We start from the raw sequence: 121896 nt of genomic DNA on the forward strand, positions 1-121896 counted from the left end.
GTCTGCTGGGGCTCACTCTCAGGATTTGTCTTGGGTCGAGATCTAGAGGGCTGATTCGGAAGATTTTGAACTGGGGAGCTTCTGCGCTTGCTGCATGCTCCAGCGATCCTTGAACTAGAAGCACCGGAATTTAGGGAGCCAGACGCCTTAGTATTGAGTACATGGGTTTTAGATAGGTTTCTTCGTTGGGAGGCACATTCTTTTTGGAGACCAGGGGCATAGCAGAGATTACAGAGGCACCAGTTATCAGAGTTTAGAAAAACGTCTCCATCCTTGTCACAAGCATCTGAGAAAAGGCCTCCACAAAAGAAACAAAGAAGCGCTGCATCACAACCGGTATAGACTTTTCAATGGCAGTGGTCATAGCAGAAGAAATAGTGGATTCTAAGGAAGCTGACTGATGCGCAGTCACAGCAGCAACCCGAGTTGCGATCCTTTAATATTATTCGATTATTTCAAGGAGCCCAATCTCATTGTTACGTGCAGGGCAACTGGCACGACAGCACTATACTTCTTCTACCGTGATAATTGTTGTTGTTGTTGTTCTCCTCTAATGTGATGGCACATACCCACACAATTGCTATCGGTCGCAGCCGATCACCACTCTCTCTTCTTATTCCTTAGTAAATGAAAAGTACACACGAGAGAGGATTGGCCAGTATTCATCGTGGACAGCCAAATGTACTGCATATACTGGATTAGTGTAATAAATCTATTATCGACTAAAAAAAAAAAAAAACCTAGGATTCGATATCATACAATTAAATAAAAGTAAAAAAAATACTGAGCAAAGTTTTTTGAGGTTTTTAAACTTAATACAATTAGCAAGAGAATTTGTCCGTAGCGGTGGTGCAGTTGTAAATATTCACAAATTCGCGCAACTTCTCTTGCACTCGCACAGAAGGAGAGAAGACGCAAGGCCGACAATGGAAATCGTGTGGGAATTTCTAAATGATACCCTTCTCTGAGGCGAAAACTTTCGGCAATGATGATGATAAGCTCTTTATTTACTCCCAAAGAAGGGGAACCAGCCGAAAGACTGGTTGCACTGCTTAGAGAAGGTCAGCAGGGACTCTGCGGCCTCCAATGCGCGCAAAATGAGCTGGCGCTGTTGGGCGAGCTCGGTGGTACGCAGGAGGGACTCCCACGCATCCTCTGTAGCGGTATTGTCTGCGTTGTGTCGTCTACATGTCCACACCATGTGAATGAATGTGGCCGGTTGTGAGCAGTGTTTGCAGCTAGGTGCAATAAGATTTGGGAAAATGTTGCTATATAGCCATGGGTTGGGAAAGGTTCCTGTTTGTATTTTGCACCAATGGACGGCCTCGCGCTGGGATAGTTCCCGGTGTGCAGGGGGGTATAGACACCGTTCGAGCCGATAATCCTGGAGGATGTCCGTGTATGTAACAAGGCGTGAATGAGTACCTTGGGGAGTGTCAGAGGAAGCGGCAGGCTGAGAAGGGTGCTCCGCCCGGTAGCTGAGTTCTCGGGCTAGAGCATGCGCCTGTGCGTTCCCGCTGAGCGCCTCATGAGCTGGGGTCCATATATGAGAAGACGAGGTGTAGACGGTAAGGGGAGAGATCGAAGGATAGTGTGTGCCTGTCGGGATATACGACCTGCATCGAAGTTACGAATTGCCTGTTGGGAATCGCTAACGACTACTTTAGTGGAGGGGTCGGTCAGAGCTAACGCGATGGCAACCTCTTCCGCGGTGGTAACAGTTGTGGCGTTGAGCCTCGGGCGGGGAAGCCCGCTGGCATGATGGAGCCGGTAGTTAGCAACTATCCGTGGCGAATGGTCGTGTGCGATATCATGGGACCCCTCCCTTGCTTCGCGCGCGGAAACCAATATATCCTGGTAATAACGGACCACTATTCCAAGTGGGTTGAGGTATTCCCCCTTAGGAAGCTTGTGTCAGAACTGATTTGGGAGAAACTGTTGGAGACATTCACTCGTTTCGGTTTCCCTTCCGACCTGATTACAGACAATGCTTCGTATTTCACAAGCAAAGTCTTTGTGAATTCCTGTCGGGGCGCTTCAAATCCTCCACAGGAAAACGAGTCCCTACCACGCTGAGAGCAACATAACCGAGAGAGTGAATTGGAATGTTAAGAGTATGCTGGTCGCGATGAGCGAGCAGCACAGAGATGGGGACGCACGGCTGTCCTAACTGGCGTTCGCCGCTAGAACAACCGTGAACAGGTCGGTGGGTATGACACGATCGCTTTTCCGCTAGAGAATGCCCTACTTGATGCGGCGGGGCCCGCACCCCTTCCGCTTAAAGGGCCACTGTCCAGGGAAGGACCTTTTAAGCAAAGGAGCCCAGTGTTTCGATCAGGTACCGGAGATAGTCTGTGCAAAATGCTAGAGTGACACGCGCGCCGCAAAGCAACGAAAATAAAAATAAAAGCTCTCTCATGCTCTCCTTCGGGAAGCCAGCTTTCCAGTCTTCTGCGCTCGCCCTTCGAGCCACAGTTATGACGTACTTGCCGAGAACGACGTCCATTGGTCCGTTTCGCTGACTGACGGGAGAAGCTAGGATGGGCGTACACCACTAATTGTGTACACCGCTCGCTGCTGCACGCTTTTCCCTCGCCCGTTTCGTTTTCGCGCACGCAGAGAGTACTACCACCCGGCTCCGAGTCCGTTCTGCGTGCTGCGCCGTTTCTACAGCCTTCCCTTCTTTCGCGCAACCTGAAACTTTCACTCCGACATGACCTTTCGTTTTCTCTCTCTTTTAGGAGAGAGGTTCGGCGACTCGACGCAACGTCAACGAGACAGCAAAAGCGAAGAAAAAGGAAAGTCTCAAAGGCGGGGTCATGACGTACGCGAGTGACGTACTCCACAGGAAACCCCACCTCCCGCCAAACGCGGAGGAGGAAGGGGAATTTGGCTTACGGAGGCTAGACGACCGAGCAGGAGAGCGAAAAACCTCTGAGAGGGGAAGGAAGGAGAGGGAAGCGCAAAATCGGTTGATTACGGTGGCTGTAACTCCGTTATTAATTACTCTTTTCAAAAACTTCTTGCGGCCTTGCGTCGTGAGGACGAAGCCGCACAGCCACCGCGGAAAAAAAATGAACCGGAGGGTGGACAGTGGGCCTTTAAGCAGTACGCGGCAAAGCTCCGCGAGCGCCTTGAGGCAGCGCAGCGTGCGGCTCGTGAAAACCTCAATGTCGCTCGCATGCAGCAGACGGATCAGTACAACAAAAGTCGTCGTCACGTCGTTTTCAACACGGGCGACTTGGTACTGAAAAGAACGAACCCGCGGGTGGTGTATCCACACGACGGACCATGGACCTGTTTTGGTCCGCGGACCAAGCGTCACGTGACGTTCCACTTCCGGTTTATGAGGTCCGCGCCAGGTCCGCGGACCGGAGCGGGCGAAAATGGCTGGGCATTTTTCTCGGACCGCGGACCACGGACCTGGCGGCGTCTGTGAACGGAGGAGGCGCGTTTGCGCCCGCTTAAAGCGCGTGAGCTCGCCCACATCAACAAAGTGCACTTCGAGCATGTTTTGAAGAGCACCAAGTAACATAGGCAGTGAGTGGCCTACGACGGTGTTTTTATGCAGCCTTCGAGTACCGCGTACCACGGTACGTGCAGCACTACGTACTGCTGCCTCGTCACGTCCCGGACAAGTGTTTTACAGCGGCGTGTTTAGTGAGAAGTGTCAAAAAACATCGGGCCCCATGATACATCATGAAAGAGAAGTTCCCAAATGAACACGTGCGACGATAAATGCCGCGAGTTTGCCGGAGTAGTGCCGCCGCTAGCGCGGTGGACGACGGCGCACTGGCCCTAGTCGTCACTAGGCCTAGATTGTTTCGCATCGAAGCCACCGCGAACAGTGCTTTCGATTTGATCAGCACTGCTGTAAATGGCCTGCCCAGTGTAAAAAATAAAAAAAAGGATATGGCCATATATGAGCCAGGCCTTAGCAGCGGAGATAGCGTACAAGAAGGCCGGGTGAGCCAGCGCTGCACATGCGCGGCAGCTGTTATGCAGAAACTTGCTTGTTATCACAGTAATTCTCACGAAGTGGTCAGTTCGGATACGCCTTTATGTCAGGCTTGTTATTCTAAGAAAGACTATTTCACTACGCACGCTGGCGCAAGAGATATCCGCCGCTGCCGTAGCACGTCTCGACGCGGCGGTAGGACGATGCTTGAGCGCGCTATTGACGCCCGAGTCGGAAGCAGCTCCACGCACAGTGTTATAAATAATTAGGATATTTGTAACCGCAGCTTCGTTATGCAACGGTTTGCAGCAGTGGTGAGCTGCTATTCACGTTAACTGTGGCTAAGTTCGGTCCTCAGTTAAGACGTCCGCGTATAGTGGTCCTTATTGATCATCTTCATCTCTGCGTCTGGAATTAAACGGATTAAGTGGAATGCTGTCAACTCAGGTACGTTCTTGGGGCTGCACAGATGCGTCCATGCATGTTTATATGAAGCCCCTATAGATGAAGGCCGTACCTCAATATTGCCAAAATGCACGCCAAATTCGGCATTGTGAAATAACGTAAAAAAAAAAAACTGAGGCAGTGTCCAACGAGCGCATCGCGAAACGGCGAGGTAAATAGCGTATACCTTTGGCCGGCCTCGTGGTCCGGCTTGTCGGCTGCTATTTTGGCCCGCCGTGTGGATGCTGTCGCGGGCCGGACCTAGCCAGACCATGCGCGATCGACACCACGTGACCGGTCCGCGGCCCAGTCCGTGGTCCGTCATGTGGATACAACGCAGCGCGTGGTTTCGCCGCGTCGCTAGCGCAAAAGTGGGCTGGACCGTTCGATGTTACGGCACGGACTACGCCGCTCACTTACCAGCTGCGGTTGTTGACGAGTGGTGAAACTGCCGGTCCGGTGCACGTCGCAGACTTGAAGGCTTACCGCCTTCGCAAGGACGATAACTGCGAAGCAGTGGAAGCTCAAGGCGATGCAGCCATCTCCCCCAAAGTAAGGCGTACAGGTAGCAATCCGGTTCGCAACCGACACTATAGCCTTAGACCAAAGGAATGCACTACTTTGTCTAACGTCATTGCTTCTTTCAGAATGCATTCTGATAAGATTTCGCAGCAGTCAGAGGTACACCGTCGATCGCTGGGGCGGGAAACCGCACCCGGTGCATGGTTCAAGGAGGGGCCCCCTCCCTAGTTTGTCGTGGTTTGTGGCCCATCATCATGACCAGCGCGGCCATGCTGACCATCTTCAAAGAGGCTGGATTCGGAGCCCGCTGCCCAGGCCTGGAGTACGGGCCTCAGGGAGCCAGGTGTGCCCGGGGCGGAAACGTCTGCTGCAAAGAGGTCCCGGTGCATCCGACACGGCGCCACATGGAAAGGGGTCGACGGCGATGTGGGGAAGCAGCTCCGGGCGGCTGCCGGGCGTATCAGCGGCCGAGCCCCGCCGCGCTGTGACCCCGAGGAAGTGGCCGCTGCCGGAGAGGGACCAGCCGGAATAGTCCCGCCACGCCTGCTGCTTCCCTGCCGCCATACGGACTAGCTGAGATGATGGCATCCCGTCAGAGCCAGGCGACAGGCCTGCATATTGATCGCCGACCCGGGCTCGGACATGGACTTGGCCCGGCTGTTGCCGGACTCCGGGTCGGAGGGAGATGTGGGGCCCCACTCCACTGACCTTTAAAGGGAGCGGCACGCCAGCCACAGTTGAAGCGCGCGCCGCTTCCCGGCAACCCCTTCCCTCAACTGCCGAGATCGATCTCCGCGCTCCCACCCAATAAAGCGAGGCGCGCCGGCGTCTCGTGCGTCTCTTCATTCTCTTCTGGTTCTTGCTGCCCGCTCGCTGCCGGTTCTCCCGACGACGACCTCTGCCCCCGCATCTGCCTGGACGTACAGGGGGGGGGGGGGGGGGGGGTCAAAAGTTCCCAAGCCACAGGGTCTGCTTCTGAGCAGTTTGTCAGGCAGCTACGACGAGCCCAAATCTCAAAATACATGTTGTTACGTTTCTCCACCGAGAAGTGGGACAGCTGACGCGGCCACCGCATAGCAACAGGCAGAACCGCGAGCGGATCGGCCATTTCGACGCCGTTCATCGGCCGCGCAACGCTTCCTCCCGCCGATAAGACTCGACGTGTTCCTGCCACGCGCCTAATGTGTGTGCGTGCGTGTGTGTGCAGACGCCGGCCAAGCCTAGAGCTCGTGAGAGAGGGCGCCGCCCTCGCCCGTCTGCAGGAGGTGGAGGAGATGAGGTCGGACCATCTGCGATTGAGTCATTCGTCGTGAACCAACATGTTTGGCTCTCCCTTTCCTGTGAGGGTTTACCCTTTCCCTGTGAACTGGGAAAACTATAAAAAGCAGCGGCCGACTCCGCTGAGATAGAGACTACTTTGACGCGCCGTTGGCACGACGCTAGACACCAGCTGTGTGAGAGTGTCTGTAATCTCTCCGGGTCAGCTTCACTGCCCGTTTCTTCCTGATGTTACAGTAAAGGTTGTTTCGTTAAAAGACGCCTCGTCTTTGCTGGCACATTTGATGCCGTCCGCCGTCCACGGAGCCGCCAGGCCAACGCTACCGAGGGGCCGCGCGCCGCAGCGGTACGCAACCCCGGCACTCGCGATCCCCACATGCAATAATGTGGAGGGTAGAAGAAGCATTATTCTAACCTCTGAGATCATTTATATCTTTAATAGGATTTCACGCGTCAGAATATGCTGACCAGAAGCAAGACCTGCGGCCTTGGAACTTTTGACCCCCCCCCCCCCCCCTGTACCTCCTGAGTGAGATACTGATGTTTCTTCTACGACCCGCTGTGTGTGTGTGTCTTGCTTCTCCCTCGGGCAGAGGAATCGCCCACAAATCTTACGCCGTAGTAAGGTTCCCGCCGGCTGAGACCTTCGAAAAAGATTGCTGAAGATAAACCCAAGAAGAAACTGGCAGTCGTACATTACAGCAAGTTATTCTGTAGTTTCCAGCTTACATTTCTAGTGAAGTGACGTTCGATGGCGGATATCGTAAAAGGATCTCGTGCCAACATTTCCTCGCGCCAAAAGGATCTCGTACCTAAGGCCGGCACCAAAAAATCTCCTTACGACAGCAGCATAAAGAAAAGAAAAGGTGAAGACTATTCGCCGTTTTCTTTCTCTTTTTTTTTTTTTTTTTTTTTTTTAGGGCACACCGTCTATATGTTTTCCTTAACTTGGGCCATCGGGCACGAGCGAGATGCCCTAGACTTTTCTTTGCATGGGTGGCTTGCATAAAGTACATGAGGCAGCCGACCATATGTAAATCCTGTTGCCGTCCATAAAACCACGTTTGTCTCACTATCGTGCGGCAGACGATAAGATCATCAGCGGCTTTCCTTGACCAAAAATGTGATGGGATGAGGATATTGCGCGCTTCGAATTCAACAATATGAAATAAGAACATCTACGAGCACAAAAAAAAAAAAAAAAAAAAAAGAAGAGAGAGAGAGAGAGGTGGAACATACACCTCAAATTGTGACCCAATCCGAGCACAATTACGTCAGGAACATCATGAGTCGCTCGCCGTTTGTCCCATCAAAGCGCGCACTTGTTTGCAAGCTTCGAATTGTTAAGCGGCCGGGAAAACTCCATCAGTACATGATGTGTTCTAACGTAGCCGCACGAGTGTGCATCTCGCAAGAACCTCGTGAGCTATGTTTATCGCGGAACTAATAGAGAAAAGGCGAATGACTTTAGATATGCAAACGTTCCATTTATTGAGGAGGTATACCGTGCGGCGAAATCTCGCCAGGAAACGCTGAAACGTACCCCACAGTCTCCAAAATCTGCGTCATCCGATAGAAACACCTCTCACAACGCTCTGCCGCGAGGTTGTAATACACGTACACCAATTTCAATGCAGTCAAGCTTACCGGCCACGACAGTCCATCGAGTGGGCGCCTTGCAGCCCTTATTTTCCACGGGTCACCTAGCTGAGCCTGCAGGTATTACCGGACTATGTCATGGTTTCTTTTTTTTTTTTTTTTTTTTTTCGGATTTTCGGAGGACGTTTCTAACGTATTCCTGTCGTAAACTTTTGAAGCGACTGTGTTCAGGCCGCAGGCAAAACGTGCCAACGGCGTTGTCAACCAGTCAAACATCGCGCCCAACACCCTTTTAGATTCCGAAACCGAAACTTATGGCCATTTTTTTCATCTCGGTGTCGGAGCACACCTGTTACGCACTGAGACTTTCAAAGCACGTTTTCTGTGACCCAAGATACCTTGAAACACCAAGGGTTTGTGGTCAAAATTTATGCCGTTTCAACACTGCACATTTTTTTTGTTAATTTTACAAAGGTTAGCCAGATTAGCGAGATCAGCGTCGTCTGCACTCGCCTCACCACAGTGCTCCGTTACATGCTAAAACAAGTGTTAATTACTTTTAAGATTACAGGTGCCGCCACAGTCTTGTAGTCTTCAAAAGTGGTAAGGTCTTAAAGTCGAGTTTCATAGTTAAAATAAGGTTGAGTCTAGTAATTTGGTTCAACATGTCTTCAAGCATTCGTGGCATAATTGCTGTAACCATGTAATTGGCGGTGGTTGTCGCGCGCTGTTAAAAGTGATCAGTGATCAGCCTAATCAGCCAATGTGGAACAGTGTAAGCCAGCGGTGTTGGATTTTTTTGGACGGGCTTAGTCTTAATTGACTGTTCGAACGTTCTTTGCCACGAGATTAGTCTTAAGCGTCCAGAAATGGTCAAGATTGACTTACAGCTACGTGCTAATCTGGACAACATTACAGGTTTCACGCCGAGTCGTGACTGTGTGTGGCGCCTTAAGTTAAAATGCATGAATTGTGGAGAAGAAACGACTTCTTGGCAGACGGTCGAGGCGGCCAACAAAACTGCTATGAGGGGGAGACGTGCAAATGCCAACTTGGTCCTGAAGTGCAGGCTGTGCAGCAAGGAAAACAGCATCGATATTCTGAATGACAAGTTACAGACCTACAGCGCCGATAATGCATCCAGCTTTGCTACCGTTGCCGTATTCGAGTGCCGTGGAGCTGAACCAGTTGCGTTCGATGCCAGAGATGGCTTCAGCGCTGAAGCAAAGGGAAGCGGAACTGTGTTTGTAGACGTCGAGTTCGAGGATAATCAGTGGGCTGATTATGATGAGAAAGGGGAACAAGCTGTTGGAATCTACGACCTGGAGTTCTGTTTCACGAAGATCAAGTGACAAGTTCGCCTCTGCTCGCCGTGGTATCCCTGTCCAGTCCCCTAATGCCGAGCAAGGAGCGCGGGCGGTGAGCCAAGAGAGACATCAGAGTTCGCATCTGAAAGAAACGTTGCATCGTTTTGTGTCCTTTTGTTTGTTTGTTCCTTTTTTTTGAGAAATGTTACTGCTTTGTTGACTCTCTGCCGACTTTGAGATTGTCAGAAGTGGTGTACTGGTTTAAAAGTGAGAGTGTGTTGTGTGTCCATTAAAAAATTTTTTCTACTTTTTTTTTACTGCTACTGCATTTCTCACTGACATGCACATACTTCATTGCCATTGTACTCATTGTTCTTCACATAGCACATGGGGCGGCCATGCTTGATTTGCAGCTTGATCTTTGTGTAAAAATTCCTGATAAGTAGTTTAATGTTACTAATTACAATGCAGCATGCCCAAATATTTAAACATGCCCACATACAGCACCTCTTTGCATGCTTGCAGTCTGTGAAGGAATGACCAGATATTCACAGGAAGTGAGGAAAAACTCTGTAGGGGAAATTATAAGTGTTGATCAAATATTTAAGTAGGCCGTAGCATATATCAAGGATCTTGCTTCAGCTTGGTCATTGCATCATTGAATGGCTCAGCCAGCATTTACATCACAATCTGTGAGAAGGAAAGAAAAAAGAAAAAGTGGAAGAGGAAGGGAGACATACCAATGCCTTGAAGTGCCAGAAGAGTATGCTCTGTCTGCCTATCTGCAGCTGGCATAGAAATGTGTTCAGGGAAGAAGTTGCACATTAAAAGGAATGCCAGGAAAAACTGGACATAAGATAAGTTTGTACTGAAAGGTTTTGTCGTAGCATCAATCCATTGTGCAGCAAAGCAGTTGTCTGCAAAACGTGCATGTGTTTTCAAATCAACACTGACACAGCCGTTCTTTGTGCAGTGTTCAGGGTGGTGCCATACCATTTCGCTTCCCATTCTGCATCCATCTGCTGGTCAAGTTGAAGGCTAGTTTGCAATAAGGATTCGAACCAATGACATATGTACCTCTTATTGTATGCCATTACTTGTACAATTAAGTGTAGGTGTCCGCAGAGGAGTGAGACAGATACTGTACCTTCCTTTCCTTAAAAACCAACTTAAACAAAAAATATATATTAAAAATCTTGTAGAATGAAAAGGCAGTGTTAAAAGCACTATAACATTTACTCTAAAGGCAAAGCTTGAATTTCCCCCAAACAAACCCTGCCTAGCTTCTTGTACCTCAGTAGTAGCTTGTACTTGACCATAACTTTTTTGCAATGGGTGGAAGCTGCAAGTGCACTGCTTCAGTGCATTCATAAGCTGGTCACACAGGTCTGGGATCCATTGCCTTGTTTGCAGGGTCATAGCCAGTGGAGTTGTTTTGGTGTTGAAACACGCCACCGAAATTTTCCGATTGCTATATCCTTCTCCTGCTTTAGGATTTTTTTTTTTCAACCAGCGACGTATAACGTCCACCCAAAAAAAATTTCTGGCTGTGTGACTACTTGTTTGCATAACTCCTAATTCATTGTCAGCAAGGTATAGGCGTGAAATTTTTTAAGGGGCTGAGGCTAAGTCTGATGGTTTATTGCTCTCAGTACTAGCACCGTTAAGGGGCACAAGGCCCCTTTACACGATGATGTCCCTGCTTGAAGTACAGACAGTTCTTAGCCAGCAACAGCTGTGGCCAGGAGAGGCATTTCATGTGCACTCCTGGATGCCTACTGGTAAAATAAATTCCTGCAAAATCTTCTGCCATCATAATGTCACAATTTTGCATTTAAAAGAAATCGCTTCAGTGGAAGAGAAAGCTCAAATTAAGGCAGTTTTTCTTTTACCTGTGCCGGCAAACAATGCTCTCCGAAGTTGCCTTACCGACTTCTGCGAGGGACACTGCCCAGCCTTGTCAATGGGGGTTAATATTCATCATTAGCTGGCTGGCACACATAGTACTTAGTAGGCATCCAGGAGGTGGTGGGCACACCGGCCTCTCCTGACGATAGCTGTTGCTGCAAAAATGAACACTCTGTGCTTAGAGGGGCAGGTTCACTTTGTAGAGGAACCATGTGCCCCTTTAGAAGTGATAATGTTGGGAGCAACAAAGCATCAAACTCTGTACTTTAATGACTTGCAAGTTCCAAGTACAACATATTTCAGATACAACACAGACACTTTGGCACAATACTTCTAGTAATTTGTTGACAATGGAGTGGGAGCTATGTAAACAAGACAATGGCACCTAGATTTGTGTGACCAACTCGTGAATGCATTGAAGTGAACTTGTAGCTTCTATTCCACTGCAAAGGAGTTGAGGCCATGTATAGACAAGCGTCAGCCCGTGACGTCAGTGGAGATGCGGTGGCGCTGGCGACAGCAGTGACTTTCGTGGTGTAGGCAAAAGCGCGGGTCGTCTGCATTGGATGCGCGGCGCTTGCTGTGTTTTCGGGCATAATTCCCAATATTTCTACGAGCTGTGGTGCGGTTTATTGCGCCACGAGGCACAAAAAGCAAAATGGCACTTGCTTTAACATGTTTCTTGCGGTAGAATAAAGATGAGAGCGAAGGGCAGCGGCATTGAGCGCGACAAGTAGACTCTTCGGTGACGGATTGCCTTTGCGGTTAACATATATATGCGTTGCAGTTCTTCACCGAAACTAGATCAGTTCGTTTGCAACCCTTAATTATCATGATTGCTTTTCGGCGACACGACGAATAGCGCAAGAACAAACGCCTGCAGCTCGTGCCCATTTTGATATGTTATTAAGTTGTAAGAAGTTCAGACGCGATATATTCCGTGTGCGTATGATCCCGCAGGGAAGCTGCACTGTGAGTTCTATTCACTTACAGTGCTGCCCGTGCATATGTTCACACAGAAAGGACACAAACGCTGCTGTGAAGGTAATTGCAATTACTTTGAGCGCGGTCACTCCAGTACGATATTGCTGGCTATAACAGGCCCGGACCTGTAAAGTATATAGCTTTTCTCTGTTTGTACTTTCACGAGTTTCAACCAGTCTCTTCATCACCGGTTCTATAGTAAACATAATTGTTATGACCCGGGCAGTCCCGCAGCATTATTTCTCATTTCTAAATTTTATTTTTGGAGGTCATTATAAGATCATGACGAACGAATTAAATATCCACGTACAATCTAGCTCTGATCGAACAGGATATTTAAGTATATATGGTACATGGAGTTCAATGTCCCAAAGAGGAATCGACTATGAGGGGTGCAAAATAAGCAGAATAAGATGATGCGCATTTGAATAAACAATTTCCATGTATATTAAAAAAAGCTCAACAGATCACGCAAATTTCGCTGCAAGCGATCGTGGAGAACGTTTCATCTGCACTCATGCTTCTCTCCTATAGCAAAGAGAACAAAATGAGAGCTTTCGTACTGGCATTCATGTACATATTAACCTGTGAATGACCTTGCTACATCTGTAAATGAGATAGACGTCAACGTCTTTTTTATCGGGCAGGCGAAAACAAGTTGGCAGTGCACTTTGCCAACATGTTAAAAAGATCTAAAAGATTGAGTTCTTATTTTTAGATACGAAATTCTATGACTTGCTAGAAATGTGATTTCTAGTTTACTATATACAGTTGCCGATAATATTGTTCTTTAGAGTGAGTGCTTGAAGCAATTACAGAAAGGCAGTCAATAGATTCGTCATATGAAAAACACACTTCCAGTCATTCATATTGTCGTCCTCCTTGCATGCGCTAGGAATAGGCCTGGGAGTTGAACAGGGTTGACTATTAGTCTTTCTTATACATTGCGCTTTCTCGTTTTTATTTAACTTAATCACTCACGGCCGTCGCCTACGTACCGCAGCCGCGCGCTGTTGAGGCCACGGAGAAGGAAGCCAATGCAGCGCTCTTCGCCAAGTAATTCTAGCTGTAATCGGCTGATAATGTGCGGAAATACTCTCCAGGCATAAACCAAGCTATTTATACGTATAAGCGAAGCTTACGTTGCAATATATTCGACCGCGCGAACTGGTTTCGAAGGCAGCGTCGCTTTGCGCAGTGTAGGCTTTTGCCTACACCCCATGTCGTTGCCGATCGCAGCGCCACCTTTGTTTACAAACATGACGCTTGTCTATAGGCCACCACTATGGTACAGAAAGCTCAGCACGGCTCGTGCAACTTCATAGCAGGATTTTCCAGTTTGGACCAGAAGTATTTTTTTTGTGCTTGTTCTCGCTCTTTGATACATTATTTGGACTGCTGCCACTGCAACCAATCAGCCACATGCCTGCCATTAGCGAGTTCACAAAACTAGCATTGAGCATGCCACGTTGTAAAGCACCAGTGAGTCCAACAAATATTGCACTCTTTATGCAGTGTACATTTCAGGAAAATAAATGTAAGAAAAAAATTGTATCAGGCCCATTAGAATGGCTATGCTATGGGCTACACAGGCAACAGGTGTGCTATGCAGGAAAAGCGCAGCTATGTGTTAGAGAAGGCTTCCAAGTTTAGACACACACAAAATCAAAGCTGATGCATGGGTCGAGCATTTATCGCTATCGAAAGAATCTCAAACAAGGCCAATGTAATGTGCAGCAACTGTTCGAGGAAGCCATTCATGCCTATCACACTTCACTTATTGACAGAATAGAAAGTTTCCAGCAACAAATAGCCATAAGGCAGCCATTTACATAGCGAATAGCACTTCAATGGAAAAAACAAGCAAAAAGAACACGGACAGAGAAAGAAGGCACACAAAGCGCTATGTGTAGCACCGTGTGTGGCTTCTTTCTCTGCCAGTGTCCTTTTAATGCGACAACGTTAAAGGCCCCGTTCACCGAAAAATCCGGCGCCAGCACCAGTATTGAGTGAAAGACGAGTATCACACTGTCAGGCAGTAGCTAGCGGTTTACATGGGTGCACACTGACTAGATGTAGGTTTGCCTAATGTTATGCTTGGCAGGAGCTGCCAACTGGGGCCTTTCCTTTCATATAGGAGGGTGATATCAGAAGGCTCTCATATCATGACTAGCAACTTACTGATCTTGCTCAAGAGGAAAGTAGTGCATAACAGTTGCATCTTACCAGTACTCACCTATGGGGCTGAAACATGAAGGCTAACGAAAAAGGTTCTAGTTAAGTTGAGGACAACACAGAGGGCTATGGAATGGAAAATGGTACGTGTAACATCAAGAGAAAGGAAGCGTGCAGAGTGGTCAGAGAAATAACTCGAGTTACTGACATTTTAGTCGAAATCAAGGAGAAATGGGCATGAGCAGGACATGTAGTGCAAATACAGTATAATCGATAGTCTGCAAAAGTAACCAACTAGATCCCAAGGGAAGGAAAGCGAAGCATAGGGTGGAAGAAAGTCAGGTGGGTGGATGAATTTGAGAAGTTTGCAGGGGTTAAGTGGATGCAGCTAGCACAGGACCAGGCTAATTGGAGGAAAATGGGAGAGGCTTCGCCTTGCAGTGGGTATATTGCAGCTGATGATGATGATGATCAGAATCAGCCTGCCAGGGCCCTCGTATTCACATTACCCTTAGGCCATGCAGGCATGTTCACATGGCTTGGTTAAAACGGGGCTTTATATGTGGCCTGGTAGCCTATGCTATTATGTCATATTGCTACGAAGATGACAAAGCGGGCAGTGGCACGGGGCGAAGCGCTTGTGCCAGGCCCGCTGGCCATTAAAGCATATTTCATCGTCATGTCACCACGTCGTTCCGTTTCTGTTGTGTCGCCGTGTTCCATCGCTTGTCATGCCACCACATAACATTTGGTTGGAGGTGCAGTTCATCCCCATCCTCGCCTTGCACCGTCGAAGCTAACCGTACGCAGGGCCGATCTGCCAAAAGCCCATGGAGATTGCCGCCCAGCTCTTTTTGCTCAGACCCGACCAGCTGCTGTCCCCAGCCCTGACCACAACACACGACGAACAGGAAGAGCCCAAAGCCGACCCCACGACGAAGCGACCTCACGACCACTCGAGCGAAGACAGCAACCCCGCCCAAGCCGTTCGGCGTGTCCATGAGCCTTAGCCTTTGGCAAACGGTGAAGATTGAACTTGATGCTCCGGTGCAAGCATTCTTCCCATCTTCGCATTCATTGTGGTGTCCAGTGTTTCATGTCCCAATCCTGTACCTGTGTTCATCGTCACGTCATGCATTGGATTTCTAGCAATCGATCTGGACGATCGCTCGGTGGCCCCGGGTAATGCTACTAAGATGACGAAGCGGGCAGTGGCGCGGGGCGAAGCGCTCGCGCCAGGCCCACTGGCCATTAAAGCATATTTCATCGTCATGTCATCATGTCGTTCGTTTCTGCTGCGTCGCCGTGTTCCATCGCTTGTCATGCCACCACATAACAATATCCTTAAAGGAACACTAAAGAGAGAAAGGAAGTGGGTTTGCATCGATAGAATGCCAGTTCCCGATTACAAAAAGACCACTCTTATTGAAAACAGAGCTGTTATAAGGTAGTAAAGAAGAATAACAGAAATACAGGTACCGCCACCACAGCCAAACGGCCGAGGCTCGCAACTACAAATCACATGGCGCGCTAGGGATCCCGGAGGCTGACAAATGCGAATTACGTTGCATGTTTGAATGCGGTAGTACATTTTTTCTCAAACATGATAACAGGCTTTTATCATACGTGAACGACGGCGAAAAGACAACGTAAACGTTGCAAGGCAAATACAAAAATATACTTGGAGGCGCCACAGGCGCCCACTTCAGTTTTGGTTATGTTTCGGCTCAGGCATTTCTTGCGCACTCGGATAGTTTGTTTGAACCTACAGCGCCTGAATTACGAGCTTGGAGCAGCAGATGCGCCTTGATGGTTCCCATTTGAGCATTCGGAGGCACGAGCGAGCGAAATCCGCTACCGCCGACACGCTCCTTCGTTCACACTTCTGCGCCAACATATCGCCGCCGTTGCGGTTTCGACTGCGACCTGACCGCTCGACTGCAGCTACGTACGCCACGAAAAGCATACATATGCTAAGTACCAAAGGAAAACCGCATTATCATTCAATTGTTCACTAAATCATGGCACATCTGACCAACATATACTGCGTCAACAAGACCTTCAACGTGCTATTTGCAGGCGTCGTAAACAAAAGGCGCATACTTGCCGTTCATACCAAGGAGAGCGTCGATATATTGCGCTCGTCGCCTGGCGAAAAAAAGGACTTCGGGTAAAAAGTAAAAACTAAAAATAACAAAGCACCAGAAATACGTTACAAAAGATTAAAAAAAAAATCGATTTGTAAAAAAAAAAAAACAAAAAAAAGAAACGCCAGTAGTGGTAAGACTCGAACTCGCTACTACTTGCTACGTAACGTTCGGCGCTAACCGCTCGGCTACGCCGCGTCATATCTACTCCTCCTTTTGAATAAATAAATGTGTTGAACGAACGCCACAGGAACCTTAGAAATATTTCTAGTTTTTATGTTATGGCCCCATTTACAATAAGGTGTTTCCGCTGCCGGTCTAAAAATTACAATTTCTTGATCATCGGCGCATGCTGCCTGCTCTCACGTCTTGCAACTAATGTTCTGGATGCCTGTGCGCACTATATTGTGCACTGGATCCATTTTAACATGTGGAATTTCACAGCGCTGGCAAATGTAGTGGCGCCGGTACTTCGGTCATGTTCTGCTACCGTGGACGTAATTTTCGCTGAACACGGAGTTGTAGCACAAACCTTGAAGGAAAAAAGTGCGACGAAGCTTCAAAACTGACAAGCGCAACAGCGAGGACACTATTTTGCTGGTAACTAAATCTTATTTGTATGTAAACATGTCAGGAAGCGTTGCGATGACCGAAGGCTCGGTTTGTTTATACACAGTGCAAGAAGGAGCGCAAAAGCTTGAGAAACATGTAAAGTATTGTGCATTACAAGCGCTCTATGTTTTTTTTTTCTTCCTTTATGGGCCCATCCCTCGGTAAATTACTCTCTTCATCGTTTTATTTATTTCGGCTGAGGCCGTCATTGCGAGTACGCTGTTGCCATGTTGGCTCTTGAGGGATGCAACGCCGCGGGCCGCGCCGGCTCGCTAGCTATCACGGAATCTCCGCTTACGTCACAGTGTGCGTCACTCAACTCCGACTACGTAGTCGGACGGCACAGTTTGAATTCTACCGGCGGGAACAAGAAAAAAACCTCAACTTGTTATCGCAATATCTCAGCAATTATTCGATTTTTTGCTGCCGGATATGCGGCGACAGTGTCACCAAATGTAGTTTATTAGATTTTCATACCATCTTTGGCTGTCTTTAGTGTCCCTTTAAAGATGGAGCTTCAAGGTCCCCTATAATTTTTTGTGCTACGTTTCTTCCATTTAACTCATGAACCAACAAGCCCAAGCAGCTACCCTTTGGGTAACACTTGTTCCAAGAAACTGATATTTTGGCAGTCTTGTTTTTTTTTCCCAAAATGTTACATTTTTGTGTTACTGGTATGAAGAGGGTCACATGACTTGACTTTAGGTTTGCTTATCAAGTTTTTAAAGCCAATGCAAAGCACAAGGCCACTCATGATTGTACATTTTGGTAGTCCAAGTTGAAGAAAACTGCACTGAAAAACTGAAGCAGACCAAAAAGCAACTGTAAGTGTTAACTAGAATGTAAAGTCCCAGCCGCAATGTTATGGAGTACGTTTCGGCAGTCAAGTTCTTATCATACTTTACCTAACATCTTACCTAACAAGAAGTACTTTACACATATATGTTAGCAAGTGCCACTGGTGCACTTGCGCATAAAGCCAAAACAGCATTGTACCTCGTCTATGCAGTGGGGAAAAGAATTTCAAACACCACAGCATGCTCCATAGTATTTTGGCCGTGCCTGTACGTCACAGCACACACAAGAAAAGCAGTGCACGACGCTCTAGAGGCTCATGATATATGGGGGTCAAGTCTTCAAAAGAGCATTTCCTTAACTGTGGCTGCAGATGACAATGGCACGTTACAGAGGATATCACACAGCAGCATGGTACATTTTGAACAATGTCTTTATTATGATATGATGACAAACTGTGATATTCACATGATTGGGGAAAAAATGAAAGAGAACAGTGCTCAGAGGTAGTTAGTAGATCGGCCCTTCGCTCTGAGGGTCTTCTCAATTTAAAACTGGTGCAGGTCAGCACGCTGAAGGAATGCTTGCTTCCTGCACATAAAATAGTCTAGCTCATTTCACAATGCATCCACATCTTACTAAAACCAAGATTCTTGCCCAACTGTAAGGAAACAAACATGTCAGTTCGGACAAGGTGATGCACAGTAACAGCCATAGGTCAATTCAAGATTATCTAAAAATATAACATGTAATCATAATCTTGCTAACTTGACATAAATGACTATTTATTAGTAGGCCTAGTGCTTCCAAGAACTTTCATGAAAATATTAGTTGACATGCATTTCAATAAAGCTGCAGCAAGTCAACTAAGACGAACAGAAAAAGTGTCAACACTGGAAATTTAGCACTGTGGTAGGAGTAACAGGGTGAGAGTATTGCTTGTGATTTATGTTTGGAATCTGGAAGAGAAAACAAAACAAAAAACAACACAAAATATGCGACAGTTAGTGCCAAATGTTGTAGATGCCACAATGATATATGACACAGCTGTACTGCTGATATTCTGACATAGGACCGACACCATTCCAACTTTAGGTTGACCAATCATTTCGCCCTACCATATACGCCAGCAGTCCCGGCTAGCTCAGTTGGTAAGCGAACATTCCTGTGAGGTGGTTATCCATGGCTTGAACACCAGACCAGGACACATTTTCCTTGTTTCTGTGAAAGCTGTATGGCTTCAATTTGCAGGCAAGTCTACACTACCCGAGGGGTTTCTCCTAAACAATGAAAAGTAGAATATGAGGTGACATGGCCTGAAATATTGCAGAAGAGTCTTGCACCATCCAATATCAAAGGTGACTATGTACAGTGCTCTAATTCATTCCAGATGGAATCAGAAATCCAAATGAAAAACTGTGTTGGATAGTTCTTTAAGGTACTGCCACTTCAACAAAATGTGCTACCAGATTACAAGAACGAAAAGATCTTGCTTCAGGTTAATGAAATTGAGCCTGATACAGACTTTTCAGCAAAACTAAGAAAGAAAAGAAAGCAGCACTTTCTTGATGCTGACAAGTGCAGTGATGGGCCAGCCGCAGCCCTCCCATTGTCGTGGTATGCATCAGTGCTTTCATACTAGAGCACTTGCAAAAAATGCCCACAACAGTGTAAACACTAGCACAAGAATAATACAAGAGCATTCAAGGCATGTGCCAAGATGAGGATCACAATGCTCAACGAAGGATTGCTTTTCAAGTCATCCAGAATGCATTTTTTTCTTTGTTCTTCACATTTTCTGACACATACACCGACTGAAAAATTCTTCAAATTACTATATCCTCCCATTCTGATGCAACTCTCATGAGATCACGCACTTTGAACATTCGAATATCTACTGTGTCAAAATATTTATCTTTAAAGGGAAAGAACACTCGCCAAAATATATCAAAGGATTATGGTAGAGTTGAAAAGACCTTGCCTCATAGAGTACAGATCGAGCACTAAAATATCAGAGGCTTTACAATTTTAATTTGCCATTGAAAATCGCATTAAAAAAAACGAGGTGCTATCCAGCGAAGAAACCCTATTACTTTCAAGGTAATACCCCACGTGACTACATATATCAGCAAAATATCGCTGATTTTCGGATTTTCGTAAGTGCACACTTTCTTGTTACTTCTAGAAGTGCTTGTCATTATTTATTATATTTTGCGCTCTCTGCACTGAGTCATTCTAGCGGAAATTAAGAAGAAATGGACATGGGCAGAACATGTAGTGCGAAGAGAGGATAACCAATGGTCACTAAGGGTAACAAATTGGATTCCAAGGGAAGGAAAGCATAGCGGGGGGCGGCAGAAAGTTAGGTGGGCGGATGAGGTTAAGAAGTTCGCAGGGGTCAAGTGTATGCAGCTAGCACAGAACCGGGTTAATTGGAGAAATATGGGAGAGGCCTTCGCCCAACAGTGGGTATAGTCTGGCTGATGATGCTGATGCTGATGCACTGCGTCCTTAAATAAAACCACTCCTCATTTTGCACTGCGAGAGGCATGCTTTCAGGTTTTGCCACTAGATGGCACCACAGTGTTTGGAATTGCATGAATGAAGCGATTATAGTGCCCACTAAAACTTTCGTCGACGAGGCTTGCATTATTGTGCCGTAACAGCCTTTAGTGTGAAACTGAAAAAGAGTGTTCCTCAAAGCAAAAAAATATTTAATCACTGTCTGGCGAGTGAAATTTATATTTGTTTTCGGTACATCTTGTTTCTCGACCACCAGCCATCATCGTGGTCGCTGCTCATGGTTTCTAGCATCGGACTACATAAAGACAGCCGCATGCACTGATCGAAAAATTCTCGGCAAAAATTTTCAACACCGTTTCTACCAAATCCACTATGGAATCGAACATATTAAACATCAATATTTCCATTGCGCCGAAAAATATTTTAGACCTAAATTTTAGTATTTTGTCCCCTTAAAATCAGCTACTGGCCTCTTTAACTCCAATTTTTTTTTCGAGTGAACAATGTGACCTTGCGTACTGATTTTGATTTGAAAAACACACTGCTAAAGAATTTGGAATGGAAGGCCGGTCTGGACGAGTCTTCAGCTAGAGTGAAGATTGCTGGGAAACGTATCAACAACCTTAGATATGCGGATGATACCACTTTAATGGCAGAAAGTGAAGTGGAACTCAAGAGACTTCTGATGCGCGTACAAGAGAGTGAGAAGTTTGGGCTTAAACTGAACATTAAAAAGACAAAGATCATGGCATCTTGCCCCATCAAGTCCTGGAGCATCAAGGGACAACAAGTGGAAGCTGTGACAAATTTTCTCTTCTTGGGCTCCAAGATAACCCTGGAAGGAGACTGCAGCCATGAAATTAGGAGACGCCTACTTCTGGGAAAGAGAGTCATGGCTAGCCTTGACCGCCTAGTAAAGAGCAGAGACATTAGCCTGCCAACCAAGATCCGTATAACTCGTGCTATGTATGGTATTTCCAGTTGTGATGTATGGATGCGAGAGTTGTACTGTGAAGAAGGCTGACCGCCGAAGAATTGACGTGTTTGAATTGTGGTGCTGGCGGAGAATCTTGAGAGTTCCTTGGACGGCCAGAAGATCAAATCAGTCGATATTGTCGACCATAAACCCTGACTGCTCATTGGAGGGTCAAATTCTAAAGTTAACGCTCAGCTACTTTGGTCATCTGATGAGAAGAGAGGAGTCGCTGGAGAAAGATTTTATGTTGGGAAAGGTTGAGGGTCACCGGAGAAGGGGTAGGCAGCGAACGCGATGGTTAGATGGCATCCTCGAGGCGCTGCAGATGAAGTTATGTGATGTTAGGAAGATAGTGAGAGACCGGAAAGCGTGGCGTGATATGGTCCATAGGGTCACGAAGAGTCGGACACGACTGAACGACTGAACTGAAAGAATTTGAACCATAGAATTTCTATTTTGAAACTCAGCAGAACAAACATGAGAAGTATACAGCACTGAAACAATCTAAATCTCCATACCACAGGCACACGTGATCACAGGGAATATAACAGATCAATGCCTTAACACTGCTTCTTCATTTTAACCCACATTTGCTCCACCCACCTGCAGTGACACAAACCATAATGGTCATTAAAATTCTGAAGAAAAAATTACAGCTGCCAACCCTGCAGTTAAACCTTAGTCCCAACTAAGTTGGCAAAATTATAGAAAAACAATTTTTTTTTATAAATACCAATATACACATTATTTCACCACTGCCCTTTTTGTATACCCCTACCTTTATTGTACCTCGGTTACTTTGTTCTGCCTTTCACAGAAACTGCCAAAGCTTCGTTCCTTTTCTATAGTATACAGTACACTGATTCTGCTGCCTTGTCACTGTCAGCTGTATGTGGAGTGAGACTTGATCAAAATTTTTCATTGGCCTTTCCTGCCAATTAGAAGGACGGAAAATAATGTTTTAAAAAATCTAAAATCGAATGCAGATTTCTGTTGTCATTTCTATTAACTTGACATCAGGCAGCCCATGCTTTTACGTTGACTGTTTCATAGCAGTATAAGATCAGCAAATACTATAGGAGGTATACCAATGATCGAAATGGGTGTCATTTGTCATGCCACTGAAGCAAAGTTCAAATCTCCTGAAATATAGCAAGAACCATTTGTGTACTTACGCAGCTTATCTCTACAAATGACTTCAAGTCTGCGTGACTGTATTTCTCAAAGTTACTCTAAAACAAGCCCCAAGGACAAAATCAAGTAAACAGACATGGGTCGGCAAATAAAAGTGTGGGAAAATGCTACAGTTACTTACCCGTCGTTGCCTCGATTGTATTCTGCAGATCCTCTGCAATGCCTTCACTCTGCTTGTAGCTGTCCCAGTCCAGTTTTGACTTTTCCTGCCTGTTAGAGAGCGGAGCTCTACACTGAAGCTTGTACTAGCTTGTACTACATCAGGGCACAATCAATCATGAACTACAAAAGCAAAAGCATGCCAAATTCTGGGCGCACCCCAACTAAATTTGGAAGTCACCATTGGGGTGGCCATAGTTTAATTACCCACTAGCCCACACCCTGACCCTTCTATGCTTCTACAACAAAGAACCTCATCAACGAAGCAGCTAAGAATGCATCAGGCCTCTCACTTTTCATATTACATGCAAGAAGAATAACAAAGTCTGTCCAAGCAGTAACACAGGCGGTATATAGTCGTCCCCCTTCCAAGGCACAAAAAGAAAGAAAAAAAACATTATGCTGGATGCAAATCTTGGACGATAATGAAAGGTTTTTTTCCCCCAAATAACCAGCCATATTGCATACTGTTTTCATTTCATGATCTCAGCAAATCAATAACTCAGCACCAATGCAATACCTTACCAGTACAGGTACCATCAAAAAGTAAATGGAAGGCAATGCTCGTCAAAAACGTCAATTTTAGTCGCCAATATTTTATGCATTGCTGAACAGATGTGTATTCAGTCTAAATGTGGTTCTATGAATTACATGGTGCACAACAAACCTCGACCATTTGGCTTTGGATTCAAGGAAATTCAATTTATATTCAACAAAGTTGCCTTCCTTTTGACAATGGATATACAAGACTCCAAGAAGTTATGAGTTGTAACCACTATCATGTTGAAAACATTGTTGGTTCATGAAACGATGCCACAAAGTGCATGATAAAATGGCTTTGGTGACTACACAATGGCACTCATGGAGCCTCTCCGCAGTGCTGTCTAGAAAATGTTTTATGGTTTACAGACAGAACAAGGTGCAGAAGATGGGTAAAAAAAAGTCAAAGGAAACTGAGCAAGGGTTGAAAGGCAGCCAAGACAGAGTAAGCAAGGCGAAACACTGTAGGACAGTTAAACAGGGTTAAGTCCAAACTGAATTTTACACTGATTACTTGCTCCTGGCTTTCATTTTATTATAAAAAGAAAAAAGAAAACAGCAAATTACAGGGTCAGCATACATAATGCGATTACGAGTACCAAAGTTAGAATGACCTATCATAAAAAAATCCTGACCATCAATAGTGTTAAACAATGAAATGTGTTCTGCATTCTAAACTGATCAGCATTCTTACTACGTAAAAGAGAAGGTCAACACTAACCAGTGTACTAATTTTCTGCTTCTTGCTGAACAGCTGGTTCAGCACATTTCCTGCTCCACCTGGCTTCTTTTTTCTGAAGGGAAAAAAGGAAACAAGTTACTGATCATACAGTGCCTTTTCATTTTCTTTTTCTACTTTTGACTCGAACACACTGTGTGCACAGAAAGAAGCATAATGTTGTTGAACCTAAAGGGATATTTTTAACAGCTGTCAAAAAGCCACTTTTTGTTTTAAAAGAGACATGAGCACATTTGGTAACAACTAGGGGGAGGGAGAAAGAAAGATGTAACCTGTGCGGGATGTCATACAAGGTGTCCTCCCAGTCACATCTGGCTACCCAGACGTGAAATGAGTATGAACACAAACATGATTTTCCTGGGAACCTTCCCTCTGTTTGAATTCAGAAAGTTGCCATGAGGCACTATGAGCACAGGTGGTCTCATTACAGCACCCCAGTGGCATGGCGCCCTATGCTAGGTGTCACCCTCGTTCTGATTACCCTCAGCTGCATGGATGCTCTGCGACAATGATGACAACAAACATGGTTCGCACAGAAGCGTTTGCCTTGAACAGCTAACACTGCAAAATACAAATGTGCCAGCAATAAATCTGGCTCGGCCCATTTAATTAAAGCTTTTTATTAGCATGTGAGACTACAATTTCTCCCTTTTTTGAAACTGATGAATTGTTATAAGCAGCGAGAGCATGGGATTTATTTCCATGCAAAACTTGACAGTTGACTACTGTATGGAATAATTACGCACATTTTACGACATCCACTAAGCACAGATGCATTTTCCTCTGCTTTTATGAGCAAGTCTTCTTTCACACAAGACATGTTCTCTCATTGCATCCCAGTGAGCAAAAACTACACCTACTCCCAGTGTGACGCTACACAAAATGCATGCACGCAGCACTCACCAAACTGTTTGACAGGAAAACATCACCAGCTTGAGGAACTTTTCTAAGCTCAGTTTTTAAGTATAAGTTTTTTGTATTTCTAGCTGGTTTCAGTTTCTTGCAGACTTAAAATTAATCTTTTTTTTTTTTTGTTATATCGTCAACAGGCAAAATGCTTTCTTCAAAGATTGCAGTATAATAGTAAATAAACAGACATAATAACCCTACACACGATGCCCACAAAATATGCCATCATAAGAACATCTAAGCAGGACTGGCAGTAGTGTTATGCCACATTCAAATGCTGGGGAAATACAAATTTTGACCTAATGTGCACAGGTCTGCCACCCTGAACAAACTATAAAGGCTAAACAAAATTTAATTATTGGCTCTGCCACCTTGGATGGTACCACGGCTACCATAACTATGTTATTCTGGTACATGCATTAGTAAAGCATTGTTTAGTGCTTTTGACAAGCAGGAAACAAAGCATTACAGACTAGGAGCATAGCCAGAAATATTTTTCCAGGGGGTGTCATATGCACCAGTGAAAAAATAAGAGAAACAGCCTCTGCCCAAACAATATCAGAGTCATTTTTCTCCTTTAATAAAGCCAAAGGTTTCAAGTTTCATTGACTGCAATATCTACATAAAATAAAAAGTGCACACAGGACTACGAGGACTTGATTTGTAAAACACATATGCACTAATTCGGAGATTCAGAGCCTAGCAAAATTGTCTAACATTTGTAATATGTCCACTTTGTGTCGGTATCCACTGAGGGGTGAAGCAGATACTGCGCTTTTTTTCCCCCCAAAACAACAAACCAACTGAAGACATTTAGTTTAGCTTAATTTGTTTAGCTTATAGGGTTAAGCAACTCAGGCTGAGAGATGCCATAGTGTGGAGGGCTCTGGAAATTTCAACCACCTGGGGTTCTTCAATGTGCACTGACATTGCACAGTACATGGGTGCCTTGCAAATAACTGCGTAAATTGAAAATCTGTGTACTACATGAAAAGAAACGTACGGTATCCTTCACACTTCTCGCCGAACACACAAGCTGTGCTATATGGGAAGGAAAGGCGGGAGTGAGAGAGAAAGAGGTACCGTAGTGGAGTGCTATGGGATCCAGGTGAGGCTGAGAACAAACACCTACCAAATAATCTATGGAAACAAGAGGATACCATAGGGAGTACAGAGATGCATTAGCCAGTTTAATCAGTATGTTATTACCAAATTCAATAATTTTTATTTTTATTTCTCTCCAGTGTAGCAAGGAGAGATCCCAGCCCAGAAACATTTGGGGAAGAAATAAACAAATTTTACGGCAGCTGAAGAAACAATACTTGCTAGAGAAGCAAATTAGACGTACCATTTCTACCATTCATGGCCATACGCTAGAACACTGTGCATGCTACCATAGTCAATACACAATTCATGAGTCTCATTAGCGTCAGTTGACATTAATAAAACTTAATCACCAAAGCTAAATGCCATTCAGCTGAGCTACAGTAGGGAACTGAGACTAGATCACTCTACCACCTTCACTGCTAATCTGACATCAATAGCAGAGCATGTCTGCATTTTTCAATCAGCAAGGTTCCCCTCGGTAACAAGATCAGAAGTATACAATTGGGTAATACGCATTATCTTGGAAAAGATAGAAGCTTCCATTCTCGTCAGCCACATACCCAGGCGGCAGAGGTGACTTGGACTGTCCAGCAACATCCTCCTGAGTCTTTGCAAATAAGCTTCCTTTGAGTCTACTGACACCTCCTTTTCAACCCTGAAATATCAAAACAAAGTGGTGCACTCATAAATGCAAAATTCTTGCAGGCAATTATACCTGTCGAGTCCAAACAAGCTACACATGAAGTCATTTCTCAACCTTTGTGTGCTACGTGGAAGTTACGTACGATTTGCGTTTGGATACATATAAAATTGTCAAATGTTTCGGTTTTATTACAGCCTCAAACAAGTAAATTACGGTATGCATGCACATTTCTGTACAGAGCCACTAATTTTAGGCATGGCACATGGTGTGGCAAACCCAAACATTTAGACTGTACAAAATATTGTCAAGACAAGCCCCAAGGAGCGTCGGCTTCCAGCACTGATATCAGGGTTCAGCCCCCAGCACGCCTCTCGAGCCAACGGTCACAACATCGTCGCTGTTCCCAAGCGCGGCGGCCGTGCGGTGCTAGGCACGTGGCATTATCCCCCCACCCCCCTCATGCACGCGAAAGGAAAACATCACCTCGATGACAAGGTGAGAAGAAAGAAATCGGTATGGCTGAGTTAAGGTGTCCTGCAGCAGCCGAGCTGTTAAAACCTTGCCTCGGTCAGTAATGATGGTCGACAGTGCACTGCGTCTAAGCACAATGTCGTTGATAAAAAAGTGAACAACTTCACCTTTATTTCAGTGTAGCGTGTCAAGTAGTCTGTGGCAGTCCATGGCGATTACGATCCCCTTGTGGTCGTTCGAGGATAAAGGAAATGGACCTAAAAGGTCCATACCCACTTTCTCGAATCATGTCAGGAGTGGCTTAATAGATTGCAACATGCCGGATGGCTTGAGCGCGGCCCAGGCAAAAAAATAACTATTGCTTTCCAATTGGAAATCATCAATTGGAATCAATTGGAAATTCCCTAATGTGTTTTCGGCACTTTTGAAGAATACCGATTGGAAAATACCAACTGAGCTATTCCAATTGGCCAACACCAAATGGTCAGCCCCAACAGGTAGGCACCAAATGGACCATTCCAACTGACAGACACCCATTGGTCAGCTACAATTGTCAGGCACCAGATGATCCTACAATGACAGGAAGCAATTGTCAGGTGGTCTGATCAATTTATTAAGAAAGATTATAGATATAGAGTCTTATCATGGCATCCAGCTCAGTCCCTGGCAGGTCCCGGCTTGCTCACAAGGCATCCAGGTCCCCGGCGAAATTCCTGCAATTATCATTCAACAGCCTTACTACAGTGAAACATCAATATACAGCAGTGGCCAGGAACAAGATATATAGAGCACACAAAGTAAACCAATATACACAGCACTGAAATTTACTGCAAGCTTAATTTCATGCATGAACATGTTTTATACCTGGCAGGTTCACGGATAAAGCTGTAGGGAGATCCAATCGGACCGCTAGTTGGTGATTCATAAGGATTTACAGCCCAATGAACAGCTTCCACAATATTGCCTCAATCCTCTAGTGCACTCTTCCTGTTCAATATTAGTACTGAACACGAAAATAAATTGCTTTATCCTCACACCTAAAAAAGGAAACAAGTTAAATAATTACTACTAGGGAACTACTTGTTTTTTGGGGAAAGCAGCGGACTATAACAACCAAATCCAAACAGTACATGAACTGATGTTACGATGCGAAGAAAAAAAAATAAGCTAAACAGTTCAGAAGGCAGTATCATACAGGCCATACCTAAATTAAAATACGCTAATAACACGCGCTTTAATAATTTCAAGCACAGAAAAGGCAACCACTATCTGAAATTCTGTTTTCTTGTAGTGGGGCACAACCACTTTCAAGCTCGCGAGCTTGAGCGATTATCACATTGTACACGGCAGTTATGCATTAGGTGTTTGCGCTGCAGCTCAGACTGTCCCCACAGCCTGTAATAAGTAATATGAGAGTAGAGCGCGCCACTTGCGAAGACAAGCATGTTAAAAAAAAAAAAAAAAAAAAAAAAAACTTAATTCTTTGAAGACAGTCTGTTCAACCAACGCCTTGGATTACCAAAAACAAGGAGGTTGGTTATAAGCTTCGCAAAATTGCAAGAGTGGAACACGGTAGCACCTTCTTTATGGCACTCGACATACACGCACGGACGCCACTGCGCCGACTACGCCTGGTTATCGGAGTAACGAATTCCTTAACGCTCTCGTGTTAAAATGTGTCAGTAGATTCACTCCTATGTCACGCATACATATTCATATAATCTCCGCTGTGCAGATTTTTACGAAACGCGATCGCTGTACTCACTTCCAAATGCGGTCGCTTTCGCCGGGGTCGTCCGTCTTGATGTGTTATTGCCATGAACCACTGTTGCGTCAAAGGTGACAATCCTTTGACACTAGGAATTGGCACAACTGCGCAATCGATGACCTTTGCCGTTGTCAGATGGGGAGGGGGATTGACACCCGGAGGTGTCGTGCCCCAGAGTCACACATAACTCATCAGCCCATCATCATCCATTCAACACCTCCGGCAAAGTCCCCCCCAGGGCCAAGTGGGGTCTGGGAGAGTTTTTTAGTTCGAGGTGAGGGTCCTACCCGGACAAGGGGGCCGCCGCGTGATGCCCTCACAGGAGTGAGTGTCATCAAACGCAAAGACGGCCTGCAGCGCCATCGTGGCATCGAGCCGACGAGGCGAACCTCCATGACAGCACAAGTGTCACTAAGGACAACCAATCCCTGTGAGAAAATCATAATGACACAGAGAGTGTTCCACCCTTAACCGAAAAAATCACAGACGGTCCGCACCAAATCTTCGAGAACCTCTGCTCGCCAAGAATGCGACGTTCCCGCTGCAGGCAGAACCAGACCTCTTTCCGTACTTTTGCAATTACTTCATGGAGGCCCGGAACTCTGCTGTTGTATGCGGCCGCGCAGCGTGCCAGCCATACTTGGTACGCGCACTCTACGAGCAAGAGGACGAACTGGTTAACGGCCACGCCTGGCAACGGGTTCAGGTATTGCACGGTCTGGTACGGTATACCCGGAAGCTGGAAGAGGTTAGCTACACGACGAAGAAGCGCTTCAGGAAGGAGACACTGCGAGAATATGTGCACAGTGTCCTCTCTACCACCACAAGTCGGACAAGTTGGTCGCAGGCTGGTCCGTGTAAACGCCGGCGCCTTAATGGGGAGGACTCCCCTGGCGAAGCGGTACATAAAGGACGCTCTGCTTGCTTCCAAAAAATCCGCTGTGATATACCGCCAGCTGGGCTTAACATTAGCGAGGTCGTAAAGACGGAGGTGAGGGGGGAGACTGGGAGTCAGAAGCCTAACTAGTTCCTTTAAGGGAACCGAAACCACATCAATGTCCGCCTCCTCCTTACGCAGACGCTCAAGGCAGGTAGCTGCCTGAGCATAAAAAGGGGAAGGAGAGCCCGATCGTGGCACGCAATGAGAATATGTGCTCTGGGCGAAAAGGCGGAGTCGAGTACTCAGAAAAAACGAAGTCAGGCTTTGAGTCAGAGGCATGTCCGAGTTCAATGCCACTTGGGTCCACCTGACGTGCAAGGCTGAGGCTACGATGCCAAGGTCGGAGATGCCGAGGCCTCCCCTCTCCCTAGGCAGCTTCACCACAAGTCTTTTGACCTTGTCAGGAGCTCCACTCCACAAGAAACGGAAAAGGATCCGCTCCAGGTGAAGCTTCGTCCGTGCTGACAAAGGTGTTACGCCAGCGACATAGGTCAGCACCGAGAACAGGAGGGACCGAGTGATAGTGGCTCGAGCCGTAAGCGGACACAAGAGCTTCTCATACTCTTTTGCCCTCGATTCAATTTTCTCTTGAGCAGAGGACCAATTCCTATCTGAAAGGCCTTGTGAATTGAAATAAAAACCAAGGAGACGGACTTCAGCCTTCACGGGAAGACCATGAGCGGGCTGAGGACTGGATGGTGCACACCCAAAATAGAGGGTGGCACTCTTCGACCTATTAACCTTAGCCCCACTCGCCTTACAGTACACCTCCATGACATCCAGAACGGAGGAGACAGAAGCCTCATCCGGGACGACAATGGTTAGGTCATCTGCATAGGCAAAGATGGGAGCTGGTGGAGAACCTTGCGGGAGCGGAAAGCGAGCTATGCGACTGTCTCGAGAGAGCCTTTGTAACAGGGGTTCAAATGCGAGCACGTAGAGGGCAGGAGATAGGGGGCATCCCTGCCTGACTCCACGGCCCACGTCAAAAACTTCGGAGGTGCGTCCTAGCACAGTAACGGCTGAAACTGGCCTGGTATATAGAGCTCTGACCATGCGCTGGAAATCAGAGTCTATACCAGCTTCCTCCAGGACTTGGAATAAGTAGGAATGACTAACAACATCAAAAGCCTTCTCCTGATCAAACGAACAAAGAATACCCTGAAGATTTCTATGTTGAGCCCAGAGGAAAAGGTCCCTAAGGACAAAACCGTGAAGCTGAGTGGAACGACCAGGAACACTACAAGCCTGATATGGACCTATAATGTCTGGAAGAAAAGAAGTTAACCGAGAGGACAGGCACTTGGCTATGAGCTTGTAGTCGACGTTCAGGAGCGTGATGGGACGCCAGGCTCGTAGGTCAGTGCGTCTCGACTCATCCTTACAAAGGAGAGTGATCCGCCCTTCCCTCTGAGTACCTGAGAGCGTCCCCTCACCCAGGAGCCTGTTTACAAGAGCGGTGAAAGGCTTCCCGAGCTGCTTCCAGAACTTGACATAAAACTCAACAGTCAGGCCGTCCGAACCTGGGCTACGATTTCTGTGGAACGATTTGAGCGCCGCTTCTAATTCTGTCTCATCCAAGGGAGCTCCTGATAGGTGAACTGGTTTGGAGGGGGATTCAAGTGGAAAAGTAGCTGTGGTTGGAGCTGGAGCCTGATATAGGACGGAATAAAACTGCCGTGCTGCTTTAAGAACAGCATCCGGAGTGTTGGAGATGGACCCCGTAACCGGGTCTACCAATTCAGTGAGGGAAGTCTCTGTGCGCGCTAAGCGGCGTCGGAGGAGGTGTCTGCTGCACCAATGTTCCCTCTCCCACCGCTCAGCTCGCGCCATAGCCCTAAGACCATCCCAGCGTTGCTGGAGCAATTTTCGGAGCCGGATGCGCTGCGAGGCGAGTGCTTCGGTGACCCCTTGGCCAGCAGAAAGAGGCTTAGAAAGCAGGAGGATGACATCAGAGACAATGGTGATCTCCTGCCGTTCCTCATGTGCCCGCCTCATTCCCGCTGCCTTGAAACAGTCACGCACATCTGCCTTAATGTCATCCCATCCGACACCGTCTAAGCCTAGGTTGGACTGCAGAGAGTTTCGAAGAATACCAGAGACCTCCTTAACAACCTCCTGGTCCTCTAAAAGCCGCGAGTTGAGGCGCCAGGTCCCCTTCTCGCGAGGGACCAGGATCCCATCACTGAAGCGAAGGATGACACACTTGTGATCGCTCAACGCGGAGGGGACCGACCACATGGAGTGCATGCCGGAGGCTAGTGTTGGAGAGACGTAGAAGCGGTCTAGCCTGCTCTGGAGGCGCCTCCCAGTCCAAGTCATCCCTGACTGTCCTGAGCGGAGCACCTTCCAGGCATCAACCAAATCTAGCTCCTCGACCAGCTCCCTAAGTGCACGCGCCCCCTGCCTATCCCGCTCCTTGGGCGGAGTGCCTCGAAAAGAGAGGCGATCCGCCCTGTCAAGGACACAGTTGAAATCACCCACTAGAACTATCTTGGATGGACCTATTAGCTGGGAGTCAAGGTGCTTGTAGAAGGCACCTAGATCACGACCTCTGTTCGGAGCATAAATGTTAACTATACGAATGCCAGAATCAAGGTCTACAGACAGGACGCGGCCCTCAGCATCCCTGGAGTGGCGCAAAACCGAGCCGCGGAAGCGTGGCATAAGGATAATACCAACGCCGCGGGAACCCGACGCACCATAGCTCCAGTAAGACCTGGTGCCAAATGTTCTGTCAAAGCTCCTGATCTGGCCAAGGCGATGGATGTAGGTCTCTTGCAAGACCAAAATATCTATGTTTTTAGAGCTAGCAAGCTGAAGGATCTCAGCTTGCTTGGGACGACGGGACATGCCACGACAGTTAAAAGTAGCTAATGTGAGTGATGCCATGATGAATTGAGAAAGAAGCTGCCTAGAAACCTAATAAACGGAAAAGAAAACCCGCGAAAGGCGGAACTATCGGAGCAAGAGACCTGGAAAAATAAACACTCTATTGTGAACCTGGGGCTGCCCCAACCTGACGGTCGGGGGGGGACTCCTCTTTAGCAGAGGAGTCGGAAGTGGAGGGGGAAGGAGACGAGGACGAGGAGGAACTGGAACGCTGAGAGCATTCGCAGTCAACCACGCCACAGAAGGAGCAAGCGGACCTTACGGACGGTGAGGAAGCCGTGAGCAGCGTCACCTCAGCGAGCAAGACTTCATAGACATGTGGAGCAGGCCACCGATTATTTGCGAGGTTTCTGGGCGTACCATAACAGTATCGATATGAAGCCCTTTAAAGTTAGTGTTGTCCTTCAGGACATCCGAGGTCCAAAGAAGGTCCGGTCTCCCTGTGTTTGGCCTGCTAGCACAGCGGGGACCTTAAACGCAGTTGGCATAGTGTTCGGTGACTGCTGTGTGCGTGTCACCACACGACTGCCCCCTTGCCAGGGTATGGCCGTCATCCCAAAACAAATACCTCCGCCTCCCGGACATCCGGGAGGGGGGGGAAGTGCCGGGGATGATGTATGAATGATGACGGGTAGATAGGTTATGTGAGACCTTGAGGTGCGGCGCCTTCTGGTGCCAAACCTCCTCCCATCTGACAACGGCACGAGGGGGGAAGCTCTGCCTCATCGGCCTCAGCAAAACACTCACAACCCTTACCCTTACATAGCAAACAGGGAGCTAGCTCAATGGGAGGAGAAATAGAATGCTGCCTCTCACCAATGCTGACTTCCTGCTCCATGTCTGAACCTTCGTCCTGGCTGGAAGATGTCGCGCCAGGTTCCTCGTCCCCGTCGGAGGGGTTCCGTGCCACCGCCACGACCACCCGCTTGGCAGCAGGCCGTCCGGTCTTAGCCTGGGAGGAGGTACCCTCGGAGTCGGTGTCGATCTCCGCTCCTTCTTGTTTTTGCGCGCGCTTCCTGCGCCGCTTCGTCTTTACCGCCACAAACCCCGCGTCGATAGCGGCGGTTTGTGTCGGTTCAGCAGCCGGGACCGCCGCAGCGGCCCTCTGCAAGGCTGCATCCTCAGGCTCCTTTTCAGCCTGTGCGGCGTCGGCAGCGGCCGCCGGCGCGGTCGCTTCCAATGCCGGCGCCGCATCGGGCGCGGGTGGAACCCACCACTCGCACACCTCGGCCGAAGCGTGCGGGACGGGAAGCTCCCCCGCAGCAGCGGGCGCGGCGAGAACGGCCTCCTCACTCACGCCATCGCCAAGCTGCTCCTCCTCTCCGTTCTCCTTGGCTGGTGACTCAACAGCAACCTGCGCCAGGGATGGGGGCGGCAGCGGCGGCTGCCCCGCGGCGGCTGCCGGCCCGCTCGAAGCGGCGGCGACAGTCACCGAAGCAAACGACCGTTTCGTGCATGCGGAAATGGCGTGGTCACCACCGCAACGCGCGCAATCGGCGTCACAATCCTCATGTCCGTACTGCGCGCAGCGCTTGCACTTAGGAGTTGGGCACGCTGCCGCAAGATGCCCCACGCGCCTGCACAAGCGGCAAAGACGCGTCACTCCTTCGTACTCGCACTGAACGACCCTCTCTCCAACTTTCAAAAGGTTTGGAACCGGTCTAGCCATCTCCATCTTAATTCTGAGGTTACCGCTCTCAACGTCCGGGAACCCCGGAACGTTTTCCAACTGTCTAGTCTGTACCTTTCCGTACGCCTCGAGCTCAGACACGAGCGGGGCGGCCGGCAAGTCCGACGGGAAACCGAACACTCTCACGTACCGGGAGCGGACTCCGCGGTACTCAAACTTAAAGGTCTATTCACACTTGCGACTAGATGCGGTCGCGCGACTACCAGTCGCGCGACCAGAGGAGAGGAGCTCGCCACGCCGGTGTTCACACTTGCGACTGTCGCCTTCTCGTTCTGTTCTCGTTCCGAACGAGAACCACCGGGAACGACGCCGTTCGCGCGCTTTTTCCGTCTGCTTCGACGCGAAACGCTTGTGCCACCCTTGCACTCGTCCAGCATACTTTCAATTTTGCCCGTAAAGCATCATGCTTGAATATTCAAGTGAAGAGGAGGAGGACGTCGTCGCCGTTTTGATGTGCGCTGCGGCCGCGCGAGCAGTTGCAGCGCGCTCGGCGCAGAAACAACGACGGCGGCGTCGGTGGTGGGTCCGTCCGTGCCTACGATCGCGAGAGGTGGCCGGGCACGCAAGCCGCCTTCTACCGGAGCTAAGGGCTCATGACGAGGAGTATTTCAGAGAGTAAGTTTTCATTTCAAGCCCAAGTTCCAATTTATTAAGTGCGCGCGAAACCTCTTTCTTTCTTTTTTTTTTTTTTTTTGCACTTCGCAGATTCCTCCGTATGCCACCGCGGACCTTTGACACACTCCTGAACTTGGTACAAAGCGCAATCACTGTGCAGGATACCAGGTTCAGGAGTGCGATATCAGCACCAGACCGCTTGGCAATGACCCTCAGGTAAGCCGCGTTGTTCTAAAAATGGAAAATTTTCACATATCAGTCAAATATTTACTATTACATTCTATAGTAACAGCTGGTACTTTAGTTATGACCATGTCATAACTGAATGCTGGCTGAATTTTATTTCAACAGCTCATGCTGCATATAGCAACGAATGAGCATATTTTTCTGTATGGACAATTTAATGTAATTCTTGCGGAGAGGTTATATACGAGGATCATATCTTTGGTGTACAAGTGAACATCACAGTTAATATATGTAGATGTTCAGCTTTTCTTTTTTTTTTTTTTATTCCTTTTGCAGGTTCCTGGCCACAGGTCAGAGCCTGAGGGAATTGTCGTATAATTTCTTAATCGGAAGATCAACAGCAAGCTGCTTGGTGGCAACAGTCTGCCAGGCACTTTGGGATATTCTCAAACCGCTCTATGTCACCCATCCACAAGTAGCAGACGGATGGCTAAAGGTAGGTAAACTTTATCTTTTAGCCAAATTTCTTGCTGCTCTGCTCTAATGACACAGATTGTTAGTGCACATGGCTTTTCCGCAATGCTTCACAGGAATAATGTGTTAGTAGTGACCAATGTAATTCAGTTTGACTTATAGAAGTACACCATTGAAACTTATCCTGCAGATTGCAGCAGACTTCGAAGAAAGATGGCAAATGCCACACTGTGTCGGTGCTATCGACGGAAAGCACATCACCATCGAGTGCCCACCGAACTCTGGCAGCGCAGATTACAACTACAAAGGCTTTTTCAGCAAATCTCTTCTTGCTGTCTGTGATGCCCATTATAGGTAAGACTGTCGTCATCATCAGCCAGACTATACCCACTGCAGGGCGAAGGCCTCTCCCATATTCCTCCAATTAGCCCGGTCGTGTGTTAGCTGCATCCACTTGACCCCTGAAAGTTCTTAACCTCGTCCACCCATCTGACTTTCTGCTGCCCCCTGCTACGCTTTCTTTTGTATTCTATGACAATTTTGGCAGCATCAGCCAAATAACACTGGTTTAATAACCTGAAGAACCATCACAAGCTTTCATGGTTGCAAACCATCAAATAGTGTGAATATAAGGCACTTGGTCGATCTTGATACTGTGCAAAGGGCAACAGTTCATGCAAGCTTTTGAACTTCACTTCATGCTCAAAATTAAGCACTACACAAGCGCAAACATAATATTATTGTAAAATCCACTTACCGGTTGAAACTAAATCTACAGTTATCACAGACACATCCACTGCTGCTCTGTGTGCGCTAAATTTGAAACTATGTACATTTTTTTGTGCAGGTTCCTGTATGTCGAAATGGGACACAGTGGAAGCGAGTCAGACGGAGGAATTTTTGCCGCATCAACGTTAAAGAGCAAAGTTTCTCGGGGCGAGTGGGGCTTCCCAGCGGCAGCACCTATTGGCACCGAGGGCCCACTGCCTTACTTCTTTGTTGGGGACGAGGCTTTCCCGTTGAAGGAATTTATGATGAGGCCATATCCAAGAAGAGGTAGAGGACTTCTATATTTGACTTCACTCTTTGTTCCTGCCAATGATACAGCACTTTTTCTATCATTGTTATCTGCATGTGCCATAATCCTAATCCTAATTTTTTTTTTTTTTTGCTTCTCCGGGCATTGTCTTTCTGGTGTGAACGTTTGTCATATGTTACGACTACAAGAAAGCAGAACAGTGCCAGTGTAAAGCATAAAAACTATTGTGCAATGCTGCAAATCTATCTTTGCACCATATTTTCTTCACCTACTTAGACGGTGTTTGGTTTGGTGATATCGGCAAATAAACATGCTATTATAAAGCGGATAGAAATTGCATTACTGAAATGCCTTTCACATGCATGTAGTAGCACGAGTACCAACGCACTTGTAGTTTTAATTTTTATACATTGAGCAATATGAGCCTGAGACAGTACTCTGCTTTGTGCTTGAAACTTTCTAGCTTCACCAGAGGCTCAGGGCCATGCTTTCTGAGAAGTTTAGTAGGATGCTAGGTATTATAGTGGACTGCATGCAAATAAGAATTGCACAATGTTTTTCTGATTTATATGTCATGTTCTTGTCTTCAGCCTTGCACGAAACTGCATCCCAGTCTGGGTCATCTGGCTATGAGCGGCGTGTATTTAATTATCGGCTGAGCCGGGCACGCCGCATCATAGAAAACGCGTTTGGCATCCTGGCACAGCGGTGGAGGATTCTGCGCCGACCCTTTAAGGCGAAGGCTATTAACATCAACAGGTACGTTGGTGCTTGCATTGTGCTGCACAACTACCTGCTTAAAGAGTCCGCAGAATCCTCCTCCATTTACTGTCCGCCAGGCTCTGCCGACGCTGAAGACTGGGAAGGGCATCTCTTGCCTGGCAGCTGGAGAGATGATGCCGCCAGCTCCGTGTTCGCTACACAGCGACTCACAGGCTCTAATGCCACGCGGTATGTGGTTTGTAATTCCTCAACTATTTGTACTGATCTGTGCAATGTATACACCACCGAAACAGGAACATACTTGCCTGTATGCTACATGAAGTAAATGGTGTGGATAATCACAATTATAGATCTACTAAACTCTTAATTGGCCCTAATGTCTTTCAAAAAATGGAAAAGGAAAAAAGTAAGAACACAGTACACTGAAAGGTTGAGGAGAACCCGTTTCAGAAACCTTCTCTGTAATGGTGTAATGGTGTATAGTCCTCTGCAGTCGTGTACAGTCCCAGAATATTAACACTTTGGCTTTATGTGACATGCAGTCAGGTGACTTATATTGGTAATGGAATAAAACTTGACAGTGCAATTGCTTTACAGGTATGCAAAGAAAGTGCGTGACCACCTTACGCACTACTTCGTCACAGCTGGTGAGGTGCCATGGCAACGTGCAATGATCACTGGCAATCGAGAGTAGAAAAAGGTGGGTTCAAATACTGGTGAAGTTTATTTTATACCAAGAGAACTTGCAAGATATGTTCTCTTGCATGTTCAGCAACGTAAATCATGAAGTCTTTTCAACAATACTTACACAAGTGCAGTAAAAGCATCTATAAATAACAGGCTAGTAACATAAACGATGACAGGTCAGGGATTGCACAGAAGTTTGTATAAGTAGAATTCCCTCAAGGACGTGCAACCGAAATACCTAAGAAAGTAAAAAAATGAACAGCCATTGCCATAAGTCAGTGGTAGAGAACTGGACGTGAGATTCGGAAGTTGTGGGTTCAGATCCCATGAGCTGCATGTAGATTTTTCTTTTACTTTAAAAACAATGACCTGTACGATTTCGTTATTATTTCACTTATCAAAAATAAAAATCCCTTATGGTTTCCTTGGTGTCAAGTAGCTGTTGGCTTCTTTCATGTCTCATAATGAGCCACCTGTTTTCCCTATATTTGTTTGCTGTTTGCATATTTGAAAGTATTGCACAATGTCATCAAGTATAAAAATGAAATAGGAACAATGTCTACCAGAAAAAAAAGATGCCTTAAACGTGAACAGGATATGCAGTATTAAATACCAGGTTAAATGCAATGGATAACCTATTATTGATGCAGTAATAACGCAAATTGTGCCAAGATTAGAAAATTTACACTCTATAGCAGTCATAAGCAAACAGAAATGCAATGAGATATTAAGTTAATCAAGAGGTAGTAGCACAGGTACTGACGATGTCATAGATTGCACAAAAGTTGCATAAGTAATAAGCCATTTGTACACTATATCACTTGCATATTTGAAAGTATTGCACAATGTCATCAAGTATAAAAATGAAATAGGAACAATGTCTACCAGAAAAAAAAGATGCCTTAAACGTGAACAGGATATGCAGTATTAAATACCAGGTTAAATGCAATGGATAACCTATTATTGATGCAGTAATAACGCAAATTGTGCCAAGATTAGAAAATTTACGCTCTATAGCAGTCATAAGCAAACAGAAATGCAATGAGATATTAAGTTAATAAAGAGGTAGTAGCACAGGTACTGACGATGTCATAGATTGCACAAAAGTTGCATAAGTAATAAGCCATTTGTACACTATATCACTTGCATATTTCAAAGTATCACAATTTCTTGAAATATAAAAATGGAATAGAAACAATGTCTACCAGAAAAAAAGATGCCTTAAACGTGAACAGGACATGCAGTATTAAATACCATGTTATAAATGCAGTGGATGAGCTATTATTGATGAAATAGTAACACAAGTTATGACTGAAGGTAATTTGCACTTCATAGCAATTATAAGTAATTACAAATGCAATGAGATACTCTGTTAATAAGGAGGTAGTAACACAGGTACTGATGATCAGTCGTAGATTGCACACAGTTTGTATAAGGAAAAAGCTATTTGTACTCTATATCACTTGCATATTTCAGGTAGAACGAGAGGAAGAATATGGTTTACACGGTATGAAGGAGCACTGAACAATGGTAAATGGGGTACGCCTCAGTTCGCAGGTCGAGCCAACGTTTCGACAAGTGGACTTGTCTTCGTCAGAGCCCAGGCGAAGACAAGTCCACTTGTCGAAACGTTGAGTTGACTTGCAAATTGAGGCGTACCCCATTTACCCTTGTTCAGTGCTCCTTCATATTGCCTATTTCAAAGTATCAAATGATCTTCTAGAATATAAAAATTGAATAGGAATAGGTCTTGGATATTCTTATCACATGCTACAAACAGTAGAAAACACAATATGGGACCAGCTTAGGCACTGCTTTCAATGCAAAACCAGTCTAAAATGGTTGCAATTCTCTGCTTCTTTTGGTCATCCTGACCAGCAGACAGGACCGACCAACTAAGTGGGGCATTGTGCATGATTTTAGACTGGTTTTGTATTGAGAGCGGTACGTAACATGGCCCCTGGACTAGACAGCCTATTCAAAAATAAGGGTCTCGGACTGCTACTTCAGCCTCATATACTGTGGTTTCAATCTGGTGCATGAGATCTTGGCCTATGTGCACAGGCAAATTGCGCAATCGGGCTTCAAGGCGCAAGCAAAAAAATGAAATAGAATCTTTTTTTTTTTCCATCCGGTGCTCTCTGATTTGCGCAAGGTGGTCCATGCATGCCTCAACAATCACTTCCTGGCTGCTGCCCTCTCCTGCATTTCTGCAAACCAGGCATTTCACATTAGTGCACACTGTTAGGCAGTTGGTTGAACACTCAAGGTAAATTTAGCACAAAGCTGACCAAGCAAGAAAGTCTGCACAGACAAAGCACAGGCATATAAGTGGTAAAACCAACTCGCTTTTACCCTTACACATTATTTTGACATTCAGTTGTTCGAAAATGTGATGCAACGAACAAAGATTGGAAATACTCACTTAGAATTTCTTCCTTTTTTTTTTTGTGACACCCGTGCCCTGTAATGAATTGCAGAGTTTGCAGCATCAAATAAAAGGATTTATCTTCTGCCATCTGTTCAGCTAATTTGACTGGGCAGCCACACACATACCGTTTTGCAGGTGGTGCTTCAGGTGCTGCCGCCGGTGGTGCTGCCATTTCAGTCTCTTCTGGAATGTATCTGCAAGTTCATTATAACAAGGACACTTACGCTACATGCAACCTATATGAAAAACGAACCTAGCTTTGAAATAGTAGTAATATGCCAGAATATTTGAACTTTTCCTTACTCTTGTCCGCAGGCCTCTCCCCCTGCATCGGAGTGCGACGATGCCTCACTGAATATCTGCAGTGCCATGGAACTGCAATGCCACAACAAAAACTACATCAGCCCTAACTCTTCCTGTGTTTTTCTCATGCGGTGCACCTCATAACAATGTATGGTGACAGTAACTGTGTTCAGAGAACAAACTGTCAAACTCACTACAATGTTCACTGCATTTCGTTGCTGCTCGTTGTGGTTATTAAGGTGGGGATTGAGCGGTTCTTCATTCTATTTGTTCATCTCTTTCGGCCGGCATTGTGCTTCATGTTATAGTATACCCTCTCCATTTACCATGTTTGTTGTAAATTTGTGTACTGCAACACCTCAAAGATCGTTGCTGTCGAGACAGCTTATCACTGTTGCATACTCTGTCATTTTCCTATTCTTAACTATTTTGGTTTGTTTGTCACATGTTCATATAAGGCATATGTATTCCTCCAATTGTACCCCTGCAATATGCCCTTGAGGTGTAGCAGGTACTTGTATATATGTAAAAAGAGTGCATGTATGAAGCTGGTGCCAGGCTGCAATATCTGCTTTCTTTTGTCTGCGGTGGGAGGCGGAGTGGGGTGGGGGATGGTGTTGCCTGTGTGTATTGACAGCATTTTATTGTGATGGTATTCATAGTGGTGACATCCTCCTGCTATGACTAGAGACAGACTCAGTGGTTGGCGAATTCAATAGCTGCCTCTTGTGCCATCTTGCTTGAGCAAGTGTGTATGGTGCCTTGTATTGTATTTGTTTGTGGCCGCTATACTCACAGTTTTAGATCTGTCTGGGCAGCTTTTAGCTTCTGTGTAAATGACATCTGGATTTTTGTCACAGTCCAATTTCTGTGCCTTCCTTAACCCAGGCTTGCCTCTTTCCCGCATTCTGTTCAGAGTTCATGTTTCTTGGTGTTGGTGCTGCCTGATTTTTCCACTGAGGTCATAGGACCTGGGCCAATTATAGTGGTATGAGGGTGTTTGATTGTTCGATGGTCGATAGCAGTTTGTGAAGTGCTCTACCAGTGCACGAGTTTCCTAGCCTGACTCAGTTGCATGAGGTTGTACCTTAAATATTCACTCACTTTTCACCGCCCTCTTCAACTCTATAGGTGACGCTGAAAACAAGACAAAAGCACATGTATTACACGCACCTGCCCAAAGAAACTAGTCTCTCTCAACAGGATGGGACAGATTCACTTTTTTAATCAATGAGTGTTGCTACTTGTAAAGTACACATTTGTGTAAAGCAGCAGATTATTGTGGTGATGCATGGTTTCTTACCTCGTGTCACCATCTGCACTGCAGAGGATGCTGAAAAAAAAAATATATGCATGTATGTTTAAGCTTATTGTACCCATGCATAAAAGTGCCCCTGGATAAAGCAGATTAATGATGAGAGAAAATAATTATGTCTAACTGCACACAATTTTTGTGTAAATCTCCTTATTCGACCACGGTTAGCAGTAAAATACGGTCAATAGCAATTGAGACCTGAGGAGACACCTGTGACTATCTCAGCGGAAACATTTTTACTGTGCAGGGCACAGTTATTAGCAGTACTAATATGCAGCAAGCATAGAACTAAAAGCACTGAATGCACAGTTTGATTGCACCTAACTAGCCTCCCCATGATGATACTGGTACTATTACACTGTTATTGAATCCCTACGGGGCCTTCATGCTGTTCATTTAATAAACTTCTATATTGTTAAACTCAATAAACACAATACTTTTTTTTCCCGCATACATTCATGAAACTGTATCCATTATTATGGTCAGGGCATAGCTCGCACAATGCTGGCATGTTAAACTCACAGTTCGGGCTGCGGTGCATCCTCCATGAGCTCAACCATGGCCTCAAAATGGGGCCATTTGATGGTGGGTATATCGGCAGCCCCAGCGCCACTCTTCTGTTTTTCCTGAATTAATTGTTTTTTCCTCATGTATATGTCCTTCAGGTTTTTAAATTTTTTTTCTACTTGGATCCCTGTAGGAGGAGAAAAGGTTGTCCATGAAAGCTTGCACGAGGCAAAATAACCTTGCTGCAAAGAATGCTGTGTGTTCAGCCTGTTTTACCTGATAGCTATGTTTTGCGCAAATTTGTGAGATTTTCTCAAAACGAATTTTTTTAAACATTAGACTAATTAGAATAATATGTGTGCATGCTTGCTTAAAACTCGGTTGCGCAATACGTGCTGGCGCCACAAAAAGAGATCGGTTTATTACCAAGACATATATCCCGGCTTCTCTAGACAAACACGAGCATCAAGAGATATATATATATATATATATATATATATATATATATATATATATATATATATATATATATATATATATATATATAAAGGAGCACCGTTTATATTTACACACGAGCTCGTGTGGGTAGACGCCTGCAAAAGCATTCATGCTGTTGCTGTTGTCCAAATAACATGTTGCAAAGAAATTTTTTGAAGTGCTTTCACGTAATAAAAAAAAAAAGAATGTGATTGGAGGGATAGAGGAAAGGAAACAAAAAGGAAAATAAATGAAATATGAAATGAAAGGTTGTTTGAAGTATTGACACCGTCCATTCGTCATCGTCGTTCTCCTGGAAATACGAGAACGCGGCATGCGCGCCGGCTCGCCTGAAAAAGTTGAGGTGTCTGGCAAGCACTCGCTACCGACATCCGCTAATGATGACATCTTATTGATAAAGCCCCTGGAAAAACTATTTGAGCGCTATCAACGCCACCTGCCTCAGGTTCACCTGGTTCAGCACGTCAGGCACAGTTGGGAGTAGGAGAGCTGCTGGGCGACGACAGCGAACGTCGGTAGCAGCCGCTTGCCAGACACTTCAGCTTTTTCAGGCGAGCCCGTGCGCATGCCGCGCTCTCGTGCTTCCAGGAGAACGCCGACTACGAATAGATTGTGCCAATCACCGTAGTGTCAATATAAAGCTTAACGAGCAGTTGAATTCTTTCCGTTCTCCAGAATGTTGCGCCTGAGTGAAAAACCCATTTCTCAAAAGTTCGTGGTACTTACCGGATAGCCCGAATAACTTGCCGATCTCCTTCCAGGCCATATCTTTCTTCTCCCTGGCTTTAAACTCCGAGTGCCGTTTATTGAAGATAAGCGGGTATTCCTTAACTGCATTAAGAAGATGCTCAACCGAGTACTCCATCTTTCTCGTCTTCCCGCCAATTTCCAATTTGCCGCCGGCGATGACAACCGGATTAGCGCAAGCATGACCTACTTCCGGGACCTCGCTGATTGGTGGAATGGTTTTCGACTAGTAGTCGCGCGACTGAAAATTCGAGCAGTGCCCGATCGGCCCGCGGCAGTCGCTTTTCGACCGATGCGACCATTTGCGACTGTCGCTTTTCGACCAAAACGGTCGCGCGACCGCTGCTAGTCGCAAGTGTGAACGGGCCTTAAGGCCCGTTCACACTTGCGACTAGCAGCGGTCGCGCGACCGTTTTGGTCGAAAAGCGACAGTCGCAAATGGTCGCATCGGTCGAAAAGCGACTGCCGCGGGCCGATCGGGCACTGCTCGAATTTTCAGTCGCGCGACTACTAGTCGCAAACCATTTCACCAATCAGCGAGGTCCCAGAGTACTCGACCGGGCACCTTCTGAATGCAATGAAAGAATACCCCTACCTTTTCAACAAATTGAACCCGGAATTCAAAGGCAGGGAGAAGGATATGGCCTTGGAGGAGATTGGAAAGATATTCGGACTATCCGGTAGGTACCATGAACTTTTGAGAAATGGGTTTTTCATGCAGGCGCAACATTTTATATTGACACCACGGTGATTGACACAGTCTATTCGTCGTTGGCGTTCTGCTGGAAACACGAGAGCGCGGCATGCGCACGGGCTCGCCTGAAAAAGTTGAAGTGTCTGGCAAGCGGCCGCTACCGACGTTCGCCCCAACTGTGCCTGACGAACGAGAAGGCGACAGTCGCAAGTGTGAACATAGGTAGTGGCGAGCTGCTCTCCTCTGGTCGCGCGACTGGTAGACGCGCGACCTCATCTAGTCGCAAGTGTGAATAGACCTTTAATCTCGACATCCTTCACACGAACGACAGGATCTGCTAAAAAGCGATCAACCGCCTGTTTGGTCTTAAAGGTGACCTCGAACCTACCACCACCAAAATCCTGCACACACTTCAGCTCGTTCTTGTTAAACCTCTTAACAAGGTCCTCGCACAAGTGAACATTCAGAATGCCTTTCGGCACGCGCGAAAAGAACACATACGGCCGAAGCCGCGACGAAGAGGAAGGCGATGCCATAGCGGCCGCGCCGCCAGGCACCACGCGCACACGTGCGTGCACGCCGCGCCGGTGAAAGAAGCGCTACCCGCCTGCCTCTACAATCTCAGCAAAAAACAGCAACAACGACTCACCGAAGCCGCGGGGGCGTCCCCAGCTCCACGGCGCAATAATCCAAACAGCACAAGCACGAGCGATGTTATTCCGAGCTGCGCATGGAGAATAGCTGCCGCGGGAAGCGATCCGAGAACCGGCACGCTGGAGCTAGCCCTAACACTTCACGGCTTTTCCGGACGGCTGAGGCGGCATTGCAGCGCACACAGGTTGGTGAAGGTATCCGAGCATACTGCGGGCACTCGCACACACAAGGAAAAAAACTGCTGCCGCGAGCCGAGCCGCGGAAGGCACCAAGCGCGGAAAGATAGTAGCCGCACCAAAGCTGGAGTTTGCTCCGCGACGCCAGCGCTCGGTTTCCAGCGGAGCGGAACTACAAAACCTACGCGCACCCGCGCAGCGCGCGGCTGTCTGCGGAGTCTGCGCAGCCCGCTCGCTCGGGAGCGCGTGCTACAGGCAGCCGCGCGTGCAAGCGGAGCGGGAGAAGGAGAGTGAGGACGAGGGGGGGATGGTCGTGCGTCTGTGCGTGCAAAGCCGGCGCTCTTTGCCAGTGGTGTTTCTTATTTTTGCTTTTTTCTGTGCCCCGGCTGACATAGAGGCTGGCTGGAGGCACGCTTTTTATCGGTGCTTTCGAAAGTGAGAAATTATGATTAATTGATCGCCGCGGACATTGTTTTCAAAGAGCGCTTGTTGGCAGGCTCAGACTAAAAAAAAAACACATGAACGCGAATTCGGTACTCGAAGGCAGAGGCAAGCGACAGGTATTTTGAAGGACTTGAGGCGGCACCTCTTGATGTCTCTTCCATGTTGTTCAGAGAATGAAGGGTCAAGCCTTCTCGTTGAGAATTGATACGCGTGTACACAGCGACGAGTGCTCCGGGCGCTGGTTGGGGAGCTTCCTTTCCATTTGTGACTGCTCACTTGAAAGGGGCCTATTCAACTCTTTGGGGACAGACGTTTTAGGCGATGCGAACTAGGGATTGCACAGCTATGCTGTGCAATCCCTAGTTCAGTTATTTCCTCTAGCGAATGCGCAGTTTTGAGCTCCCAAAGCAGGATCGCGTATGAGGATAGAACGATTAACGTATGTGTTTTCCCTTTATAAGCGCCGAGTGATGGCATTAATGACATATATCTGTTTCTTGAGGCCGACTTGGTTCTGCGATGGCTGCTGCGGCACCGCCAGTTACAAACAGAGGTGCGAGATACGAGCGGTACGAGATACCTAAAAAAAAAAAAAAACGACAACCATCGTTTCAATACGAAAGAGAGAAGAGCGAAAAACACTTTCACGAGTTTTGCGAAAAAGCGCGCCGTCACTTTTTCATTCCAGTTTTTTTTTCTTGCCTCCTTTGTTGGAGCGCGACGGCAGCCAGAATGCGGCCGGAGGAGGAGAGAAACAACCGAGTGCGCGCGGGCAAACACGTGCTGGAGAGCAGCGCGGAGCAGACGACAGCATGCTTTTAAAGGCCGCTGTACGGTTGCTTTTTTGACCCGCTCCGCACGCATGCGGCCCGCACGTTTTCTGCCTCAAGCGGACGTGGTGCGGAAAGGGTGTTGTACGATCGTTTTGCTGACTCTGGTCAGCCGGACGGTTCCAGCGTCTCGATTGGCGCGTTCGGGCGTCGCCTTCCGTCCAATACCATCATACTCCAACTGCTGCGTGACCACCGCGGAGCTCTTTCGCGTCTTCATCTCTTTCTCTATGTCTTCCTTTCTAGCGTGCTGCATCTCGGCTGTGTCGGAATCGCCATGGCGTGGTTTCTGTCGAGGCTTTTGGTGTGGTCGATGGCTCTCGTCAGCTACCACATGAGTAGCAGTTCAGCAGAGCGCCTGACTACCTACATGGCCGCCAGTAGCGATTAGTTGGTCAGTTCATCGCCGCCGACGTAATCCACCAGCAGCAACGTAAAAGGCGTAAGCCTACAAAACGTCTTTTGAGAGATCGGCGTCGACTCGGCGAGTATTTTACGTTGGTGCGGGACATGAGGAGCGGAGACGGCACAGACTTCTTCCAGTACTTCCGCATGTCTGTGGAAAGGTAAGTAGTACATGTTCATATCATCCTTGCCTGTATTTCGTGAATTTCTTAGCGCAGTACGCCGGTGCAGGTAGTGTGCTCGCGTCAGGGATGCATGAGATGGGAAGTGCGTTTTCATCCGTCAGAGCATAGAGCGTGTGAAAACTTTATTACTAAGTTTGTTTTACTCATAACTATGAAAGAGACTGGGAATGCAAACGCGGTTACATTTGTGCATTATTAACCTCAACGAAGCGAACCAAAGGCGCGGAAGTGCTCGTCAATGAAAAAAATAAAGTATGGACATCAATTTCTTGCCTAGTTGGTTCTATTATTATTGTTTTTTTGTGTGTTTTTTCGCCTCAGCTTCGCGGTAATTACCTAGGCTCACCCGATACGAAGGAGTACGGCCAACATCACGTTCATGAATTTCTCAGTCAGTAAAAAGCATGAACTAATTTTAATTTTACCCGTGGCCGCTGTAGCATATCGCCCTTGTTACTCAGCATACATGCATCTGCCGTGCTTTTTTGCGTACAGGAAACGTGGGGTTGTCTAACTCATTTTATTCAATAGACAAGTGTTTCATTATGCTGTTGTTATTGTGCAGGTTTGACAGTCTCCTAGAGTTAGTTAGACCTCTGATTGAGCCACTCAAAGCCTCAGTGGTCAGTTTGTCAGCTGGGGAGAAGCTGGCATTCACATTAAGGTAAGCGGTTTTTTTTTTTTTTTTTTTTACAATCCAGTGACGTGTAAGTTGCATATACCATGTGCAGATGTATGCAATGCTGTCATGTGTTTAAGGTGCATCCACATTTTAAGCTCTTTAGTTATTGCACCGCATGTATGAAAAAAAAATGTACTGTTTACTTGTAATTCACAGTGCACAGTGCCTCATGGGCTTTCTTGTTCTACTTGTGTGCATAGTCACAGCTGTACTAGTAAGCTTTTTAAGTGCTTATGGTTAGCTCCTGCATGTAATCATCCTTTCAGCATTTCAACATCTGCTCAGTCAAGAAGGCAATAATGTCATTTTGGATTATACTAACTTTTTATTGTGGCTGTAAACATTCCTTTACATTTGTGGTCAATTCTATATTGTCAAGTATTGCCATGTCTAGTACACCATGTGCTTTTCGTGAGATCTCCCAGTTTGTTTCTTGATTGCACATACCTTATTTTACAAACAATGCAAGACCTCCATCGACCAGTGCTAAGTAGAAATGTGAAAATATGTTAGAATATTGTGAATATTTGCTTCACTGTTTAGCTTGCTGTCAGTATTTTGTAGTCAAGCGGTTCCAAAGCTGCTGAAGAGGAAATGCTGAACGCTGACAAAATTTCGCAGCAGAATAATGCTGCAGCAATTACAGTAATCAGCAAACACAGAAAAGTAGTCAGCTCTCCTGATTTATCTTATTATCTTAGGCTAAAAAAAAGGTATAAAAATTTCAGGCCACCATATCATGCTGAACTAATATTTAAGCATACTTCTAGCAGAATGTTGACCATGGCCTATTGACACAAAGGGCTCCCAGCTGCAAAAAAAACACGTAGACTTGCTTGAATTTTGATTTAGGTGTGATGATCCTAAGTAAATTACATCTCCATAGCTTGATTGCATGCCTTGAATGTCAGGGTCTATTAATGACTTTTTTTGCAAACATACTGCAATTTTTTATGCATGGCTCGTCCAACATCGAATATGTAGATACTGAATACAAGGAAAACAAAAGGCCATATATTTACATAGCATGTAAAGGGACTGTGTAAATCTAAAAAACAGTCCGATAATAAAATATCTCATTACAGTGCATTGCAAATTTGCGTTGTCGTAAGGGAGCAACAGGTCTTGATACTGTTATTTCAATTTAAGGTGGTGGAAAACTAATATTTATGGATTTTGAGTCCTCTGTTGGGGCTTACATGCATCCAGCACATTTACGTTACTTCCTTTTATAAGGTTTCACACTCAAATGTCCATACATTAATTTCCTTTGGATCCTCGTTGATCAGATATTTAGATGCCCAACCATATAGTGAGAATCTGCACTTTTATATTTACCAAGTGTAAAGCTGTATACATTTTGCTGGCTTTTTACAAGGCACATGATTCCATTTCTCGTGTATTAATATTGGCAGAGCATATCACATATACTGGGCCTAGCTCACATTCTCAAGCTTATGGATGGGTGAGATAATGTTAGTATTTGCATCAACCAAGCATTCAGTGAAGAACTGAATACATGTCATAATCTTTTGACTTCTATAATCTGAGTCGTTTGGGATGTTTAAACCCTACAAACCGAAACCAAACAGTACAAGTGAACAAGAGCTCAGTGGCCTGGCTCGGTACTGAGGAAACTCATTGCCAAAGTGCCTCTGACTTCAGGCATTGCAGCAAGTGTGTTCCGAGATTTGTTTGCATGTTCCCTTGTTTAGTTAACAGAAACATTAGTGGTGTGAATGCCAGTGGCACTGCACTTTGTGTTCAAAGTAGGCACAACCTATACGAAAGAAAAATACCACTGCCAAGCCTTGCATAGTCTCATTCTTCGACTACTGCTCCTTGCCCTCAAGGACTTTTATGACATCAGATCAGCTCTGAGATATGAAGCAAAGGGGGCAGGTGTAGTAAGACTCCGACTACGCCGATTCTTTTATTACAGCTAATGATTGGTTGCAGATGTAGTGATCTGCTGACTAATAGAATAATAATTCCAAAATTCTTCGTGCTTGTACTAAGTACTTCATTCTTAATCAAAGAGTGGTTCCATGCCTATGTATTGCCTGTTTGAGATTGTGCTTGCATTTCATGCTTTTCAACAATATGAACTAGTATCTCACCACCATATCAGTTCGGTGATGGACACTTACTCCTGAACTCAAGGATTTGTATTTGATCCAGGCTGTGGTGCCTACTTTTCAATTGAGGCAAAAAGCAAGGCGCCTGTGTACATTGCAATGTTAGCGCACTTTAACGAGCCCCAGGTAGTCAAAATTTTCGGACCCTCCTAACCTAACAGCATCCCTCATAACCTTGGTTCACTTTGCAACGTTAAACCCGTAAACCAAATTATAAACTGCTTCACTGAATGACATCTGTGCCTAAAAGTTTGTTCCATGTACAAATAGTGCTTTGCATTGGTCCTACTCACTGGGTTTCCTATTTTTGCAGGTACCTGGCACACGGTTCCACGTTGAGGATAATAGCAAAGTCGTACAGGATCTCCGACTCTATAACAGGCCGTATTGTGAGGCAAACATGCATTGCCTTGCGGCAAGTTCTTCAGCCCTTGTATCTCCCAGAGCCAACCACAGCTGACTAGAGACGAATAGCTTTTGAATTTGAAGACCTTTGTAATTTTCCAAATTGTATTGGGGCAATTGATGGGAAGCACATTAAGATAGAGGCGCCTGCTAACTCTGGAACAATGTTCCACAACTGCATGGGTGGCTTCAGCACAGTTCTACTTGCTGTGTGTGATGCCAGATATCGATTCATTAAAGTAGGCATTGGGGAATGCGGTTCTCGTGGGGATGCTGGCCTCTTCAACAGCTGTGAACTGGGGAAGGAATTCAGAGCGGGCTCTTGGCCCATACCAGAACCAAGACTGCTCCCAGGCACCTCTGTAGAACTTCCTTATGTCATAGTTGGGGATGAGGCCTTCCCACTGTCTTCAAATCTCATGAGACCCTTCCCAGGAGCAAGCCTGAACTCAGAAAGGAGGATTTTTAACTATAGGCTATGTCGAGCAAGGCGTATCATAGAGAATGCCTTTGGTATTTTGGCTAACCAGTGGAGGATCCTTCGTCAGGAAATCAGGGCCTCTACAAAAACGGTGGATACAATAGTATGGGCCACTGTGCTTTTGCATAACTACCTGAGGACACTTGATGATGAAGAGGACACCATTTTTCAGTATTGTTCCCCAGCAGGTGTTGACAGGGTGGGAGAGGATGGGCGAGTAATTGATGGTGGATGGAGAGCTGATGAGCGCACAGGTCCTGTCTTTACACCTGTTCGCAGGTGCAGCAGCAACAGCTATGGAGCTCAGGCAAAGGCAGTGCGAGAAAAGCTCGTGCGGTACTTTCTCTCTCAAGCTGGACGTGTGTCATGGCAGGACAAAGTACTTGATGCTGGCATTGTACTTCCAAAATAGCAAGTTACATTTACCTTGAACGTGAACATGGTGTAGCCATTGTCGAATTCCGGCCTACATTTTATTCAATAGGCATTTTCAGGTTTGCTCGGTTAGCTCACGTTAAAGCTAGACAAAAGAATTGAGACCTGACCCACAGCTTGCACTGCTGTGAGTGGTTTCCTGAAACTGGTTCATGTGCTGCATTTAGGAATTCAAGCAATTTCCGGTTTGCAGTGGCAGCACAGCGGTAGGACGCGACATGTGTTGACCATTTGTATGCGGGGTGAAAATCTCTTGAATGCCTAACAGTGCTGCTGTTCTGCTGCTGCTGCCAGGTTCTGGTCTGCATCTGGTTCAGCGGGCCCTCTCATAGCGGTCCGTTTGATCCAGGCCAGCTGGTGACTTTTCATGTATTGGCATGGCACCACAGCTCGCACTGCATTGTGAGTGGCTTCCTGCAACTGGTCCGTGTGCTGCATTTAGGAATTCAAGCAATTTCCGGCTTGCAGTGGCAGCCCAGCGCTAGGACGCGACATGTGTTGACCATTTGTATGCTGGGTGAAAATCTCTTGAATGCCTAACAGTGCTGCTGTTCTGCTGCCGCTGCCAGGTTCTGGTCTGCATCTGGTTCAGCGGGCCCTCTCATAGCGGTCTGTTTGATCCATGCCCAGACCAGCCAGTGACGTTTTATGTACTGGCTTCGCTTCAGAGCTCTCACTGTGCTGCGCTCGTGTAAATGTGTGGTCTTTGCCATTTATAGCAGCTTCTTCATTTATTTTTCTTTCATTCCTTTGCCTGTTCGTGCTTGTGGTTTTCTGTTTTTGTTCTATGTTTCTTTTCAGATGACTTCAGACTTGTCCAAAAGGCAGCTGTGAAGTTTACAGGGGCGTTGCAAGCCTGCAGTGCAGTCATGTGCTTATCCTAACCGGATATATATATATATATATATATATATATATATATATATATATATATATATATATATATCCGGTTAGTGAACATATATACCCAAGCAAGTGGAGGGGAGCCGTCGATGTAGCTTAGTTGGAAGAGCACTGAACGCTACATTCGGAGGTCGTGGGTTCGACTCCCACCATCGGCACGTTGTTTTTCCTTCCGCTTTGCATTTAATGCTCTTTATTCCAGTAATCAACACACGACAACATTCCCGTAAATGTCAACAGTATGAATAATATTAAAAAAAAATGTTTGCCTTGCACTCTGAGACTGTTCGCTCCTTTAAATGCTATATATATATGGTGATGAAGGAAGTTGTCAAGCAAATCGAGGACTGATATAGGTATATCTATATATATATAATATTGCATGCAAGCTAGACCATAAGCATTCATACAGCATATGTACACACATATACCGATTGTTATGTGGCGGTATATATAGTTACTGGCAAATAAGGAAATTATGTGCAGTTCACTACACACTGCGTGCTTCCTGCAGTATGTTCTAGCTGCTGACCCAAATTTGCTCCACGGGGCTCTTTGTGCTGCTGTATTAAAATGCTGGTGCGATTTACTGCCAGTCGAGAAGCATATATCTTTTATCACTTCCCACAGATAACAATATTAAATAAAACATCTCGTGTAATGTGTCTAACAGAAGCTAGAATGTTCTCTTAATGTTAACTAATGTACTTCAAAAAGAAGGTCTTAAAAATACTGTCATGTACCCCCCCCCCTCTCTCTCTCTCACCATCTAGCCTATTAATTTTTATTTTTCTCCAGATAGCCCCCTTCTTACCCCAGATGGCTTCAATGCAAAGTCGCGCAGAACAGCTGGAGAGTTGTCCAGCGGAAGCGCGTTTTCTCCTCGGCGTGAAAAGGGCAGGGGATGAAAAAACCTTATGTGGTGACATGTTCAGCTTATCACATACAGAAGTTGTGCTCAGTCGTCTATCAAAGAAATATTTTTTTTTTAGGCATATAGATGCGTATATCCAGCAGAAATAAAAACAAAGCAACAGAAAGGTATTTTCGAATTGACAGCTGAAGAAGGATGCTGTGAAAGTTCAAGATGTAAACGAAAGGGCAACAAAAACAATGGTCTAGCCCGAACTGGCCCAGATACAGCCGGGAAAGGTAGCAAGATATGGAGAGGGATCTACAGGTGAATAGCCTCAAGTGTGAACAAGTGCAAACTCTCTTTGTCCACCCCCCCCCTCCCCCCTTTTCATGAGGAGGACAAAAAGTACAATATGGAACAGAGGTGTGAAAAGGAAATTGGCAGACCCAAGGACACTACCTGAAGAGCTAGCACACATGGGCAAACAGCTTATTCCCAACTGACTGATTACTTAGGTGCAGTTCATTTATGATACGTGCAAGCTAACTAAAGCATCAGAATTTCAGCAATATGTATAGCAATTCCTATGTGGGAATAGAGGCTGGATAGTTGCCAAGGCTTGCAATTAAGGTATATTTACATCACCTGCAGTTTGCCCCCTGTTGTTGCTGCATATTTGTTCCACAAGGCATTTGTGCTGCTTTATGAAAGCACTAGTTGTTGGGTAAATGCTTTATTTTCTGCTGAGAAATTACTGTGCAACTAAACACATTATTTTAATTCAAGAATTGCAGAAACAAAATCAAAGCATATTGTGTAATGTGTTTAAAACAGAAGCTAGCATGACATTAACAGAACTAAAGGAGAGCCTTGGAGTGTTTTATACACCAGTTGTCCTAGCTTTCAAAAAAAGCTTGTGTGCCTATAGCTAGCCCACTAGCTAGGCGCACCAGCTGTGGCTGTTGAGGGTTACCTGGCTCGAGTTTCATTATGCAGCATTCATTATGAACCCTTTAATGATTAAGACTATACAATTACCATTTCAACCATTGGCTTCAAGAAAAACTAGCATCAATAGAAAAGCAGTAAACTATCTTTAAAAAAAAAAAAAAAAAAAAGCTGACAGAAATGTGTGCACCTGGTGCTATTTATTTTGCACTTTTTTTTTCATGATCTTGAATGGGAACAAGCACAAAACGAAAACTTCTGCATAACAGCAATTCCACTTTCATGTCCCGAGATTGAAATGCTCTCCATGATGTTTTTCATGTGCCCTGCGTGAAAGATATGCATGAGCAGCTATTCAAATGATAGCTCTGGTTGGAGGTTAGTAAAGTTATGTAAATCGTACCTTGATGCAAACATTGCACGTAACTCTATTTCTAGACTACTTACAACTTTAGAATTGATGCTTTGTTCCTGAGGCGATAAGTAAAAATTGCAGACTATGTGTTTTTGCTAATAGGATGAATACGGCAAATGAAAAGCCACTGCAGGTATGGCAGACTAAAACCCCTCTATACTTAATTAGGACAGACAACTAAACAGTTTTCAGTTGCTTTCACTAGCCTAGGCCACTCTGTCGTATTTAAAGGCTTGATTGCATTTAAGCTTTCCTCTCGGGGTCACCTTCAAGTGAAACGGTCATGACACAGTGGTGGTCCTATGAGGCCGATTGGACGCTATGTTTCTACAAAGCCTTCAGGTGTTGACTGATTGAGGCATGAGATTTGCTGAAAAGTGTTTACAAAGCCCTTAATATTAAAATTTTCAGTCATATCTAGTTGCTACTGCAGGTTATCTATCCACTTCTTCAAGTGGATAACAAGTTCCGCTTTCCAGTTCCACTTTGAGCACAGATTTTAACAAATGCAAAAAAACCTTCCTTCCACTCTGTGCTCAATGGCCTAAAAAAATTCTTTCCATTGGTGCCTGTAAGCACAGAAATAAGGCTGCCATTTAAATTCATTTTCCAGGTACTATTGGTACAAGTTATTCTATTGTGGTAAAGTGAATTCAGTTTATTTCTTCTAGATGTGCACACAATCTTGAAATGGTGACGCGGGTGAAAACTACTACTTGAATAGGACTGTGCACCGAATCTGCAGTTAATTTTTTAAGTCCTAATAAACCACAAAATGAAAAGCTGGCATAAAGAAAGACTAACTCTACAGAATAGTAAGCAATGTATGCAAACTGCAATAAAAAGAGGCAAAATACAGAAGCATCCTTAAGAAACTGCATGTAGACAGACGCATCTATATGCCTAAAAAAAAATATTTCTTTGATAGACGACTGAGCACAACTTCTGTATGTGATAGGCTGAACATGTCACCACAAGGTTTTTTCATCCCCTGCCCTTTTCACGCCGAGGAGAAAACGCGCTTCCGCTGGACAACTCTCCAGCTGTTCTGCGCGACTTTGCATTGAAGCCATCTGGGGTAAGAAGGGGGCTATCTGGAGAAAAATAAAAATTAATAGGCTAGATGGTGAGAGAGAGGGGGGGGGGGGTACATGACAGTATTTTTAAGACCTTCTTTTTGAAGTACATTAGTTAACATTAAGAGAACATTCTAGCTTCTGTTAGACACATTACACGAGATGTTTTATTTAATATTGTTATCTGTGGGAAGTGATAAAAGATATATGCTTCTCGACTGGCAGTAAATCGCACCAGCATTTTAATACAGCAGCACAAAGAGCCCCGTGGAGCAAATTTGGGTCAGCAGCTAGAACATACTGCAGGAAGCACGCAGTGTGTAGTGAACTGCACATAATTTCCTTATTTGCCAGTAACTATATATACCGCCACATAACAATCGGTATATGTGTGTACATATGCTGTATGAATGCTTATGGTCTAGCTTGCATGCAATATTATATATATATAGATATACCTATATCAGTCCTCGATTTGCTTGACAACTTCCTTCATCACCATATATATATAGCATTTAAAGGAGCGAACAGTCTCAGAGTGCAAGGCAAACATTTTTTTTTAATATTATTCATACTGTTGACATTTACGGGAATGTTGTCGTGTGTTGATTACTGGAATAAAGAGCATTAAATGCAAAGCGGAAGGAAAAACAACGTGCCGATGGTGGGAGTCGAACCCACGACCTCCGAATGTAGCGTTCAGTGCTCTTCCAACTAAGCTACATCGACGGCTCCCCTCCACTTGCTTGGGTATATATGTTCACTAACCGGATATATATATATATATATATATATATATATATATATATATCCGGTTAGGATAAGCACATGACTGCACTGCAGGCTTGCAACGCCCCTGTAAACTTCACAGCTGCCTTTTGGACAAGTCTGAAGTCATCTGAAAAGAAACATAGAACAAAAACAGAAAACCACAAGCACGAACAGGCAAAGGAATGAAAGAAAAATAAATGAAGAAGCTGCTATAAATGGCAAAGACCACACATTTACACGAGCGCAGCACAGTGAGAGCTCTGAAGCGAAGCCAGTACATAAAACGTCACTGGCTGGTCTGGGCATGGATCAAACAGACCGCTATGAGAGGGCCCGCTGAACCAGATGCAGACCAGAACCTGGCAGCGGCAGCAGAACAGCAGCACTGTTAGGCATTCAAGAGATTTTCACCCAGCATACAAATGGTCAACACATGTCGCGTCCTAGCGCTGGGCTGCCACTGCAAGCCGGAAATTGCTTGAATTCCTAAATGCAGCACACGGACCAGTTGCAGGAAGCCACTCACAATGCAGTGCGAGCTGTGGTGCCATGCCAATACATGAAAAGTCACCAGCTGGCCTGGATCAAACGGACCGCTATGAGAGGGCCCGCTGAACCAGATGCAGACCAGAACCTGGCAGCAGCAGCAGAACAGCAGCACTGTTAGGCATTCAAGAGATTTTCACCCCGCATACAAATGGTCAACACATGTCGCGTCCTACCGCTGTGCTGCCACTGCAAACCGGAAATTGCTTGAATTCCTAAATGCAGCACATGAACCAGTTTCAGGAAACCACTCACAGCAGTGCAAGCTGTGGGTCAGGTCTCAATTCTTTTGTCTAGCTTTAACGTGAGCTAACCGAGCAAACCTGAAAATGCCTATTGAATAAAATGTAGGCCGGAATTCGACAATGGCTACACCATGTTCACGTTCAAGGTAAATGTAACTTGCTATTTTGGAAGTACAATGCCAGCATCAAGTACTTTGTCCTGCCATGACACACGTCCAGCTTGAGAGAGAAAGTACCGCACGAGCTTTTCTCGCACTGCCTTTGCCTGAGCTCCATAGCTGTTGCTGCTGCACCTGCGAACAGGTGTAAAGACAGGACCTGTGCGCTCATCAGCTCTCCATTCACCATCAATTACTCGCCCATCCTCTCCCACCCTGTCAACATCTGCTGGGGAACAATACTGAAAAATGGTGTCCTCTTCATCATCAAGTGTCCTCAGGTAGTTATGCAAAAGCACAGTGGCCCATACTATTGTATCCACCGTTTTTGTAGAGGCCCTGATTTCCTGACGAAGGATCCTCCACTGGTTAGCCAAAATACCAAAGGCATTCTCTATGATACGCCTTGCTCGACATAGCCTATAGTTAAAAATCCTCCTTTCTGAGTTCAGGCTTGCTCCTGGGAAGGGTCTCATGAGATTTGAAGACAGTGGGAAGGCCTCATCCCCAACTATGACATAAGGAAGTTCTACAGAGGTGCCTGGGAGCAGTCTTGGTTCTGGTATGGGCCAAGAGCCCGCTCTGAATTCCTTCCCCAGTTCACAGCTGTTGAAGAGGCCAGCATCCCCACGAGAACCGCATTCCCCAATGCCTACTTTAATGAATCGATATCTGGCATCACACACAGCAAGTAGAACTGTGCTGAAGCCACCCATGTAGTTGTGGAACATTGTTCCAGAGTTAGCAGGCGCCTCTATCTTAATGTGCTTCCCATCAATTGCCCCAATACAATTTGGAAAATTACAAAGGTCTTCAAATTCAAAAGCTATTCGTCTCTAGTCAGCTGTGGTTGGCTCTGGGAGATACAAGGGCTGAAGAACTTGCCGCAAGGCAATGCATGTTTGCCTCACAATACGGCCTGTTATAGAGTCGGAGATCCTGTACGACTTTGCTATTATCCTCAACGTGGAACCGTGTGCCAGGTACCTGCAAAAATAGGAAACCCAGTGAGTAGGACCAATGCAAAGCACTATTTGTACATGGAACAAACTTTTAGGCACAGATGTCATTCAGTGAAGCAGTTTATAATTTGGTTTACGGGTTTAACGTTGCAAAGTGAACCAAGGTTATGAGGGATGCTGTTAGGTTAGGAGGGTCCGAAAATTTTGACTACCTGGGGCTCGTTAAAGTGCGCTAACATTGCAATGTACACAGGCGCCTTGCTTTTTGCCTCAATTGAAAAGTAGGCACCACAGCCTGGATCAAATACAAATCCTTGAGTTCAGGAGTAAGTGTCCATCACCGAACTGATATGGTGGTGAGATACTAGTTCATATTGTTGAAAAGCATGAAATGCAAGCACAATCTCAAACAGGCAATACATAGGCATGGAACCACTCTTTGATTAAGAATGAAGTACTTAGTACAAGCACGAAGAATTTTGGAATTATTATTCTATTAGTCAGCAGATCACTACATCTGCAACCAATCATTAGCTGTAATAAAAGAATCGGCGTAGTCGGAGTCTTACTACACCTGCCCCCTTTGCTTCATATCTCAGAGCTGATCTGATGTCATAAAAGTCCTTGAGGGCAAGGAGCAGTAGTCGAAGAATGAGACTATGCAAGGCTTGGCAGTGGTATTTTTCTTTCGTATAGGTTGTGCCTACTTTGAACACAAAGTGCAGTGCCACTGGCATTCACACCACTAATGTTTCTGTTAACTAAACAAGGGAACATGCAAACAAATCTCGGAACACACTTGCTGCAATGCCTGAAGTCAGAGGCACTTTGGCAATGAGTTTCCTCAGTACCGAGCCAGGCCACTGAGCTCTTGTTCACTTGTACTGTTTGGTTTCGGTTTGTAGGGTTTAAACATCCCAAACGACTCAGATTATAGAAGTCAAAAGATTATGACATGTATTCAGTTCTTCACTGAATGCTTGGTTGATGCAAATACTAACATTATCTCACCCATCCATAAGCTTGAGAATGTGAGCTAGGCCCAGTATATGTGATATGCTCTGCCAATATTAATACACGAGAAATGGAATCATGTGCCTTGTAAAAAGCCAGCAAAATGTATACAGCTTTACACTTGGTAAATATAAAAGTGCAGATTCTCACTATATGGTTGGGCATCTAAATATCTGATCAACGAGGATCCAAAGGAAATTAATGTATGGACATTTGAGTGTGAAACCTTATAAAAGGAAGTAACGTAAATGTGCTGGATGCATGTAAGCCCCAACAGAGGACTCAAAATCCATAAATATTAGTTTTCCACCACCTTAAATTGAAATAACAGTATCAAGACCTGTTGCTCCCTTACGACAACGCAAATTTGCAATGCACTGTAATGAGATATTTTATTATCGGACTGTTTTTTAGATTTACACAGTCCCTTTACATGCTATGTAAATATATGGCCTTTTGTTTTCCTTGTATTCAGTATCTACATATTCGATGTTGGACGAGCCATGCATAAAAAATTGCAGTATGTTTGCAAAAAAAGTCATTAATAGACCCTGACATTCAAGGCATGCAATCAAGCTATGGAGATGTAATTTACTTAGGATCATCACACCTAAATCAAAATTCAAGCAAGTCTACGTGTTCTTTTTTGCAGCTGGGAGCCCTTTGTGTCAATAGGCCATGGTCAACATTCTGCTAGAAGTATGCTTAAATATTAGTTCAGCATGATATGGTGGCCTGAAATTTTTATACCTTTTTTTTTAGCCTAAGATAATAAGATAAATCAGGAGAGCTGACTACTTTTCTGTGTTTGCTGATTACTGTAATTGCTGCAGCATTATTCTGCTGCGAAATTTTGTCAGCGTTCAGCATTTCCTCTTCAGCAGCTTTGGAACCGCTTGACTACAAAATACTGACAGCAAGCTAAACAGTGAAGCAAATATTCACACTATTCTAACATATTTTCACATTTCTACTTAGCACTGGTCGATGGATGTCTTGCATTGTTTGTAAAATAAGGTATGTGCAATCAAGAAACAAACTGGGAGATCTCACGAAAAGCACATGGTGTACTAGACATGGCAATACTTGACAATATAGAATTGACCACAAATGTAAAGGAATGTTTACAGCCACAATAAAAAGTTAGTATAATCCAAAATGACATTATTGCCTTCTTGACTGAGCAGATGTTGAAATGCTGAAAGGATGATTACATGCAGGAGCTAACCATAAGCACTTAAAAAGCTTACTAGTACAGCTGTGACTATGCACACAAGTAGAACAAGAAAGCCCATGAGGCACTGTGCACTGTGAATTACAAGTAAACAATACATTTTTTTTTCATACATGCGGTGCAATAACTAAAGAGCTTAAAGTGTGGATGCACCTTAAACAGATGACAGCATTGCATACATCTGCACATGGTATATGCTACTTACACGTCACTGGATTGTAAAAAAAAAAAAAAAAAAAAAAAAAAAAAAAAAAAAAAAAAAACCCGCTTACCTTAATGTGAATGCCAGCTTCTCCCCAGCTGACAAACTGACCACTGAGGCTTTGAGTGGCTCAATCAGAGGTCTAACTAACTCTAGGAGACTGTCAAACCTGCACAATAACAACAGCATAATGAAACACTTGTCTATTGAATAAAATGAGTTAGACAACCCCACGTTTCCTGTACGCAAAAAAGCACGGCAGATGCATGTATGCTGAGTAACAAGGGCGATATGCTACAGCGGCCACGGGTAAAATTAAAATTAGTTCATGCTTTTTACTGACTGAGAAATTCATGAACGTGATGTTGGCCGTACTCCTTCGTATCGGGTGAGCCTAGGTAATTACCGCGAAGCTGAGGCGAAAAAACACACAAAAAAACAATAATAATAGAACCAACTAGGCAAGAAATTGATGTCCATACTTTATTTTTTTCATTGACGAGCACTTCCGCGCCTTTGGTTCGCTTCGTTGAGGTTAATAATGCACAAATGTAACCGCGTTTGCATTCCCAGTCTCTTTCATAGTTATGAGTAAAACAAACTTAGTAATAAAGTTTTCACACGCTCTATGCTCTGACGGATGAAAACGCACTTCCCATCTCATGCATCCCTGACGCGAGCACACTACCTGCACCGGCGTACTGCGCTAAGAAATTCACGAAATACAGGCAAGGATGATATGAACATGTACTACTTACCTTTCCACAGACATGCGGAAGTACTGGAAGAAGTCTGTGCCGTCTCCGCTCCTCATGTCCCGCACCAACGTAAAATACTCGCCGAGTCGACGCCGATCTCTCAAAAGACGTTTTGTAGGCTTACGCCTTTTACGTTGCTGCTGGTGGATTACGTCGGCGGCGATGAACTGACCAACTAATCGCTACTGGCGGCCATGTAGGTAGTCAGGCGCTCTGCTGAACTGCTACTCATGTGGTAGCTGACGAGAGCCATCGACCACACCAAAAGCCTCGACAGAAACCACGCCATGGCGATTCCGACACAGCCGAGATGCAGCACGCTAGAAAGGAAGACATAGAGAAAGAGATGAAGACGCGAAAGAGCTCCGCGGTGGTCACGCAGCAGTTGGAGTATGATGGTATTGGACGGAAGGCGACGCCCGAACGCGCCAATCGGGACGCTGGAACCGTCCGGCTGACCAGCAGTCAGCAAAACGATCGTCGAATCGTCGGGATCGGATATCCTGTGCGCGCAGTGCGGTGTCATCGGACGGCGGACGCCGCGGCTGTGGTGGTGTGGTGTCTGTGCTCGGGGCTGGCTGCAGGATTCCGGCACCGGGGAGGGGAAAGGATCGCCGGGACGCCAAGTGAGCGGCGAGGTGCCCCGCTGAACCACCCGTCCTTCAAAACCCCGGATACTGCCGAAGTTCGCCGCCACCGCCTCGCCCTGGGAGCGGGCACGCGGGCTACTACTTCGGGTGCCGCCGCCGATGAACCTTTCGCGCTGTGGGCACTGTACCGCTTCCCCTCATCGACCTCGCCCCCCTCCATATACGTCCTCAGGTGCCCCCTGCCACGAACAGACCCGCCTCCCTCCCCCTATCCTATTAATATTATTGTTTTTTTTTTTTTTTTTTTTTAAATAATAATATCCCCCCCCCCTGGCATAGCCCCCCAACAGTGTCCCTCTCATGAGGAGGCAATAGGGGGGTTAACCACCCCACCCTTCAATCCCCCCCACCTAGAACGCGTCCACCCCCCTATCAAGAATCACACAGTCTCAACACCCTTTCCGCACCACGTCCGCTTGAGGCAGAAAACGTGCGGGCCGCATGCGTGCGGAGCGGGTCAAAAAAGCAACCGTACAGCGGCCTTTAAAAGCATGCTGTCTGCTCCGCGCTGCTCTCCAGCACGTGTTTGCCCGCGCGCACTCGGTTGTTTCTCTCCTCCTCCGGCCGCATTCTGGCTGCCGTCGCGCTCCAACAAAGGAGGCAAGAAAAAAAAACTGGAATGAAAAAGTGACGGCGCGCTTTTTCGCAAAACTCGTGAAAGTGTTTTTCGCTCTTCTCTCTTTCGTATTGAAACGATGGTTGTCGTTTTTTTTTTTTTTTAGGTATCTCGTACCGCTCGTATCTCGCACCTCTGTTTGTAACTGGCGGTGCCGCAGCAGCCATCGCAGAACCAAGTCGGCCTCAAGAAACAGATATATGTCATTAATGCCATCACTCGGCGCTTATAAAGGGAAAACACATACGTTAATCGTTCTATCCTCATACGCGATCCTGCTTTGGGAGCTCAAAACTGCGCATTCGCTAGAGGAAATAACTGAACTAGGGATTGCACAGCGCCTAAAACGTCTGTCCCCAAAGAGTTGAATAGGCCCCTTTCAAGTGAGCAGTCACAAATGGAAAGGAAGCTCCCCAACCAGCGCCCGGAGCACTCGTCGCTGTGTACACGCGTATCAATTCTCAACGAGAAGGCTTGACCCTTCATTCTCTGAACAACATGGAAGAGACATCAAGAGGTGCCGCCTCAAGTCCTTCAAAATACCTGTCGCTTGCCTCTGCCTTCGAGTACCGAATTCGCGTTCATGTGTTTTTTTTTTTTAGTCTGAGCCTGCCAACAAGCGCTCTTTGAAAACAATGTCCGCGGCGATCAATTAATCATAATTTCTCACTTTCGAAAGCACCGATAAAAAGCGTGCCTCCAGCCAGCCTCTATGTCAGCCGGGGCACAGAAAAAAGCAAAAATAAGAAACACCACTGGCAAAGAGCGCCGGCTTTGCACGCACAGACGCACGACCATCCCCCCCTCGTCCTCACTCTCCTTCTCCCGCTCCGCTTGCACGCGCGGCTGCCTGTAGCACGCGCTCCCGAGCGAGCGGGCTGCGCAGACTCCGCAGACAGCCGCGCGCTGCGCGGGTGCGCGTAGGTTTTGTAGTTCCGCTCCGCTGGAAACCGAGCGCTGGCGTCGCGGAGCAAACTCCAGCTTTGGTGCGGCTACTATCTTTCCGCGCTTGGTGCCTTCCGCGGCTCGGCTCGCGGCAGCAGTTTTTTTCCTTGTGTGTGCGAGTGCGCGCAGTATGCTCGGATACCTTCACCAACCTGTGTGCGCTGCAAGGTCATCGATTGCGCAGTTGTGCCAATTCCTAGTGTCAAAGGATTGTCACCTTTGACGCAACAGTGGTTCATGGCAATAACACATCAAGACGGACGACCCCGGCGAAAGCGACCGCATTTGGAAGTGAGTACACCGATCGCGTTTCGTAAAAATCTGCACAGCGGAGATTACATGAATATGTATGCGTGACATAGGAGTTAATCTACTGACACATTTTAACACGGGAGCGTTAAGGAATTCGTTACTCCGATAACCAGGCGTAGTCGGCGCAGTGGCGTCCGTGCGTGTATGTCGAGTGCCATAAAGAAGGTGCTACCGTGTTCCACTCTTGCAATTTTTCGAAGCTTATAACCAACCTCCTTGTTTTTGGTAATCCAAGGCGTTGGTTGAACAGACTGTCTTCAAAGAATTAAGGTGTTTTTTTTTTTTTTTTTTTAACATGCTTGTCTTCGCAAGTGGCGCGCTCTACTCTCACATTACTTATTACAGGCTGTGGGGACAGTCTGAGCTGCAGCGCAAACACCTAATGCATAACTGCCGTGTACAATGTGATAATCGCTCAAGATCGCGAGCTTGAAAGTGGTTGTGCCCCACTACAAGAAAACAGAATTTCAGATAGTGGTTGCCTTTTCTGTGCTTGAAATTATTAAAGCGCGTGTTATTAGCGTATTTTAATTTAGGTATGGCCTGTATGATACTGCCTTCTGAACTGTTTAGCTTATTTTTTTTTCTTCGCATCGTAACATCAGTTCATGTACTGATTGGATTTGGTTGTTATAGTCCGCTGCTTTCCCCAAAAAACAAGTAGTTCCCTAATAGTAATTATTTACCTTGTTTCCTTTTTTAGGTGTGAGGATAAAGCAATTTATTTTCGTGTTCAGTACTAATATTAAACAGGAAGAGTGCACTAGAGGATTGAGGCAATATTGTGGAAGCTGTTCATTGGGCTGTAAATCCTTATGAATCACCAACTAGCGGTCCGATTGGATCTCCCTACAGCTTTATCCGTGAACCTGCCAGGTATAAAACATGTTCATGCATGAAATTAAGCTTGCAGTAAATTTCAGTGCTGTGTATATTGGTTTACTTTGTGTGCTCTATATATCTTGTTCCTGGCCACTGCTGTATATTGATGTTTCACTGTAGTAAGGCTGTTGAATGATAATTGCAGGAATTTCGCCAGGGACCTGGATGCCTTGTGAGCAAGCCGGGACCTGCCAGGGACTGAGCTGGATGCCATGATAAGACTCTATATCTATAATCTTTCTTAATAAATTGATCAGACCACCTGACAATTGCTTCCTGTCATTGTAGGATCATCTGGTGCCTGACAATTGTAGCTGACCAATGGGTGTCTGTCAGTTGGAATGGTCCATTTGGTGCCTACCTGTTGGGGCTGACCATTTGGTGTTGGCCAATTGGAATAGCTCAGTTGGTATTTTCCAATCGGTATTCTTCAAAAGTGCCGAAAACACATTAGGGAATTTCCAATTGATTCCAATTGATGATTTCCAAGTGGAATGCAATAGTTATTTTTTTGCCTGGGCCGCGCTCAAGCCATCCGGCATGTTGCAATCTATTAAGCCACTCCTGACATGATTCGAGAAAGTGGGTATGGACCTTTTAGGTCCATTTCCTTTATCCTCGAACGACCACAAGGGGATCGTAATCGCCATGGACTGCCACAGACTACTTGACACGCTACACTGAAATAAAGGTGAAGTTGTTCACTTTTTTATCAACGACATTGTGCTTAGACGCAGTGCACTGTCGACCATCATTACTGACCGAGGCAAGGTTTTAACAGCTCGGCTGCTGCAGGACACCTTAACTCAGCCATACCGATTTCTTTCTTCTCACCTTGTCATCGAGGTGATGTTTTCCTTTCGCGTGCATGAGGGGGGTGGGGGGATAATGCCACGTGCCTAGCACCGCACGGCCGCCGCGCTTGGGAACAGCGACGATGATGTGACCGTTGGCTCGAGAGGCGTGCTGGGGGCTGAACCCTGATATCAGTGCTGGAAGCCGACGCTCCTTGGGGCTTGTCTTGACAATATTTTGTACAGTCTAAATGTTTGGGTTTGCCACACCATGTGCCATGCCTAAAATTAGTGGCTCTGTACAGAAATGTGCATGCATACCGTAATTTACTTGTTTGAGGCTGTAATAAAACCGAAACATTTGACAATTTTATATGTATCCAAACGCAAATCGTACGTAACTTCCACGTAGCACACAAAGGTTGAGAAATGACTTCATGTGTAGCTTGTTTGGACTCGACAGGTATAATTGCCTGCAAGAATTTTGCATTTATGAGTGCACCACTTTGTTTTGATATTTCAGGGTTGAAAAGGAGGTGTCAGTAGGCTCAAAGGAAGCTTATTTGCAAAGACTCAGGAGGATGTTGCTGGACAGTCCAAGTCACCTCTGCCGCCTGGGTATGTGGCTGACGAGAATGGAAGCTTCTATCTTTTCCAAGATAATGCGTATTACCCAATTGTATACTTCTGATCTTGTTACCGAGGGGAACCTTGCTGATTGAAAAATGCAGACATGCTCTGCTATTGATGTCAGATTAGCAGTGAAGGTGGTAGAGTGATCTAGTCTCAGTTCCCTACTGTAGCTCAGCTGAATGGCATTTAGCTTTGGTGATTAAGTTTTATTAATGTCAACTGACGCTAATGAGACTCATGAATTGTGTATTGACTATGGTAGCATGCACAGTGTTCTAGCGTATGGCCATGAATGGTAGAAATGGTACGTCTAATTTGCTTCTCTAGCAAGTATTGTTTCTTCAGCTGCCGTAAAATTTGTTTATTTCTTCCCCAAATGTTTCTGGGCTGGGATCTCTCCTTGCTACACTGGAGAGAAATAAAAATAAAAATTATTGAATTTGGTAATAACATACTGATTAAACTGGCTAATGCATCTCTGTACTCCCTATGGTATCCTCTTGTTTCCATAGATTATTTGGTAGGTGTTTGTTCTCAGCCTCACCTGGATCCCATAGCACTCCACTACGGTACCTCTTTCTCTCTCACTCCCGCCTTTCCTTCCCATATAGCACAGCTTGTGTGTTCGGCGAGAAGTGTGAAGGATACCGTACGTTTCTTTTCATGTAGTACACAGATTTTCAATTTACGCAGTTATTTGCAAGGCACCCATGTACTGTGCAATGTCAGTGCACATTGAAGAACCCCAGGTGGTTGAAATTTCCAGAGCCCTCCACACTATGGCATCTCTCAGCCTGAGTTGCTTAACCCTATAAGCTAAACAAATTAAGCTAAACTAAATGTCTTCAGTTGGTTTGTTGTTTTGGGGGGAAAAAAAGCGCAGTATCTGCTTCACCCCTCAGTGGATACCGACACAAAGTGGACATATTACAAATGTTAGACAATTTTGCTAGGCTCTGAATCTCCGAATTAGTGCATATGTGTTTTACAAATCAAGTCCTCGTAGTCCTGTGTGCACTTTTTATTTTATGTAGATATTGCAGTCAATGAAACTTGAAACCTTTGGCTTTATTAAAGGAGAAAAATGACTCTGATATTGTTTGGGCAGAGGCTGTTTCTCTTATTTTTTCACTGGTGCATATGACACCCCCTGGAAAAATATTTCTGGCTATGCTCCTAGTCTGTAATGCTTTGTTTCCTGCTTGTCAAAAGCACTAAACAATGCTTTACTAATGCATGTACCAGAATAACATAGTTATGGTAGCCGTGGTACCATCCAAGGTGGCAGAGCCAATAATTAAATTTTGTTTAGCCTTTATAGTTTGTTCAGGGTGGCAGACCTGTGCACATTAGGTCAAAATTTGTATTTCCCCAGCATTTGAATGTGGCATAACACTACTGCCAGTCCTGCTTAGATGTTCTTATGATGGCATATTTTGTGGGCATCGTGTGTAGGGTTATTATGTCTGTTTATTTACTATTATACTGCAATCTTTGAAGAAAGCATTTTGCCTGTTGACGATATAACAAAAAAAAAAAAAAAAGATTAATTTTAAGTATGCAAGAAACTGAAACCAGCTAGAAATACAAAAAACTTATACTTAAAAACTGAGCTTAGAAAAGTTCCTCAAGCTGGTGATGTTTTCCTGTCAAACAGTTTGGTGAGTGCTGCGTGCATGCATTTTGTGTAGCGTCACACTGGGAGTAGGTGTAGTTTTTGCTCACTGGGATGCAATGAGAGAACATGTCTTGTGTGAAAGAAGACTTGCTCATAAAAGCAGAGGAAAATGCATCTGTGCTTAGTGGATGTCGTAAAATGTGCGTAATTATTCCATACAGTAGTCAACTGTCAAGTTTTGCATGGAAATAAATCCCATGCTCTCGCTGCTTATAACAATTCATCAGTTTCAAAAAAGGGAGAAATTGTAGTCTCACATGCTAATAAAAAGCTTTAATTAAATGGGCCGGGCCAGATTTATTGCTGGCACATTTGTATTTTGCAGTGTTAGCTGTTCAAGGCAAACGCTTCTGTGCGAACCATGTTTGTTGTCATCATTGTCGCAGAGCATCCATGCAGCTGAGGGTAATCAGAACGAGGGTGACACCTAGCATAGGGCGCCATGCCACTGGGGTGCTGTAATGAGACCACCTGTGCTCATAGTACCTCATGGCAACTTTCTGAATTCAAACAGAGGGAAGGTTCCCAGGAAAATCATGTTTGTGTTCATACTCATTTCACGTCTGGGTAGCCAGATGTGACTGGGAGGACACCTTGTATGACATCCCGCACAGGTTACATCTTTCTTTCTCCCTCCCCCTAGTTGTTACCAAATGTGCTCATGTCTCTTTTAAAACAAAAAGTGGCTTTTTGACAGCTGTTAAAAATATCCCTTTAGGTTCAACAACATTATGCTTCTTTCTGTGCACACAGTGTGTTCGAGTCAAAAGTAGAAAAAGAAAATGAAAAGGCACTGTATGATCAGTAACTTGTTTCCTTTTTTCCCTTCAGAAAAAAGAAGCCAGGTGGAGCAGGAAATGTGCTGAACCAGCTGTTCAGCAAGAAGCAAAAATTAGTACACTGGTTAGTGTTGACCTTCTCTTTTACGTAGTAAGAATGCTGATCAGTTTAGAATGCAGAACACATTTCATTGTTTAACACTATTGATGGTCAGGATTTTTTTATGATAGGTCATTCTAACTTTGGTACTCGTAATCGCATTATGTATGCTGACCCTGTAATTTGCTGTTTTCTTTTTTCTTTTTTTATCATAAAATGAAAGCCAGGAGCAAGTAATCAGTGTAAAATTCAGTTTGGACTTAACCCTGTTTAACTGACCTACAGTGTTTAGCCTTGCTTACTCTGTCTTGGCTGCCTTTCAACCCTTGCTCAGTTTCCTTTGACTTTTTTTTACCCATCTTCTGCACCTTGTTCTGTCTGTAAACCATAAAACATTTTCTAGACAGCACTGCGCAGAGGCTCCATGAGTGCCATTGTGTAGTCACCAAAGCCATTTTATCATGCACTTTGTGGCATCGTTTCATGAACCAACAATGTTTTCAACACGATAGTGGTTACAACTCATAACTTCTTGGAGTCTTGTATATCCATTGTCAAAAGGAAGGCAACTTTGTTGAATATAAATTGAATTTCCTTGAATCCAAAGCCAAATGGTCGAGGTTTGTTGTGCACCATGTAATTCATAGAACCACATTTAGACTGAATACACATCTGTTCAGCAATGCATAAAATATTGGCGACTAAAATTGACGTTTTTGACGAGCATTGCCTTCCATTTACTTTTTGATGGTACCTGTACTGGTAAGGTATTGCATTGGTGCTGAGTTATTGATTTGCTGAGATCATGAAATGAAAACAGTATGCAATATGGCTGGTTATTTGGGGGAAAAAACCTTTCATTATCGTCCAAGATTTGCATCCAGCATAATGTTTTTTTTCTTTCTTTTTGTGCCTTGGAAGGGGGACGACTATATACCACCTGTGTTACTGCTTGGACAGACTTTGTTATTCTTCTTGCATGTAATATGAAAAGTGAGAGGCCTGATGCATTCTTAGCTGCTTCGTTGATGAGGTTCTTTGTTGTAGAAGCATAGAAGGGTCAGGGTGTGGGCTAGTGGGTAATTAAACTATGGCCACCCCAATGGTGACTTCCAAATTTAGTTGGGGTGCGCCCAGAATTTGGCATGCTTTTGCTTTTGTAGTTCATGATTGATTGTGCCCTGATGTAGTACAAGCTAGTACAAGCTTCAGTGTAGAGCTCCGCTCTCTAACAGGCAGGAAAAGTCAAAACTGGACTGGGACAGCTACAAGCAGAGTGAAGGCATTGCAGAGGATCTGCAGAATACAATCGAGGCAACGACGGGTAAGTAACTGTAGCATTTTCCCACACTCTTATTTGCCGACCCATGTCTGTTTACTTGATTTTGTCCTTGGGGCTTGTTTTTTGAGGAACTTTGAGAAATACAGTCACGCAGACTTGAAGTCATTTGTAGAGATAAGCTGCGTAAGTACACAAGTGGTTCTTGCTATATTTCAGGAGATTTGAACTTTGCTTCAGTGGCATGACAAATGACACCCATTTCGATCATTGGTATACCTCCTATAGTATTTGCTGATCTTATACTGCTATGAAACAGTCAACGTAAAAGCATGGGCTGCCTGATGTCAAGTTAATAGAAATGACAACAGAAATCTGCATTCGATTTTAGATTTTTTAAAACATTATTTTCCGTCCTTCTAATTGGCAGGAAAGGCCAATGAAAAATTTTGATCAAGTCTCACTCCACATACAGCTGACAGTGACAAGGCAGCAGAATCAGTGTACTGTATACTATAGAAAAGGAACGAAGCTTTGGCAGTTTCTGTGAAAGGCAGAACAAAGTAACCGAGGTACAATAAAGGTAGGGGTATACAAAAAGGGCAGTGGTGAAATAATGTGTATATTGGTATTTATAAAAAAAAATTGTTTTTCTATAATTTTGCCAACTTAGTTGGGACTAAGGTTTAACTGCAGGGTTGGCAGCTGTAATTTTTTCTTCAGAATTTTAATGACCATTATGGTTTGTGTCACTGCAGGTGGGTGGAGCAAATGTGGGTTAAAATGAAGAAGCAGTGTTAAGGCATTGATCTGTTATATTCCCTGTGATCACGTGTGCCTGTGGTATGGAGATTTAGATTGTTTCAGTGCTGTATACTTCTCATGTTTGTCCTGCTGAGTTTCAAAATAGAAATTCTATGGTTCAAATTCTTTCAGTTCAGTTCAGTTCAGTCGTTCAGTCGTGTCCGACTCTTCGTGACCCTATGGACCATATCACGCCACGCTTTCCGGTCTCTCACTATCTTCCTAACATCACATAACTTCATCTGCAGCGCCTCGAGGATGCCATCTAACCATCGCGTTCGCTGCCTACCCCTTCTCCGGTGACCCTCAACCTTTCCCAACATAAAATCTTTCTCCAGCGACTCCTCTCTTCTCATCAGATGACCAAAGTAGCTGAGCGTTAACTTTAGAATTTGACCCTCCAATGAGCAGTCAGGGTTTATGGTCGACAATATCGACTGATTTGATCTTCTGGCCGTCCAAGGAACTCTCAAGATTCTCCGCCAGCACCACAATTCAAACACGTCAATTCTTCGGCGGTCAGCCTTCTTCACAGTACAACTCTCGCATCCATACATCACAACTGGAAATACCATACATAGCACGAGTTATACGGATCTTGGTTGGCAGGCTAATGTCTCTGCTCTTTACTAGGCGGTCAAGGCTAGCCATGACTCTCTTTCCCAGAAGTAGGCGTCTCCTAATTTCATGGCTGCAGTCTCCTTCCAGGGTTATCTTGGAGCCCAAGAAGAGAAAATTTGTCACAGCTTCCACTTGTTGTCCCTTGATGCTCCAGGACTTGATGGGGCAAGATGCCATGATCTTTGTCTTTTTAATGTTCAGTTTAAGCCCAAACTTCTCACTCTCTTGTACGCGCATCAGAAGTCTCTTGAGTTCCACTTCACTTTCTGCCATTAAAGTGGTATCATCCGCATATCTAAGGTTGTTGATACGTTTCCCAGCAATCTTCACTCTAGCTGAAGACTCGTCCAGACCGGCCTTCCATTCCAAATTCTTTAGCAGTGTGTTTTTCAAATCAAAATCAGTACGCAAGGTCACATTGTTCACTCGAAAAAAAAATTGGAGTTAAAGAGGCCAGTAGCTGATTTTAAGGGGACAAAATACTAAAATTTAGGTCTAAAATATTTTTCGGCGCAATGGAAATATTGATGTTTAATATGTTCGATTCCATAGTGGATTTGGTAGAAACGGTGTTGAAAATTTTTGCCGAGAATTTTTCGATCAGTGCATGCGGCTGTCTTTATGTAGTCCGATGCTAGAAACCATGAGCAGCGACCACGATGATGGCTGGTGGTCGAGAAAAAAGATGTACCGAAAACAAATATAAATTTCACTCGCCAGACAGTGATTAAATATTTTTTTGCTTTGAGGAACACTCTTTTTCAGTTTCACACTAAAGGCTGTTACGGCACAATAATGCAAGCCTCGTCGACGAAAGTTTTAGTGGGCACTATAATCGCTTCATTCATGCAATTCCAAACACTGTGGTGCCATCTAGTGGCAAAACCTGAAAGCATGCCTCTCGCAGTGCAAAATGAGGAGTGGTTTTATTTAAGGACGCAGTGCATCAGCATCAGCATCATCAGCCTGACTATACCCACTGTTGGGCGAAGGCCTCTCCCATATTTCTCCAATTAACCCGGTTCTGTGCTAGCTGCATACACTTGACCCCTGCGAACTTCTTAACCTCATCCGCCCACCTAACTTTCTGCCGCCCCCCGCTATGCTTTCCTTCCCTTGGAATCCAATTTGTTACCCTTAGTGACCATTGGTTATCCTCTCTTCGCACTACATGTTCTGCCCATGTCCATTTCTTCTTAATTTCCGCTAGAATGACTCAGTGCAGAGAGCGCAAAATATAATAAATAATGACAAGCACTTCTAGAAGTAACAAAAAAGTGTGCACTTACGAAAATCCGAAAATCAGCGATATTTTGCTGATATATGTAGTCACGTGGGGTATTACCTTGAAAGTAATAGGGTTTCTTCGCTGGATAGCACCTCGTTTTTCTTTAATGCGATTTTCAATGGCAAATTAAAATTGTAAAGCCTCTGATATTTTAGTGCTCGATCTTTACTCTATGAGGCAAGGTCTTTTCAACTCTACCATAATCCTTTGACATATTTTGGCTAGTGTTCTTTCCCTTTAAAGATAAATATTTTGACACAGTAGATATTCGAATGTTCAAAGTGCGTGATCTCATGAGAGTTGCATCAGAATGGGAGGATATAGTAATTTGAAGAATTTTTCAATCGGTGTATGTGTCAGAAAATGTGAAGAACAAAGAAAAAAATGCATTCTGGATGACTTGAAAAGCAATCCTTCGTTGAGCATTGTGATCCTCATCTTGGCACATGCCTTGAATGCTCTTGCATTACTCTTGTGCTAGTGTTTACACTGTTGTGGGCATTTTTTGCAAGTGCTCTAGTATGAAAGCACTGATGCATACCACGACAATGGGAGGGCTGCGGCTGGCCCATCACTGCACTTGTCAGCATCAAGAAAGTGCTGCTTTCCTTTCTTTCTTAGTTTGGCTGAAAAGTCTGTATCAGGCTCAATTTCATTAACCTGAAGCAAGATCTTTTCGTTCTTGTAATCTGGTAGCACATTTTGTTGAAGTGGCAGTACCTTAAAGAACTATCCAACACAGTTTTTCATTTGGATTTCTGATTCCATCTGGAATGAATTAGAGCACTGTACATAGTCACCTTTGATATTGGATGGTGCAAGACTCTTCTGCAATATTTCAGGCCATGTCACCTCATATTCTACTTTTCATTGTTTAGGAGAAACCCCTCGGGTAGTGTAGACTTGCCTGCAAATTGAAGCCATACAGCTTTCACAGAAACAAGGAAAATGTGTCCTGGTCTGGTGTTCAAGCCATGGATAACCACCTCACAGGAATGTTCGCTTACCAACTGAGCTAGCCGGGACTGCTGGCGTATATGATAGGGCGAGATGATTGGTCAACCTAAAGTTGGAATGGTGTCGGTCCTATGTCAGAATATCAGCAGTACAGCTGTGTCATATATCATTGTGGCATCTACAACATTTGGCACTAACTGTCACATATTTTGTGTTGTTTTTTGTTTTGTTTTCTCTTCCAAATTCCAAACATAAATCACAAGCAATACTCTCACCCTGTTACTCCTACCACAGTGCTAAATTTCCAGTGTTGACACTTTTTCTGTTCGTCTTAGTTGACTTGCTGCAGCTTCATTGAAATGCATGTCAACTAATATTTTCATGAAAGTTCTTGGAAGCACTAGGCCTACTAATAAATAGTCATTTATGTCAAGTTAGCAAGGTTATGATTACATGTTATATTTTTAGATAATCTTGAATTGACCTATGGCTGTTACTGTGCATCACCTTGTCCGAACTGACATGTTTGTTTCCTTACAGTTGGGCAAGAATCTTGGTTTTAGTAAGATGTGGATGCATTGTGAAATGAGCTAGACTATTTTATGTGCAGGAAGCAAGCATTCCTTCAGCGTGCTGACCTGCACCAGTTTTAAATTGAGAAGACCCTCAGAGCGAAGGGCCGATCTACTAACTACCTCTGAGCACTGTTCTCGTTCATTTTTTCCCCATTCATGTGAATATCACAGTTTGTCATCATATCATAATAAAGACATTGTTCAAAATGTACCATGCTGCTGTGTGATATCCTCTGTAACGTGCCATTGTCATCTGCAGCCACAGTTAAGCAAATGCTCTTTTGAAGACTTGACCCCCATATATCATGAGCCTCTAGAGCGTCGTGCACTGCTTTTCTTGTGTGTGCTGTGACGTACAGGCACGGCCAAAATACTATGGAGCATGCTGTGGTGTTTGAAATTCTTTTCCCCACTGCATAGACGAGGTACAATGCTGTTTTGGGTTTATGCGCAAGTGCACCAGTGGCACTTGCTAACATATATGTGTAAAGTACTTCTTGTTAGGTAAGATGTTAGGTAAAGTATGATAAGAACTTGACTGCCGAAACGTACTCCATAACATTGCGGCTGGGACTTTACATTCTAGTTAACACTTACAGTTGCCTTTTGGTCTGCTTCAGTTTTTCAGTGCAGTTTTCTTCAACTTGGACTACCAAAATGTACAATCATGAGTAGCCTTGTGCTTTGCATTGGCTTTAAAAACTTGATAAGCAAACCTAAAGTCAAGTCATGTGACCCTCTTCATACCAGTAACACAAAAATGTAACATGTTGGGAAAAAAAAACAAGACTGCCAAAATATCAGTTTCTTGGAACAAGTGTTACCCAAAGGGTAGCTGCTTTGGCTTGTTGGTTCATGAGTTAAATGGAAGAAACGTAGCACAAAAAATTATAGGGGACCTTGAAGCTCCATCTTTAAAGGGACACTAAAGACAGCCAAAGATGGTATGAAAATCTAATAAACTACATTTGGTGACACTGTCGCCGCATATCCGGCAGCAAAAAATCGAATAATTGCTGAGATATTGCGATAACAAGTTGAGGTTTTTTTCTTGTTCCCGCCGGTAGAATTCAAACTGTGCTCTCCGACTACGTAGTCGGAGTTGAGTGACGCACACTGTGACGTAAGCGGAGATTCCGTGATAGCTAGCGAGCCGGCGCGGCCCGCGGCGTTGCATCCCTCAAGAGCCAGCATGGCAACAGCGTACTCGCAATGACGGCCTCAGCCGAAATAAATAAAGCGATGAAGAGAGTAATTTACCGAGGGATGGGCCCATAAAGGAAGAAAAAAAAACATAGAGCGCTTGTAATGCACAATACTTTACATGTTTCTCAAGCTTTTGCGCTCCTTCTTGCACTGTGTATAAACAAACCGAGCCTTCGGTCATCGCAACGCTTCCTGACATGTTTACATACAAATAAGATTTAGTTACCAGCAAAATAGTGTCCTCGCTGTTGCGCTTGTCAGTTTTGAAGCTTCGTCGCACTTTTTTCCTTCAAGGTTTGTGCTACAACTCCGTGTTCAGCGAAAATTACGTCCACGGTAGCAGAACATGACCGAAGTACCGGCGCCACTACATTTGCCAGCGCTGTGAAATTCCACATGTTAAAATGGATCCAGTGCACAATATAGTGCGCACAGGCATCCAGAACATTAGTTGCAAGACGTGAGAGCAGGCAGCATGCGCCGATGATCAAGAAATTGTAATTTTTAGACCGGCAGCGGAAACACCTTATTGTAAATGGGGCCATAACATAAAAACTAGAAATATTTCTAATATAGTGCCTAGAATATACTGGCTAGTGTGCCGTGCGGAGGGCTCTCTCAATGGGAGGAGGTGTCCGCGCCGGCGATGCCTTCCAACTTTGGCCGCCAGGGGCGCTGCTCATCGTAAAGGTGCCGTCGACGCCGTCGGCCGCCGGCGCGCCCTTGATTTGCCGCAGCTGCGCTGGCCGAGCCATCAGTGGGTTCGAGCGCTTTGGACGCGTCTACGCTGTTCTTTTGTTTTAGTCGTTCTGTTTCTTGCATTCATATGAGATAATTAAATTTGCAACGACTAATGATGCTAAAAATAAAGCATCAGGGCAGGGAAAAGACATGTTTCGTGTCGCTCTGTCGGAGTGGCTACCGCTCAGGACTAGGTTTCTATGTTCGGTGTGCCATCGGACCCTGCGCAGCTTGCGTAGTGGAAGCGGCTGATTAAAAGACAGGACCGCAAGTTGACTTCAACGTGTGTTGTCTGCGAAAAATATTTTGAGGAGAGCTACATCGAGAGAACGTTCAAAGTGACAGTAAACGGCATCGTCAACGAGCTCGCTAGAGATAGACCACGAATTAAGCCCGAAACCGTGCCAACGCTATTCGACCATTATCCGAACCATCTTCTGCCTAAGAAGACATCGAAAAGAAAGTTGAGGAACCTCTGTGACCAACCGGCAGCTAAACGACAAAAACGCAGTGCCGTAATGCCAGTGGTGCAGACGACAGCCATGCACGCACCGTCAAGGATGTTTGACAATGCTTCCAAAGAGCTGGCAGCAGAAGAGCCGAGCTAGAACTCATGCCCGCAGCAGCAGACGTGCAGCTTTGAGCCTCGGGATCCGTTTGACTCAATTTACATACCTGCAACTTGGACCAAATTAACCGAAGCACCTGCTGGATCTGTAGCCTACGCGCGTTATCGAGCCTAAAAAAAAAAAAAAAAAAAAAAAAAAAGAAAAAAAAAAACTTTGTCACTTTGTACATAGAAAAAGTGATAACTTTTGGAAGCCTGAACGCAGTTCTGTGGACACAATAGTGTATATTCTCGGAAAAGAAAAAAAAAACAAACGCGTACAATACAACAATATCTAAAGCTGAATATAGAGCTATATAGGCACTGGAGGGTCTTTGTTCCGAATGTGGCCTGCAACCAGCTGATTCAGGAAGCACATATCATTCATGGGAATATATTTTGCAGAAAAAGTGTCGCTTGACCGTCAACTCTGAAGGGATTAGCTGCGCTTAATGCAAATACCAGCGGAGGCTTACACAAGATGCGCAGAAAGAAGGAAAAAGCATGCAACTAGCCAAATAAATGCTGCAACATTTCTCGCGCTCTGAGAAGAGCTAAGAAAAAACTGGCATGGAGCGCAGAACAAGTGGCTCTATTGAAAGCGCAAAATGAGGAGCTAATCAGTGAGTCTGCGGATGAAGCTTTTTTTTTTTTTTTTTTTTTTTTTTAAATCCCGCGCGTGACCTATACAATTGTGACCGTACAACAACCGCTCGGCTGCTGAAACCGCGAAGCCGAAACTGGTGAAGAAAGTAAAATTAATTATAAATTACTTAGCGGTGGTAAGCGAGAAACCACGTGGAGAATTATACAGGAATATCTAGCGCATCATTAGCAAGTGAAAAAAAAAAAAAAAACCACCAAAAATTGGTATCAGACTACTTTAAAACTATTGCGGTGTCATATGTGCGACCTTTCTCCAAAACCTTTAGCGGTGCATTTCTATATTTTTACTTGTTTATTGTTGCTGTGCCTTTTGGCTCAAATTTTACTATATTGTAGACTTTGTAAAAAAAAAGAATCAGTGATACAATCACCACTTTTGTTTCTTGCCTTTCCTTCTGTTACAAAAGAAAGCACACCGCATAATAATCATTTATGTATGAAGCAACAATTAAGTGACTTCCTAATAAAACAAATGAATAAAGAGTAAGAACAAAAACTGAAGTCAGATTCAGACTGCTTGTGTTTATTGTCGCATATGCGATCTTTGAAAACATGCGCGCGTGCAATATATGTTACGAAAAAGCAAGATCGCTTTTGTTTTCTGTAGCATAAATGTGACGCTATAAAACGTCACTAACCTGATATATATCACCTTAGCAATAAGCATGACTGAATTGCAGAAACGTCGACGTAACCTATCCGAAAGCATGAGGCCCGTATACATATTGACGTTCGTAGCACTTGACTGCGGCATCGCGATATACCATGGACCATAAGAAAAGACCGAAGAGTAAATAAAATTCAAAGTTGGATTAATGAACAGTGTAAAATATTAAGGGTATTTTCTGATACCTGTGTCACACGGACAATAACAGTCGTCGTCGATCCGTTCCGGGTTGCTTATTAGCAAACCATATCCCGTAGGAGCACTCGAGCAGACGACGCTCTGGCGCGTGATTCCTCTGAGCAGCGCCACCAAGCGACAAATAGTGGATATATTGTCTAAACAAATAAGAACATGTTTGAAGCCCACCGTTCCCGTCGTTTTGGTGGCTCAATGGATGAACACCACGCATCTCTTCACTGATGCCACTTAAACATGCGTTCGACTCCTGTGTTTTATTGTTTTTTCTGAATATTTTTTTTTTTTCAATTGTCTTCACTGTAATTATATTCTGCCTTCAGTGAGCGTAGGTTACCTTTAGGTTGCGTTTATAGACACCTTTAAGTAACAATCGGTATGACAACAGTTACACTAAGCAATTACCTTTCCCACAATCATTTCATGCCTCAGTGAGTGTATGTTACCTTTAGGTTGCGTTCACTGACATCTTTCAGCAACAATCGCCCTTTACAGTGAGTGTATGTTACCTTTAGGTTGCGTTCACAGAGATCTTTCAGCAACAATCGCCGTTTAACTCGCTGAAAGCGTCGTCTGTTCCAGTGCGCCTATGGGATATGGTATGGCAATACGCTTCCGGGTTAGATCGCGATTGAGAATATAGTTCCCATAATTCGGGACAACCACTTGGGCTGACTGAGCGCTCACTCAGAAGGAAGATGCATACGATACCTTACATCCGCAATCGCGATGCGTGGATCGCAATCGAGTGGCTCTAGATCAAATAAAATCGTCATCGGAATATTTCATATATTGAATCCGGCCCGGACTCGATCGTTTAATCAAAGATTAACAAACTATTGCAACCAACGTGTCAACTTTAGGTGGTTTTCTCAAAAATCTTCTCTGGCTGGATATCAGGAAGTCAATATGTGTTCTGCTTAAGACCTTATCCGGTTCAGCTGAATAAATAAAACAGATATATGCCAGACATGGACCAGACAGTATTTGTTAAACGCTTCCTCGAGCGCTATTTGAGCGTATGATTTTCTCCGCACAGTACTAGGACAGTATGAATGTCTTCCACCAAGACTGTTTTTAGACACAAAGTGCGCTTAAACCGTCAAGAGACAGGTTTCGCAGTGAAAAGCGCAGCGCGCTATCCGGACCTATATGCCGCCTATGCTGCCGAGGCCGCGAACGCGGAGCGATAGCACCTTAGCTATTGGTAGCGCCGCCCCGCGGTGGCGGCGGGAAGGCATCACCGCGGCGGACACGCCAGCGCGCGCCCTCGGCACACTAGCCAGTATATTCTAGGCACTATATTTCTAAGGTTCCTGTGGCGTTCGTTCAACACATTTATTTATTCAAAAGGGGGAGTAGATATGACGCGGCGTAGCCGAGCGGTTAGCGCCGAACGTTACGTAGCAAGTAGTAGCGAGTTCGAGTCTTACCACTACTGGCGTTTTTTTTTTGTTTTTTTTTTTTACAAATCGATTTTTTTTTTAATCTTTTGTAACGTATTTCTGGTGCTTCGTTATTTTTAGTTTTTACTTTTTAACCGAAGTCCTTTTTTTCGCCGGGCGACGAGCGCAATATATCGACGCTCTCCTTGGTATGAGCGGCAAGTATGCCCCTTTTGTTTACGACGCCTGCAAATAGCACGTTGAAGGTCTTGTTGACGCAGTATATGTTGGTCAGATGTGCCATGATTTAGTGAACAATTGAATGATAATGCGGTTTTCCTTTGGTACTTAGCATATGTATGCTTTTCGTGGCGTACGTAGCTGCGGTCGAGCGGTCAGGTCGCAGTCGAAACCGCAACGGCGGCGATATGTTGGCGCAGAAGTGTGAACGAAGGAGCGTGTCGGCGGTAGCGGATTTCGCTCGCTCATGCCTCCGAATGCTCAAATGGGAACCATCAAGGCACATCTGCTGCTCCAAGCTCGTAATTCAGGCGCTGTAGGTTCAAACAAACTATCCGAGTGCGCAAGAAATGCCTGAGTCGAAACATAACCAAAACTGAAGTGGGCGCCTGTGGCGCCTCCAAGTATATTTTTGTATTTGCCTTGCAACGTTTACGTTGTCTTTTCGCCGTCGTTCACGTATGATAAAAGCCTGTTATCATGTTTGAGAAAAAATGTACTACCGCATTCAAACATGCAACGTAATTCGCATTTGTCAGCCTCCGGGATCCCTAGCGCGCCATGTGATTTGTAGTTGCGAGCCTCGGCCGTTTGGCTGTGGTGGCGGTACCTGTATTTCTGTTATTCTTCTTTACTACCTTATAACAGCTCTGTTTTCAGTAAGAGTGGTCTTTTTGTAATCGGGAACTGGCATTCTATCGATGCAAACCCACTTCCTTTCTCTCTTTAGTGTTCCTTTAAGGATATTGTTATGTGGTGGCATGACAAGCGATGGAACACGGCGACACAGCAGAAACGAACGACATGATGACATGACGATGAAATATGCTTTAATGGCCAGTGGGCCTGGCGCGAGCGCTTCGCCCCGCGCCACTGCCCGCTTCGTCATCTTAGTAGCATTACCCGGGGCCACCGAGCGATCGTCCAGATCGATTGCTAGAAATCCAATGCATGACGTGACGATGAACACAGATACAGGATTGGGACATGAAACACTGGACACCACAATGAATGCGAAGATGGGAAGAATGCTTGCACCGGAGCATCAAGTTCAATCTTCACCGTTTGCCAAAGGCTATAGGGCTCATGGACACGCCGAACGGCTTGGGCGGGGTTGCTGTCTTCGCTCGAGTGGTCGTGAGGTCGCTTCGTCGTGGGGTCGGCTTTGGGCTCTTCCTGGTCGTCGTGTGTTGTGGTCAGGGCTGGGGACAGCAGCTGGTCGGGTCTGAGCAAAAAGAGCTGGGCGGAAATCTCCATGGGCTTTTGGCAGATCGGCCCTGCGTACGGTTGGCTTCGACGGTGCAAGGCGAGGATGGGGATGAACTGCACCTCCAACCAAATGTTATGTGGTGGCATGACAAGCGATGGAACACGGCGACACAACAGAAACGGAACGACATGGTGACATGACGATGAAATATGCTTTAATGGCCAGCGGGCCTGGCACAAGCGCTTCGCCCCGTGCCACTGCCCGCTTTGTCATCTTCGTAGCAATATGACATAATAGCATAGGCTACCAGGCCACATATAAAGCCCCGTTTTAACCAAGCCATGTGAACATGCCTGCATGGCCTAAGGGTAATGTGAATACGAGGGCCCTGGCAGGCTGATTCTGATCATCATCATCATCAGCTGCAATATACCCACTGCAAGGCGAAGCCTCTCCCATTTTCCTCCAATTAGCCTGGTCCTGTGCTAGCTGCATCCACTTAACCCCTGCAAACTTCTCAAATTCATCCACCCACCTGACTTTCTTCCACCCTATGCTTCGCTTTCCTTCCCTTGGGATCTAGTTGGTTACTTTTGCAGACTATCGATTATACTGTATTTGCACTACATGTCCTGCTCATGCCCATTTCTCCTTGATTTCGACTAAAATGTCAGTAACTCGAGTTATTTCTCTGACCACTCTGCACGCTTCCTTTCTCTTGATGTTACACGTACCATTTTCCATTCCATAGCCCTCTGTGTTGTCCTCAACTTAACTAGAACCTTTTTCGTTAGCCTTCATGTTTCAGCCCCATAGGTGAGTACTGGTAAGATGCAACTGTTATGCACTACTTTCCTCTTGAGCAAGATCAGTAAGTTGCTAGTCACGATATGAGAGCCTTCTGATATCACCCTCCTATATGAAAGGAAAGGCTCCAGTTGGCAGCTCCTGCCAAGCATAACATTAGGCAAACCTACATCTAGTCAGTGTGCACCCATGTAAACCGCTAGCTACTGCCTGACAGTGTGATACTCGTCTTTCACTCAATACTGGTGCTGGCGCCGGATTTTTCGGTGAACGAGGCCTTTAACGTTGTCGCATTAAAAGGACACTGGCAGAGAAAGAAGCCACACACGGTGCTACACATAGCGCTTTGTGTGCCTTCTTTCTCTGTCCGTGTTCTTTTTGCTTGTTTTTTCCATTGAAGTGCTATTCGCTATGTAAATGGCTGCCTTATGCCTATTTGTTGCTGGAAACTTTCTATTCTGTCAATAAGTGAAGTGTGATAGGCATGAATGGCTTCCTCGAACAGTTGCTGCACATTACATTGGCCTTGTTTGAGATTCTTTCGATAGTGATAAATGCTCGACCCATGCATCAGCTTTGATTTTGTGTGTGTCTAAACTTGGAAGCCTTCTCTAACACATAGCTGCGCTTTTCCTGCATAGCACACCTGTTGCCTGTGTAGCCCATAGCATAGCCATTCTAATGGGCCTGATACAATTTTTTTCTTACATTTATTTTCCTGAAATGTACACTGCATAAAGAGTGCAATATTTGTTGGACTCACTGGTGCTTTACAACGTGGCATGCTCAATGCTAGTTTTGTGAACTCGCTAATGGCAGGCATGTGGCTGATTGGTTGCAGTGGCAGCAGTCCAAATAATGTATCAAAGAGCGAGAACAAGCACAAAAAAAATACTTCTGGTCCAAACTGGAAAATCCTGCTATGAAGTTGCACGAGCCGTGCTGAGCTTTCTGTACCATAGTGGTGGCCTATACATGGCCTCAACTCCTTTGCAGTGGAATAGAAGCTACAAGTTCACTTCAATGCATTCACGAGTTGGTCATACAAATCTAGGTGCCATTGTCTTGTTTACATAGCTCCCACTCCATTGTCAACAAATTACTAGAAGTATTGTGCCAAAGTGTCTGTGTTGTATCTGAAATATGTTGTACTTGGAACTTGCAAGTCATTAAAGTACAGAGTTTGATGCTTTGTTGCTCCCAACATTATCACTTCTAAAGGGGCACATGGTTCCTCTACAAAGTGAACCTGCCCCTCTAAGCACAGAGTGTTCATTTTTGCAGCAACAGCTATCGTCAGGAGAGGCCGGTGTGCCCACCACCTCCTGGATGCCTACTAAGTACTATGTGTGCCAGCCAGCTAATGATGAATATTAACCCCCATTGACAAGGCTGGGCAGTGTCCCTCGCAGAAGTCGGTAAGGCAACTTCGGAGAGCATTGTTTGCCGGCACAGGTAATAGAAAAACTGCCTTAATTTGAGGCTTTCTCTTCCACTGAAGCGATTTCTTTTAAATGCAAAATTGTGACATTATGATGGCAGAAGATTTTGCAGGAATTTATTTTACCAGTAGGCATCCAGGAGTGCACATGAAATGTCTCTCCTGGCCACAGCTGTTGCTGGCTAAGAACTGTCTGTACTTCAAGCAGGGACATCATCGTGTAAAGGGGCCTTGTGCCCCTTAACGGTGCTAGTACTGAGAGCAATAAACCATCAGACTTAGCCTCAGCCCCTAAAAAATTTCACGCCTATACCTTGCTGACAATGAATTAGGAGTTATGCAAACAAGTAGTAACACAGCCAGAAATTTTTTTTGGGTGGACGTTATACGTCGCTGGTTGAAAAAAAAAAATCCTAAAGCAGGAGAAGGATATAGCAATCGGAAAATTTCGGTGGCGTGTTCCAACACCAAAACAACTCCACTGGCTATGACCCTGCAAACAAGGCAATGGATGCCAGACCTGTGTGACCAGCTTATGAATGCACTGAAGCAGTGCACTTGCAGCTTCCACCCATTGCAAAAAAGTTATGGTCAAGTACAAGCTACTACTGAGGTACAAGAAGCTAGGCAGGGTTTGTTTGGGGGAAATTCAAGTTTTGCCTTTAGAGTAAATGTTATAGTGCTTTTAACACTGCCTTTTCATTCTAGAAGATTTTTAATATATATTTTTTGTTTAAGTTGGTTTTTAAGGAAAGGAAGGTACAGTGTCTCACTCCTCTGCGGACACCTACACTTAATTGTACAAGTAATGGCATACAATAAGAGGTACATATGTCATTGGTTCGAATCCTTATTGCAAACTAGCCTTCAACTTGACCAGCAGATGGATGCAGAATGGGAAGCGAAATGGTATGGCACCACCCTGAACACTGCACAAAGAACGGCTGTGTCACAGTGTTGATTTGAAAACACATGCACGTTTTGCAGACAACTGCTTTGCTGCACAATGGATTGATGCTACGACAAAACCTTTCAGTACAAACTTATCTTATGTCCAGTTTTTCCTGGCATTCCTTTTAATGTGCAACTTCTTCCCTGAACACATTTCTATGCCAGCTGCAGATAGGCAGACAGAGCATACTCTTCTGGCACTTCAAGGCATTGGTATGTCTCCCTTCCTCTTCCACTTTTTCTTTTTTCTTTCCTTCTCACAGATTGTGATGTAAATGCTGGCTGAGCCATTCAATGATGCAATGACCAAGCTGAAGCAAGATCCTTGATATATGCTACGGCCTACTTAAATATTTGATCAACACTTATAATTTCCCCTACAGAGTTTTTCCTCACTTCCTGTGAATATCTGGTCATTCCTTCACAGACTGCAAGCATGCAAAGAGGTGCTGTATGTGGGCATGTTTAAATATTTGGGCATGCTGCATTGTAATTAGTAACATTAAACTACTTATCAGCAATTTTTACACAAAGATCAAGCTGCAAATCAAGCATGGCCGCCCCATGTGCTATGTGAAGAACAATGAGTACAATGGCAATGAAGTATGTGCATGTCAGTGAGAAATGCAGTAGCAGTAAAAAAAAAAAAGTAGAAAAAAATTTTTAATGGACACACAACACACTCTCACTTTTAAACCAGTACACCACTTCTGACAATCTCAAAGTCGGCAGAGAGTCAACAAAGCAGTAACATTTCTCAAAAAAAAAGGAACAAACAAACAAAAGGACACAAAACGATGCAACGTTTCTTTCAGATGCGAACTCTGATGTCTCTCTTGGCTCACCGCCCGCGCTCCTTGCTCGGCATTAGGGGACTGGACAGGGATACCACGGCGAGCAGAGGCAAACTTGTCACTTGATCTTCGTGAAACAGAACTCCAGGTCGTAGATTCCAACAGCTTGTTCCCCTTTCTCATCATAATCAGCCCACTGATTGTCCTCGAACTCGACGTCTACAAACACAGTTCCGCTTCCCGTTGCTTCAGCGCTGAAGCCATCTCTGGCATCGAACGCAACTGGTTCAGCTCCACGGCACTCGAATACGGCAACGGTAGCAAAGCTGGATGCATTATCGGCGCTGTAGGTCTGTAACTTGTCATTCAGAATATCGATGCTGTTTTCCCTGCTGCACAGCCTGCACTTCAGGACCAAGTTGGCATTTGCACGTCTCCCCCTCATAGCAGTTTTGTTGGCCGCCTCGACCGTCTGCCAAGAAGTCGTTTCTTCTCCACAATTCATGCATTTTAACTTAAGGCGCCACACACAGTCACGACTCGGCGTGAAACCTGTAATGTTGTCCAGATTAGCACGTAGCTGTAAGTCAATCTTGACCATTTCTGGACGCTTAAGACTAATCTCGTGGCAAAGAACGTTCGAACAGTCAATTAAGACTAAGCCCGTCCAAAAAAATCCAACACCGCTGGCTTACACTGTTCCACATTGGCTGATTAGGCTGATCACTGATCACTTTTTAACAGCGCGCGACAACCACCGCCAATTACAGGGTTACAGCAATTATGCCACGAATGCTTGAAGACATGTTGAACCAAATTACTAGACTCAACCTTATTTTAACTATGAAACTCGACTTTAAGACCTTACCACTTTTGAAGACTACAAGACTGTGGCGGCACCTGTAATCTCCCCACTCGGCCATGTCATGTGATTTTGTGACGTCACACAACCTGACGGCCAACCAACGCATGACCACGTCACCTGCCAACTGCCACCTTCCAGATTAATGCTCGTCATATTTTATTTTTTTCTCGCAACGCTCACGACGCTGGATTTTGTGGAGAACGGGGCTTTTAAAGCAATCGCCCTAAGAAATACATTTAAGAAACGAGAGTCGAAAACATTGGTACTGGCAAGACATTTAATCGTGATCACTGTATCAAGCGCTGTCACAGGAAAACAATGTCTAAGACTCCCATGTTTATTGGCCGCTGTGGTGTTTAATGCCTGCTTTTAGCGTGCATTTAGGCGGCAAGTTCTGCAAGCACGCGGAAAGGCTGCATAGAGATTCTTATGGTAAGCTAAGAAATAATTGTTAATTGTTATTAATTAGTTATGTCGACAAGAAATTAATACTGTCACCATCTTATATCCTGATCGTTATATGATTATAAAAAATAAAGAAAGAAAACCACATCCCGCGATCCACCTCACCAACAGCATGCGGTTGATTTTTCTCCTACTTTGTAATAAATTGGCATTCAGGGATAAAAAAAAATTGCAGTATTAATTTCCAATAACAGCAAAAAATAATAACAACTGAAAAGATGGACACATTTCCTCATGCTTTTCTTGGTTTCACTGACTCTTCCTTTGTACGCATGTAATAACGAGTCCCTAATTTCCCTACAGTTGTCTGCGATTTCTATGCTGTATAAATATTCAGAAAAAAAAAAAACGGCGCATTTTGCGCTTTGCACGAGAATTAGAGTTTCTGTAAACGTATTTTCTTGCAAAAGAGAATTCAAGAAAGCTTAATTACGGAAATATTTTCTCAATAACCAGATTTGTTCCCGAATTTGAACCCAAATATACCGTCCGGTTTTCCCCTCCGAATTCTGCACAAAACAAAAATAAAAGACAAGAGACCTTAAATATACAGCAAACATAGTTTTGGAATAGAGAGGAATTATTTCAATAACGTTTCCCTACGAGCTTTGCGGGGTGCCCTGCATGACACGCATGTTAACTTGAGCGCATGGCATCAAAATTAGGTGCAATAGTTGTGCCTTATTATTATTGACACCTTTTGCTTCTTGCAGGGTGGTGATTCATGTTTTACTTGAAGTTCTGGCACAAATGTTAATTTCTCATGGAAACGACTGATTAATTATTTCAAGTAATCAAATTTAAGGTAAGATAATTTTTATAGCTCTCCAAAGTCTTTACAGAGAAAAGGGGCGTCTAACTTCATATGATGCCCGCGGCCGGACACGGCGCGAGGCGACGCACGTATATGCACTTGTGCAAGCACACACACAGTGACCATATCGGCACGTTATCACGACGAGTAAAGACTAATTCGCTAACTAATTATTTGTTGGCTTGAAGAGAAAAGTATCAATGCAAAAGTTGCAGATCGCTTTGAAAAGCGGTTAACTACGTTGTTTCCATCATACGCGATTAACGTAGCTATATTTGTTTGTCTACAAAGAAAACTGTCACGTGACCAGCTACTACATTAAAACACTCACCCAGTGCGCACGCAAAGATTCATCCAAGAGAGCGCTGCAGAGAAAAGCGGATTTTGTTACCTGGGATGCGTCTCGGACTCGCCGCGGTGGCACAGTGGCTAAGACGCTCGGCTACTAAACCGGAGTTTCGTGGTTCGAACCCGACTGCGACGACCGCCTTTAGATAGAGGCGAAACGCAAATGCGTCCTTGTGCTGGGCTATGTCGGTGTACGCTAAAGATCCCTAGGCGGTAGAAATTATTCTGTAGCCCTCGACTAAGCACCTCTTCTTTCGTTCCCACCTTCCTCCCTTCCCTTACTGCACGGTTCAGGTGTCCACAGAACAAGTGTGACAGATACTGCGCCTTTCATTTCCTGTACACCAATTCGCATATTTTTACTTTTCTCTCAGCATTGATGTGACGCAGCTATCACGAGAAAGCTTTTTTTTTATTGCGCGAAGTATATCGCTTTCGACAGTAATGTATCGATATATATATATATATATATATATATATATATATATATATATATATATATATATATATATATATATATATATATATAAATGCTATGAAGCATGGTGAAAACAAGGTTGGCTAGCTTTTTTTTTTGAGTCATGGAAATGCAACCTTTTTATTGGCACATTGTTCCTCAAGCAAATAATCAGAAAGTTAATTAGTATCTAATAATCATCAACTTTCGCGAGCGAAACAATGCAGCAGACTAGGCGACTCTGTACATCTCTTAGTTTGTATCCTGCAAAATGAGGGACACCGACCATGCCGATTGTGTGTTTAGTTGAGTATATTGTCCCTTTAATACTGTCAAGTTTTCGGATTGGTGGCCGAAAATCGCCGACCTCTTTCGTTTTTAATTTTCGTCGTCGAAGCCTCTCCACTGTGCATACTATAGCACAACCACGGCCTGACTTGAGCGCCGCCGCTGAAGTCCGGTATTGGCAGAACCAACATAAGTGGTGTTGCGTCCGGACGGCGGCTTCAAAGGGACATCTGGCCAAGTGCCTTTCGAAGAGGCCACAGTGAACGACTTCCTGTGCCACGCATTCTCTTCGGTCCTTGTTTCGACGTGTATCGGGAATTTATGACTGTCTGCGCCTTCTCCGCCCAAAAAAGAGAAACACACAGAGCAGTTGGCGCCGATCTTACAAGAACTGCGTTTACGCGGTGCTGTCTAACTGCTCGGTTTTCGTCACTTCGCGCCGCGGCCGAGACGCGACTCCGGGGCCATTTGCCGTGAAGCGGAGCGGACGGAGCCGGCGGCGCAGCCCTTTCCAAGGGTTTCGGATACCACCTCCAAGGAGCGGCCGCTTCCGCCGCGGTCATAAATTTTAACCCGCGTCAAGCTGCCCTTTGACCGTGGGCGTTCCTCTGGACTCTCTCCCACAGTTACGTGATGTGACGTGCGTTCCTAGGGACTCTGTGTGGGGACCTGGGGAACTTTTTCGGTAGATATACCGAGCTCCATCGTATGCGAGCTCTCTCTCACTGTGAACCTGGAACATGTAACCTCTTGTATAAAGTCTCTTTCTCTTCTCCTCTCAACTGAGCCTCTCGCTTCTTCGAGCACGACACCAACACCGGAGGTATACCGGAGGAGCCGATGGCGTCGCTAACCAAGTCCCAACAGTGGATGGCAGCTCGGTGGGATGAGCCGGCGTCAGCTATCCTGGTGTGGTGAGTGCCGCGTGTTTGTCTCTCGATTCGCCAGATTGTCTAGCGCAGGGAGTCGTTAGTCGAGTTTGGTGCAATTTAATTATTGCAGAAAATTTTGTTGTCACAGGCCAAGAATTGGGTGGTTTGAGCACAAAATTTATCAGGGAGCAAACGACGCAGAGTGCAAAGTCAGGATGGACAAGCTTAAAGTCCGAGACCTTCTTGAAATCTGCCAGGAGTTGGGCATATCAGTTGGCCCAACAAAGCGCAAAAAGCCAATTCTAGAGCTAATGCGGGCAGAGGAGGTGACTGAGGAAGAAGCCGACGAGGCTTGGGAAACAGTTCTAGAGAGAAAAAAACTAGAAGAGAAGAAGCTGGAGAGAAAAAAGGAAGCAGAACAAAGAGAGCATGAATTACAGCTGAAGAAACTCGAGATAGAGGCACTTCGTATTTCCACGGGGCGCTCTGTTTCTTCAGGTGGTCAGTCCAAAATGAAGGACCTTCTGCAGCCGTTTAGGGTGGGCGAGGACATAGCACTTTTTCTCGTTAACTTTGAACGCACATGCGAAAAGGTCGGCTTCGAAAGGGACGAATGGCCACAAAAGCTGTTGACTGTACTTCCATGCGAGGCTTCCGTGGTAGTCGCACGCCTTAGCAACGACGAGGCTAAAGACTACGATAAAGTTAAAGCGGCGCTGTTGCGGAAATACCGTCTGTCGACTGAGGCCTTTCGGCAGCGTTTTAGAAACGCGAGGAAGGGTACAGAATCTCATCAGGAGTTTGCGTATGAGATCAGAGCTAATATGACAGAATGGCTAAAGAGCGCAGGCGCATATGAAGATCACGACAAAGTGGTCGAGTGCATTGGCCTAGAACAATTCTATCGAGGAATCTCGGAGGAAGTTAGATTCTGGGTGCAGGATAGAATGACGGAACTAAGTTTGGATAAAGCAGCCGAACTGGCTGAAGAATACAACATTCGCCGAAATGTACGCCCGAAATTGGCAAAACAGGAAAAAAGCGACAGAACGGACTTTGTTCCTCGCAGGCTCGAAGGAAGGAGATTTTCTCCTCCGAAAAACCTTGAAAAAGCTCCTCCACAGGCACTGGGGAGCGGAACGGAGGGCCAGGCAAAATCGCCGAATCCAGCGGAAAGGTCAAAGTCACCTGATGACAACGCAAGAGCATTCGAGGCGCGCAGGCCAGTTGTATGTTATAACTGCAAGGAACGGGGCCACTTGGCTAGAAGCTGCAAAAAGAAAGTCGCTTTTGCAAGCATTGCAGATTCTGATGAGAATATGAGGCTTTTACAGCCGTACATGCAGGAGCTGCTTGTTAATGGCAAGAAATGCAGAGTGTTGAGAGATTCTGCGGCCACCATGGATGTGGCGCATCCGCGTTGTGTTTCTCCGGAACATTTTACGGGAGAATGCGCATGGATCCGGCAGGTAGTAGAAGAACAGAGTGTCTGCCTGCCACTGGCTAAGGTGGTAATAGAAGGCCCGTTCGGGAAAGTATGCACAGAGGCGGCGATTTCTCCCAACCTACCTGATCATTTCCCCTATCTGTTTTCGAATAAATCTGAGCAGATACTGAAGGAACGGGGTCAGTCGTTCTCTAATAGCATAGCTTGCATGGTGTTAACCCGTTCGAGGGCTCGCGAACTCTCAGGAAAGCTCGGAATCACACCGCCAAAAGAAGCGCCAGTAAATGCGACAGCTGAGCCCGACGCTGTTCCGCCTGTTGTTCAGCCCCGCGCTCCAGACGATGAGAGTCAAGGGGAGGGCACTGAAAGCACAGAGGCGCCTGCTGAGGAAAACCCGGGCGCAGGCTCAGTATTGTCACCTGCGTCCGACAGCTGGAAGCAGCTCGCACTGCTCGACAAGGTAACACTTGTTGCCGAGCAGAAAGGAGATGTTTCATTGAGCGCCCTGCTAGAGAGTGTCAAACAAGGCGCCCCCAGAAAGAACATTTCGTTCTATGAAAAAGATGATCTAATGTACCGCCGATACTCTGACAGTAGAGGTAGAGTATACGACCAATTGTTGGTCCCGCGGAAGTATCGCAAGCAGATTGTAGACCTGGCACATAGCAACGCTTGGGCCGGCCACTTGGGCATACGAAAAACTAAAGCAAGGTTAGTACAAGAGTACTACTGGCCCGGGTGCTGGAAAGAGGTAGAGGACTACGTTCGCTCGTGTGACACATGCCAAAGAATTGGGAAGTCCACTGACAAGTGGAAGGCACCGATGAAATTGGTTCCGATAATTACTGAGCCATTCCGGCGGCTAGTTATTGATATCGTTGGACCGCTACCAATGTCGGAATCAGGTTGCCGCTACGTCTTGACCGCGCTGTGCGTAGCCACTAAATTTTCAGAAGCGATCCCCTTGAAAGAGCTAACTGCTGCATGCGTCGTGGATGCTTTGCTGGCTATTTTCTCGCGGATCGGATTCCCAGCAGAGATCCAAAGTGACAACGGAAGCGTGTTCACTAGTTGTCTCACGACGACGTTCTTTGAGCGATGTGGAATCAAGGTCGTGCATAGCTCGGTTCACCCTCCGCAGTCGAATCCGGTTGAGCGAATGCACTCCGTTTTGAAGAGAATTTTAAGGGCTCTTTGTTTTGAAGAAAAACGTGATTGGGAAAGTTGCATTCCTGCGGCAATGTTTGCCCTCAGATCGGCTCCTCACGAGAGCACGGGTTTCAGTCCGGCAGAGCTTGTGTACGGGCGTAACTTGAGAGGTCCACTACGATTGTTGCGAGAATCGTGGGAGGGTCAAGGCGAGAATCCTGACGTAGTCTCTTACGTGTTGCAATTGCTGGAACGCCTGGGAAAGACCCGAGAGATAGTGGAAAGCAATATGAAAGCGGCGCAGACGCTTGCCAAGGCACGCTAGGACGGCTCGCAGGCGAAATTTCAAAGAGGGCGATGAAGTCATGTTGCTATGCCCTTCGAAAAAGACAAAGCTCGATGTTCAATGGGAAGGGCCAGCCAAAGTGGTGTCCAAGCTTTCTGACACCAATTATGAGGTGAAGCTTGGAAGAAAACACTCTAGAGTGTACCACAGTAACCTCATGAAGCCTTACATTCAGCGAGAGGCGGTGGTGAACCTGGCACTTAACCTCCCAGAGGAGGAAACCCCTCAGATTCCACCTGTCATGACGGGAACCACTGCGGCAGACAGTGTCCTGCTCGCCAAAATCGAGGCAGAGCCCGGTTTAAGCGAAAGTCAAAAGAGCGACTTGGAACAAGTAGTCCAGGATTTCTCTCTCGTCTTCTCAGACAGACCAGGCAAAACAAACTTGGTAGAACATGATATCGAGTTGACAGATGATAAGCCGATTCGATGCAAGGCGTACCGGGTTTCTCCCAAGCAGAGGGAAATTATGGAGGCTGAAATTCGCCGGATGTGTGAATTAGGGGTGATAATTCCAACCGAAAGCGATTTCACGTCGCCATTGATTTTAGTTGAAGTCCCTGGCAAAGATCCAAGACCTTGCATAGATTACCGGCGTTTAAACTCGGTAACGGTCGATCAGACGTACCCAATACCAAACATCGAAGAAAGGGTTGAGACAGTATCCCAGGCTAAGTATATTTCAACCTTAGACCTTGTTCGCGGATACTGGCAAGTTCCGCTTACTGAGCGTGCCAGTCGCTACGCGGCTTTTATTTCCCCGTTAGGAACATTCCGACCAGTGATGCTCAGCTTTGGGCTGAAGAATGCCCGTTATTGTTTTTCTCGCCTAATGGACAGGGTTCTACACGGACTGGAGAAGTTCGCTCTTCCTTACCTAGATGATGTAGCGATTTTTTTCAAACACGTGGGAGGATCATATAGATCACCTGCGTAAGGTAATGGAGAGGTTGATGGCGGCAGGGCTCACGGTAAGAGCTGAGAAATGTCACTTGGGCTGCGCGGAAGTCACCTACCTGGGGCATAGCGTTGGAAGGGGTAGACGCCGACCATCTGAACTGAAAATAGCTGCCGTGGCAGACTATCGTCGCCCGAAGACTAAGACAGAAATGAGGGCTTTTCTAGGGCTTACTGGTTATTACCAGCATTACGTCAGGCAATATTCCGAGATTGCAAGTCCCTTGACAGATTGTCTGCGAAAAACAGAGCCCGTGATCATTCAGTGGGACGCCAAGAAAGAGGCCGCGTTCGAAAGTTTGAAAAGGGTGTTGAGTCAAAGACCTGTTCTCACAGCGCCCGATTTTTCGAAGCCTTTTGTCATTCAGTGCGATGCCAGCGACCGAGGTTTGGGAGCCGTGCTTTGTCAGACCGACTCGAATGGGCAAGAGCGACCCATTCTGTACATTAGTCGCAAATTGAGCACTAGAGAAGAAGCGTACAGCACATCAGAAAAGGAGTGTGCATGCCTCATTTGGGCTGTACAGAAGCTCGCCTGCTACGTTGCCGGGTCAAAGTTTACTATAGAGACTGACCACTGCCCCTTAACGTGGCTGCAAAGCATATCCTCAAAGAACGGCCGCCTACTTAGGTGGAGTTTAGCTCTTCAGCAGCACAACTTCGAAGTGCGATACAAGAAAGGAAAGCTGCATACCAACGCTGACGGTCTCAGTCGAGCATTCTGAAATCAATTCAACCCCTTTCCTACCTTGTTATGCATCTGTGTAACCGAATGCATTGTATTCATAGACGTTTATGATTTCAGAATGGTATGTACCGCATGCAGTCGAATAAGCGCACTTTGAGTTTAATGCAGCGCCACTATGTTTAATGCGCACTGGGGAATGTGTGCAGGTTGTCAAAGGGTGTGCGAAACCTCGGGGGCATCAAAGTCACCTTAAATCGAAACAGCTAGATATAGAAGGGAATAATACAACGCTCCTAGTACAGTGAGCTGTCCCCTTCGCCTGCCTGATATGCTCTAGCATTTTAGACATTCATTTAGTCGAATTGCATAATCAGATGGCGTCGTGGTGTAAAGGCGCCCTTGCGGGAGGTCTTCTTTGGGCTTTTACACTTGTCGGGCACTCTGGTTCGTTTTTTTTTATAGCATATTAGCAGAAACGATTGTTTTCTTGAAGATCTGGCGTTTCGAGTGGTTTTCACGGGGTGCTTACTGTGCTGGGTGTGTTTGGCAAAGGCAGTCTTGCTGAGCGCGCCAGGCGTACACAAGTTCCAAGCGACGGGTGCCGCTGAGTGCTGAGAGGAGGACACCATGCAGCAGAGAGAACCAGAGATTCGGAGAAAAGCGGAGCCGACCACTCGTTCGAGCCTTCGAGTCAACGCATCAAGTCAGCCGAGCAGCGCCAAACTGCGCGACCTCCTGATGCAGTGTCTGGCGGCGGGGGTGCTGTTGCGTCCGGACGGCGGCTTCAAAGGGACATCTGGCCAAGTGCCTTTCGAAGAGGCCACAGTGAACGACTTCCTGTGCCACGCATTCTCTTCGGTCCTTGTTTCGACGTGTATCGGGAATTTATGACTGTCTGCGCCTTCTCCGCCCAAAAAGAGAAACACACAGAGCAGTTGGCGCCGATCTTACAAGAACTGCGTTTACGCGGGGCTGTCTAACTGCTCGGTTTTCGTCACTTCGCGCCGCGGCCGAGACGCGACTCCGGGGCCATTTGCCGTGAAGCGGAGCGGACGGAGCCGGCGGCGCAGCCCTTTCCAAGGGTTTCGGATACCACCTCCAAGGAGCGGCCGCTTCCGCCGCGGTCATAAATTTTAACCCGCGTCAAGCTGCCCTTTGACCGTGGGCGTTCCTCTGGACTCTCTCCCACAGTTACGTGATGTGACGTGCGTTCCTAGGGACTCTGTGTGGGGACCTGGGGAACTTTTTCGGTAGATATACCGAGCTCCATCGTATGCGAGCTCTCTCTCACTGTGAACCTGGAACATGTAACCTCTTGTATAAAGTCTCTTTCTCTTCTCCTCTCAACTGAGCCTCTCGCTTCTTCGAGCACGGCACCAACACCGGAGGTATACCGGAGGAGCCGATGGCGTCGCTAACCAAGTCCCAACAGTGGTGATGCGCCGGAATGCGAAGGGGAACTCATGGCTTCAGTGTCATTTTTGGCATGCCCCCGTTTCGTATGACAATGTGGCTGTAAAACGGCGAAGGAAGTATTTATGCGACCTCATAGATACGTATATATCTTACGGCTCGTCTCCTCAAAGCCAGTTCTCTAGCTCAATAAATGAGGATTGATTGATGAATGAAAACCTTGCGTCTAGAATGCACACGCTATGCCTACAGTGCGTTCCTCGTGCTCACGTCTACGTTATTGCCCAATAACACATTTTTGTCGCATATATCCTCTTTTAGGGAGTGTTTGGAGTCTGCTTCCAGCAGAAATGCGGTGGACCCACTGATGGAATGCACTAATGAATACCGATGCAATTCCATCATGATAGCTTCCGCCAATCGCTCATGTCACACAGCAAAGTCTCCTTTCGGAGTTGCAGGACAAATGAACCGTTACTTCCCATCGCTCGGTGCGTTATGTGTTGGCACGCGCGCGCTTATTAGCTCTTGTACAGTTTTATCAAAGACATTCCACCCGTACATGCAGCGTCACGCACTTTTTGAAAACATACGTGTTTTTACCATATATCGGTTCTGACTCGACGCGATAATTCCAGCTTGGTTCGGCATCGTATTTTACTGGAATGCTTGCAGGCTGTCATGACGAAGGAACGATATACCATCACGCAACGTACCTTCTTCCAGTGCAGCTGCATAATCGGACGTCCTTCCCGAAAGCCTCTCCTTCGCTGAGCGTTTCTGGCAGGCGTGCTTTCATCGTTTCCGGCAGCAGGAGGACAGCAACGCCTCCTGCCACCGATAAGGCACCGAAAATAGCGCTCGGGATGACGACGCCGTAGAGCTGACCCTGCGAGACCACACGATAAGAATTTACGGGAGTGTATAGGCAACCTGCAATGAAGTTTGCTGTGTCGATCGCCGCGCCGTAACACATATCTTAGCGAGAAGAGCAAACACTTCTGAGGCGGCTTTTTAGGGCATTTTCACGTCATCTGCATGGGCTTACGGGGATCAGACTGCACACTCTGTCGAAGCTTTGCATAGCATGTGTCAGTTAACTGGGCTACATCGAAAGCGCTTGGCGAAGGACGTTATCTGTCACACGCGTATCTATAACAATGATGAATATGCTCAGTCGTTTATCGCGAACCAAGCGGCTAACAGCAGCATTTTCTAGTCACGCTGCTGTACAACTGCAGCCCCACCTATACAGTGCAGTTTCCCTATAGTGGTGGTGGCATTCGAACAGTCGGTCAAGTTTGTTCGCTCCATTTTCGCATACACGCACTCCCACAACGAATTACAGAGAAGCCGTCTTCTTTTGGCAATAAGTGCCTTTCTGTACCACACCAAAAGAAGGGGCAGAAAAGTGAACGGACAATCCATCGGATTGATCGAGACAGCTTCATTTTCAGTGTTGGCGATTAAATTGCTTCATATGCAATTTTAGCTACTCTAATTGGGCAAACGGCGAAAGCAACGGAATTTGAAGGAGATAATAACGTGCGCATAAACTGAGCCGTTACGCGGATAACAGTATATACAATGCGTTGGCATAAACAAGTATAAGGCAGGCGCCACACACTCGCTGCACGGACGAACGGACTGGAGGATGAGCTATTGCATGAAATTGGCTGTTGCTTTTTGTGTGTTTTTTTCGTATATAAGTTTTCGTACAAGGCTCGCACCAGGTAGAGTATATGAGGCGTGATGATGAGACTGATGCTCGCTGTCATGGCGGCAATACCCATGGCGGAAGTCCATAGCACAGTAGGGAACAGTTCGGCGCTGTACACGTATATCGTGGCGAAGGAGGCCGTGATGCTCATTTTTCCCAGGCTGCACAGCACCACAGGGGGCCACGCACTATCTGCGCTGAGAGCAAACATGCAAGGGTTTTATTTTAGGTTATTTACTAACAGCCAAGCAGCTGGAACTGAGCACGTTACAAAAATAAAGAAAAATGGCGAAGGGACGAAATGAATTATCTGCAAATAAAGCAGCAATTATAATTGTGCAGACGTGAATATGATGTGTGCATCCAGCAAATGTTGCGGAGGGCACTTAAGACTGCTTGAGTGTTGTGAACGCGAACGCAGCTGTGGCCTATTCTGAATCATACTGCGTCGCTAATTAAAAAATTTCGACTAGTGTCGTTTCAACGCACCGTTCTGGACGATGGCAAGGAAAGGAGCATATGGTCACAACATCACTACCACATGACTTCGCTATCACTGCGACTACTGCTGAATGTACCGCACATTCACGCAGCTTGGACCAACGCGCTGTCATTACCTGTCGGTGGCGCGCCCGTCTCGCAATCGGAAGGTTCTGAGTTCAATTCCTGGCGTCGCCAAATCAATCAGGATTACAGGAAACTCCCTGAGAAATTTAGCATTAATACGAATGTTTCTGACCTCTTCCTGATTTTACGTGACCATCCTTCCACGCACCGGAACAATCCGAGTTTGGTTGATAACGGGACATATTCGCTCTAGAACTGTACCTCACATGGACATTCGTGGTTGGTGTAGAAGTAAAAAAGAAAGGGAGAAGCTGGTTTAGAATTATACGCATAATATTCTTGCATGTGCTCCAGAAAGAAAGCAAAAATTACGCAGAAAGCACGTTACGTCCCCACCCCATCCTTTTTCTCGCATGTGCATCCCTTCTCCCTTTGAGATCCAGAGATGTAGAGAGAGACGTCAAGTGCATTCCGAACAAAAGACGCTCCTTAATGTTCTTCAACTTGCACTGAGATCGCGCAGAGTCTGGTAAAGAATCCCAGGAGGTCGAAGTTAATAATCCGGAGCCGTCCATGAGGGAGGTACTAATCCCCCATCACATCATTCAGTTCCTTTATATATGAGCCGTTAAACGCTAAGGGAGAGACGCAAGAAAAGGAAGTTGTATTTTTATTCCACTTTCGCTAGCTCCACACAGAGGCAAAATTATATGTGAGAAATGACTAGCAGTCCTTATTATAGGTACCACATGGATATAAGAAAAAAAAAGGCTATAATGACGTATTACGATCGGCGATCCGGGGCACCTTTCATGATAGTCGGCCTGCGACATGGCCGTGCACTGACCAGTCGTCGGCTGTGTGTCGTCACGAGACCACGTGACATGGTTGAGTTGGTTAGGCGCTGCCTACTAGGGCTTCGTCTTTGAGATGGGAGGGTGAGATGGGAATCCAGCCTTCCAGGACCCTTGGACCCGGAGTTATTATAGACATGCTGCCCCTATAGGTCACGTAGGCACGCTCATACGGCTTGGTTAAAGCAGGACTTTATATTTGCGTCGGGTGGTCCTTCATATATGCAGTAGCAAAAAACTATGCTGATTTGTATGTGTGGGATGTAAGAGGCAAAAATGAAAAGATTAGTGATAGGTATACGATAGCAAGTACATGCACACGTAAACGATGATCCGCAACGGGAGCGGTCGCTTCGTAAATGTGAAGTTTAGAACGCTCGTTGGCTTACGCTAGTTCCTTAACTTCCGCGAGGAGCCCGACTCCATGCTTCATAAACTCAATGAGACGTTTAAGAGAGGCGTAAAATTTTTGAACCATCCTTAGCGGCTACTTGGCTAAGGAGGCATTCAGAGTGACGAGGAGCCGCTTGTATGCGTTTGGTATCGAGAATATGCGCTCAATATTTGAAGTATAATTGTTCAAATTGTAAAAAAAGGCAAGTACACCTTTATGACTCTGTAATTATTTCGGGTTACGCTCCTATGGGCTCTCGTTTTTGATCTGACACGTTTTGTTTCAAATCTGTACGTACTTGGTTTGACAGAGAAACATGGCTGACCTGGCAGTATGCAACTGTTTAAAACGGAGGGGCTTTGCATCACTCGAGGTCAAGAGATCGCCCCCGACTGGAGGGCACCCTGAACTCGCCCCAGCCCGAACTAATCATCCCTTGCATTTTGTGGCAATAAAAGTTGTTACCACCACCACCACCTGCAGGAGTAGCACCGAATTTTCGCTCTGCGCGCTTTTCTACTAGCAGTGGGCGTCACCCGAGCCGGCAGAGACGCCCTACTGCGCAAGCGCAAAGCGAATTGTTGTGCATGGAAGCGTGCGTGCCGGTGAAGGAGCGACGAAAGGGAGCATGGAGGTAGCACAGTGCCTACCTAGGAAAAAGGGCGCTTCAAGAGAGGCATCATTAAGTGCTCCTCAGTAAGGCGTGTTAAATAATTGACTAGGGAAGGCGAGCCTATCTTAAGTCGTCCTCACTCAGGTAAGGAGCGTTTCAAAATTTGTCCCTAAGTGTCCCTTCAATTATTTATTTATTTTACTCTTAGAACCGAAAAGCACGGGCTAGGAATATTTAGGTGAGGACACAGCATGGGCGAGGCACTGGACGCAAGTGACCAGATAAAGTACCAGCGTACGCTCCTCCGAACCGGGTCGCTGATCGCAGCGCCAGCGTCGATATAGCGGTGAATCTTCGCCACAAGAAAAAAAAAATCATAACGGCGCCGTTCCGATAGCAACCAGCTGATATCGCACGATGCTCTGTCCCGCAAAAGCCGTTCCGTTCGTGTGGCCTGAATTGTTTCTTTGTCATTGGCAAAAACATCACTGTAGCACTATTCTTAAGCCGTACCCATTTTTGCATCAGTGCAGACGCGAAGTCCAGAATTATTTATTAGCTTGTCTATTACCGAAATTTATATCCTGACAAAGTAGCGAAGAAAAGGTTGAAGTCACAGTTTATGCACAGCACATCACTCAACCATTGTCATTGTTGTTCAATTGAAGGCGCTCACTTTCACTCAACTCACTCACTTTAGGTTGCGTAAATAGGGCAGGGAAAGCGAATCCTGCGTTCGATGAGGCGAACCGGACAAAAATATAAAATAAAATTCATAGGGCATTCTTAACTACTTAATAAAGGAAATAAAACAGCGCCCCGTACCACTTCTTATATCGCACAAATCACTAACGTGCGAAAGACTGAGTGGACGAATGGGATAATCAAGCGAACAAAAGTGCGGACGAGTTACGTGCACGAAAACAGGAACAAATGCTGCCGTGACAAATGCTGCCTCAAACCCGACAGCCATTAATATTTGCACGACCCCGACAAGCACGAACGACAGCACCATCCCCAAAACGAGTAAACAATTGCGCCCGCTATTACCCCTTTACACATCCTATCAGGGTTGTAGAGTGCAGGTAATGACGAAGCGAGTTGGCACGCTGCAAAGTTCACCGGGTGGATTGTCATCGCCGGCTCTTCCGGCAAAATAACAGGCCGTCGGCGTACAGCATCTTGGCCTACTCCGAATAGTCAGGTAAAGTTAGTGCTCTAAAATAGGTTTCAATAAACTAGGCACTGCGTTTGGTCCCTACGTACAGAACCCAGTTAGAAAACCTAAGGAGTAAACAAAGTAACGAGCGAACTAGGGATCAAACGACTGCGCGTAGAGAGGGGGAATAGTTGAGCGGGCACACTGACGCACGAACCAAAGAGGCAAACTGAAAAGAAAAACGAAACAAGCGATGGTTAATGAATTGTCGGCAAGGTTCCGCCGCTTATTCGTGCAGCAAGTTGAAATTACGCGCGAAAAATTGTTCGCCCCCTACGCCCTTATTTAATCACGCTCGGTGTCACTGATGCACACAAAAGTGTGGTTATTAATGGTTCTATACAAAAATAACGCGGTGAAAATATTTTCCTCTCATCATCGGCCACATTGTGCAAGAAAATGGCCCTTAAAAAGCGCGTATTCCTCATAGAAAAGCATTGCCTCCCACTACGGAGCCGCTAAGCGAACTACCATCTCGTAGGGCTCAGATGACACCGGCGCGGCTCGCTGTGTCCCCACCTATATATCTTGCACCATGGCCGAGAAGGATTTTGTGGTACACGGATTCAGGACTCTGCCCCGGAAAGCTGGCGTACATCATTTGAGATAGTAAAGAAGACGAGGTTTGTACGGGGCTGCTGACCGCGATACGAGTTGTGGTGACACCGATAAACTGGATGCTGATATCATGACCGCTTTGAGGCGTGCCCAGCGCGATAACCTGCTGAGTCACACTACGGTCTTCCTAGATAAGCCATTTATATAGCCGTCGTGGTCGGAGCATAGCGTCGGCACGCTTGCCTGATGGAGAGAAGACGGTGGCGATGCACGCGATGCCCCCAAGCAACATGCTGAAGACCATCACGGGTCTCCTGCCGTGCCTGTCCATGAAGTACCAGGCCAGGCAGACGCCCGGCACTTCGGCGGCGCCGCTAATGGTGAAGGACACGTAGTCGCTGATGCCCATAGACGAGACGGCGAATGATAGGCCGTTGTACACCATGGTGTTGGCCGTCCAACCGGAGCTCACCACCACCACTTTCTTGAGGAGGTTCGGGTACTGCACAAGGCCTCGGAGGGACAGCCCTCCATCGACTGCCATCTCTGTGCACGCCAGGCTCTGCTTTTGTTCCTGTGCGCGAGTGAGGGAATCCACAGTGTTGTCACATACACCGCGGGTACAAGTTTAATCGCCAGGGGCCGTACCCGCTTCCTTCTCGCATCTAACCGTATACCTATTGCTTGCATGATTGCGTCAGCTCGTGTTAATATATTATAGGCTTACATCCTGGGAGGACTAATGCATTTTTCAACTGCAACTGTAGTGCAATGTGGGCGTGACCTAAAACTGAATGGATAAGGGACTTCGACAAGGATAGTGCGTGATCTTCTTAAGGATTTCGCCTATTGATTCCATTAAGAATTGCTACTTTAAAATCTTTCTCAGCGTCAGTAGATATTAGACCTTGGAGAAAACTGTAAAGTTCTACCACTATGGAAGAAAAAAAAATATATGTACATGTAACCGCGAAGAAAAAAGCTAAAGAGGATGTGAGGACTGAACACCAACATGTTCTTGTAAGCCTTCGAAAAAATTATGGCGGTCGACCTTCGGAAATCGCTTTCTTTTTTGTTTCTTATCAGGCATGTTGCCGTCAGATAGGTACACCCATTGTAAAGAAGCTTATGATAAATTACAGACGGCGATCCGGCGCTCCGAATTCGCTGAGGAGCAAGACGTCTGGAGACACCGTCGCGGTCCAATCAGGACTCAGGTTCAGAATACAAATCTATTGAAACACGCTATTTGGTTTTAGGGAGCGACAAAATCTACTCCGGATCAGCCGGTTGAAATCGCCGCATTGTACTTATTTCTGGGTCTTTAACACCTCCAGCGTTATAAATCTACTGAAAGCGAGATGAAACCTCCTGCCAGGAAGTGATGACTTCCCACAGATGCCAGAAAAGCCCCACTATACAAAACTGAGAAGCAAAAACCTGAGGCTGTTTGCTTTTGGCAATGTCTGTATATGTTTTTCTTTTATCAGACGGCAACATAGTGTATTATCGTCATTGTACAGTGGCGTGTTAGGCGCATGTAAAATCTTGTAGATGCAGATGGTCATCTGCATCACTCACCATAAAAGTCTTCAGGAAATTTGGGGGTATCGTCTTTCCATTCCTCTTGGCAATCTTCTGGACAATAATCTCGGCCTCGGTGAGTTTATTTTGGCTGAGCAGCCATCGCGGGGATTCTGGAACGAGCCTGTTAGCGTCAAAGTTAGCCCACGTTTACCTCGACACGAGCACGAATCGAGTAAATATTTCGCTATCGCGCATTTCAAAGCGTGTCTCTACAGAACGGCGTAAATCTATAGTCTTCTTCCTTTAAGTATGTCCCTCCGGCCTTGCATCCAGCGGTGTACTACATTGTAACGCAAGGGAAGAGTGAAAGGAATTGAGCAGCCCTATGTGCGACAGAACGTTAGGCAAGCACGTGCAAGTGAAGGGGAACCCGCACCACCAGAGGGCCAGTAGCGCCACGAAGGGCAGTGAGGTGGCCAGCGAGATGGCGAACCAGGAGCGCAGCAGGTAAGCCACGCCGGCCAGTGACATGAGTGCCACGCCGTACACGGCACAGACGAACATGCCGGCGAAGGTTCGCTTCTCGGGGCTCATGATCTCCATGCCTGCGCCGCAAAGGGACGACGCTGCGTCAGAGCACGAAACTTTCGAGTGTAGCCGAACGCCACTCGCAAACACATGCTCTCGTAAGTTCTGCAAAGCTAGCAGATCGAGACTCAAGCTCGCTAAACTCGTAGAGCTTTATGCGAGCTGGCGGAGCGCTGTTAGAATTCGCAAATATCCCCGCACTTGAGAAAGGCCCCCGAGACCTCTCTTGCACAATGCTGCAAACTTTATAGAGTGACCACTTTGGACGGACAGTTGCCGATAGATGCGGTCACAAAACAAAACCTATAATATGGGTAACATTGCAGGACATGTAGAGCACAATGAAACTGCTATCTGGAACCTTACTTCTCTAGTCCACTCAAAACAGCGATTTTTGCGATATTTCGTAATGAAACCGGTGATTAAAGTTTCATAGCCCGTCCAGCCATCACCTGTTTTCTTTTTTTTTTTTACCCTTTTTCTTAAAGCCTATACATACGTCTTGTCAGCACGCAAAACGCGAAATCGCTGATTTGTCTCTATAGGCGTAGAACCCTGTGGTGTGGCCCGTAAAAATTCGGAATATCTCTTCGCGCGAATTCGCATTTTCGCAAAGTTCTTTGAACCGCGTATTGTTTCTTGCATTCAAGTAATCCGATCGCTCAAAGGGAAATAATTTTAATTGAATCTCACAAGGGTTGAGCGCGATATGCATGCCGGCTGTATGTACATGGGACGTCGCACAAAAACAGAAGACCGCTTCACGTCATGCTTACTTGTGGTGCAGTCTAATCATGCTGATTCCATTTAAGAGGGCACTGTGCGTAGGAGGCGTGAGTGGCCTTACGTCCGCGGCAGAAGAACGCTAGCTGGCCCTCTACTATTACCGCTCTCGTTGTGCAGACAATGCAGTAGAACATAGGTTGTTTTTACAAGTGTCGGTATACTTATATTAAACAGCGCTTCCTGCTTTTGCACTCTCTCAAAGACATGTATAGTGACGGCTGTTCGGCACGCATGGGCATCAGGATCCCAATGACAGCCCTCGAGAACGTAAGAAAGGCATTCATAGTGTGCATGTTCGACTGGGTGGTTGTTATCGAAACAATGGAAGCTTCGCTGCAACCAAAAGATGAAAAGTTGGACGCTGCTCTCACTCATGATGAACGGCGTCTGAAATATGGCCGGGTAGACCATGCCGATGATGCCTCTCCATGCGATGTAAGCCTCGTAGGTGTCCGGGAAGGCGGCTCCGATCCCTCCTACCACGTTCACCACGATCGTAAGAAGGAAGGACTTCTTGCGACCCCATCTGCATGCGTGACAGACGCGCGACATTGCGGTCAAGCGTCCGCGGTTCGAATGCTGGGGGGCAACCGGTTGCTTTTGACGGCAGGAACAATCATACCGCGAGTTTCCAGCAAGAAAGCATAGCGTGGTATGTATCGTATGTGTGGCTTAGCTTCGCGAAACTAGAGTCCCTAGAAGTAGCGAAACTGCAGATGTATATGCGTCAATGCGTGGAATTTGAATGACGATATATACAAGAACGAATGCATATTAATTTCCACCGCTCGCGATTTTTACACCACATTCAGATAACATTTCCACAGGGAGGCTTTTTTTGTTTTGTCTCCTTGGCCGCCGTGGCTGGGTTTCGGTCCCATGGCTTTGGGCTCGCAGGCTAACGCCGAAGCCACTGTGCCAACCAGAAAAGGGAACCCCGGGGCGTGCTCCTAAGTCTCATGGAAACCGAATGATTTGCAGGTGGTCAAAATTAAGGAATGTACAGAGGCGAAGGTTGCCGGTGGCGCTTGTTTTTGTACTGTAAATGCACGTGTTAGATGGTGAGTATAATTACACACGACGGGTGCTTTGCAGGTTTAGGAGGAAGTGGGTTAGGGAATTTGTTTCTACGCGTGATGGCCTCGTTGCAGGAAAAAGCTAATTTATCGACGGCTATCTGCATATTACCCCTTAATTACAGCGCAACTAAGGCGGGATGTGTACGGAAGGGGGGAAGGGGGGGGGGGGGGTCTAGAGTGTATATGTTACTCGCAGTTTCGATGCAATGCGCAATTAAGGCGCAACTTCTATCAATCAGTTTCAATGCAAATTACATTGGGAAAAAAATGCCCAGGGAAAAAATAAATATACATTGGGAAAGAACAAGCGACGTAAACAATTCATAAGTGCTGACTTTTAAAGAAATGCTTTGTAAAGCGTCAGCGCTAATTTCGTTTGTTTCCTTTTTATATGTCTTGTGTCGCTATGTTAAACGGCAAAAAAAGAAAAATAAACCTTACGGATTCAGAGAGCTGGTTCTTTTGGATCGCGGTGCGCATATTTCCATCTCTAAACGTGAAATTAATTTAGATAGGCTCCATACCTTCTTTCAGGTGGGTTGCTTCAGCTGACATTTAGTTTGCATAGGCCAAAGGTTGCGAGTTTCCATTTCTCAGTGAGGGCTGTTAAATTGCAGCTATATTTCAGGACGTGGTATACGCGTTTGTTCGGTTTAGATCACTATTTTGGCTCTTCATTTTCTTCTGTTTCAAGTCTAAAGTAAGCCTTAAAAGCAGAAGAGCCGACCACTTCAAAGTGTACTGAGCCTGGATTTCTTAAATTCCTGCTCTACAGGAGGGATTCAGCAGGATGGAAATGACCGTTTAGAATTTCCTTTTTACCAAAGTAATCTTACGTACGGCAGCCATTACATAACGTAAGGATCACAATAAGGTAATCAATTTTCTTTATGTTTTTTTCTTATGGACAGTGAACATTATTAGTTGAAGGCGGCTGCCGCGACATTTGTAGTCGCTCTCCTTATCATGTATTACGTGTGCCCTTCGAACTAACTTGCTCGTGTTCCCCATGTGCCCTTCTGTATTGGTGTTCGACTGTAACTGTGCGGCGCTGGTTCCTAAACATGATCGAGGCCCAAACTGTATACAGCTTAAGTCTCAGCCTTAATAAGTACGTATACTACCGTCTCGATCGGTACTTGCCTATATGCACGGGACCACTTGCCTGTCCCCGATGTAGCCGAAGAGCAGGTTGCCAGCCACGCTACCAATGTAGAAGGAGCATTGAGCCATGGACACCTTCCACGCGTCGTCGCGCACAACGTCCATCTGTGCACGTCGAAGAAGGCCACCCGAAGCTCTGTCAAAATCGCAGCATGTACACTGTCGCCACTTCGAAGTGTCTACAGCGAAACTAGGTGCGTCTATCGGATATATTTGCTGTGACGGTTATTATTGACAACTCTACGGTATAAGGTGTGTTTTAAGGTCACCAGTTTAAAAATCTGTTGATCTCAGCTAATTAGAACTGATAAACGCATTCAGCAATCGCCCGGCAAATATGCTTCAATTGAAAATCGGCAAAACACCGCATCTTATTCGTCGCAGAGCCGGCAGAGCAGACAATCGCTCGGCGTACATAGGCGTTCGGACTGTTCATTACCTGAGTCACTAGCGTGTCATCGTAGTAGGTAGTGTCGTAGACCCACCCCTGGTTACAATCCCTGGTCGGCCATGACTTGTCGGGGCGCGGTAACAAGCCTTCATCGCGCACGCGCAGTACCACTGCAGTGTAGTTGAGGTCGTACATACGACAGCTCTCCCACTCGCCGCCGCCAGGTCGCCGCGGGATGCTGAACTCGGCGAGCTCGGCGGGCGAGAAGGCATCGTACAGGGCCTCCAGCTCGGGCACCCGGCACCGGTGACGCGGCGTGGCCGACACGAAGATGCTACTGAAGAGTGTAAACACCGCGGGTAGCATGGCCGGGATGCAAAGGAGGAAGTAGATCCACTTCTGGTACGGCCCGAAGGCCCCTATCTCTGGCAGCAGCTCGTCCAGGTCCATGACTGGCACGCCACCGAGTGGGCCCACGTGCAGGAGAAACGACGCGAGGTGGGAGCACCAAGTTAGCCACACCGACCACTCATGAACACAAGCGCTTTGCCCAGTGTATCCATTCCATTCATGCTGTCCCTCGTGTTCAAGTTAGCTCTTCATAATTACGACAGCTAACCAACCCAGCCAATCGCCAACATTCGTTAAAAGTGCGAGCATGATCCAAATGTCTATGTCCAACAGTGATATCTGCAGGACATCACATGGATAGTCATTTTGGTGAAGAATAGCACAAACGTATAAAACATATATTATTTGCAAATAGCGTTTCAGGATGTTTGCCTGGAGGTACAATAAGTGTACTACATACATTGGACTGTACAAGAATGTCCAGACATCAGTTTTGGCCGGCGGTATCATGAAAACTTTGTTAACAAGTGCACCTTTACGTATTTGAGCTGTACCACTTATAAAAGTCTCAATTGATTCGTCCCAAACCTCATTCACTTAAACTGAACTCCCGGGCTGTATTGCATTGCGCTTTATATGAAGATATGAGTAGTCAAAATCATTTGTCAGTCAAAAATGCATGTGCCATGTATAAACTATGTGATGAATACAGGAATGCCCACGAGCTATTTGCGAACATCTCACACATCAGAGGCGCGCTGCACCCATCAGTGGGACCACGTTCATCGATCGCATCAGAGTGATTTCAAGTGCACATAAAGCCATCTATTACACGATACCTAATGAACTAGTTCTACTGAAAACCTGGCGTCGTCGACGTTCTGCGGCTGTCGGAAATGATTCGAGAAGTTTCAAATAAAGCCAACGAATTGCGAAGGGTCCAAATCAAGTCAAAACTGAAGAGGAGGTTCCTTTAATGGAAGGTTTTAAGAAAATAGAAGCAATTCAATGAAACACACTTGTCGCTATTGTGGGCATGAAACGCATATAGGCCACGAAGGGTCGTTGGTACCAAATGTGCTAGGGACGAACCTGCTGAACGCGTTATCGTATGTGTGACTTAAGGTGTGTTGGTGTTGTATAGAGATGCTACAATAATAATAATATTTTTTTTTTCATTTCAATTAATTTCAACAAAAAAAAAAATAAAAAATTTGCAGAATGAAAAGGTTGCGTCAAAAGCGCTATCGCGTCTACTCTTAAGGCAAAGCTCAAGCGCGTCCTCCTAATTTTTTAAATGAAACCGCTCACACCCACTCATTTTTCGTCAGTCATATATTTTCAGGAAACTTATGATAATCTTGGGGAATTAAACTGAACTGATTCTACCCCGCTGACCTAAGCCTACTTTTTTTTTTTTTTTTTTTTTTTTTCACGCATTTATCCACCGTTCTGAACAAGAACAGTAGCAGTTCAAACAAAATTGATCAATTCTGGGTGGTTGTTAGACAAAGCTGAGATTTACTCCTTTGGGCCCAGATTAAGTATATATTGCAGCATTATCAATGTAATGCACGTCGCATAAATGTACAGATGAGAAGGCATTGAGTGGAAGGGTTATGTATACAACTACTACGTGAACTTATTTTGGTGTTCTGGCATTTACTGCTGCTTTCAAATAACATAACACAGCAGAAATTAACTTGTCTCCATCGCATTCAGAATGAATAAAAAGTCTCACCATTCATTTTAATAAGTTTGCCAAGCAGCAGATTACCACTAGCCGACCTGAGGACACTCTTTATGGAGATATATAAACGTAAACGCTGGCAATCAGCTGATATCAGCTGAGTGATGAGATATGAGAAGTGCTTGTGTTATATAGTCTTGAAGTGTTTTTATACAGGTATTATGCTGTAAAATGTCGCGAAGATGTATTATGCACGCTTCTATATTCAAAATACTTTTCCAATTAACTGAACCATTTGTAAACATGGTTTCCAGCGGAACATTTTGCACTATTCACTATATCCACTAAGATTATGCTGCAACATAATCTTCCATAACACTAATGTACTTCCATTTTCCTGAAAGAATTTTGACACCTAAAAAAGCTTCCTGGTTATCGTGCAACTCCCATGTAGAGGTTGTAGCGAGTTCACGTGTAAGAATTAAGCTTCTTCTTTTTATGTGTTTCTTCAGGTTTGGAAGAAGGTCACTAGGGCCCAGAGCGGGGATAAAGTGTGGGGGGCTCAGCTCTTTGAAGTCACGCTCCCGAATGGCAGCCTCGGCAACAAGAGACTTGTGAGTCGGGGCATTGTCATAGACTACAAGAACGCCTCTTGTCACAAATTCTCGACTTTTCTCCAGAATGCCTACTGCAATCATCGGAGAATGTTGCTTAATACAGATACTCAATAAGTAATATCTCCTTCGCGCCCCCCCCCCCCCAAAAAAAAAAAAGAAATAAAAAAACTGTCCCTAACAATTTCTTCCCTATAGCTCGGGCTTCAGTTTTATCGGAGACGAGAATTCCGAATGATTTTTCCGTATATGCCCCTGTTTTGCTTCGCAGTCCACTCGTAGGATTACGTCCTGTCTCCAGTCACAAGGCGGTTGAAAACATATTCTGGATTGCTTGAATGAATAGAGGTACAGAAGCTCCCTTGACAAAGGCACATGGTGGTGTCGACCTATTCGTGGCGCCCACCGGGCCGAGACCTTCAAAGTACCAGAGATGTAATAGACGATTCTGAAACCACTCCCGTACAAAATGTTAAATTAGGTGACAACTTCATACACAAATTCAGCGACTCTTCATGAGAAGGCTCTCAGAAGGGAGTAAAAAAATTAGTTGTGGTTTAACTCTGGTTAACCCTATAATTGAATTGCGATAGCAACGGCGGAAGCCTCTTTTGGTCACGCCCTGTCAGTCTAAAGTGCTACATTATTGGGGACACTTAAGCTCATCCTTTAAGAGTATGACGCCAGAGCGTAAGCTACTAGCCCACATATAAATGAGAAGGGTTCAATGCTGCTGAACCGAATGTGGAGCGAAAGCATTAGCTGCGGGTGACCGAGAGTTCTTCTTTTTCTTCTTGTCTGTTCAAGGTCAAATGTGGCCCTTCCCGGGACGACGTGATGGGCCGAAACCTGGCGCAGTATTGCTATCGCAATAAAAAATCGGTTCAAGTGCTGATTCATTCTGGAAACGGGCCGCCTTGCACGTCCACGTGGCCGCGTTTAAATTCTTTGAATCAACGAGTTACTGTAACATACGAAGTATATTCGCTGCCATACACATTCACCATTCTATACGGTGAATTTCGCTGGGGGAACTTACTTCTTTCGACAAAAACTTCATCAGGCTCCAGTGCTCAAGCTGAAACTCGCGAGAGGACGCCATTTTTACCTCGCTGCTGATAGATCAATGAAACGTGAACCCGAAAGGCTTGGCATTAAGGCACTTGGTTCGAAAAATGACTTGAACAAATGGTACAAAGAAATCAATGGCAGAAGTCTGGTTACACCCGAGTTGCAAAACTTTTTGATCTCCCCTCGTAGCAATCAAGCTGCATTTTTTGCATAGCAGCAAAAAGTATTGGGTCGAATTAAAAGAGCGGGTCGCACCAGCATTTACTGCTCAGACGTGAAATGTATGCAGTCTCACCGGTAAAGAAAAGAAAATAATAATAATAATAATAAATAAATAAATAAACACCACCTTTTTTTCTGAGAGAACAAAATTATATGTAACACAAGTTCCGCCTCTAAGGAATAACGCGATAGCGTAGGCTGCCAGCCCATATATAAAGCCCCGCTTTAACCAAGCCGCATAAACGTGCCGGCGTGGCCTAGAGGTAACATGAATGCAAGGGTCCTGGCAGGCTAATTCCGATATCACCCTGCCATATGACAGGAGCTGCCAACTGCGGGAGCGGACTGACTGGCGTAAACGTCAGTCCGCGGCCATGTCAGCTGCCAGCTATACCGCCTGCCAGCTCCATGCTTGTGAATTTTCAAAGCTCACGCACATTAAAGAACCCCAGTGGTCGAAATTTTCAGAGTCCTCCACAACGGTGTCTCTTGGGTCGCTTTGGGACGTTATGACCTACAAACCAAACCAAGCCAAACAACGTCAACACCGACGCCGGCGCCGACGCCAGATTTTCGGTGACCTTAAAAAATGGGTGCAAGTTACAACTTAGAAAGTGGCGGCACGGCTGACGCATGATCCAATGTTTTCATCAGTAGACCTCATTACGCCATGCTCAAAGACAACGAGAAAGAGAAAATACTTGCCTGAACTGAGCTATAAAAAAATCCGAGTGAGACAGAAGAAGGTAGGTAAAAAATAGAACCAAAGCATAATGGCGCTACCAGAAATATATATATATATATATATATATATATATATATATATATATATATATATATATATATATATATATATATATATATATATATATATATATATATATATATATATATATATAAGAGGAGGTATTTTGTATACGCTTTACGCGGGAAATGCGAAAGGGCGCGCTTACCTTAGCGGGCCGCACTCACAGAACGGAATCTCTAAAACACAGTTCGTGTCCGCATTTCGCAGCCTGCAAACCGATGTGCGCCGTAGCGGCACCAAGATATGCTGGGTGCACCGTGGCCGGGTGTGAGCTTTTATCGTTTTACTACAGGCCCTTTGTGCGTCTGCAGATATTTTCACCTTTCTGCTCCGCGGTGACACAACACTGGCAAAAGTTCAGCGCAAGCTTGTCAGGAAGGGCACTGGGCCCATTTCTTACTGCGTCCACCAATTATTCTGCACCTGTTGGTGCAATGGCGTTTGCGCCGAGAATGTTGCCTCGTTCCTATGATTATAGGTTTTCGACGCGCGCCTATCTTGCTGATTCCTCACGAACCGAGAGGCGCCTACTTCCTGAGCAATGCGGAGATTTGTTGCTGCAGGGCCGCACGCCCATCACATTTTTAACGCCATGGCGTTGAAGGTCCCGTTACTATCACCTCTACTACCCCTCGGCCATGCCTACTACCACCTGCCAGCGCCACGTCCGTGTTAAATCACGGGCGTGGCACTGGCAGGTGGTAGTAGGCATGGCCGAGCACTGATTCTACGATGATTTATTGTGCGACTTAATTAGATCACGTGATATCAGAAAGAGCTGGGTTGCTCATGCAAGGTGGGAAGGTGGAATAAGGAATCAACCTTTCAGTTCCCTAGGAGTCAGGTACACTACACCTATAATAAGCTTCTACGCAGGCACGGTCGTACGGCTTGGTTAAAGCGGGACTTTGTATGTTGTGTGGTCGGCTAGCTATCGTGTCCCCTCAAAGGCGGAGCTCAAGTCTTCCCCATAATTTTATTCCATGAAGGCCGGGACCATAGCGCTAGTCTCTCTCACGGGATCAAATCAAGAGGAAACTACAGGTCATTCGAGCATTTCTCGTGAGTAACGGCAAACGGCATTTGTGTCGCAACGTATTGCGCTTTTTATTTTTTTATTATTGCTTTAACCATGAAAGCCTAACACTGTTCACTGTTTCTTTTTTTTTTTTTTTTCACACTGGTAGATTTTGACAGATATGGTGGTGCGGTCTATATATGCAGTTGGACTGTGCAGCAAGGCGCACATTACTCATATGTAGAGAACAATGATTTGACGATTAATTAGCTAATCAACTTTCTATTTTTGATTCTAAGAGGCTATGTTATGTAAAGAAATTGGAGGCCGTCAACTTAAAATATGAGTCCTCTCTTTAAATGTTCTTATTCGGCATTGTGGCTCGAAATATCGGATGTCAAATGTACGCATCCGAAAGCTCGTTGAGTCGGTTTTCACGCGTTACAAATTTATAAAATATGTCGTGCTGCGCGTGCTGTTGTTACCACAATTATCTTAACTGCTTCTACATCACTAAATGCATAAATTATGCCTGTTTTAGGCATAAAAATGCAATCGACATTGTTTTATAACTATGCAAGGCCAACTCAGCGAGCCTTGAGATAGTGTATTTTTGACGCTTGATATTTCGAGCCACGTTGTCGATGAAGCAAATTTAAAAAGGCGGACTAACATTTGATGCTGACCGGTTTCAATTTCGCGATATACTCCATAAAATCAAAATAAGAAGTTGATTAGTTACTTGTAGCTAATTAACCGTCTAATCATTGAGCTTGTACACGACACCCACCTTGCTGTACAACCCCCCTGCACAGAACGCACAAGCACATTTCTCTGAACACAAATTTGTAATCGTCAAAAAAAAAAAAAAAAAAAAAAAAAGCTCGTTTTCGCAAGCGCACATGTGACACTTTTTCGATGCGCAGTTCCCTTCATTATAAGGAAACGATTCAGCCTTAATGACCGGTATCATATCGCAGTATCGAGTAAAAACGTCTGAAATGGATTGACGTGTTTTAAGTTTCAAAAGAACAGCATGAAATTCGTTTCATACTGCACGATCGCGTGTCAATTAATGGCGATGATGTGCACAAGCACGTTGGCTGATTCCACAAAGGGGGAAGCACCCTGGAATAGGTGGGACAGGCTGCGAGCTTTCTTATTCAAATGTCAATAGCGCACGTGACCAGCAAACTCTTAACAAAATGTTTTCTTCATTCTGTGATTGGAGCAATACTTGGCAAATGAGGATAAATTTTTACAAAACCGTGTCCATGACTTTCATTAATAAGAAAACTCCTCCTCGTTTTTCATATGCTAACGATAAACATCCATTAAGACGCGTAAAAGAATTTAAACATCTCGGTGTAACTTTTTTGTTCTAATATGAAGTGGTACGGACACGTAGAGTCTAACATGCTCCAAAGCACTCAAGAAGCTTGGACTCTTAAAACGTACATTAAAAGATGCAACCCAAAACTGCAAGCTGACAGCGTACAAATGCTTAATAAGGCCTGTCCTTGAATATGCTTCGGTAGTATGGTCGTCGAACTTTGCTAAAGATGTCGCTAAGCTTGAAAACGTCAGAAAAAAAAAAAAGCGAGAAGATTGATATATCAGAGGTATGACTGGCACTTCTCACCCTCTTCTTATGCTCGCGATCTATCACTTGGCACACTTCAAAACAGACGCATGTATGAACGCATTATTCTCCTTCGCAAGATCATTAACAAACAAATTTACGTTGACGCCCCCGTTTCCTTCACTACTTCTTCCGCGCGTGTCACTCGCCGTACAAACCCTTTTAACATCTCGCCGTTTATTCCGTTTTTGGGTTGATTTAAGTTTTCTTTCTTTCCCTTTACAGTTGAACTGTGGAATAATTTAAATAGCTCGTTACGTCAACTGCCTGGGGATCAGTTTGTGCAAGAACTGCCTGATCATTTGATCTTACAATGTTGTCTTGTACTTTGTGTCGGAATTATTGAACCCACTCGCGATTATTTGCTATTATGTGCTTTTTGTTCTGTTTTAAGTGAAAATTTTTTGTACCCACTCCTGCAGTGTCGCACAGTCATGGGATAGCAGTATTTGTAAATAAATAAATAAATAAATTTGCGACAAGCAAGTTAGCAGTCCAGGTAGTAGGTACACCCTTCACCAAAAGTCTTCAGGACATGGACAGCGTTCTCTTCTAGTGGAATGAAGGTCCCTTGAATGCTCCATCTATCGGAGCATTGAAAGTGCACGTCAAGCGTTAAGCTTCTTTGGCGCGATAAGAAATCATTCTCTAGAATTTCAGGGTATTTTTATATTTAATGGTGCCGTCATGTCTTCATTATCCGGCTGAAACGAATAACTTTTGGAGAGTTTTGACTAAGACTGGGTTTGAAAATTGGCTTACACAATGTCAGCCCAGCTTGCGGAATATGGCACTGTAATTTAACGTTTTGCCTTCCTTTTAGAAGACAAAAGTCCTTTTCAAAAATGGCCAAAGGGAGCTGCCATATTGGAGACTGGGCTGTGCTCATAACTCAGGAAAGTGCTGAGGATTCTCCCCCCAGGCCTGCTTCACAGCCCAGTCAAACCGGTTTCTCCGAGGGTCGTGAAAAAGTCTGTAGGGGGCACTGTTGAGTCATAATTTCTAAGGCTCCTCTATTTTTCTAAAGGTAGCGACAACTACACGAGCGCCCTCTCGAGGGGTCCAGGGGCAGCGCTAGCAGACGACGCGTGGACCTCTTTCGAGCGTATACCGCGTACTCATGAAGCCGCACTTGGTGCGCACATAAACCGGTGAATTCAACAGATTTGTGTCCTCTGCTGCTCAGGAAACTTCAAAAGACAGGAATAATAACTTAAATATGCGTGTGCAGCATAAACGTAAAAAAAAAAAAAAAACGCGTGCGTTAAACGAGTCAGCTCATTCTTCTGAACCATTCTCCTCAGTACAGCGGCTAGGAAACTATTCATTAATTATGCTTTAAAATTAGTACCGAACTTGAAGTAGAAACGATATTTTAGTAAGCTTATTGGGCTCGTTTCCTTAATAAAAAATAAGTAGACCGAGTTTTCTGCAACCTTTGAGAACGTCGTTGCGCACAGCGCTCTGATGAAATAAGTGCGTCATTGCGTTTGTAACCGTTCGGATATACTCCGTTTTACACACTTTTCTTGGCTCGAGTTTATTTCGTTTACACAGTATTCCGATAGTTTTATTTTGGAGAAAAAGTCAGTTTCTCTGCAGCTGTGCATTACCAACGCATGTATATCTTCCAACAAATACAAAAAAAAAAAAAATAAGGTATGATGCGATACAAAGCTCACGGATAATATTTTCTGACTTTTCTATTCTTTATTTGTTTTGGTTTCCTTATAGCCTGTCAGGCAATAATATCACCAGTAAACTTGGATGTCGCCTCTTGAAATTTGACGAGTCCCTGTGCGCGTTCAGCGGAACTTGTTTGCATTAGGTGCAACGCTGCGAGACCCCTCCGTTAAAACAATGACTCAATAGCGTTTCAAGCACACGGTTGTTTTTACACTTTTTATGGTACAAATTTTCGTTTTAATTTTTTAATTTTATACACCGATATTTAGCATTGGCAAAAATTGACTTTCCATTGCGATCACTTTGACACATTTGCACCGTCCTCCTTTTCCAATGTTTCATTTTTCATTTATATCCATTAACTGATCAATTGTACGGACTAAATTTTCGTAATAAGCATTATCAAGCATTGGGTTTTCATTCTGAGCATTTTGACAGCATTGATTCCACGCGTAATATTGCAGTCCTGATCTGTTCGGGAAAGTAAGGGGGCTCGAAACGGTAGTGACATCTCACTAGACATCCGCAGTACAAGTAATGACTACATAGTCATAGCGTTCTTGATATTTTGCTCATGAAATAGCATATGCCCAAACAAAGGTTATCCCGGGCAAGCGAACGGCTTTTTAAGCAGACAGAAATCCCTTCGCATAGTCGGATGTTTTCCGTGGCCATAAAAATCTTACGCCCGATGTCATGAAGCCATAGCTTCCTTCTGTTGCTATTATTGTCACCGCGAAGAATGTAAAATGACTTTTTTGCGTCTTCCGCACGATTCCGGCAGCCGAAAGCTCAGCAGCCCGGCGCAGCCGCATGACTCACGCACGCTTCAAGATTTGAGTTCAGAGATGTAAGTCTTGCGTCCGCTTAAACATTAAGCAGTACTGCATATACGCCCCTTCATGGATCACTGCCTTGTCGTGGCGGAGGGGCTTGCGAAACTCGATGAAGTCGTGAGCTCTGCTGTGTAGGGCCACCCAAGATAGACAGGTCACGGCAGAGAGTTCTGACAAAATGTGATTCACTGGAGAAGGTAATGGCAACCCACTCCAGTATTTCCTGCCAAGAAAACCCTATGGCCAGTCACAATACCATTATCGATATGGCGCCGGAAGATGAGCCCCCCAGGTTGGAAGGCGTCCCACATGTTACTGGGGATGAACAAAGGGCGATTCCTAGTAGCTCCAGGACGAATGAAGCGGCTGGGCTAAAGCCAAAAGGACGCTCAGTTGTGGATGTGTCGGGAAGCGACCGGAAAGTCTGATGTTGCAAGGAGATATATCACATAGCAACATGGAATGTAAGATCTATGACGCAAGGTAAACTGGATATCGTCAAGCGAGAAATGAACAGATTGAACATTGATATCTTGGGTATCAGCGAGCTCAAGTGGACCGGAATGGGAGAATTTAACTCGGGCGACCATTATGTCTTTTATTGTGGGCACGAATCCAAGAGAAGGAATGGGGTCGCTCTCATAGTAAACAGAAGAATGGGCAAAGCAGTGCTAGGGTACAACCCTAAAAACGACCGAATGATTTCACTTCGGATCCAAGGTCACCCTTTCAACATAACAGTTATCCAAGTCTATGCACCGACCACTGCTGCTGAAGAAGCTGACGTTGAGAGATTTTATGCGGACCTACAATGCCTTTTAGACCGCACCCCATCATCAGACGTCGTTTTTCTCATAGGAGACTGGAATGCTAAGGTCGGGAGTGAAGAAATATCCGGAATTACAGGCAAGTTCGGTCTTGGTGAGCCAAATGAAGCTGGGCAGAGGCTAGTAGAGTTCTGTCAAGAAAACAACCTGACCATAGCGAACACTCATTTTCAACAGCACAAGAGGCGCCTGTACACATGGATTTCACCGGACGGTCTGTACAGGAATCAGATCGATTATATTATTTGCCGGCAGAGATGGAGAAGCGCTATACAAGCAGTAAAAACAAGGCCTGGGGCCGATTGTGGCACCGATCATCAGCTTCGTGTTGCCAAAATTAAGCTTCGATTGAAGAAAACGCAGAAAACTAGAAGGCCTTTCAGGTATGATCTGGATCAGATTCCATTAGAATATGCTGTGGAAGTGAGGAATCGATTTCAAGAATTAGATCTAGAAGACAAAGAGCCCGAAGAGATGTGGACTGATGTTCGTGATATAATACAAGAAGTTGCTACTAAGGTAGTTCCAAAGCAAAAGAAATGCAAAAAAGCAAACTGGTTATCTGAAGAGGCTTTGCAAATAGCTGAGGAAAGGAGGATGGCAAAAGGTATGGGGGAAAGAGAAAGATACAAGGTTCTCAATGCGGATTTTCAGAAAATAGCAAGGAGAGATAAGAATGCCTTCCTGAACATACAGTGTCAAGCAGTTGAGGACAACAGCCAATTAAGGAACACAAGAGCTCTGTATAAGACAATCAAAGATATCAAAGGAAGCTTCTGTGCTAAGCTGGGCGTGATAAAGGACAAACGAGGCAAGGACCTCACTGAAGCCTCAGAGATAAAGAAGAGGTGGCAGGAATACACAGAAGAACTGTACAAGAAGGACCCGGATGTGCAAACCCAACATAGGACGGTTGTGATTACTGATCTCGAGCCGGGCATCCTGAAGAGTGAAGTTGAATGGGCCTTAGCCAGCCTTGCTAAGAACAAAGCTAGCGGAATTGATGGTATTCCAGCTGAGTTGCTTCAAAACCTCAACCACGACGCTGTTAACACACTGCATACATTATGTCAAAAGATTTGGACAACCCTGCAGTGGCCACAGGATTGGAGGAGGTCAGTTTACATCCCCATTCCAAAGAAAGGCAGTGCCAAAGATTGTTCCAACTACCGCACGATCGCGCTTATTTCGCATGCTAGCAAGGTGATGTTAAAAATCCTGCAAGGTAGGCTGCAGCAGTATGTGGATCGGGAGCTTCCGGACGTGCAAGCTGGGTTTCGCAAGGGCAGAGGAACTAGAGACCAAATTGCCAACCTTCGCTGGATCATGGAAAAAGCAAGAGAGTTCCAGAAACCCATTTACTTCTGCTTTATTGATTATGCGAAAGCGTTTGACTGCGTAGATCACAGCAGATTGTGGCAAGCTCTCCAAGAGATGGGAGTTCCAATTCACCTCATCTGTCTCCTCAGGAACCTTTATGAAGGGCAAGAGGCCACAGTCAGAACTGGGCATGGTCTTACTGATTGGTTTCCGATTGAGAAAGGGGTGAGGCAAGGCTGCATACTGTCGCCCTGCCTATTTAACCTATATGCAGAGTGCATCATGAGGAAGGGCGGTCTGGACGAGTCTTCAGCTGGAGTGAAGATTGCTGGAAAACGTATCAACAACCTTAGATATGCGGATGATACCACTTTAATGGCAGAAAGTGAAGTGGAACTCAAGAGACTTCTGATGCGCGTACAAGAAGAGAGTGAGAAGTTTGGGCTTAAACTGAACATTAAAAAGACGAAGATCATGGCGTCTTGCCCTATCAAGTCCTGGAGCATCAATGGACAAGAAGTGGAAGCTGTGACAGATTTTCTGTTCTTTTGCGCCAAGATTACCTCGGAAGGAGACTGCAGCCATGAAATTAGGAGACGCCTGCTTCTGGGAAAGAGAGCAATGGTTAGCCTTGACCGCCTAGTAAAGAGCAGAGACATTAGTCTGCCAACCAAGATCCGTATAACCCGTGCTATGGTCTTTCCAGTTGTGATGTATGGATGCGAGAGTTGGACTGTGAAAAAGGCTGACCGCCGAAGAATTGACGCGTTTGAATTGTGGTGCTGGCGAAGACTCTTAAGAGTTCCTTGGACTGCCAGAAGATCAAATCAGTCGATATTGTCGACCATAAACCCTGACTGCTCATTGGAGGGTCAAATTCTAAAGTTAAAGCTCAGCTACTTTGGTCATCTGATGAGAAGAGAGGAGTCGCTGGAGAAAGATTTGATGTTGGGAAAGGTTGAGGGTCGCCGGAGAAGGGGTAGGCAGCGAACGCGATGGTTAGATGGCATTCTCGAGGCATTGCAGATGAAGCTATGTGATGTTAAGAAGATAGTGAGAGACCGGAAAGCGTGGCGTGACATGGTCCATAGGGTCACGAAGAGTCGGACACGACTGAACGCCTGAACTGAACTGAACTGAACTGCATATACGCTCCTAAAAATGCAATAGAGGCATGTGAAGTACTTTTTGCTTAACTAATCGGCCAATACCACGCTGGCAAGCGCAGACCGCCGTGCATTTCAGCGGTGCAGCGAGCACCGCTGGACCCTTTGGGCGGAGCTTGGCGGTGAAGAGGTCACGTGCAGCCAACCGGCCTATCGGAGGGAGGGGCGGCTGGATCAAGACCTGTCGCTACCTTTAAAAAAATAGAGGTACCTTAATAATTTCACTTCGTGTTCCAACCTTCAACACCTCGTGTTTTTAAAAGCTTAAATCTAACCAGTGACAAGGCACTTACCGTGCAGTCTTCGCACTGCGCTCCTTTGCCTACGCTCTGCAGGCTGCTGCGGGTTCTTCTAGCTATAGCTCCGCTGGCACCCGCGACGAGAGCCCGCGCAGAACGCAGTGGGGAAGCCGCGCGACCCACTGCTCGTGACGTTACAATATATCCTGACTGTTCCACGCAGCGGGCCACAAGCGCTTGGTAGGGTGCCGAACAGTTCGGGCGCGATTCATCGGTCATCCAGAGCAGGGCGAGGACTTTCAAGCGTTAAAGCACTTCGAAGCATATGACGGTATAGTAGCTGCATGCCGCGAAGCGCGTTTCCATTGTTGGCAAGTTCAGCTCCCGCGTCGCTCATCGCTCACGTTGCGTGTCTCCGTACTCGGCGAATCCGATTCATGAGTGTTTTTCCGAAAAAGCTCAGTGACAGCTGTAGTGCGGTGAGAAATACTCCGCGTGTGGTTGGGAGCCTTTACAACGCGTGCGCTCGTTTTCTAGTAGTCTCTTTCTTTGGGCCCTTTGAAGTATCCGGAGAGAATGAAAATCAGGGCAGCTTCTGTTTTATTGCGAAAGAAATACTACGAAATCCAAAGCGAGACATCGGGTGGCCGCAGCTACGCCGTGAAGAGGCGTAGCTACGGTCTCCTCATAAAAAAATCAGCCTGTCATGACATTTGAATTCACGTTATCCCTATGCCACAGGGGGGAGCTGCCAACTCGGGCCGCTCCTTTCATATGGGAGGGTGATATCAGAATCAGCCTGCTAGAACCGTTTGCATTCTCGTTACCCCTACGACACGGAGGCACGTCCCTGGTAGCTTACGCTCTCGCGTCATACTCTTAAAGGATGAGCTTAAGTGTCCCCAATAATGTAGCACCTTACACCGATAGGGCATGATGGGGGATAATGTAGCAGGCTAAAGAAGCTTCCGCTATTGCTTTCGCAATTCAATTAGGGTTAACCAGAGCTAAATCACGACAAAATATTTAAGGTGAGAATAACCGCGGTTCCCTTAAGCAAGTTAATAATTAAGCGACGGCTGCATACCCATGAAGGTGCACTCTTGTGCCCGAAGTTTTACCGAGAAAGTTCCCCTTGCTGGCCGCCTATTGAAGCCATGCGCCGCGCTAACCGACACAGCGCGCTCATCTGGCTGCCCATGCATGTATACGAGCATCGTCAACGCTCCCGGACGTGTGCTGTCCTCTGCAGCATCACCTATGAGTCAACCTCCAGTCGAGAGCCCTGCTGCTGCGAAGCGTCTGGTACAATCCCCAGAGCTTCGCTATGTCCCTATACGACCTGTGGCCGGGAGCATGCCGGGACAGCCTCGTGGGTATAAAAGCGAGTCCGGTCACTAGAGGAGGGGTGCGGTGAGATACAAGCGGTCGACAGAGGCACTTCGCTGATCATCAGCAAGCGCATCCACTCTCAAGAGTTAAATAACCGTAATACTAACGCCAAAACGGTCCCTCACCATCCCGTTACTTCGGCTGCCCTCTCCGCGCCCGCAGCAAGAAAACTTGGTCGCACTACCATGGCATCACAACAT

At 45.7% G+C, this 121896-nt stretch overlaps 2 protein-coding genes, 2 long non-coding RNA genes and 2 pseudogenes across 10 annotated transcripts; 3 read left to right on the forward strand and 3 right to left on the reverse strand.

The window, feature by feature from the left end:
• The first annotated feature begins 8499 nt into the window (after positions 1 to 8499).
• Positions 8500 to 10035, forward strand: LOC146205269 (CXXC motif containing zinc binding protein pseudogene; annotated as a pseudogene).
• A 6266-nt stretch (positions 10036 to 16301) lies between these two features.
• LOC146205270 (organic cation transporter protein-like) lies at positions 16302 to 120629 on the reverse strand. 7 transcript variants are annotated; one of them, XM_084582530.1, is made up of 12 exons: positions 120359 to 120498; positions 106863 to 107266; positions 106425 to 106528; positions 104552 to 104706; positions 103243 to 103411; positions 102861 to 102987; positions 101523 to 101853; positions 97085 to 97266; positions 96071 to 96243; positions 26437 to 26531; positions 23843 to 23915; positions 16302 to 22632 (listed from the first exon to the last, which is right to left on the reverse strand). In XM_084582530.1, exons 2-11 carry the CDS (start codon positions 107262 to 107264, stop codon positions 23881 to 23883), a joined length of 1773 nt encoding a protein of 590 aa, XP_084438656.1. In that variant the 5' UTR covers positions 107265 to 107266; positions 120359 to 120498; the 3' UTR covers positions 16302 to 22632; positions 23843 to 23880. The 7 variants fall into 7 exon arrangements, with proteins under 7 accessions (XP_084438656.1, XP_084438649.1, XP_084438641.1 ...); XM_084582523.1 differs by lacking the exons at positions 16302 to 22632; positions 23843 to 23915 and having other exon boundaries at positions 25603 to 26531; positions 106403 to 106528; positions 106909 to 107266; XM_084582515.1 differs by lacking the exons at positions 16302 to 22632; positions 23843 to 23915; positions 120359 to 120498 and adding an exon at positions 111716 to 111794 and having other exon boundaries at positions 25603 to 26531.
• Positions 26437 to 34435, reverse strand: LOC146205271 (uncharacterized). Its single transcript, XM_084582754.1, has 2 exons — positions 33407 to 34435; positions 26437 to 27703 (listed from the first exon to the last, which is right to left on the reverse strand). The coding sequence occupies exons 1-2, from the start codon at positions 34263 to 34265 to the stop codon at positions 27633 to 27635; spliced, it is 930 nt and encodes a 309-aa protein (XP_084438880.1). The 5' UTR covers positions 34266 to 34435; the 3' UTR covers positions 26437 to 27632.
• Positions 68384 to 74423, forward strand: LOC146205272 (uncharacterized). Its single transcript, XR_014704164.1, has 2 exons — positions 68384 to 68835; positions 70047 to 74423. It is a non-coding gene; the product is annotated as an uncharacterized LOC146205272 (long non-coding RNA).
• On the reverse strand, positions 85097 to 85992 carry LOC146205273 (CXXC motif containing zinc binding protein pseudogene; annotated as a pseudogene).
• Positions 105832 to 110789, forward strand: LOC146205274 (uncharacterized). The gene is made up of 3 exons (XR_014701569.1): positions 105832 to 106133; positions 109368 to 109469; positions 110277 to 110789. It is a non-coding gene; the product is annotated as an uncharacterized LOC146205274 (long non-coding RNA).
• Positions 120630 to 121896: the final 1267 nt, after the last annotated feature.

This window comes from Amblyomma maculatum, chromosome 1, assembly GCF_055883805.1.
Source record: "Amblyomma maculatum isolate TAMU_Amacu chromosome 1, ASM5588380v1, whole genome shotgun sequence".
Taxonomy (NCBI): domain Eukaryota; kingdom Metazoa; phylum Arthropoda; class Arachnida; order Ixodida; family Ixodidae; genus Amblyomma; species Amblyomma maculatum.

What these genes read in the sequence shown, in the direction of transcription:
- LOC146205271 (XM_084582754.1), bottom strand. Translation starts at nt 34,265, where the DNA reads ATGGAGATGGCTAGACCGGTTCCAAACCTTTTGAAAGTTGGAGAGAGG. An exon ending in GGAGCAGGAAGTCAGCATTG is followed by an intron (nt 27,704 to 33,406) that starts GTGAGAGGCAGC and finishes TGATAATTGCAG; the next exon opens with GAATTTCGCCGGGGACCTGG.
- LOC146205270 (XM_084582515.1), bottom strand. Translation starts at nt 107,264, where the DNA reads ATGGACCTGGACGAGCTGCTGCCAGAGATAGGGGCCTTCGGGCCGTAC. An exon ending in TCAGACGCCGTTCATCATGA is followed by an intron (nt 103,412 to 104,551) that starts GTGAGAGCAGCG and finishes TTTGCGGCGCAG; the next exon opens with GCATGGAGATCATGAGCCCC. An exon ending in CACCGTCTTCTCTCCATCAG is followed by an intron (nt 97,267 to 101,522) that starts GCAAGCGTGCCG and finishes CTCTCAGCGCAG; the next exon opens with ATAGTGCGTGGCCCCCTGTG.